A 127,208-nucleotide genomic window follows, 5' to 3' on the forward strand; every position below is an offset into this window, starting at 1 on the left:
CTTTCAAAGATACAAATGAAGCAAAAAAACAAATGAAAACAAAAGAAGAGGATTGTTTTGGATTTTTTTGTGATCAAATATTTATTTATTCATTCTCTCTGAATAAGCACATCAACATCATAACAATGCAGTACAGGGCAGTGTACAAGAATGACAGAGGGGTCGCCACAGCGGATCATTGGCACAGTTTTTACGCTGGATCCCCTTCCTGATGCAACCCTCCCCAATTTTATCCGGGCTTGGGACCAGCACTGAAAGCACACTGTTGCGCACAACTCCAGTGACACTAGTCCTCCAGTGACCTTCAGAAATGTGACCAAATTAAAACAGGAAAAATACTACTTGTATAAACACTCACATAATCTGCTACACACAAACACAACGAACACACACAGGCACATACTGTTTAGAAAATGAAGAGCACTCTCCTCTGCAGAGTGGAGAGTTGAAGATCGGGACATTTGTACTTCCAATTGAATTTAGAAACAACAGAATGTTACATTTTTTTCCAGAAGTGGGGGGTGGGGGCGGTAGAAAGGGACTATGGAGCTAATAAAATTTGTTCTGGGCAGAATGTTCTTTTTTAAAAAACATTTTTAAAAAAAAACATTTCTTTTTTGGAAAATGAGGAGAAATGGGGAGGCTCATCCATCTATCTAGAGAGTCCTGCACCTTGGTAAAAGCTCAAGAGTAATTGTGTTTAGCAATCTGAGAGAGGGGAAAATTTCAATTGCTAAGTACTTGAAGTGTGGAACAATGGGAATAGTGGCTGGAATAAATGATGCTATGGCAGGTTCATTTCATCGTAAAAGATTTTGAGCAGTTAATTTTAAAGCCAGATAGGCATCCAAACTTTCCAAAATGCTAACACATCATCAGCATATAAGGCTAAGTGATGGAGAGTATCATGAACAGAGATGTGTAGCACCTTGGATGATTGGAGAATCATCTGAGCTAAAGGCTCAAGAGAAACAGTGAAAAGTGCTGGAATAATGGGGCACCCCTTGCGTGATGACCTAGAAACTAGAAACAGAGAAGAGTAGATTTCTCCCATTAACACAGATGCAGAGGGATTGGCATATAATGCTTTAACCACATGGATAAAACCTTCCCTGAAGGACTGACCATAAGAATCACCATTCCAACCTGCCAAAACCTTTCATAGCATCGAGTGCTGCTACAGGAACATTAATATGTGCCACACCATTGATTATGTGAAGACATCTGACATTATCTGATTAAATCTAGACTAACATAAATTCTGTCTGATCACATTTCACATGTTGGCATTTTGGTGCTGAAAGTGAGTAGATTGGTGTAGATTTTAAGGACAGAATTCAGAAGACTGAGAGGTCAGTATCTGGCACAATCAACTGGATCTTTTTCTAAGATTAAGGACATTAGGGCTGTATTAATGCCCCTTAAAAAACTGCCCTCTTCAATGGAGTACTTAATGATGTTCAGGAGAAATGAGCCTGTTTGATCCCAGAAGGTGACATAAAATTCCAGAGGATTCCATGTGATTTACCTCTTTACATATCGAGAGCAGCCTCTTTCAATTCCTTCAAGGAAACAGAGTTATCCAAATCCCTTGAGTCCAAGCTAGATAGCTGAGGGAGGTTTTACCTACAATATTGTCCCATCTATCCTGATCTAGTAATATATCTGATTTGTATAAGCTGGAATAAAAATATTGGAAACTATCATTTATCTCTTTAGGATCAGTGGTAATATTCCCATTTGGAGTCTTAATGGCAGGAATGTCTGTAAACTGCTCATTAGTTCTAATTCTCAATAGATGACTAGGACTGGCCCCTTGGAAATACTGTAGTAGTGCTGTCTAGTCCTGTGAATCTGAAACTCTGAAAGCTGTTTTAGAATATCATTATTTCTTTTTTGACTATGTCTCTCTGCAGTGCCACTTGTTCTACAAGCTATGTTGTAACAGAGTCTAGTCTGAATTTTCCTCAAGGCTTTGTAGTTTAGCAGACTTAGCTTTACAAAGATTAGAACAAAAACATGTGGTGTTTCTCTAGGGTCCTCCACCGAGCCGTTGTTAAGGCTAATAAATTCAGTGATAAATTGTGACATGTATATGCTTCTAGCCCAGGAATGCATAGCTGTAGTGAGCTTGACAAGCTGGAACTATCGAGCACCGGGTCCCATATCATGTTAAATTCACCACTGACTATTAAGGAATAACCAGGTAATACCAGTATTTTCTGGATAATTGTATCATAGAAGGTTTTATCAAATGTGTTTTTGTCATACGCAGAGATAAGAGACCTCAACAGCAGAAAAATTGTTATCTTAGCAAATTGTTATCCTACCTGTAAGGTCTGTCCACGTTTCCAGCACTTTTATTTTAAGATTGCGTGTAGCTACAAGAGCTACTCCTTTGGTTTTTGTGTCAAATGATGAAAATTTGATTGTATGATAAAACTTATTGGTTAGATGACAAACACAATGGATGCATCTCCTATAATAGAGCAATATCTATCTCTTTTCTGATTAAGTAGATTTAAAGTACTGATTTGTTTGTGGGGAGCGTTCAATCTGCCACAGTTCCAAACCAAAATATTAAGTCGACTCATTATCCAATACATATATTGCAATACTGGAAATGCTGGAAAAATAAACACCCGCTACCACAACCACCACATGTTACATTGATGCCTGTTTTCAACTTTGTAGATGCAAGTCCCACTCTCAAACTCTGGAGTTACCAACTTTGCGAAAATTCAGTAGACAGAACAAGCTCCAGCCACACACTAGACAACACATACACACAGATAACACGAAAGACATGTCAGAACATGAGACACAAACTCAAAAGAAATTACAAAAATGTGAACTTAATAAGAAGCCCAGAATGGATCATGACTCTGTATGAATATGGAGCAGCCAGGAAGGATCCAGTCCAACACTTTAAACTAACTGTTACAACCCCAATTAGTCTAGGGGGTATGTGGGGAATAACACTTATTTGATTATTAAAATATGAGTGGTGTAACCAGTAACCAGTAGTGCAAAACAATCCAAGTGATTTATTTATCAATATACAAGTAGTGAAGTGTGTAGTGTCGGGTGAGAGTGGTTATATTTACAGTAAGACAGAAAAGGACACCAAAGGGGAAAAAGGGACGCGAGCGGCACCAAAGCAAAGAAATGAACAAAACAAAACAAGTCTACCTATTTAGCCCTCTAACCTAACTACAAACAAAGATAGAAAGTAAATCTTCAGCATCCAGGATGCTCTAACTACCTACACTAACTAGCCAAACCAAAAGTACAGAGGGTGGTGCTCGCTCCTAACCTAGTGTGTCTAATACAAACGGACCTCCTGCGTGCTGCACCATGTATGTCACGTGACGTACTTACCTGTCCCCTTTTCCCCAACACTAACAGAGTCACAACTAGGGTAACAAACAACAAAGTAACCATACAAACACGTGACTAGCACAAAGCGGGGAAACATGGAACAATTGACATACAAGGACAAACACAGTAAGGCAGCGTAACTTTACACAGAACAAACAGAGATACAACAGCGTTTTAGTTTAACGTAACCAGGACAACAACGACTTCTCCTGAATGAATGGCAGCGGGTTTTAAATAGGCGGGGTCAGAGGTTGATTGGATGTCACGGTCGATGACATCAGCGGGGTTAATTGAGACAGACAGGAACGTTATCCAATGAGGCGACTGCTGCAGAGAGAGAGAGAAAGAGAGGGAGGGCGAGAGAAAAGGGAGAGAAAACAAAACACAAAAAACACGCGGACATACCCCAGAACGTAACACTAACCAATAACTTAAACTTTAACATTTATAAAAGAAAAAAGGAAGTAATCAGTTCTCCATCATATAGTTAACCCAGCTAGCCTTAGCAGGCCCAGTCTGAGCACATTCACCCCAGTGAGCTAGAGCCAGCCTGGTCTATGTGTTATCAGCGGCTGTTTATAACATCACAACGCTAGCATCCTTATCCTATCAGGCCGAAGCTAGCAATTAGCCTAGCCCAGCCTGATCTAACCCGGCTCAGACAGCTAGGAGGACAGTCCAGAACCTTCAGAAATACTATGCATGAAACTGGTGTCTATCATCCTCCAGAGTCCAGTGAAAAAAAAAAAGAAAAGCTAATTTACTGCAATATGAAGTATGAAACTGAAACGTTTATCAGTTTCTGTAGCACCATTAGCCTAGCTAACTTAAACAAGTCCAGTAAGCTCTGAAAAATGCTGCAGCACCACACCAGAAGCATTGTTAGCCTAGCCATCCACAGCCAGCTCGGTGGTTGATGGTGAAGCGGCTCTGCTCGGCACTGCTGCTGCTGAGGTCAAGAAATCCTCTGCAAAAGTGGGCCATCTGTGATTTTCAGTGTGGCAGGATAGAGTAGGAAAAACTCAACACTTTTAGCTCGTGCCGTGGACATGGCCTGGGAGAAGACCAGGTGTCGCTTCACCATGTAGTTACTGTAGTCAGAGGTGAAGCAGACTGTTCTTCCATTAGTGAAGAGGGGCTCGCTCTTAGCAGCATGAAGAATGGCTTGGAGGGTTGTATAATGAACACTGAAAATCAAAGTGCAATTTTCCCCTCGTTTGGTTACTGCGTTGCTGTAGATCCGGTGTGCAGAGAGGAGAGGCATTGGGGTATGGATCATGAGAGGAACTGGATAGCATTGGCACCCTCGTTACCCTCACTCAGCCCAATAATACAGATGCTACATCTCCTGTTCTTATCTTCATAATCCGCTAGCTTAAGCTCCACTGAATGTAGAGTTTTTCGTGTCTGCTAGCAGCACTAGAATTGCTCTTCACACTCGACTCTAGCTAGTTGATTTGAGTTTATTGAGTTCATGCTCATTGTTAGCGTGGCTAGCTTCACCTGGATAGCGTTTAGCTTAGCTTTCATGTATCATCCCATCTGCTGTATCTGAGCGAGGTGTGGTTTAAGGTTGTCTCTGTGATTACAAGGAGTGACACCTCATACACTTGAGTTTAATTAGAGCTATAATCTTTTATCCTATTTCAGTGATGTGTCCGGTATACGTCATCAGCAGTCGTGTTACAGACGCAGTTGTGAGTGTAATGAACATGACTGAGGAGGATTATTTACTCTCATTATTTTTCCCTAAAATGTGTTTGGAGAGGAAACTTTTTTTTTTCTAGATTGAGCACACATTGTCTAATCAAAGTACAAATTACACAAAATGACAGACGACAGAACCGTGAGTTTAGTGTTTTTCAGTTTAAACAAAAGAATTACAGCTTTTCTGTTTACTGTGTTTGCTATTCAGAGGAAATGCAGCATGAACCCAGTCGAGCATTACAGACTTAAACCATAAAAAATTATAAACCACTAATGAAGCTGCCCATCTACCTTAAGCATGTATGTATGTATGTATGTATGTATGTATGTATGTGTGTGTGTGTGTGTGTGTGTGTGTGTGTATATACCTCAGTATCTCTAGTGTACAGTGTGGATTCGCCAGTCCAGCAGAGAGAAGCTTCACTCCTGAATCCTGTAGTTTATTATTACTCAGGTCCAGTTCTCTCAGACTGGAGGACCTTGAGCTGAGAACTGAGGACAGAACTCTACAGCTTTCCTCTGTCAGATTACAGTCACACAGCCTGGAAGAGAAATGATGAAATATCAGAACACTCATCTCAAACACACAAACACAGCCATAATACAGCTAAAGTTTAAAAGACCCAGATGCATAGTTAGGAGCTGAAGTTAAAGTTGAAGAGTTTTAATGAAGCTTAATGACAAAATCACAGTCACATAAAACTCACAACACTCGGTAGCAAAAAACCCCCAAGAACAGAAACTCCAGGTCTCAGTCTATAGGGTCGTGTACACAGAACAGTCATAGATTAAATCCACTGCCATAAATCCACAACAGTGAACACAGTCTCGTTACCCGCAGCACGATGACGTCAGGAACCAGTTAAAGTTACCAACTTTGCAAAAACTCAGTAGACAGAACAAGCTCCAGCCACACACTAGACAACACATACACAGAAATAACACAAACGACAAGCCAGAACATGAGACACAAAAACTCAAAAGAAATTACAAAAATGTGAACTTAATAAGAAGCCCAGAATGGATCATGACTCTGTATGAATATGGAGCAGCCAGGAAGGATCCAGTCCAACACTTTAAACTAACCAATAACTTAAACTTTAACATTTATAAAAGAAAAAAGGAGGTAATCAGTTCTCCACCATATAGTTAACCCAGCTAGCCTTAGCAGGCCCAGTCTGAGCACATTCACCCCAGTGAGCTAGAGCCAGCCTGGCCTATGTGTTATCAGCGGCTGTTTATAACATCACAATGCTAGCATCCTTATCCTATCAGGCCGAAGCTAGCAATTAGCCTAGCCCAGCCTGATCTAACCCGGCTCAGACAGCTAGGAGGACAGTCCAGAACCTTCAGAAATACTATGCATGAAACTGGTGTCTATCATCCTCCAGAGTCCAGTGAAAAAAAAAAAGAAAAGCTAATTTACTGCAATATGAAGTATGAAACTGAAACGTTTATCAGTTTCTGTAGCACCATTAGCCTAGCTAACTTAAACAAGTCCAGTAAGCTCTGAAAAATGCTGCAGCACCACACCAGAAGCATTGTTAGCCTAGCCATCCATGGCCAGCTCGGTGGTTGATGGTGAAGCGGCTCTGCTCGGCACTGCTGCTGCTGAGGTCAAGAAATCCTCTGCAAAAGTGGGCCATCTGTGATTTTCAGTGTGGCAGGATAGAGTAGGAAAAACTCAACACTTTTAGCTCATGCCGTGGACATGGCCTGGGAGAAGACCAGGCGTCGCTTCACCATGTAGTTACTGTAGTCAGAGGTGAAGCAGACTGTTCTTCCATTAGTGAAGAGGGGCTCTTTCTTAGCAGCATGAAGAATGGCTTGGAGGGTTGTATAATGAACACTGAAAATCAAAGTGCAATTTTCCCCTCGTTTGGTTACTGCGTTGCTGTAGATCCGGTGTGCAGAGAGGAGAGGCATTGGGGTATGGATCATGAGAGGAACTGGATAGCATTGGCACCCTCGTTACCCTCACTCAGCCCAATAATACAGATGCTACATCTCCTGTTCTTATCTTCATAATCCGCTAGCTTAAGCTCCACTGAATATAGAGTTTTTCGTGTCTGCTAGCAGCACTAGAATTGCTCTTCACACCCGACTCTAGCTAGTTGATTTGAGTTTATTGAGTTCATGCTCATTGTTAGCGTGGCTAGCTTCACCTGGATAGCGTTTAGCTTAGCTTTCATGTATCATCCCATCTGCTGTATCTGAGCGAGGTGTGGTTTAAGGTTGTCTCTGTGATTACAAGGAGTGACACCTCATACACTTGAGTTTAATTAGAGCTATAATCTTTTATCCTATTTCAGTGATGTGTCCGGTATACGTCATCAGCAGTCGTGTTACAGACGCAGTTGTGAGTGTAATGAACATGACTGAGGAGGATTATTTACTCTCATTATTTTTCCCTAAAATGTGTTTGGAGAGGAAACTTTTTTTTTTCTAGATTGAGCACACATTGTCTAATCAAAGTACAAATTACACAAAATGACAGACGACAGAACCGTGAGTTTAGTGTTTTTCAGTTTAAACAAAAGAATTACAGCTTTTCTGTTTACTGTGTTTGCTATTCAGAGGAAATGCAGCATGAACCCAGTCGAGCATTACAGACTTAAACCATAAAAAATTATAAACCACTAATGAAGCTGCCCATCTACCTTAAGCATGTATGTATGTATGTATGTATGTATGTATGTATGTATGTGTGTGTGTGTGTGTGTGTGTGTGTGTGTGTGTATATACCTCAGTTTCTCCAGTGTACAGTGTGGATTCGCCAGTCCAGCAGAGAGAAGCTTCACTCCTGAATCCTGTAGTTTATTATTACTCAGGTCCAGTTCTCTCAGACTGGAGGACCTTGAGCTGAGAACTGAGGACAGAACTCTACAGCTTTCCTCTGTCAGATTACACACACACAGCCTGGAAGAGAAATGATGAAATATCAGAACACTGATCTCAAACACACAAACACAGCCATAATACAGCTAAAGTTTAAAAGACCCAGATGCATAGTTAGGAGCTGAAGTTAAAGTTGAAGAGTTTTAATGAAGCTTAATGACAAAATCACAGTCACATAAAACTCACAACACTCGGTAGCAAAAAACCCCCAAGAACAGAAACTCCAGGTCTCAGTCTATAGGGTCGTGTACACAGAACAGTCATAGACTAAATCCACCGCCATAAATCCACAACAGTGAACACAGTCTCGTTACCCGCAGCACGATGACGTCAGGAACCAGGAAGTCCGTAAAATCCGAAGGACAGAACAAGATCAAAGCCAATAAACAAACCAGGTCTGAGCTGATAAACCCACAGAGAATAATTGCAATGAAATAGTTCCAATAATTCCAAGACAGACACACAATAATCCAGTTCTGTGTGGAGACGCGTGTAGCTTATTTATACAGGTAGCAGTCAGTGGGGAAATGGGGAACAGGTGTGCTCGCGCTTCTGAGGACAGGGTCGTATGATAGAGGAGACTGAACTGGAGGGTGGGACTCAGCCATGACTTAATTAGTGAGAAAAAAACAAGCATGGAGGAGCAGGACAGAGTGAAACTCCCCACAACACTGTGTTACACAGAACAAAAGATGAGGAACTTGTACCTAAAAGTTAAATGAAGGGAAATAGTGTTTTAATATTTACTTTTTATATTTTGTATTCATATTGTTATGTTTTTCGTGTTCTAATTTGTGATAGTTCTCTTTAATGTCACTTTCAAATAAAAGGAGAAAAGAAAACGTGCCTTTCACTGGTGTTTAATTCAGAAATGTATTTACATTTACATTTATTCATTTAGCAGGTGCATTTATCCAAAGCATCTTACAAATGAGGAAATATAATTTATAGGCAATATATAATTATAATTTTTTTTCTTCCAGTGGGGACAAGTTATGAGTTAGTTCAAGTGTTCATGGAAGAGGTGGGTATTTAGCTTTTTAGTTCTTAAATACATGCAGTTATTTTGTATAGACACTTTTTTCATAAATTTTACAGAAGATGGAATATATATATATATACATATATATATATATATATATATATATATATATATATATATATATATATATATATATATATAGCCGGGTCAGCAGTAGGTCCAAAATCATTGGTAGTGAGACGGTAAAAACTCTACTGAATAGTGTCAGTGCTGTAGCAGTCGCATCCTTCATCAGAGGCGCCATTCCTTTAAGAGCTTACATGTGAGATGGAGTAGTTGCTAGTGTATGACATCACACACTCACGACGGCGCCAAAGCTCCGGCTACGACACATGCGAACATGTGTGTGCTAAGTTGAAGGCCTGACTGTGATTACCTCTGGATACTGTCGCCACGCTAAAGGAAGCTTATTAAAAAGTTTATGTAAAAGGTTTTGTTTATTTTTGCACTTTTGTCTATCTCAAGAGGGGAGAAAAGCATTTGTACATGAGCCATTGAATGTGTGTGATTAACCGTGTTGGCGAGTCGCCATTTTGAAAGGAAGTTATTATCCATATTGTGACATAAGATTTTGTCCATATCGCCCAGCCCTCAGTACAGACATAAAAGGTTAGTGTAAAATGTGTTTATTTAAAGATGATTAGAGTAACGATTAATCCAAGCATTAACCCAAACAGTGCAGTTCAGTGTTACATTAAAATAACAATCCATGCAGTAATACAGTACTTTTATAAATAAAAATACTCACACAGCTTTTCTGGAGGCTTTGACCACTGGGAGCAGCCTTAGAAGACATTCCTCTGATGGGTCATATTTCCTCAAATTAAACTCATCCAGCTCCTGTTCTGAGTTCAGTAACACAAACGCCAGAGCTGACCACTGAGCAGGAGAGAGACTGATTAAACTAAGACAATAGTAACCTCTGTTCAGGTAAGTTTGTACTTCCTGCACTAGAGAATGATCATTCAGTTCATTCAGACAGTGGAACAGATTGATGGATTTCTCTGGAGATGGATTCTCCCTGATCTTCTCCTTGATGTACTCGACTGTTTCCTGCTTGCTGTGAGAGCCGCTTCCTGTCTGTGGCATTAAGCCTCGTAAGAGAGTCTGATTGGACTCCAGGGAGAGACCTAGAAGGAAGCAGAGAAACAGGTCCAGGTGTCCATTCTCACTCTGTAAGGCCTTGTCCACTGCACTCCTGAGGAAATCAGACATGTTTGGTTTTCTGAATAAACTAAAAATTCCAGTGCTTTGCTTCACTATCACATTTGCTTTTCTAAAATGAAAGCACAAAACTGCATATAAAGCAGCCAGAAACTCCTGAACACTCAGATGTACAAAGCTGAACACCTTCCCCAGGTGAAGCCCAAACTCCTCTCTGAAGATTTGGGCACACACTCCTGAGTACACTGACACTTCTCTGACATCAATGCCACACTCTCTCAGGTCTTCCTCATAGAAGATCAGGTTTCCTTTCTCCAGCTGTTGGAAAGCCAGTTTTCCCAGTGCCAGGATACTCTCTCTGGTCTGCTGAGGATCAGGGTCACATTTCTGATGGTACTTTTGGTCCTTGTGTTTGATCTGAAAGATCAGGAAGTGTGTGAACATTTCAGTCAGAGTCCTGGGGATCTCTCCACTCTCTGCTTCACCCAACATTCTCTCTAGAACAGTGGCTGACATCCAGCAGAAGACTGGGATGTGGCACATGATGTAGAGGCTTCTTGAAGACTTCATGTGTCTGATGATTTTATTGGCCAGGCTCTGATCACTGATCCTCTTCCTGAAGTACTCCTCTTTCTGAGGATCATTGAACCCTCGTACCTCGGTTACCTGGTCTACACACTCAGGAGGTATCTGACTGGCTGCTCCTGGTCGAGAGGTTATCCAGAGGAGAGCAGAGGGAAGCAGATTCCCCTTGATGAGGTTTGTCAGCAGCACATCCACTGAGGCTGACTCTGTCACATCACACAATCTCTCATTGTTCTGGAAATTTAGAGGAAGTCGACACTCATCCAGACCATCAAAGATCAACACCACTTTGTAAGAGTCTATTAATTGTAGTTTTCTCATTTCTGGGAAAAAGTGATGAAGAAGATTCATCAGACTGAGATTTTTCTGCTTCATCAAATTCAGCTCTCTAAAGGGAAGTGGAAACATGAAGAAGACGTCCTGATTTGCTTTTCCTTCAGCCCAGTCCAGAATGAACTTCTGCACAGAGACTGTTTTTCCAATTCCAGCAACTCCTTTAGTCAGCACAGTTCTGATGGTCTTGTCTTTAAAGAGGTCATTACATTTGATGGGTGTCTCCTGTGTTGCTGGTCTCCTGGACGCTGTCTCAATCTGTCTAACCTCATGTTCATTATTGACGTCTCCACTCCAACCCTCTGTGATGTAGAGCTCTGTGTAGATCTCATTCAGAAGCGCTGAGCTTCCATGCTGTGAGATTCCTTCATTAATTCTTTTAGACTTCTCTCTCAGGTTGGATTTCAACTTTGGCTGATACACAGAGGCCACAGACTCTAATAAACAAAGTAATAACACGTTTTAATGCAAAATCACTGAGCACAATATAAAATGTAAAATTCTTTCAAATGCTGCTGTTCATTCCTGATTCATGTACTAAATATTACTGAAGGAACAGGACCATTCTACAGAGTAACCACAAGCTGGACCACGAACAGAACAGAAAAGCACCAGATGTACACGATACTGAAATCAAACTTAAAACTAAAAGTGTTAATATCTAAAACAATTTCCTCTCTCTAAAGTGAATCTGATGGAATAAAGCCATGACTCGGAGCTCTTACTGTTGTGCAGTGTGTTAGCGAGATCTGTGTGGTTCATGTTCTTCAGGACGTGCAGTGTGATCTTCAGTGCTCCCTCTCTGACACTGTGCAGATCCTCCTCATCCTCCACCTCCCTCTCAGTGCATGCTGGGTAATCTGGACTCAGGAGCTTCCTAAACCTCTTCAGCTCATTCTTTATCAGAGTGATGACTTTGTGTTCCAGCTCCTGGTTAGAAACACACAGTAACAGATCTAAATATTATAATGGTACACAGTAAGAGATGCTTTAATTTTAGGAAAAGAAAAAAAAACTCTGTCTATTACCACAGTTACAACTGTCTGATCACCCATAATGCTGCTGTACATCGATAAAACAACACAAGTCACACACACACCTTGAATATGGACTCCAACTGATTTCTGCTGTTGTTTGATTTCTTCTTTTGTGGTCTGTGAACAAACAAAACACATCATGTAATATGGACTATATGTATTCATAGCTGCAAAACACACACTAATAAATACAAAGATGAAGATATTTAAAGGTGCACGAGGTACATTTTTTAAAGTTCAGGTCTCTAACAGTTAAGTATGTGGTTCCACATTTATGATTTTTACTCCTTAAGCCCGCCGCCAATTCCCGCCCATGTTCACAAAGCCCCAGGATCTATGGTGGCCTGTAGAGTAAAGTTCAGCTTGAGTCCCAACTATCAAATAAACTTCATCTATCATTAGCAAGGATTAGCATTAGCATGGCATCACTTTCAAGTAATGAAGGAGGCAGTTTATTTTATTAAGGGCATTGCTTTACTTTATTATTTAGATCTAGGTGATAAAAATCTCTAACTACAGAATAATGATGATAGAATAACAGATTAGTGGGGAAATGTATAATAATGAACAGTGGAGTAGTAAGAACAATAAAACACAGCATAAATGTAAGACACTGCAGAATAATAAGGAACTGATGTAAGGAGCTCTCTCTCTATACAACAAGTGACTTTCATTAATTATGCTTTATAATTTACCCAGCACACAGCTCTTATACAGAAGTAGGTGATAAAATGAAAATCTTCCTCTAGCTGACTAGCTCATTTTTCATTTTTTCTTTTTTGATTTTGTTTCACTCGACGCCTCAATGCTGGACAACACTGGAGCACATCTGTGGTTCTCTTTCATAGCTAAAACACTTTCACTAGCTGTTAATAACAGTGATTAGCATGGCTATAGGCTAGTTTATATACAGGATGGCTGAGTGAATTATTGTCTAATCATGTTACACAGGTACTCTGCTTGTTACATCAGTGAGCTTCTGATCTTCGCGTCACCAGGTGGCTGATATTAGTATTTTAGCATTTAGCTTTTGCTCACACAGCCAAAAGCAGCATGAATGCCAAGTTATAGCACTAGAAATAAGTGAAATTAATCGAATAATTAATCAAATTAAGATTATTTTTATTAATATTGGTTTATGAGGATGGTCAAGAGTGCTTTTATTGCACCATTATTTATTTATTACGAGTTCTCAGTGAGTTTTCAGCTAAACCTATTGCTATTAGCATTGTTAGCATAGCTATATAGTTATCTAACATTACAGTATCAAGGTGTTTAATCCAAAGCATTTAATTATTCCTTATCCATGATAAAAATCTATAAACTGGATTTGTTATGTAATGCAGGCCACTGAAACAGTTCAAGGCTTACAGATTGTGTTTACAGACCCGTCCAGGAGCAGCATCACTAATTCCCTGTCCAGCTTCGTTCCTTCATCAGTAATAAAATACTCCATCTTGGAAAAGCACTGCTAGTGTTTATCCTGGTGTTACTGCATTTCTTTTTATTTTATATTGTTTTTCCATGAAGCACAGTGTGATTTTTGCTAACACATGAATTATCTGGCTGTACTGGGAACTTACTAGGATTGCCACCTGTCCCTTATAATACAGGACTGAAAAGTAAATGCTGTGTCTCTTATTGAGTCAATAAGGGGACATGGTTTCATGCATACACTAAGTTAAGTCTACACAGAGGTGAGAAAAACAAACTAGTGACTAAAATTAAACCACTTTCACAAGAAATTGTACAGAAGCTCAAAATCAGTGTTATGGGGCAGGGAATGATGGGAACACGCTAAGTGAGAACACATCATTGCACAACAAGCAGTTGTAGTACTACTAATCGGTTTATTGCAAATTAGCCTAATCATGCTGATAATATCCCATCTAATATCCCAACTTTACATTCTCTAGATTTGTCACTTTACAATTTAAAAAGACTAAATAAATAATCGTACCATCTATCCAATACATTTGAATCCATAAATATAATATATTTAAAAAGTATTTTAATTTTTAAAAAAATGAGTCGCCATATCCTTTTTCTATTCATTAATCCACACAGTGTTAAATCATCATTCTTCTATCAGTAAAAACACAATTGTAAATCCGTAGAAGCAGGAAAATAGTTTAACGATGTGTCAGTGAAAATCTCTGATAGACAGACAACCTGAAAACATAATGCCTGTTTTTTTTGTTGTCCCTTATTTTTCCTCATGGAAGGTAGCAACCCTAGAGCTTACAGGCTTTGGTGATGTTTCTTTCCTCTCCTTAGGACAGCTGTGATAAGGATGAAGGCTGATTTAGAACAGGTTTTTTTTTCAGCCACATAACACACTTGTGCTGAGGCCATGACAATTTTTTTCATGGTCTGCAAATTTCTAAGTGATGTGTACATTTAAAAAACAATTACTGCTCCTTTAACACTCTCCTCTTAACACAATACACTGATTTCAGGATTTCCTAACTGACACTAACACATTTAGAAACAAATTTTTGAATGAATGAATGATTAAAATAGTTAAATGGTCATTAATTTCCCAGGTGTAAATGTTCTTCTGTAGCACCACAGACCCTCCAGCTCAGGGACTGCAGGCTGAACTGAACTCTTAAAGCAGTTTTCCTCACTGCCAGTCCGAGAGCTGCAGCACTGCACAGTTTAGTGTTTTACTGCTTCAACACCTGATAAAGCTCATGAAGGGCTTCATAATGAGGCGAGTGAGTTTGATCAGGTGGAACACTGCCGTAAAACACCTCACTATACTGACCTCACATCAGTAGAACTGTCTCTGTCTCTGTCTCTGAAGGTCATTGGAAGTCCCATTGACTGGTCACTCTTCATGGACACACAGCTGGGTTCTGGTGAGTCTGATCTCTTTCCCTCCATCATTCTAGAATTACAACAGAAATATCAGCAATAATTAATACTCTGCTGTCTCAGCACTGTTAAACAATGTGTTCATCATTAAACACCAAGAATTCCATCTTTTTAATTCAGCTACAGTCTGCACACTTATTCAAACAGGAGACTCGCCTCATACCTCAGGAATTACTCTGATGTCAGGAGTCCCAATCACAGCTAACTGACTCAGCTGGGTCTTAAAGCCTGTAGAGTTCACTGACTCAAAGCTATGCTGCTCTTATGCTACACATTACACAGTCCTTTTTACTCTTCTCTCAGTGAATGATTTCTCTAAACTATTCTTACATCAGATCAGTGATATATTCATTGCTTTTAAACACCTTAAAGCAAAGTTTAGTTCCTCTGTTAACTAGTGAGTGTTTAGAGATACAGATCTGTTCCCATGAGACGGTGTGTATTTATTGCTGGTGAATGGAAAAGTAACTCACCTCTCGTCTTTCTTTAAGTCTTGTTTTCCAGACACACTCATGTTGGAGGTCATGTCTCCTTCTCCAGATTACAGCAGGACACACGTTTACTTCACTCCAACATCGGTGTGTTAAATCAAACCCTGTATCAGCACAGAGTTCTCTTACAGGAAATAGTCACGGTATCAAGTCCTAAAACAACCTGTGTACATTAAACCTTCAGTACAAACCCACAAAACTCTTCTGCATCTAGTGTCAGTTCAGTGTGTTTATATATTATAGCTTTAGATTTAGATACTCACTGTGTTTATATATTATAGCTTTAGATTTAGATACTCACTGTGTTTTCACTCCTGAAATGGTTTATTTTCCCCTCGACACAAAATGGAGCTGCTGTGATTTACTTTCACTTCCGTCTAACGGTTTATTCTGCAGAGAGGGAAGGGCAGTATGACGTGTGTGTGTGTGTATGTGTGTTTGTGTGTGTGTGTGTGTGTGTGTGTGGGAGAGAGAGAGAGAAAGCAATGTTTATGTAACTGAACAATATTTAATGGTGGATTTTTAAGTGATTCTGCAGTAAAACAGTAAACAGTAAAAACAGATTAGTGCATTTTCACGTTATGAAACTTGTTATATATTCAAAGTGGACTCTCTCCAATCTGTTTATTATGTAATTACAGCATAGAAAATGTATTAAGCTATCCAACTTCCATATTCCAATATTTTACAAAAATAATGAAAATAATAAGATTTCCTTTACTGTATATATTTTTATTTATTGTCAAACGCGCTTTATTATTTCTTAGAAATATAACACTAAAAAAAAAACCTCTTTTGTTCCACCAAATGAGTGTGTGTATCAGGATTCACAAATAAAGGTGTTCAGTTGATGTCTGATCATCTCATGAGCCTGGATTTACCTGCCTGTGTCAAATCTCTGAATCAGCGCTGTTTGCTTAAACACACTTATGGAATAAAATCTTGATCTAACCCTTACAATATGTGTATAGTTGCATGCAGGCTACACACTTATTCTGCATATAAAAAGTTACATTATATAGCTAGACTGCCAGATATAAATTCCTAGAATAATAATGTAGCATGTGAAATTCTCGCTAAATTATATTAAAATTTATATAACAAATAAAATAGTAGTAGTAGTAGTAGTAGTAGTAGTAGTAGTGTTATTGTTGTTATCAGAATAATTTTATGTTCCATATACTTTGGCCAGGGACATTTCCTCCGAGGAGGAAAGGGAGGCAGTGCCTCCTCAAAAAAATTGTGAATGAGAAAATTATTGATTGTTCAAAAATAAAATACAACAAATCTAATGGAATATGAGATGATTAGTGTGTAGAACAGTCTCTGTTCAGAAGTAACACTGTCCAACAGAGACACCCCTGATAGAGTTCCAGAGGGAGGAATCGTCTCACCTGCCTCTCCTGAACCCACTGAGTTTTAATAGAGCCCCTAAAATGAGAGGCGAGTTTGAGTGGGGGTGAGTTTAGGGGCAATTGGGGATAATGGAGAAAAGTCATGTGAGAAGAGGCGATGCATCCACGTGGCTCTGACTGGGTGATTAACCCGTCAATGAAATAATGTTTCACATCATCCCGCCTCTCTGCGCATCTTCTTCAGCTTGAAACAGTTTACATTGTAAAGAAGTTTAGATTTTCTAAAATCTGTAAACCTTTTTTTTATTTTCTGTCCTTTTTCTATGAATTTGTGTTTGTTTGTATTATTACTCAGTGGAGCTACCTTGTAAAAATTAGAATATGATTTGTAAATGGGATCATTTAATGGACGCAGAGGAGATGCCCATCATTGAGAGAATATTACATGGTTTTTCATTCAACTTCTTGTCTTCTGAGGAGAAAAAAATAATCATATCTGAAGACTGCATAATTACTCATCATTTACTAATATTACTCAATCTTTTGCTCTGTGTCAATCTGTTTCCTTTTACACTGAACTTCTACAGAAATAGGTGAACAGCAGACAGAAAAGTCAGTGAAGTGAGTTAAGGATTTCAGGATTGAAAAATGTTGGAAAAAATGTTCTAGTACTGTGGAAGGTAGAAACAGTAAGAGTCCTGGTAAGTGAAGTAGAAATCGGCAATCATTCTACGTTTAAAGACAATTCCATATACTAAACTGATATGCACTATTTTCCGACTCTTCCAGAGGTCTTATCAATCCCTTTCCCACTTTTCCATATATCTTGTAATCAATCCCTTTCAGTCTGCCTGTGGTCAGTCTCCTCCAGCCTGCATCTTTGTTCAGTTTTTATCTTTCATTTCCTGTCACGGTTTGCTTGTGCTCAGTCAGGAAGGAGATGGAGAAGCAGAGCTAAAGGAAGTCACATCGCTTGTGATAATATTTGATTTGAACATTTAAATGGTCTGGGGATTTCTGGAACTGCTAATGATGGAGTTGATGGTAATGATGCATTATAGAGGAAAACCTAAGAGGTCCAGAGGGAGATGAAGCTGGTAAATGTACCTTTTGTCACCAAAGCAGAAGAAAGACGAAGTCAGCAAAAGTCAGAAGTATATAATTGTGCAAAAATGGACTTATTTACCACACATGAACACTGACAAGAAACTGGTTTCCTGTGGAACAAACTTGTTATAAAAATGCAGAGATGTCTGTTATGAACAAAAATTACATGGGTTAGGAATCTGCCTCTTCATTTCTTAGGTCCACCTCACACCACTGACACTGACATGGATTAGGAATTATTCTTGGTGTTTGGTCACAACACGATTCATTCAACCTAGTTTACTGTCCAGCTCCAGACTGGTCTTGTATATAAATCACACAGAAAACCCACAGAATGTAATAAAGCAAGTAAAAACTCAGAGAAAACAGGACTATTAAAGGCATCAGACAGCACTGGAAATATTATTGAAAATGAGAAAAACAAGAGACACAAGAAGGAAAAAATGCAATGGCACATCATCAAAACTAAATATAGAAGAAAATAAAATAACTCACTTCTTATAGCGACATGGCCAACGTTAAAATACACTAACTTACTACATCTAGAGGACAGTGAAGATGAAATGATAGAAGTGATCTCACAGATAAACAATGGGAAAAGTCCAGGACCTGATGGATTACCAGCAGAACTTTCCAGAGCCTGTAGGAGAGACATTGCAGATCTCTCAGCGGCTCTGTAGAATAAAGGATTACAGGAGAGAACATTAAATAAATCATTTCATCATAGTGCGATATCACTAATATATAAAGAGGAGAAACTTATGATTTTGATAATTGGAGACAGAGAAGTCTGATGAATATAGATGATAAAATCCTGGCTAAAATAATTGCAAACCGGATGCAGGACACTTTAAATAAGATTATAGAAATAGAGCAGATGTGTGTGATTAAAGGAAGATACACGAGGGACAACCTCAGAACAGTGAGAGACCTGATTATAAATGCACATGATATAAACAAAAAAACAAGCCAAGAATACAAGGAGTCAGAACAGCAGCAGTCAAAATGAGCAACATCACTGCATATGCGGATGATATAAGTGTTTTTATTCAAAATCAGACTAGAGGCCACAAATGAAGTTGTGAAATAGTATGAAGAAACGTCAGGGGCTAGATGAAATCAAAATCAAGCAGAAGCAGTGTGGATGGACAGCAGCACTGCTCCACTGCTAAATCTAGAAATTAAAGAAGAAATCAAATGACTGGCTCTGACTCTTACAAACACCAAATGCACTGAACACAACTGGGGAAAAAAGGAGCAGGAAATCAAATCCCAAACCCAGACTTGGAAAAGATCTCATTCTAAAACTAGAATCCAAATCATGAAGACTGTTGTTCTTTCTAAACTCCTATTCTTAGCCACTGCTTTTCCTCCTGACAATGCATGTCTAACAAAACTAAATCACATGTGTGTGGGATTTATCTGGGGAACAACAGGGAAGTAACAACACCAACACTTTTCTACAAACTAAAAGAGCTTGGAGGACTTGAGGCCATTGAACTAGGAAACAAATTCAAAAGAGCTTTCTGTAAAAATGAGACACAAGCCATGAATAGAGGAGCGGATTGGATAGGAGAGAGAAAATCATGGAAGAAAAAAAGAGGAAGAGCAAGACAAAACATTCCCTTTTACTAATGAATATACAGAGATTTTACACTCAAACACGAAAATTTCAACTTAGACTGGTGTCATTTATCTAATAAAAGTATTTATAAGTATTTATATTTGGCTAACTACTACAAGTGTAGACTTATAAACACCTCCATAAAATACTTCATAACAGAATAGTGATTGTGGGAAATTGCAGTTCCTGGGTTTGGCCACACGAGGGCAGTCAAGCTCCATCCAGCACAACACGCAGCGACGCCTGAAACAGCCGGTAGGCCTTGTGTCCTTCCCACAGACACAGAGCTCACCTTTCTTAAATCTTAGTGTCATAACACACTGCTACAGAGATTCATTTCAAATCCCTCCCTTTATGGCTTGGTTGTAGAAGTCAGTTAGGAGATGTGCAATGTGTTTAACTGCAGCTTTGGAAAACTCAGCTGGAAGCCCATCAGCTCCCGGACTTTTCCCCTCCTTTAACTGCACTATTGCTTCTAGCGTTTCTTTTCCATCTATTGGCTCTCCTCAATGCTGCATGCCACTAGTTTTTAAAGTTGGCCATGTAGATAGAAAATCTGAAATTCTCTTTGGCATTGCATTTCTTCTCCATGTGGCATCTTGGCATTTCTGTAGAGTTCTTTCTCTTTTCTCTTCCTCATCCTCGATTATATTTCCATCATTCTCTCTGAGGGCCTTTATGCTCCTCTTTTCCCTGCGGTTTCTCAGTCTTTAATACCATTCTATGGCTTTCCGGTGGAGGTCGTGTCCAGGCCAGCTTGCAACTGAACGTTTCAGAAGAAATCCTCGTTTAGCTTTGTTAACTCCCATTTCATTTTCTACACACAATCATCTTCCTCCACATTTCTATTCTGTTTAGACTGAAGTTCAGCAGATTCTGAGAGAAGTTTGCTGTGCTAGTCCTTCTTTGCTTTGTTAAGTCACTTACATTTTCCTTTAAAGAAGGTTGTTATGTGTTTTTTAAACTTCCCACATTTTATTAAATCTTTTAATAGTTTTATTGGTTGAATTTCTTTTGCCAGTTGGTCTGTAGTTTCTTTATGTAGTAAACATGTGGGATTTAGTTTCCAGAAGCTTCTCTTGCCGTGTGACTCCATCATTAGCTTCACTTTCACAGATCAGTGATCCGAGGCTACTGAGTGATCAGGTCTGTAATGTGCTACTCGGATGGTTTAGAGCTGGACATTCTGTCTCTTCTTATTATTATTTTTGAGTCGAAACTGTGAAACCAATGTCCTGAAGGAATTTCTGTCTAAAAGACTCTTTCAGTTCATGTGTTTCACAAACATTTTGGAGTAGTTTCCCTTCTCTGGATAGTGATGTGTTTGTATTGGGGAATTTATCCTTTTCATGTGTAATGGGATTGAAATCTCCACATGAAATAATATTATATCTCACATTTAACACTTCATATAATTTATAAAATATTCTCATTTCACCAGCTCTATCTGAGGGGTTTACACATTAATAATTCTCATGTTTTGGTTCTTATAAAAGCAGTTAATGACTAAAAGTCTTCCTGGGATGAGTTCTTGGTTCATCACCAATAGAAATCCCAACATCTCCACAAGGCCATATTTTCTTACCATTGTCCTTAGCAGAATTGTTCATTAACCTCAATTCCTGTCTAAAAATAAAAGCTTGGATAATAGAAAGGTCTTTATTATTTGTGTTCTGGTTTTGTTATTGGATAATGAGCAGGTGTTCAGGTGTAACTAATAAAGTGCAAACTTGTTGTGTCACTGCCGGTTTACCCACCAAAAAAAAAAAAAAAAAAAAAAAAACAGTGCAGAGGCCTGTTGCACAAAGCGAGTTGAACAAACTCAGAGCTGCAGAGGATGTTTTGAGTTGAAAAAAAAAAAACAATGTAACCGGGTTAGTGAAGGTTAACAGGTTTCATGACGCTGGTTATCAACTTTCTCAGTTTTAACCCTGAATCAGTGTTCACTCAGCGAGCGCGTGCACATAACAGCCAGTAGCGTTCAAGATGGAAAAAAGCAGGTGAGCAGACTTCCGGCTGAAGAGCAAGAAATGATTATGCAGAAATATGAGGAATTTAAACCCACATTAACCACAACAAAAAGAAAGAAAAAAATCCAGGGGATTGTGTCTGTCCCTAAAAACTCTTTCCCTTCGAAGTGTCCTTCTTATTATTTGAGCTCCAGAGGATTCTCCACAAACTGTGAAGCATCACTAGAAACACTAAAGGGTTAATTTTCACACGTCAGAGTTCTCTCACTTTGCTACAAAGTAGGTTTGCCCTTCAGTGTACGTTACCATGGTGATGAAACCTGATAAAAAACCAATTCACCTTGTTGAGACCGAAAAACCAGAGTTTGCTCAAATTAAATGCAGACTTACCTGAGTAGCCACTGAAACCGGCTTCGTGCAGCAGGCCTCAGGAGCCAAAACAGAGTTGGAGGATTAACAACATTTTTTGTTAGAAAATTCCTGAACTTCATACCAGGTGATGATTGTGGAGCAGAACAAACATGGGGATGTTAGGTATATATAAATGCTGCAAAAGAAACTAAATTACAGATAGAATTTCCAAAGATTATATCAATGTGGGATGTTTACATGAAGATGTATTTAAATGATTCGTTTATATGTTTATTTTTTGGTGATATTGTGTGAACCCCTGCAGAAGTGTGAACTCCTTACCTGTGGAAAAAGGAGATCCTCTCAGCCCTAGGAGAAGAAGGCTGTTTCTCAATTCTAAGAATGCAAAGAATGGACTTGCACTCTGGTGAAGGCCGGGCTTGCCAGAAGGAAGAAGGAACTCAGAAAGACAGGAGGATATAGAACGAGAATTGAGATGTGCTCGAATCTTCCTGTTTGTGCAATGGACTCTCCCAGCACATTTCTATTATAGTGGGACAGGACCATCATCTCTTCAGTGCTCCGTAAGTAATATTTTTCAGCTGCTTAATAGATTTACTGCTAAATGGCTGATTAACCAAAAGTTAATTAAGCACGTTTTAATGTTGTAAGGTCTCTGTTTCCAACTGCAACCTCGTGTTAACTAAAAACTAAGCTAATGAGTTAACCATTACCTCAAGATGGAAGCTAGTGTAGTTTAATTAAAATACTTCTGAGGGATAAAGTCGACTTTTCAACACCCTCATATATATCTCAATCTTTTGTTGTTATTGTGGTTAAAAAGACGTTAAAACTTAGTTATGGGTCAGCTTCCGTCATCCTCCATTGTTTTGCCGCAGTGACTTCTGGGATTTCAAGTGGGTTCGATGCGCTCATGTCTGCATCCGATGCATCCTCAATATCAAGAACACATCCGGGTAATTTCATGCATCCTCGGTACTTGTGTTCTTGAGTATTGGAATTGAACTTTGGCGTTGGATGATGACGTAGAACAGGTACACAAGGACGCAAGAACGTATAAGAACGCATACTGAGAAATGGCTGAAGTCTTACTGATAGAGCTCTGAGAAGGGAGCATGAAATATTTTCCTAGCACAACCCTGTGTATTTATAGAAATCTAAAAATGCTATTGATTTATTTTGAGCAGTCAATAGATCATTGATAAATAAACCAAAATAAACCAGCAACATGTTTCTGTGGCAAGATGTGTGTGTGTGTTTATTACCTGTCTGTGTCACTGCCCCTCCCCTTCTGCAGAATAAACCAGGTAGACAGTGTCAGTGAAAGTAAAACTCAGCAGCTCCATTTTGTATCGAGAGGAAAATAAACCATTTCAGGAGTAAAAACACAGTGAATATCTAAATCTAAAGCTATAATATATAAACACACTGAAGTGACACTAGATGCAGAAGAGTTTTGTGGGTTTGTACTGAAGGTTTAATGTACACAGGTTGTTTTAGGACTTGATACCGTGACTATTTCCTGTAAGTGAACTCTGTGCTGATACAGGGTTTGATTTAACACACCGATGTTGGAGTGAAGTAAACGTGTGTCCTGCTGTAATCTGGAGAAGGAGACATGACCTCCAACATGAGTGTGTCTGGAAAACAGGACTTAAAGAAAGACGAGAGGTGAGTTACTTTTCCATTCACCAGCAATAAATACACACCGTCTCATGGGAACAGATCTGTATCTCTAAACACTCACTCATTTTTAGCGTACCAGTTTTGAACATCAAGAAGACACAAAGTGGCTCTTGTGCAGGTGAATGATGTGAACTTTGAGAACATGAGTAATGATGATGCTGTAAGAATTCTGCGGGAAATCGTCTCCAAGCCTGGGTGAGCTGTAACACTGAATCTCCTTATCAGTGCACTCTGACTGTACTTACACTGGCACCCTTACTGACTTCTGCTGAATGCTTTTTCCTCAGACCCACAAGACTCACAGTGGCTAAGTGCTGGGACCCCTCTCCTCGCAGTTACTTCACCATGCCCAGAGGTACAGCATAGCACATTTTCAGGATTTAATATCACCCCTAAACAGCACCATTACCAGCAGGATTCATTTTCTACTCAATTGTTCCACTGGGACGCAATAATTGAATGTTACGTCTTTATCTTTTATTACACAGGTTAAGATGCGTTGTTATTGGATCTCATAAGTTCAGCTAAGTCCCAAATCATGTTAAAATGCCAATTTATTTTCTTGGCTTTTTTCCAGCGGAGCCCGTAAGACCGATCAATCCTGCTGCCTGGATCCCTCACACTACAGCACTGACTGGAACTTATCCACACTACGATATGCTGCAATAACATTCTGTGGATTGTGAGTGGTTCATAACTGTTAATGCTTGAATCATTTTTAATCCTGTTGCTGTACTTCTTATTTCTTAGAGCTGGATGACTTGCCTCTCTCAGCTAGTAAAACTGAGATGGCCACAATAGTGAAGGTCATAAAGCTGCCTGATTCACATCGTGAGATTAGAGACCGGATGTGGCTTAAGATCACAATAGCAAATGCTGTCATTGGTGAGTTTGGGAACAGTGTGTGGAAATTACACTTATTTTTTTTGGACTAGAGATTTGGTGAGATCATTGAGTGAGATCCAAAAGCATCCGGACACAAAATTGCAGGCGAAGGATGTTTTTACTCTCATGCAGGCGGGGCAGGATGCAAGTATGTAATGTAAGGTAGATCCTGGGACTTTTTAGTAATGTCCTGTTGCCCTGTGTTAGTTGAACCACAGACCAACCTCTTATTTTCTATTTTTGAATCTGCATCTGGATTTCTACAGCTAATCTGTGTAGCTGTCTGTTGTTACAGCTGCTATACAGATATTGGATCACACTAATGTTTGTGAATTTGTGGGATTAAATTCACATGAATGAACTCAGCACAGTGATATTTACTGCTACTGAGTTTCTTTTTTCCCTTCTCCTTTCCTTTCGCATTTAAGGGGGGTTCATTTGCATTGCTGGCTTGTAGTCTAAGTGTTGCACATGAAATAAGTTAGTCTTGTGTTTAAGCAGCTTATTTCTTTATATTTAGGCAACTAGACCAACAAAGCTCATTAGAAAAATATTGAGAATGGACACAAATAGAAATAATTGCAGGAGTGGACAGGATCGGTAAGATTTCTCTGGGCGTGGTCATCTTTGAGAAGGCTCTCTATGCATTTAACTTTATCGCCACTAGGGGGAGTGGTTTGACTGTGACTGTCTTAATTATACTTACAAAGTTACACAGTCTGCACTGTAAAAAGCGCTTGTGGTTTCAGATGCATCAATATGAATAAACATGTACATTTTGGTGTTTGTATTTGTTAGGTGCTGATGTGGTAGACTGGCTGTATTCACAGGTGGAAGGCTTCAAGGACTGGTTAGATGCCCGAAAATACGCCAGCAGTTTGTTGAAACATGGCTACCTGAGACGCACTGTCAATAAGATCACCTTCTCTGAACAGTGCTACTATACATTTGGAGATCTGTGCCAAAGTACATCTAGCTTTAGGACTTATTTGCACTGTGGTAGATAGCACATATATACCTCATCAATCATTCAGTAACATATACTATTAGAATAGTATTACTATTTTTAATTTTAATATTACCTTTTTTTGGCTTCCAGACATGGCCTCTCTGAACCTGAATGACGGATCTAGTGGTGGTGGTTCAGAGCAAGACACTCTCGCCCCTCTGCCTCCAGCGGGTCCTAACCTGTGGTCTGCAGGTGGGCAGCCATACCCATATCCAGGCTACCCGAACCCACCGCCCGGCTTCCCGCCTGGATACTCGGAGCCCTGCCACAGTTTCCACAGCGGCAGTGCCGGCATCCAGCAGAGTGAAGGTAGGACTCTGTGTGTATGTGTGGCTACTAGGAAAAGGAAAAGGAAAGATAAAAGGAAGTTAACAATTTATTGGGAAGTGGTTAGGGGGACTTGTGTGAAAAATAATGTGAGTGTAGTGGAGTAGGGGGAGCCCCTTTCTCTATCCTGCTAATCTCCTGGTTTTACTCTTGCTTTCGACTTGATAATATGAAATGCGAAATAAAGGAAGTGATTGTTAGAATTCTTTGTACATTTCCAGTATGTTGCCATTCCCTTGTTACTTGAGCAAGAGGAGAGAACAATCAGGGAAACAGAAATTTCAGGATTGTAATAGATAAGGTATTTTTAAATATAGTGTAACAGCTATAAATGGGTGTGTTCATAGTACTTTTGAAATGTATATTACAGTTATGGATGTTAGGTAGTCATCTGCTTTTTGTCTTTTTAATTGTTCAGTGTCAGCACCTCACCTTTAACCCAATTAATTTGGGTATTCCATATCCAGTACAGCCAGTTTTAAAGTGTATGAGTTATCTTGCATTGTCAATCGGAACTTCCAAGTTGAGATTGCCCCTGAGTTTCTAGTTTTGATTTTTAAAAATGTCTAATTGATTATTACCTCTGGTAAATAATAATAATTATTATTAGTAGTAGTAGTAGTAGTATTATCCCAAGCACATAAATGTCCACTTTTGGTAAAAATTGAAATGGGTCATTTGTCCTGAACAGACCATAAGGTATAAATCCTGAAACTGACATTAGAAAATGATGGTCTGTGTCTCATGCTCTTTGTTTCAACAAGTTTTTGTTCTCTTTTCTCATCAGGCAGTAGAAGTAGCGGCTCTAACCCTAGCGCAGGTAAAGGAAGAAGGCCCTCTCCTCGAGAAATGGAGCACAGGTCGACGTGCTGCGTGGGAACAGACTCCGAAATAGTTCCATGGCCTAGCATTCAGGACCAGAGAGCACCCAGTCAGATGAGCCATCACAGCCACACCTGCTCCTGCACCAGTCACACCTGCTCCGGGCATAGCCATGCTGCATCCCAGAGGAGCCACAGTGTGTCCCAGCACAGCCACGCCTCGTTTTCCTATAGCCACGCCCCATTCACTCAGCTCTGCCACGCATCCTGTGAGCACAGTGAGGGGAGTCAGCAAATGTGCGCCCGTGCGTGAGTTAGCAAATGTCCCTCCAGAGCTCACAGCTAGTCGGCAGTCCTTCCAGCACGCCATGGGTAACCCTTGTGAGTTCTTTGTTGATATTATGTGACAGGAACAGTCCCTTTCACTATTAAAGAGCACAAATCCTCCATACTCCCCTTTGCTCCCTTAAAGTCTTGCTACTGACTATCCCAGCACCAAGAATGTACCCACCATCGTCTCTCAGTGGAGGACACTGGAAAAAAAAAAGCACAGCATTCTGCACTGGCAAAGCAAATAACTTGAGTTTAGATGTTAAAATGGCTACTGTAGAATTGTTTTTTGGTCCAGAGCAGAGCTCCAATCCTGTATATTGAGTGAATATACTCTTTGTCAGAGATGGACCAGAAGCCATCTTACAGGTCGCACTTACAGCTGATCCTTTGTGGCTAATCTGCATTTGGGCAAACCAGCAGGTGATATTCAGATGCCAAGCCAAGTCAATCTAACAAATAAATAATTGCCAAAAAGTGGGACATGCTGTGTCTGCACTTTATAAACATCTTCAGTGAGTTTGGCACTTAGTGTTAACTTAGCACACATGACTGCAGAAATTTATCTGAAGAGTTATTAGTTGTAAATGTTGTCTGGAAGTAATGATGCATTTGTCCGCGATTCCTTCTTGTTTGAAATTCAATGTAATCATGATGTCCCATTGACAATCAGTCATGCTCACAGTCTGATGATATAGGATGTGTGGTTGAATGACTTCACCTCAGTTCTGCCAAACTGCTTGAACGCTACCACACAGGAATATTTTTTTCTTTCCTGACACAATGAACTAATGTCAGATTAATTCTGTGTATTTTAAGTCCATATGTGCAATAAAGCACAGACACTCTGTAATATCCTGCCAGTGGCCTTGGTCAAGGTCAAGACAAATGGAAGCAGCCTTTAAGGCCAAGTTTAATGAGTTCCTATAAATGAAGTCAACAACATTACCAAATTCCATTGGCAGACATTGAGCTGTGTTTCACATTTTATTTCACAAAGGTAAGATTGTTTTGACTTGGATGAAAAGACTTGTTTTGTGATGACATTTTCCAGTAAAGTGGTGAAATCTAAAAGTAGTTTTAAAACGTTACCCTGCTTAAACCATTTACCCAGGTCTCAATGGGAAATAGCAACAGTGTAATTTTAACTCTTGAAGCACTTTTAACAACATACCTTTTTGGCCCTTTAGTATAAAACACTGTTCGTAACAGAAGCTATTTACTTTATTTCTTCAAGTAAAGTAAAGTTTAATAAAGTTGAGGAATGTGTTTAATAAAGTTGAGGAATGTGTAAAAGACATTAGAAACTGGATGCTTATTAACTTTCCCTTACTTAATTCTGCCAAGACAGAAGTACTTGTACTAGGACCACATGCAGCTAGAAGTAAGCTTTCTGATTACATAATAACTCTGGATGGCGTTTCTGTTTCATCATGTGCAGCAGTAAAAGACCTTGGTGTGATTATCGACTCTAGTCTTTCTTTTGAAGCTCATGTAGATAATATCACTAGGATTGCTTTCTTTCAACTCAGAAATATTGATAAAATAAGAAATATATTGTCACTACACGATACAGAAAAACTAGTTCATGCTTTTGTTACCTCTAGGTTGGATTATTGTAATGCCTTACTGTCTGGATGTTCCAGTAGATGCATAAACAAGCTCCAGTTTGTCCAGAATGCAGCAGCAAGAATCCTTACTAGAATCAGAAGATATGACCACATCACCCCTATCTTATCCACATTGCATTGGCTCCCAATCAAATTTCGTATTGATTATAAAATACTACTATTGACCTATAAAGCACTAAATGGTCTCGCGCCACAGTACCTGAGCGGACTTTTGGTCTTGTATGATCCGCCACACCTACTTAGATCAAAAGGTGCAGGCTATTTGTTGGTACCTCGAATAGTGCGGGCTGCAGCAGGGGGTAGAGCTTTCTCTTACAAAGCCCCACAGTTATGGAACAGCCTTCCACTTAGTGTTCGGGGCTCAGACACAGTCTCAGTGTTTAAGTCTAGGCTGAAAACATATTTGTTTAGTCAAGCCTTTTGTGAATAGTTTTTTCTTAGGTACAGGTCTGGAGGGTTCACAGGCATAGAGTGTTGTGGTGAACTGGGATGTTTGGATGCTGTCGCCCCCCCACTCTCACGCGTTCACTCAGGTTTGTTGACGGTGGAGTGGCTGGCTGCCTTATGTCCCAGGGTTCCCTCATGTCTGTGTTAGCTTCTGGCTCTCCCTTTTAGTTATGCTGTCATAGCTAGTCTTGCCGGAGTCCCTGCTTGCACTCTGCATGCAAAGTACATTGTGCTTAACCATTAGAGGACAAAAGCTTACCTAACAATCTCTTCCTCTCTCTTTCTCTCTCTCTCTCCATCTCTCTCTCTCCCTCTCTCCCTCACTCTCTGTCGAGCTACACATGCTACTTCTGAGATGCCAGTGATCCTGACCCCTTCTGCTCCTCCTCACTGCCTGACCCATCCTGATGCCCCTTCTGCTCCTCCTCGCTGCTTGACCCATCCTGATACCTACTTCTGGTTGGAGTTCTCATCGGTTGAGTTCGCTCGCTGCTGCTGGGGGTGGCCCCATATTGATGGCCTGAAGAACCATTTGGTTTGCTGGGGATAGTGCCACCGGGGGCTGTGGAGATGGCTTGGGGATCACATATGGGGAGCTGTACTGTAATGGCTTGGGACTGCGATTGCTGTAGTGGCTTTGGGGCTGCGGTTGCCACGAGCAGCTTCGTACTCAGGACTCCATCAGTGGACAGAGGATAGATTTTAACCAATCGGATTTCTTGCGAAAACTGTGATGAATTTATTGGTTGCACAATTGCACTATTTGTCCTTATAGTACACAATAATAGAAGGGATTTATTTATAATCGCACTATCCATTGCACCCAGATGAGGATGGGTTCCCTTTTGAGCCTGGTTCCTCTCAAGGTTTCTTCCTCATATCATCTCAGGGAGTTTTTCCTTGCCACCGTCACCACTGGCTTGCTCATTAGGGATAAATTCACAGTGATAAATTCAAATATTTACAATATATTTTTTGTGAATCCATTTATTTCTGTAAAGCTGCTTTGTGACAATGTCCATGTCCATGTACATCAGCAGAAATCAGTTGAAGTCCATATTCAAGGTGTGTGTGACTTGTGTTGTTTTATTGATATGCAGCACCATTATGGGTAATCAGACAGTTGTAATTGTGGTAATAGACAGAGTTTTTTTCTTCTTTTCATAAAATAAAAGCATCTCTCACTGTGTAACATTATAATATTTAGATCTGTTTCTGTGTGTTTCTAACCAGGAGCTGGAACACAAAGTCATCACGCTGATGAAGAATGAGCTGAAGAGGTTTAGGAATCTCCTGAGTCCAGATTACCCAGCATGCACTGAGAGGGAGGTGGAGGATGAGGATCTGCACAGTGTCAGAGAGGGAGCGCTGAAGATCACACTGCACATCCTGAAGAACATGAACCACACAGCACAACAGAAATGAGAAAACTACAATTAATAGACTGTGACTCCTACGAAGTGATGTTTATCTTTGATGGTCTGGATGAGTGTCGACTTCCTCTAAATTTCCAGAGCAATGAGAGATTGTGTGATGTGACAGAGTCAGCCTCAGTGGATGTGCTGCTGACAAACCTCATCAAGGGGAATCTGCTTCCCTCTGCTCTCCTCTGGATAACCTCTCGACCAGGAGCAGCCAATCAGATCCCTCCTGAGTGTGTAGACCAGGTAACAGAGGTACGAGGGTTCAGTGATCCTCAGAAAGAGGAGTACTTCAGGAAGAGGATCATTGATCAGAGCCTGGCCAATAAAATCATCAAACACATGAAGTCTTCAAGAAGCCTCTACATCATGTGCCACATCCCAGTCTTCTGCTGGATTTCAGCCACTGTTCTAGAGAGAATGTTGGGTGAAGCAGAGAGTGGAGAGATCCCCAAGACTCTGACTTAAATGTTTACACACTTCCTGATCTTTCAGATCAAACACAAGGACCAAAAGTACCATCAGAAATGTGACCCTGATCCTCAGCACACCAGAGAGAGTATCCTGGCACTGGGAAAACTTGTTGTCCACCAGCTGGAGAAAGAAAACCTGATCTTCTATGAGGAAGACCTGAGAGAGTGTGGCATTGATGTCAGAGAAGTGTCAGTGTACTCAGGAATGTGTACCCAGATCTTCAGAGAGGAGTTTGGGCTTCACCTGGGGAACGTTTTCAGCTTTGTACATCTCAGTGTTCAGGAGTTTCTTGCTGCTTTATACTCATTTCTCTGCTTCATCAGCAGAAATGTAACAGAACAACAAACCACTGATCTGTCTGATCTTTTCAGAAATCCAAACATGTTTGATTTTCTCAGGAGTGCAGTGGACAAGGCCATACAGAGTGAGAATGGACACCTGGACCTGTTCCTCCGCTTCCTTCTGGGTGTCTCACTGGAGGTCAATCAGACTCTCTTACGAGGCTTAATGCCACAGACAGGAAGCAGCTCTCACAGCAAACAGGAAATGTACGTCAAGTACATCAAAGAGAAGATCAGGAAGAATCCATCTCCAGAGAAATCCATCAACCTGTTCCATTGTCTGAATGAACTGAATGATCATTCTCTAGTGCAGGAAGTACAACCTTTCCTGAACAGAGGAGATTACAGTCCTCTCAGGGGAAGCAGACTTTTTCCTGCTCAGTGGTCAGCTCTGGTGTTTGTGTTACTGAACTCAGAACAGCAGCTGGATGAGTTTGATTTGAGGAAATATGACTCATCGGAGGAATGTCTTCTGAGGCTGCTGCCAGTGGTCAAAGCCTCCAGAAAAGCTGTGTGAGTATTGTTATTTATAAATGTATTACTGCATGGTTTGTTATTTTAATGTAACACTGAACTGCACTGTTTTGATTAATACTTGGATTAATCGTTACTCTAATCATCTTTAATTAAACACATTTTACACTAACACATTATGTCTGTACTGAGAACTGAGCGATATGGACAAAATCTTATATCACGATATGGATCATTTCACATCTTGATTTGTTTATATATATGTAGCCAGGTGTTAAAGGAGGGACCACACACAACGCTCCTATCATTTTGGGGGTCTTTATTCCCCGACTAACCCGGGTGGGAGTTAGCATTAATTTAGTTAAAACTTGGAATTCCTAACAGTAACAAGTGACCCCCATACAGCACAATCTTTGGGGCCTATGACAGGATAACCATAAACATAAACAGAACCAAAACAACAGTGGTGGCCTTTCCTACCAGACAAGAACAACCACTGAGTCGAAAGTGCAAACACATTTCAAAATTATGTTACAAAATATATTTAAATACAGCTTACAGTATGAACCAACTTACTTTCAAAATGGCAACTCGCCAACACGGGTCGTCACTCACACTCAATGGCTCATGTACAAATTCTTTTCTCCCCTCTTGAGACAGACAAAAGTGCAAAAATAAACAAAACCTTTTAAATAAACTGTCAAATAAACAAATATGAAAGCGTATACAATATAATCGGACACTCACGCCGTCCCGCGGCCCCATGCTTCCTTCGGCGTGGCGACAGTATCCAGAGGTAATCACAATCAGGCCTTCAACTTAGCACACACGTTCGCACGTGTCGGACTTGGAACTTGTGCGCCGTCGCAAGTGTGTGAGGTCATACATTAGCGACTACTCCGTCTCGCGTGTAAGCTCTTAAAGGAATGGCGCCTCTGATGAAGGATGCGACTGCTACAACACTGACAATTCAGCAGAGTCTTTACCGTCTCACTGCCAATGATTTTGGACCTATTGCTGACCCGGCTATATATATATATACATATAACAATATATTCCGTCTTTTGTATAATTGATGAAAAAAGTGTTGCATGTACAACTCAATACTAATATTTCATTACAGAGAGTGAAACCAGGGTTGGAAGTAGAGACAGCACTGATCCCATACTCAGTATCAGTACCGGGCCGATACCAGCAAAAACAAAATGATGGATCAGATATCGGAGAAAAAAATATCGGATATCGGATCCTGTAACAAACAGAGAAGATTGGATTTTGGAAAAATAAATGTATTTTTGGAATTGGAAATGTTTACACATAAAGAGACTTGACTGCTTTTTCCTTTGATAGGATCATTTTTTGTTATATTTATACTTTATTCTACTTATTATTTTCTTATTATATTATTACTTATTATATTCAAAATAACCTAAAACATATAAATCAGCATAACCCTATAAACTGATAGATTTCAAAAAGCTTAGTGAAGATGATGGCCGTGCTCATGATGAGAAACTGTTCTTAGGTTTTTATACCTCATCCTGAAGAAGGAGCTGATCATCATTCATGCTTTGGCTCCAGGGGAGTCCGACGTCCTGCAATGTGATGACAAATATGTGTCTGATGGGAGGAACTGAACATTTCCTGGCCCTCTGATGAGGTGAGACACTCTTTCTCCTCTCACATGTTCAATATTTAGCAGTTATGTTCTGAAGCAAATCACCAGGTGGATAAAGTGTGTGTGTGTGTGTGCAGTAATTCATATAAGGCAGCTGTTCCAACATCTGTTGCAGTGATACAATGCAGAAGGACGAGCTGATGGGAATTATCCAGGGGAAATGTCAGGAGTGTTTGCTACATGTGGCTGAACCTGAGCAACACTATTCCTATTTCTTCTGGTTAATTATGGACCGCTTCTATACTAGAAATGAAATAAGTGCTGGAGTTCATTAAGCTGTAAATAAACAAATCATCTTCTCAATTCAATAAATTTAAGTATCTGATTACAATAGCACTCAACCTTTTACTGCTCCATTCTGCTAGTGAGTAAATCATACTTTCCTGAACAAGCTGCTCTGTTGTGTTGACTAATGAAGTAAAATTGGCCAAACTAATGAGAACTTGTTCAGCCAAAACTACCTCAGAACTCTCATGAGCATAGATAAGAAACATACGATGATCAGATGAAGCTAAAATTGAGTTCACTTTAAACCGCTTCTTCAGTTGATGAATATAATTATATTGTCCAAACTCTAAAGGCCTAATGTAATCAGATACTTAAGAAATGTTCATGATGGGAGCAAAGTGGCCCATTTTGAAAAAAAAAAAGAAAGAAAGAAAAAGAAATATTTTTAGCAGAAAAGTGCTTTTATTACATCATTTAAAGCTTAGTAAAATTTCAGTAGAAAAAAAGAGAAGTGCTGTGGAAGCGGGGGCGTGGTCGAGCGCAGGATTGTGAATGGAGGGCGGAGCCAGAGAAGGTGAGAGGTAAGGAATGCACACCTGCGGGGAATTCTACTAACCAGTGTTCTGTGCTGCAGTGAGCTGGGGCTAAAAATAAAAAGGGGCTAGACGAGCTGAGAGAGAGAGAGAGAGAGAGAGAGTGAGAGTGAGAGTGAGAGTAAATAAAGTAACCCCCTGAAAGTGAAATTGGAGAATAAAACGCCTCTGAGTTGAAATCACGGACGTGGCTAAATTGCAAGTGGAGTTTTCCGACGTGTTCTCGCCTCTCCCCGGTCTCACTGATCTCTTACAGCACCACATAGAGACAACCCCAGGGGTGATAGCACGCAGCTGCCCGTATTGTCTGCACGAACACAAGAAAAATGTGGTTCGGGATGAACTCAAGGCTATGCTCCACATGGGAGTAATCGAGGAGTCCCACAGTGACTGGAGCAGCCCAGTGGTTTTGGTGCCCAAGGCCGAAGGGACTGTCCGTTTTTGTGTGGACTTTAGGAAAGTCAGTGCAGTGTCTAAGTTTGACACATACCCAATGCCTCGCATTGACGATCGGTTAGGGGCGGCTCGCTTTTATTCGACACTGGATTTGACAAAGGGATATTGGCATATCTCGAGAAAAAAAACAGCCTTTTCCACTACGTTTGGGTTACACCAATTCGTGACCCTTCCTTTTGGCCCAGCGACTCATGGACAGGATCCTCCGTCCACACGCTCTTGTGCTGCTGCTTATTTGGATGACATTATTATCTACAGTAATGATTGGCAGCGGCACATGCAGCACCTGAGGGCTGTTCTGAGATCGCTGAGGTGGGCGAGACTCATGGCAAACCCAGGGAAGTGTGCGATTGGGAGGGTGGAAGTACAGTATCTGGCCTTCCCCTTGGGCCATGGGCAGGTGCGTCTCCAAATTGATCAGACAGCAGCGATTGCAGCCTGCCCCGAGATGCAAGACCAAAAAGGAGATGAGACAGTTTCTGGTGCTGGCTGGCTATTATTGTAGGTTTGTGCCCAATCATTTGAATATCACCAGCCCGCTGACTGATCTCACTAAAAAGGGAGCCTCAGATCCGGTCCAGTGGACGGAGCCGTGCCAGCAAGCTTTCACTCAGGTAAAAGCTGCACTCTGTGGCGGACTGCTCTTGCATTCTCCTAACTTCTCTCTCCCTTTTATTTTGCAGTCTGAAGCATCAGACAGATGGCTGGGGGCCATGATGTCCCAGTTGGGGAAGGGGGAGGAGTGCCCCGTGCTGTACATCAGCCGCAAGCTCTCCATGCCTTCGCCCTCTGTTCGGACCACGCTCCTCTCCAGGGACTCCACCGCATGAAGGGTGCCAACGCGAATCACTCGTTCATATCTGCTACTTCAGCCATTTAAGTTCAAGGTCGGTGGTGCAGATGGCATGGCAGATTTCCTCTTTCGGCCAGGGGTGGGGCAGCGTTGGCAGTGAAACTGGAGAATAAAATGCCTGAGTTGTTCCCAAGCCTGCTAGATTTGCTACAGTTAATAAACAGAAATGAGGCTCAATGTCTCACAGTAAACACTATGGAGTCTCAGGAGGATAAATAAATTAAAAACACCTTTATTTCTTGCTTATTTGCTTATATATTGTATATTTGATGTTACAAATTGCCAATATACTGCATGGATGTGTACAGGTGTTCCTAATAAAGTGGACAGTGAGTGTATACAACTTATATACAAAACTGCATTAAATGACAGGAATATATACAATGCATGTACTTAAAGCTTTTCAGTTACAGTTTTTTAAAAATCTAAATATCTTAAACAGTCAAACTTAGATGCAGTGATACATGTTACTTTCTAGTTCAGCTCTTTCACTTGTTTTATCACATGAGCTTACTTACACTCATATACATGTTTACTGTAATTAGCTGGTGTGAGATTACAGAATAATGAATCCTGGAATGGTGTGAACTGATCACCAGAGAAGAACATTATTAATCTCTTAACATCATCATAATGATTATTAGCAGGAAGGAAGGCAGAGGTTTATTTCACCCTTCTGTTCTTATAGACTGTTCTTATCAGTCTACAATCTTATAACATTTCAGCTGCTTCTACATTCTTCAGCTTCAGGTGGTTTTTGTAGTCATGTGTACAGGAAGTGATGTCATGTTCAGTGATGTGAGCTTACATTTTAGACCCAAGACACACATTTTCGTGTAGACTCAGATAATGTGTATGTTTCTGTACTGAAATAAGGTACCAGTGCTGGAACCATTCTGTACTTTTCACCAGAAAATATCTAGTTATTGTTCAGCAAAAACTGTTCAAGTCTGGGACAAGAACCCTGCTGGTCTGGACCCAAGGAACTGGTCAGATAGAAGTGAGGTCATTTTATCACTATAAAAACAAATCAATCAACAGAGCTGTTAACATGGTTACTATTAAACTACATTAGCAAACAAGGAACTTTTTTTAATAGAAAGGATTAATTGAATATTACAACTGTTCCTCAATCATATGTGGAGAAACAAATGTTAGATAAAAATGTGGAGGTAAAACTAAGCTATAAACAGTGACAACACATGGATCGGTATTTGTGTAATCAGTGTGATGATGTGATGATATCTCTGTGTTGTGTGTAGACGCTGAAGGATTTGACTTTGGATTGTAAAATGTGTTATTAAAGCCTGAAGTAACTTGTAGCTGAGTGGATAAAAGGATGTGATCAGTCACGGTTATTGTTATGGAACTTCTACATCTGAATATGAATGATTCAGCTCCCAAACTGCTGGAAATGTGGGACGGGTTCTAACGCTTCACCAAAACTGCTTTATCCTGGAAAAGAGGTTTGAGGTGAGACTCCTGTCATACGCCAGTCCTGGTGAATTTATAATCCTGAATGCTGAAAAACAGAGAAGAGCATCAGTGTGAACAAACAACAGCAACACCAACACACACACAGGAAAAGTGACAATATTATACAGTACACAGTGAATATTATTCAATATCATACAGTACAGTAAAGAGACAGTAAGTCAGTAACTCACTGTAGTGTCTCCAGTTTACAGTGTGGATCCTTCAGTAGATCAGAGAGCAGCTTCACTCCTGATTCTCCTGGATTATTACCGTACAGATCCAGTTCTCTCAGGTGTGATGAGGAGTTTGACCTCAGAGCTGAAGCCACAGCAGCACAACCTTCATCTGTAACACTGCTATAACGCATCCTGCAAGAAAGAAAACCTTCTCACACTTAACACACTCAGTTTTAGCATTGAAAACATGAACTACACAAAATCTTTATATACAGTACATTTACTCTCCATCTCACACACACAACAGTGAAAATATATCAGATCACTACAATTACAATTACCACAGTTGAAAACTGGATGCTGCTGCATTTATAAAACTCTGCTCTGTGTGTGTGTGTGTGTGTGTGTGTGTACCTCAGTATCTCTAGTGTACAGTGTGGATTCTTCAGTCCAGCAGAGAGCAGCTTCATTCCTGAATCCTGCAGTTTATTGTCACTCAGGTTCAGTTCTCTCAGACTGGAGGAGTTTGAGCTGAGAACTGAGGACAGAACTCTACAGCTTTCCTCTGTCAGATTACACTTACACAGCCTGGAAGAGAAATGATGAAATATCAGAACACTGATCTCAAACACACAAACACAGCCATAATACAGCTAAAGTTTAACATGTAACAGAAATGTCAGTGTGTTGACATTTGACACGTGCATTTGTTTTTATTTTATTCAGTGACTGACACAAGAGCAAACAGCTGGCACAGTGGTAGAGCTGCTGCCTCACAACTCTGACATCCTGATCCTGAGCTCAGGTGACTGGGTGGAGTTTTATTTTATCTTCCCCAGATTTCCCCTTGTGGATCAATAAAGAACATTTATCTATCTATTAAACTCGCTGTATATTTATCACTGCTAGCCAATCTTCATATACAGTACATTAACTATCCATCTCACACACAATAATGAAATTATATCACATCAATACAATTACAACTACAACAGATGAAAACTGGATGTTGCTGCATTTATTAAAACTCTGCACTGTGTGTGTCTGTGTGTGTGTGTGTGAGTCTTACTCCAGTATCTCCAGGGTACAGTGTGGATTCTCCAGTCCAGCAGAGAGCAGCTTCACTCCTGAATCCTGCAGTTTATTCTCACTCAGGTTCAGTTCTCTCAGACTGGAGGAGTTTGAGCTGAGAACTGAGGACAGAACTCTACAGCTTTCCTCTGTCAGATTACACTCACGCAGCCTGGAAGAGAAACGATGAAATATCAGAACACTGATCTCAAACACACAAACACAGCCATAATACAGCTAAAGTTTAACATGTAACAGAAATGTCAGTGTGTTTCTCTCTCACACACAAATCAGAGGACAGGACACCACATCAGCACATTTACAGGAGCAGGGACGTCTTTCTGCACTCCACAATCTCTCAGCTACAATTTATTATAAGACCATTAGGTCATGTACATAACACACACATGTGAGAGTGAGCAGCCTACAAACAATACACTCTGATCTGTGTTCAAGTTTCTACAACCAACACTGCAGATATAGTGCATTTTATTACAGAAAATAAAGAATTATAGAACTGTACACTACCACTTAATAACATGCCAGTACTAGTGGTACTTTACAGTGAGGTCAATAAGGCAATTTCTCTGATGTTATCTGTCCTCATGGAGCCGGTACCATGTCCAGCTTTATAACAGATTCTGATAGCGTGTCCAGTGAACTTTTCTGATCTTTCTGGAATGTAACAAACACAAAAGCTAAAGTACATCCGATAAAATATTATTAGGTGGCTGTTGCTGTCAACGATAAATAACAGTTTCTTGATTTGGGAAAGACGTTGTTTTGAAACAGGTTTTTTACGCAGTCACATTAGATAGAATATAGAAAGTTTTCAAGAAAGTTCCACAGGACGTCTGGTTCAGGAGTTGAATAAAGTTAAACAATTTAAAAATCCTAATTAATAAATAAATAAATAAATAAATGTGTTATAAGGAGTGAATAAAAATGTTTTCTTTTTCAGCAGCCCTGATTTTTTCACTGTGTTTCAGGGCATAGAGATAGGGTTCACATGAAAAACCCTCTGCTACAGACCACGCCCACTTCCTGTTTAAATCTGAATACAAAAACAGTTATGAATATTTTGAGCACTTTAGCAGAGACACACAATCTAACCAGCTATAATTATGTAAAATTTGGTGAGAAAGTTTAAGCACTAAACAGATACAGATAATAGCATTGTGTTACACCTCAAGCAGAGACAAAAGATCTAAACAGCTATAATTACAATTCATAAGTACAATTTTTATTTATTCATGATATAGAATTAATCTAGAAATTAAATCTGATTCTCACAAACACATTTCAGTTTCTTACAAACATTTAAATCATATTCTAAAATTTACAGCTACATAAACACACACACACACACATTTCTGTATGTAATAATTGGTAATAAATTGGTGGTGATAATCTGAACCTGTGTGTGTGTGTGTGTGTGTGTGTGTGTATACCTCAGTATCTCCAGTGTACAGTGTGGATTCTCCAGTCCAGCAGAGAGCAGCTTCACTCCTGAATCCTGCAGTTTATTCTCACTCAGGTTCAGTTCTCTCAGACTGGAGGAGTTTGAGCTGAGAACTGAGGACAGAACTCTACAGCTTTCCTCTGTCAGATTACACTCACACAGGCTGGAAGAGAAACGATGAAATGTTTGATTTATTTATCTGGTTGTGAAATGAGGTGTTTCCATCAGTTGGGAAATAAACTGTCTACCTGAACACAAGGTTCTAATGTCAGGATAAAAATATAAAATGAACAGCCTGTGTATAAACTTGGACTGCTCTTGGACAGATCCATGTGTCTCAGCTCATATGAGAGGATGTATTTAACTTTCTGAAACAGGATAATAACAGAGAGGCCACTCTGAACAAACACGTCTCTTTATTTCTAGCAGAGAGTTTTTCATACAGTGTGTTCAGCAGCTCTGGGGAAAGTTCTGCTGGAGAACATTTACACATTTACACACTGTCCTTTACTGCTTCATTACAGTGTGTTCAGTGTGTAGATCAGTGTACATTGTGCACACATTTACTTTCCATTACAAACATTTTCTGGAATATTTTTGCTCCCATAGAACAATAGAAACAGGTCTATAAAATGGTAACAGCTCCATGAGGACAGATAACATCAGAGAAATTGGCTTATTGACCTCACTGTAAAGTAAGACTAGTACTGGCATGTTATTAAAGTAAATGTGTGTGTAATGTACACTGATCTACACACTGTAGAAATAAATGTACTTTGTTCTGATGTGATAAGTGATGTAGATATTTCAGCATTAACACAAAGCTGAATTTCACAGAGACAGTAAAACAGTTGCTGTTCATTGTTCTTTGAACCTTTCGGGGACACACACACACACACACACACACACACACACACACACACACACACACACACACACACCAGAAACATTGCTAATCCACAACATATAAAAATATACACTTTAATTTTACTCCTATAAAACACTGGGCCTGGATAACACTGGATATAAATGAATTTATTCGTAAAGCGTGTGTAGGAGCATTTACACAGAAAATCTTTACTGTGTACAAGATGTTGAGAGAAAAGGTTGATGAGGTGTTGGATCAGAGTTAAATGGGCTTGGCCACTCAGCACAAGAGCTAGCTCTTTATGTATGTGCATAGCTGCTTTATCTGGTCTTTATTCTGACCCTCAACCCAGAGCTTCTCCACCAACACCTCATTGTCCTCTACTTTCACATTCATCAGGCACTTATGGAGGAGTTCTGGACTGAGCTGGAGCTTGGGGAAATAGCATCAACACTGGACTCCTGTTCCTGTGTGCTAGGGGTCTCACTGGGGACAAGAGCTCCTGGGATTGTGTAAATTTACAGATAAAACAAAGCTAAATAAGGTGAAGCTTGATTGATTGGTTTCAAATAATTGTCAGTGAGTTAATGTGATTTTATATACGGATCACGCTGTCAACTTATAATCACTTACAGTATTTATTTCAATTACACACCAATTTAATGAACCTTTTGTGAAACTCATATTAATGACATTAATTAAAGAAATATTAAATGGGAAACAAATAATTTAAAAAGCAAGCCAACACAATCCATACATTAACACAAATGAGACGAGTCATTCAGTGAAGACAAAAGAAAGAAGAAAGAAAAAAGTCTGTATAAAGGAGGAAGGGCCGGTCTGTCTGTGTATAGCAGTAAGCAGACATGGTGCAAACGCCTCAGCTGACAGAAGATTTAGAGCACACTGTTAGAGATATTTAGATATTTAGAGACCAGTACGATTCTTCTGGAGGATGAAAGCTGGTTTATAAATCACTTCGGTTTGTCACGGCATCTTCTTTAAATGCTGTTCAACACTTTAGAGCCAGCACTAATTTAACCAACACAACAACCTTGTGCCATTCCTGTGCATGTCCAAGTGTATCAGTGCTTGGATTTCTTGTTATTGTCACGTTTCAAACAGAGAGAAGTGACTGATTGTAGCATGAGAGGCTGAAGAGTGCATCAGTGTGAGAGATTTCTGACCAACAGTCACTGAGACACTCTAAACTATTTAAACACAGCAGTTTCTCTGTGTGATGCTCGGTGTCCATGATCACCTGCGTACAGTGTAGATCTCTTTTTCTCACCTTTCATGTAAAACTTTTTTCTTTTCACTTCAAAACATTCACACCTAATTCACCTTTCCTGTAAATTGTTTCCAGATTTTGGCCTTTCCAGGTGCTGTTATACTGATTAATAATATTTTTATTGGTGTAGACGTGAGTAAAAATAACTTCCATTTACCTTTTATGGAGTTTTGGCATCACTAATACAAATCAGCTGTGGTTTGCATGCATTTGGTCAGGTTTTAAATGATCTGTGGCTAAGTGCCAGTTCTGATCACATTTCCATTCTTGTTCTTCTTGACCTGAGTGCAGCTTTTGATACTGTAGACCATGATATTCTTCTACTCAGACATGAACACTGGGTAGGTCTCTCAGGAGCAGTACTAAGCTGGTTCAGATCATACTTGTGTGGTAGACAGTTTTATGATAAACTGGGAAGTCACTCATCAAGACAATATGATATTTCATTTGGCGTTCCATAAGGATCTATTTTAGGACACTTGCTTTTCTCCTTCTACATGTTACCTCTTGGTAGACTCATTCAAAAGCATGAACTCAGTTTTCATAGTTATGCAGATGACACACAACTTTATATATCAGTGTCACCAGGTAATCAAATGCCAAATAACAAATTGCTTACATGCTTGAATGAAATATCTGACTGCATGTTACAGAACTTTCTGCAGTTAAACCAGGATAAAATGGAGATATTAATTGTAGGAGATAAACAGAAAAGAGAATAATTATTGAAAAATGAGCTGGTTACAGGTTAGAAATCTGGGTGTAATAGTCGACTATGATCTCAGCTTTGTTCCTCACATTCCTCTCAATAATATCTCTAAGGTCGCATTTCATCATTTGAGGAACATTTTTATGTTAAGATGATGCAGAAAAACTCATCAATGCAATTACTCCAAGTAGATTAGATTACTGTAATGCTCTGTTTTATGGACTTCCCAAAAAACTCTTTATCCATTACAGTTAGTACAAAATGCAGCTGCTCAGCTTCTAACACAAACTAAAGAGAGACCATATTACTCCTATTGTGCAGGAACTGTACTGGTTACCTGTGACATCCAGAGTCGATTTTAAAGTGCTCTTAATGGCATTGCACCTGTGTATTTAGCAGAATGCCTGATGGATTTCACCCCAAATCGTTATTTAACATCAACAAATGCTGGCTTCCTTAAGGTGAATTTTAATAAGAAGAAGCTCGGTGAAACTGCTTTTAGTGTCGCTGCTCCCAGGATGTGGAACTCACTCCCAGTGTATATCCATCAGACACCTGCACTAAATATATTTAAAAAGCAGCTTAAACACATTTATTTACCTTGCCTTTTAATTAGTCCTCTTGATTTTGTGCTTAAACCTGATTTTTTAATATTTTAATGATCTACAATATTTTATTTTCTGTTTGATTCATTCTATTTATTTCTTAATGACTTTTTAGGCTTTGATATTTTATTTTTATTTTTATCTTGTGTTATTAGTATAATTTTATTTTCCATTATGAAGCACTTTGCATTTTATGTAAAAAATTATTAGTAGTAGTAGTAGTAGTAGTAGAAATGTGTGTGTGTGTGTGTGTGTGTGTGTGTGTGTGTGTGTGTGTGTGTGTGTATACCTCAGTATCTCCAGGGTACAGTGTGGATTCTCCAGTCCAGCAGAGAGCAGCTTCACTCCTGAATCCTGCAGTTTATTTCCACTCAGGTCCAGTTCTCTCAGACTGGAGGAGTTTGAGCTGAGAACTGAGGACAGACCTCTACAGCTTTCCTCTGTCAGATTACACTCACGCAGCCTGGAAGAGAAATGATGAAATATCAGAACACTGATCTCAAACACACAAACACAGCCATAATACAGCTAAAGTTTCTACAACCAACACTGCAGATATAGTGCATTTTATTACAGAAAATAAAGAATTATAAAACTGTACACTACCAGTTAAACACATGCAGGGCAGCTTGTGTCAATGTACTAGCAGGGCTAAGCCCTCTTACTTTCAAAGATAAAAAAAAAAAAAATCCAAATCACCTTATTTGCAGTTAGCAAATGTTTTAAAGAGGATTGTTTTAGATATTTTTTTTGTCATCATATTTTTATTTGTTTTTATTTATTGTAAATACTGTATATTGTTATACAATATACAGTATTTACAATATATTTTTGTGAATCCATTTATTTCTGTAAAGCTGCTTTGTGACAATGTCCATTGTTAAAAGTGCTGTACAAAATAAAATTTAATTGAATTGAATAAACAAATGAATTATTTTATCGCCGCAAGTGTGTTATAAGATTAGTCAGGTCACTGTTGACTTTCTGTGTGTGAAATGTCGGGACTATGTGTTTAGCAGCTGGTGGGCGGGGCGATGGGAAAGGGGAGGGGTTTGAGCCACCTGCTGGGCAAATAATTCACACCTCTCCACAATCACTTTGGTACAGAGATAAAAAGCCGAGCACAACTAAAGTTTTATCGATTGTAAAACATCGTATACAACTGCCACAATAAAATTATAACATTTAAACCCAGTAGCAGACTTTTATAAATGTTAACCTCCTTGCATTACCTACAAAGACAAAAAAACAATTAATTCCCAGTTTTATAAATCATGCACATTATCTTTAGTATACAGTCCATGAGTGTTATTGAAGAAAAAATGCATTTGAAATGCATTAAGTGTTTTGGTATCCCATCTCTCTGGATTTTAGTAATTAGCCATACATTGTAGTGACACACTGAAAAATAGCTCTATCTACCTTGACTATGCTGAAAAAGCTCTGGTATAAATTTTAATTGGTCAATCTTACTTGACTGACACCTACATGGACCAATTGTAGAAACTTTTAGCTTTCAAACAAGACCTCACTTTTCAAGATTGACCATTCAGAGGCAGAGCAACAGAATTGCGTACTCTCCCCATCTCGCACTTTTATGCATGCACCTATCAGCCTGGAGTTATTGATATGCTGTCAGTCAGCAGGTACAGGCCAATCAACCTGTAGCACCATACAGGTTTGTGGTGCAAGTAACCATGATGGCTGTTCGGGCCAGGTTGTCCTCCAGCAAAAGTTCAGTTTTGGCATGTTTTGGTCCATGCAGCATTTGCATGCTCTGAGAGTTTTTCACTTGGGTGAATTTGAAGGTGTTTGGGAGGAAGATAGTGTGGATTCAACTGAAGAGCAAGAATTCCAGCAAGGACTGAACCCGCTCCTTGAACTGTAGGTAAGCTATGTTGCTTTCTCTTTTCAGTTTTTGCTTTTATTTTTTTTTTGCAGGTAGTATGGAAATATAATTTTTCACATGTCGCATCACACTGCAATTTTTTTCCACATGTGGCATGGCACTGCATTTTTTTTCCATGTCGCATGGCACTGCATTTTTTTTTTTACATGTGGCATGGCACTGCATTTTTTTCACATGGAGCTTTCCACTGCAAAACTGACAGCTCTAACTACCCCTCCCTCAGAGAAGACCAAGAAGAGGCAGCACTCATGTGTCACCCATTTGAGCCATTAGGAGAGCCAGTGCTCCTCTGCCTGCAGCACAACCTGAACAGGACAGGTGGCACAGTATGAACAAGGATGATGTGCCTCCTATACAACATCACTTTTCTCCTGCCCACACTAGTGAGGTACAGCTTGATAGCCACCAGCAGCAGGCTTCTCTTGAACCGTCTCAGTTATTTTTTGATAAAGCCACAGTAAAGTCCCTGCAACAACACAATCCTGTATGCAGAATATAAGCAGAAGAAGGGCAAGAAGACAACTATAACTTGCCTGAATATGTCCAAATTCCTGGGCCTAGTCATTTACTGTGGCCTACTAAAACCTAATAAAGCCATAAAGAGTTTGAGATTTGTGGAGAAAATCTAAGCTCCATAATTTTCCATTCCCAACCTCAGTCATGGCAGCCTACAGATTTGAGGCAATATTCTGGAACCTGCACATGAGCAGTGTCAAAGACGATGAGCAGAATGATCACTGGTTATGATTGGCTCTTTCATGTGAAGCCCCTCAGGAAGCAGCTCTTAGTGACATGCAGGGCATACTACCAGCCTCACCAGAACCTGGACATCGATGAAAGAATGGTAGCCATAAGATCTAGAACTGTGGATTTTGGGAGTGATGAAGCCACAAGTTCAGAGTGTTTGTGCCAGTGGAAGCTTCAGCTGTCAGGTCTTATGATGTGTCCTTGTGTATTATAGTGGACCGTCTTTGTTTCACTGAGTGGTGGTCATGTCAAGGACAACCAAGCTCAGTGATGTGCACTAGGCTGTGACTCTTGAATTTTTTTTTTTTTATTCAGTTTTTTTGTACTTTTGTTCGTGTTTTGCTTTTACTAGTTTATATTTTGCACTTTCATATTTGCTGTAAATAGTTATTTTTGCCTCCTAAAATCCAACCCCATGTCCATGTCATAGGAGTTGGAAACAGCACCTTCTGCATGCCTATATTACAGATGAGACAGTGCTAACAGGGCTCTGGTGCTAATTTCAATAAAGGCTAAAATGAGATGAGTAAGTTTCAAACTTTTTATTTGTGAAATTGCACATTTTGTAAATAAGAGTTTCATACTATTGTCATTTGCTATTTTCATTTTGTGCCATATGGAAACATATTCTGTGTCATTTGTTGGTGGGTTGTGCCATTTGGACATGTTCTTTTGTGCCATGTTTTAGCGATGCTTGCTATTTCTTGAAGTTGTCTATCTATCTATATGTCTATATCTATCTTTTTCTAATTAAGCAGATTTAAAGTACTGATTCGTTTGTGGGGAGCGTTCAATCTGCCACAGCTCCAAACCAAAATATTAAATTGACTCATTATCTAATACAACATGTTCATAGATAATAACTGGAAAAAATAAACAACACCCGCTACCACAACCACTGCGTGTTACGCTGATGCCTGTTTCCAACTTTGTAGATGTGAGTCCCGCGCTCAGGGACTCTGGAGTTACCAACTTTTTGAAAACTCAATAGACAGAAAAAGCTCCAGCCACTCACTAGACAGCACATACACACAACATTTAAAAAAGAAAAAGAAGGTAATCAGTTCTCCACCATATAGTTAACCCAGCTAGCCTTAGCAGGCCCCGTCTGAGCACATTCACCCCAGTGAGCTAGAGCCAGCCCGGTCTGTGTTTTACCAGCAGACGTGTGTAGCATCACAATGCTAGCATCCTTATCCTATCAGGCCGAAGCTAGCAATTAGCCTAGCCAGCCTGATCTAACCCGGCTCAGACAGCTAGGAGGGCAGTCCAGAACATTCAGAAATACTATGCATGAAACTGGTGGCTTTCATTCTCCAAAGTTCAGTGGAAAAGGAAAAAAAAGAAAAGTTAATTTACTGCAATATGACATATGAAACTGAAACATTTATCAGTTTCTGTAGCACCATTAGCCTGGTTAGCTTAAACAAGTCCAGTATGAACAAAGCTCAGAAAAAGGCTGCAGCTCCACACCAGAATCATTGTTAGCCTAGCCATCCATGGCCAGCTTGGAGGTTGATGGTGAAGCGGCTCTTCTCTGTGCTGCTGTTGAGCTCAGGAAATCCTCTGCAAAAGTGGGCCATCCATGATTTTCAGTGTGGCAGGATAGAGTAGGAAAAACTCAACCCTTTTAGCTCGTGCCGTGGACATGGCCTGGGAGAAGACCAGGTGTCGCTTCACCATGTAGTTACTGTAGTTGGGGGTGAAACAGACTGTTCTTCCATTAGTGACATAGGGGCTCTTTCTTAGCAGCATGAAGAATGGCTTGGAGGGTTGTATAATGAACACTGAAAATCAGAGTTTGATTTTCCCCTCATTTGGTTACTGCGTCACTGTAGATCTGGTGTGCAGAGAGGAGAGGCATTGGGGTATGGATCGTGAGAGGAACTGGATAGCATTGGCATCCTCATTACTCTTTCTCAGCCCAATAATACCGATGTTGCATCTCCTGTTCAAATCTTTGTAATCCACTAGCTTAAGCTCCACTGACTGTAGGGTTTTTTCCTGTCTGCTAGGAGCACTAGAATTGCTCTTCACACCTGACTCTAGATTGTTGATTTTCGAGTTTATTGAGTTGATGCTCATTGTTAGCATGTTTATCTTCTCTTGGATAGCATTTAGCTAAGCATTCGTGTAGCCTCAGATCTGCTGTATCTGAGCGAGGTGTGGTATAAGGTTGTCTCTGTGATTACAAGGAGCGACACACCTCCTACACTTGAGCTTAATTAGGGCTTTTATCCTATTTCGGTAATGTGTCCGGTATACGTCATCAGCAGTCATGTTACAGACGCAGTCATGAGTGTAATGAACGTGACCGAGGTGGATTATTTACTCTATTATCATTTTTCCCTAAAATGTGTTTGGAGGAGAAACTAAAAGTTGACAGATTGAGCACACATTGTCTAATCAAAGTACAAATTACACAAAAAGGACACATGACAGAACTGCAAGTTTAGTGTTTTTTAGTTTAAACAAAAGATTTACAGCTTTTCTGTTTACCGTGTTTGCTATTCAGAGGAAATGCAGCATAAACTCAGTCGAGCATTACGGACTTAAACCACTAAACATTATAAACCACTTGCAACGCAATGGGTCTCTTCTCAGGCAAATCCGCGCCACCTGCACAGGCTTTTATAACACGGCGCCCTCGTGCCGGTAATCTTCATAAACGTGCAGCACCTGGCCACGCCTCCTCATAAGCCCTCCCAGTATCTCATTCTGCGTGTGGACATAGTTCTGTGCCAGCCAGCAGAATGGGGTTATGCTGCTCTGACTAATGAATTTAATGGTTCCAGGTCCAGAGAAGTGAATATTGAGGTTCAGGGTTGGATATATTCAATATTAAGGAAATATTTAGTTCTTTCAAGGTCGGCCAAATGCCAGCATCATTTTGTGTTATTTTCCCCGCCATTGCGCAGTGCTTTTGTGTTGAGCCGTAGGCTCTGAGTTTCCCAATCCTGTACCCTTCACAGTATCACATAAGCACTACAACCTTCTTATCTATTACCTGCGGGGTTAACTTGCCAGCTAGCGCTACGGCTCGGTGCACACAAGCTACCTGTTTGGCACCCAACTCAAGGCGTCCGTTTTTTTTAGGCGGCGTTGTTTGGCATTTGGTTCCGTCCACACCATATACTGACCTCTAGTCGTGCATTGCATGACCCTATCATACATCCTAGTGCAGAGCCCCGTAACACCACTAATGAAACTCCATATCTACTTTAATATAGATGTGTGTGTATGTGTGAGTGTGTGTGTGTGTGTGTGTGTGTGTACCTCAGTATCTCCAGTGTACAGTGTGGATTCTCCAGGCCAGCAGAGAGCAGCTTCACTCCTGAATCCTGCAGTTTATTGTCACTCAGGTTCAGTTCTCTCAGACTGGAGGAGTTTGAGCTGAGAACTGAGGACAGAACTCTACAGCTTTCCTCTGTCAGTTTACACACACGCAGCCTGGAAGAGAAATGATGAAATATCAGAGCACTGATCTCAAACACACAAACACAGCCATAATACAGCTAAAGTTTAACATGTAACAGAAATGTCAGTGTGTTTCTCTCACACACACAAATCAGAGGACAGGACACCACATCAGCACATTTACAGGAGCAGGGACGTCTTTCTGCACTCCACAATCTCTCAGCTACAATTTATTATAAGACCATTAGGTCATGTACATAACACACACATGTGAGAGCGAACAGCCTACAAACACTACACTCTGATCTGTGTTCAAGTTTCTACAACCAACACTGCAGATATAGTGCATTTTATTACAGAAAATAAAGAATTATACAACTGTACACTACCAGTTAATAACATGCCAATACTAGTCGTACTTTAAAGTGAGTTATTGTGTTCACAGAGATGGTAAAACAGTTGGTATGTATTGTTCTCTGTGCTTGTACAGTTAAAATCTGTCACCTCGACACTCGAGTACAGGTGTAGTGTTCACTGTTGTGGACCCGAGTACAGGTGGAGTCACATACGTCCAAAAGAGAAAGTTTGATCTGTCCTGTCATATTATGTTTTTGGTGTTCTCCTTTGTGATAGTTCTGTTCAATGTAATAAAAAAAGTGCCTTTCACTGGTGTTTAGTTCAGTTTTTTTTTTTTTTTAATGGGGAAGAGTAATAGGTTATTTAAGTGTTCATGGAAGAGGAGGGTCTTTAGCTGTTTACTTCTTAAATGCATGCAGTTATTTTGTATAGGCAATTTTTTCATCAATTGAATATATATTATATATTTATTTATTTATTTGTATAATTTTTATATATATAAACTTTCAAGATATTAAATTATCCAGACCGTGACATAAGATTTTGTTCATATCCCCCAGTCCTCAATGTAAAATGTGTTTATTTAAAGATGATTAGAGTAACAATTAACAAGTATTAATCCAAACAGTGCAGTTCAGTGTTACATTAAAATAACAAACCATGCAGTAATACATTTATAAATAAAAATACTCACTCAGCTTTTCTGGAGGCTTTGACCACTGGCAGCATCCTGAGAAGACATTCCTCTGATGGGTCATATTTACTCAAATCAAACTCCTCCAGCTCCTGTTCTGAGTTCAGTAACACAAACACCAGAGCTGACCACTGAGCAGGAGAGAGTCTGGTTCCCCTGAGACGACTGTAACCTCCTCTGTTGAGGTAAGTTTGTACTTCCTGCACTAGAGAATGATCATTCAGTTCATTCAGACAGTGGAACAGATTGATGGATTTCTCTGGAGATGGATTCTCCCTGATCTTCTCCTTGATGTACTTCACTATTTCCTGTTTGCTGTGAGAGCTGCTTCCTGTCTGTGGCATTAAACCTCGTAAGAGAGTCTGATTGGAATCCAGCGAGAGACCCAGAAGGAAGCGGAGGAACAGGTCCAGGTGTCCATTCTCACTCTGTAAGGCCTTGTCCACTGCACTCCTGAGGAAATCAGACATGTTTGGTTTTCTGAATAAACTAAAAAGTCTAGTGCTTTGCTTCACTACCACATTTGTTTTTCTAAAATTAAAGCACAAAAGTGCATATAAAGCAGCCAGAAACTCCTGAACACTCAGATGCACAAAGCTGAACACCTTCCCCAGGTGAAGCCCAAACTCCTCTCTGAAGATTTGGGCACACACTCCTGAGTACACTGACACTTCTCTGACATCAATGCCACATGCTCTCAGGTCTTCCTCATAGAAGATCAGGTTTCCTTTCTCCAGCTGTTGGAAAGCCAGTTTTCCCAGTGCCAGGATACTCTCTCTGGTCTGCTGAGGATGAGGGTCACATTTTTGATGGTACTTTTGGTCCTTGTGTTTGATCTGAAAGATCAGAAAGTGTGTGAACATTTGAGTCAGAGTCTTGGGGATCTCTCCACTCTCTACTTCACCCAACATTCTCTCTAGAACAGTGGCTGAAATCCAGCAGAAGACTGGGATGTGGCACATGATGTAGAGGCTTCTTGAAGACTTCATGTGTGTGATGATTTTATTGGCCAGGCTCTGATCACTGATCCTCTTCCTGAAGTACTCCTCTTTCTGAGGATCACTGAACCCTTGTACCTCTGTTACCTGGTCTACACACTCAGGAGGGATCTGATTGGCTGCTCCTGGTCGAGAGGTTATCCAGAGGAGAGCAGAGGGAAGCAGATTCCCCTTGATGAGGTTTGTCAGCAGCACATCCACTGAGGCTGACTCCGTCACATCACACAATCGCTCATTCTTCTGGAAATTTAGAGGAAGTCGACACTCATCCAGACCATCAAAGATCAACAACACTTTGTAGGAGTCACAGTCTATTAATTGTAGTTTTCTCATTTCTGGGAAAAAGTGATGAAGAAGATTCATCAGACTGAGATTTTGCTGCTTCATCAAATTCAGCTCTCTAAAGGGAAGTGGAAACATGAAGGTGATGTCCTGATTTGCTTTTCCTTCAGCCCAGTCCAGAATGAACTTCTGCACAGAGACTGTTTTTCCAATTCCAGCAACTCCTTTAGTCAGCACAGTTCTGATGGACTTGTCTTTAAAGAGGTCATTACATTTGATGGGTGTCTCCTGTGTTGCTGGTCTCCTGGACGCTGTCTCAATCTGTCTCACCTCATGTTCATTATTGACGTCTCCACTCCAACCCTCTGTGATGTAGAGCTCTGTGTAGATCTCATTCAGAAGTACTGAGCTTCCATGCTGTGAGATTCCTTCATTAATTCTTTTAAACTTCTCTCTCAGGCTGGAGTTCAACTTTGACTGATACACAGAGGCCACAGACTCTAATAAACAAAGTAATTACATGTTTTAGTGCAAAATCCCTGAGCACAATATAAAATGTAAAATTCTTTCAAATGCTGCTGTTCATTCCTGATTCATGTACTAAACATTACTGAAGGAACAGGACCATTGTACAGAGTAACCACAAGCTGGACCACAAACAGAACAGAAAAGCACCAGATGTACATGATACTAAAATCAAACTTAAAACTAAAAGTGTTAATATCTAAAACAATTTCCTCTCTCTAAAGTGAACCTGATGGAATAAAGCCATGACTCAGCGCTCTTACTGTTGTGCAGTGTGTTAGCGAGATCTGTGTGGTTCATGTTCTTCAGGACGTGCAGTGTGATCTTCAGTGCTCCCTCTCGGACACTGTGCAGATCCTCCTCATCCTCCACCTCCCTCTCAGTGCATGCTGGGTTATCTGGACTCAGCAGCTTCCTAAACCTCTCCAGCTCATTCTTTATCAGAGTGATGACTTTGTGTTCCAGCTCCTGGTTAGAAACACACAGTAACAGATCTAAATATTATAATGTTACACAGTGAGAGATGCTTTTATTTTATGAAAAGACGGAAAGTCTCTTTCTATCACCACAGTTACTTCTGAAATTCTATCTGATTACCCATAATGCTGCTGCACATCGATAAACTTGTAAATTGTCATTATCTTATAAAAACCCTGCAACCTACTCACACAATTTGCACACATTAAAAAAAACACACCTTGAATATGGACTCCAACTGATTTCTGCTGATGTTTGATTTCTTCTTTTGTGGTCTGTGAACAAACAAAACACATCATGTAATATGGACTATATGTATTCATAGCTGCACAACACACACTAATAAATACAAAGATAAAGATATTTAACACTCTCCTCTTAACACAATGCACTCATTTCAGGATTTCCTAACTGACACTAACATATTTAGAAACAAATATTTGAATGAATGAATAAAATAGTTATATAGTTATTAATTTCCCAGGTGTAAATGTTCTTCTGTAGCACCACAGACCCTCCAGCTCAGGGACTGCAGGCTGAACTGAACTCTTAAAGCACTTTTCCTCACTGCCAGTCCGAGAGCTGCAGCACTGCACAGTTTAGTGTTTTACTGCTTCAACACCTGATAAAGCTCATGAAGGGCTTCATAATGAGACAAGTGAGTTTGATCAGGTGGAACACTGCTGTAAAACACCTCACTATACTGACCTCACATCAGTAGAACTGTCTCTGTCTCTGAAGTTAATTGGAAATCCCATTGACTGGTCACTCTTCATGGACACACAGCTGGGTTCTGGTGAGTCTGATCTCTTTCCCTCCATCATTCTAGAATTACAACAGAAATATCAGCAATAATTAATACTCTGCTGTCTCAGCACTGTTAAACAATGTGTTCATCATTAAACACCAAGAATTCCATCTTTTTAATTCAGCTACAGTCTGCACACTTATTCAAACAGGAGACTCGCCTCATACCTCAGGAATTACTCTGATGTCAGGAGTCCCAATCACAGCTAACTGACTCAGCTGGGTCTTAAAGCCTGTAGAGTTCACTGACTCAAAGCTATGCTGCTCTTATGCTACACATTACACAGTCCTTTTTACTCTTCTCTCAGTGAATGTTTTCTCTAAACTGTTCTTACATCAGATCAGTGATATATTCACTGCTATTAAACACCTTAAAGCAAAGTTTAGTTCCTCTGTTAACTAGTGAGTGTTTAGAGATACAGATCTGTTCCCATGAGACGGTGTGTATTTATTGCTGGTGAATGGAAAAGTAACTCACCTCGTTTTTCATTTTTTTCTTTTTTGATTTTGTTCCACTCGAAGACTCAATGCTGGAGCACATCTATGGTTCTCTTTTATAGCTAAAACACTTTCACTAGCTGTTAATATCAGTGACTAGCTGTTTCACTAGCTGTTGCTCACACAGCCAAAAGCAGCATGAATGCCACATTACAGCACTAGAAATGAGCAAAATTCCTCTCATAGTGATTTATGAGGATGGTCAAGAGTGTTTTTACTGCATCGTCTTTTATTTGTAATGAGTTCTCAGTGATTTTTCAGCTAAACCTATTGCTATTAGCATTGTTTTCATATCTACATAGTTATCTAACATTACAGTATCAAGGTGTTTAATCCAAAGCATTTACTTATTCCTTATCCATGATAAAAATCTATCTACTGGATTTGTTATGTAAAGCAGGTCACTGAAACAGTTCAAAGCTTACAGATTGTGTTTACAGACCCGTCCAGGAGCAGCATCACTAATTCCCTGTCCAGCTTCATTCCTTCATCAGTAATAAAATACTCCATCTTGGAAAAGCACTGCTAGTGTTTATCCTGGTATTACTGCATTTCTTGTTAGGTCCCTGAGGCACAGTGTGATTTTTGCTAACAAAATTATCTGACTGCTGATTTCAGGATTTTCTAACTGACACTAACACATTTAGGAACAAATATTTGAATGAATGAATGAATGAATGAATAAAATAGTTATATAGTCATTAATTTCCAAGGTGTAAATGTTCCTCTGTAGCACCACAGACCCTCCAGCTCAGGGACTGCAGGCTGAACTGAACTCTTAAAGCAGTTTTCCTCACTGCCAGTCCGAGAGCTGCAGCACTGCACAGTTTAGTGTTTTACTGCTTCAACACCTGATAAAGCTCATGAAGGGCTTCATAATGAGACGAGTGAGTTTGATCAGGTGGAACACTGCCGTAAAACACCTCACTATACTGACCTCACATCAGTAGAACTGTCTCTGTCTCTGAAGTTAAGTGGAAATCCCATTGACTCGTCACTCTTCATGGACACACAGCTGGGTTCTGGTGAGTCTGATCTCTTTCCCTCCATCATTCTAGAATTACAACAGAAATATCAGCAATAATTAATACTCTGCTGTCTCAGCACTGTTAAACAATGTGTTCATCATTAAACACCAAGAATTCCATCTTTTTAATTCAGCTACAGTCTGCACACTTATTCAAACAGGAGACTCGCCTCATACCTCAGAAATTACTCTGATGTCAGGAGTCCCAATCACAGCTAACTGACTCAGCTGGGTCTTAAAGCCTGTAGAGTTCACTGACTCAAAGCTATGCTGCTCTTATGTTACACATTACACAGTCCTTTTTACTCTTCTCTCAGTGAATGATTTCTCTAAACTGTTCTTAGATCAGATCAGTGATATATTCACTGCTATTAAACACCTTAAAGCAAAGTTTAGTTCCTCTGTTAACTAGTGAGTGTTTAGAGATACAGATCTGTTCCCATGAGACGGTGTGTATTTATTGCTGGTGAATGGAAAAGTAAAAGTAAACCTCTCGTCTTTCTTTAAGTCCTGTTTTCCAGACACACTCATGTTGGAGGTCATGTCTCCTTCTCCAGATTACAGCAGGACACACGTTTACTTCACTCCAACATCGGTGTGTTAAATCAAACCCTGTATCAGCACAGAGTTCACTTACAGGAAATAGTCACGGTATCAAGTCCTAAAACAACCTGTGTACATTAAACCTTCAGTACAAACCCACAAAACTCTTCTGCATCTAGTGTCACTTCACTGTGTTTATATATTATAGCTTTAGATTTAGATACTCACTGTGTTTATATATTATAGCTTTAGATTTAGAGACTCACTGTGTTTTTACTCCTGAAATGGTTTATTTTCCAAAATGGAGCTGCTGAGTTTTCACCGTCTAACGGTTTATTCTGCAGAAGGGGAAGGGCTCTGTGTGTGTGTGTGTGTGTGTGTGTGTGTGTGTGTGAGTGAGTGTGTGTACGAGTGAGTGTGAGTGAGAGAGTGAGTGTATTTTTAAGTGATTCTGCAGTAAAACAGTAAACAGTAGAAATAGATAATAATACAGTGCATTTTCACATGTTATGAAACTTGGTTTATTTTCAAAGTGGACTCTCTCCGGTCTTTTTGTTATGTAGGGCAGAGCGGTGCGCGTGCCAACAGACTTTAATAGTGTCCACGTAGACCGGTATGACGAAACTTCCTGTCTTTACTGCTTGCTATAACAACACTGCGTGTAAAAAATAAATAAATAAATTAAAAAAATTCAAACGACTTTAGTATCATTTGACTCTTTAATCTCTCAGTTATAATCCTACAGTCTCTAAACGCTTATATATCCTACAGAGCTGAATATTCAGATCCCAGTCTCAGTTCTGTGTTAAAACTCGCCCCGATATTACAAGAAACTCTGCCATGTAAATTCACACAATTCCCTTTTATGATTTTATTTCGTGCAGCATGAGAAACAAGCCAAGCAGGACAGACAGGAGTGTACCTGCTGCTGTTCTGTCAATGGCAGGACATGAAGTAATGAGGGGCAAGTCAAAAACAGGTGTGGCTAGGAGCTATACAATCTGTCATAAGATAAGATAAGATAAGATAAACTTTATTAATCCCCGGAGGGAGATTCAGGTCATGTGACACTCCACAGATTTATCACTTTGAAGAAAAAAAAAGGAGGAGGCAGGAGTGATGGAGAACCCCTCTGTTAGTTACTCCTGTCATCAGCAGGTTTTCAGAGCAGATCAGGAGAAGATGCTTAGCCAGTACCCTGAGACAGCATCTGCCATGTACTGTGGCTTGTGTCCAAAGCAGGTGGGTAATACAGTGAAAGGATTATGTATGCCTAAACTAGTTCATGGACAGCCTACACACACAGATAATTATGCAATAATTAAGTAAATGTGTGTGTGTGTGTGTGTGTGTGTGTGTGTGTTATATTTTGCCTTCATTATGTTGGCTTTCGCTTTGGCTTTGTTCTGTGTTCATTGTCAAGTGTTAAAATTTGTTATATTTAAAGTGACATTATTTCATATGACTTTATGACGTCATGTCACAATGTACCCCTCACATGGTACAGCATGCCCCACCTATGGGTTCTAACATTTCACAGTTACATATATAAGTTAGTACATATATACAACCATATGAAAAGATTCTCAGATGTACAGCCAGCTGAGAAACTCATACTTAAAGCTACTTACAATGGATAGAAAAAATCTACACACCCCTGTTAAAATAGCAGGTTTTTGTGATGTAAAAAAAAAAAAAAAAAAAAAAATCAAACCAAAATAAATCATATCAGAACTTTTTCCATCATCAATGTGAAATTACAACATATAAAAATTAAGTGAAAATTCATCAGAAACATTTTAGGGAAAAATAGGAAAAATAAAAAAGTTACAATGATCTGTTTGCATAATTGGGGGTGTGGCTGTGTTCAGAATGAACCAATCACATTCAATCTCATGTTCAAAAGTAATTATCATACAGCTGTCATCAATGAAATTATTCTGATTAAACCCCAAATAAAGACCAACATGCATTCATACATTTAATTTATTAAATCATTTCATTATTTGAACCAAGTTATTTACTGCAAATGCAGAGAGTCAAGTTTGGCCACATGAGAGTAACCAAGATCCATCCAGCACAACACACTTCACTCACTACACAAAAACTCTGTTTGCCTCATAGCATGGAATAATATTAATTATAGTGACTCATTATTATTATTAGTAGTAGTAGTAGTAGTAGTAGTAGTGATGTTGATATTGTTGTTATCAGAATAATTTTATTTGCCATATACTTTGACATGTATTAGGATTTTTTCTTGGTGTTTGGTCACAACACGATACATTCAACATTTACACACACACATCACAGACAACACAACACACAACCACCATCCCAATATCCAAATACTGCACCTTAAGCAGAAATCCATAGACTCAGTTGTAATTTATATTACAGTGGAGGTACAAATAGCAGCTGAATGCAGTTCAGATGGCATTAAATGGAGTCACATAATTGTGATATAAAAATAATAATAATAATAATAATAATAGTAAAGAGTAGAGGAGAGGCGTGTGTTGGAGTTGTTATGGCAGAATAATCCAGTGCACAGTAATAAGGCTGATGAGCTCTGTGTCTGTGGGAAGGACACAAGGCCTACCGGCTGTTTGAGGCGGCGCTGCGTGTTGTGCTGGATGGAGCTTGACTGCCCTCGTGTGGCCAAACCCAGGAACTGCAATTTCCCACAATCACTATTCTGTTATGAAGTATTTTATGGCGGTGTTTATAAGTCTACACTTGTAGTAGTTAGCCGGGGGAGAGTGGAGAGAACTGTTAGAGAAATATTAGAGAAATGTTAGTGAATGCTCCCGCCTCCTCCCCTCCCTTTTTCCCTTTATGTTTTACTGTAATAAGGTATATATTGGCTTTATCTGTGTAATCTTCTTCCCTAGTTGTGGAGATTCTCGAGTGAAACAGCTGAGGCCACGTACGGAACATATGAAGTTCCACTGAAGCAGTGATGAGACTGAACATGACTTTTGGTGCTCATGATTGAAAATGGCAGTTTTATTAGGAACCCTAAACATTAGAGAATGAAATATTGAATGTGAAGTGTAGTAGTGCTAGTGCTTGTGAATAGACTCTCAGTTTAGATAGTGACCCTGAACAAAACTAACATGCAGTGCTTTATTAGGGTGCTGATGAAGTTGGAGTTGAACTGGTAAGAAAGCTATTATAGAGAGGCCTCATTAGACTCCCGAGGATGTTCAATCAGAAGCTGCCCCAAACTCCCCTGATTCCAGTCATCAGCTGGAATGAAGCAAAACGGCCTGCACGAGCTGAGGCGGGGGTTGTAGAGAAAGCAGATAAAACACTGCCATGTGTTAGATAAGGGCTGGGAAACTGGGCTTTACACACAGGATTTAGAGGACACAGCTTTGGAGTTAGTTTGATTATAGGTACAATATTGTTGAATCCTGGTTTTTATATTCAGTCGCACACCCTCAAAAGGTTTGAACAAAAAATACACTCTCAGAAAAGATGGTGAAGAAGCCTAAGACTAATCTAATAAAATAATAAAATCCTTTCAGTCCTAACATATCATTGACAAATGTCACTTTACATATTGATTGTGGGAATTTTTTTGAAAAAATTAAAAACACTTTAATTTCTTGTTTATTTAATAATTATTGCAAAAGTGTTTTATAGTATAAGTGTTTTATAAATCTCTTCAGGAAATAACTGGACATCATTAAAGTTCTTTTTTATTTATTTAAATGCAATTTATAACATCAAATATACAATGTATAAGCAAGTAACCAAAAAAGAAAATTATTTTTAAAAGTATTTATCCTCATGAGACTCCATAGTGTTTACTGTGAGTCACTGAGCCTCATTTCTGTTTATTAGCATTGACAAGTTTAGTTATTTACTGTGTTTCTGGAGTTATGAGGTAAATTATGATAGTTATCAGGTAGAGTTTAATATTTACTAAAGACATTTAACAGAATTTCTGAAAATGAATGCAAGTAAGTTGAAATAAATTAACTTGGGTGCTGGAAACAAACAAATTAAGAAAGAAGAAAATGAAAATAAAAGAAAAAATGAGTAAAGTGACATTGCTGAATTTTTTATTCCTGACTCATTAGAAGTGCAGTGTTAGACTGTTACACTCTAAAATATTATTCAGAGGGTTAGTAAATAAAGCTTAAAATAAAAAGTATGTTTAACATAAAAAAACAAGTTTGTTTCATTTATTTCAAATTGTGCACCAGGATAATAATAATAATAATAATAATAATAATAATAATAATAATAATAATAACTTTATTTTATATAGCGCCTTTCTGCAAACTCAAGGTCGCTTTACAATATGAAAATAGAGAACATGACAGCAGACAAAGAACAAAGGAAATAAACAGGCAATCCAAGGCATGAGTAAGATCATACAATCAGAGATCAGAAAAACAAGAAAGAAAAAGATGTGTTTTAAGGTGGGTTTTGAAATCCTGTAATGAAGAAAGATCACGTATGTTTTTGGGAAGAGAATTCCAAAGTGTGGGGGCAGAGATACAAAACGCTCGTCCACCAAATGATGCTAACCTGTGGTGTGGAATTAACAGTAGACCAGTGTCTGAAGAGCGTAATGTGCGAGCTGGGGAGTAAGTATGAATGAGATCAGAAATGTATGGGGGGCGAGACCATGAAGTGCTTTGAAGGTGATAAGGAGAATCTTGTATTGAATACGGAAGCGAATGGGTAGCCAATGAAGTCTGTGTAGGATGGGAGTAATATGAGAGTATTTCTTAGAAAAAGTGAGAACCCTAGCTGCAGAGTTCTGGATATATTGAAGTTTATTTAATGTTGTGTTTGGTAGACCATAAAAAAGAGAATTACAGTAGTCGAGTCGAGAAGCGATGAAGGCATGAACCAGTGTTTCAGCGTCATTGATATTTAAGAAGGGACGTAAACGAGCAATATTACGGAGGTGAAAGAAGGCAGATTTGGTGAGTGAAGAAATGTGAGATAGAAAGGAGAGAGAGGAGTCAAAGATTATACCCAGGTTTTTAACAGTGGTAGAAGGTCAAACCAAAATCCCAGCAATGTTGACATTATCAGCACAGAAAGGAGCAACATTTTTTGGTGAGCCGACAAGTAGTAGATCTGTTTTATCAGTGTTGAGTTTGAGAAAGTTACTGGTCATCCAACCATTTATATCATTAATACACGCTGTTATGGAGTTGGTGGGAAAAGGAGAGTTGTGTTGAGAACTGATATAGAGCTGGGTGTCGTCTGCATAGCAATGGAAGTTAAAGCCATGATGACTAATAATGTTACCTAAAGGGAGCATATAGATGATGAAGAGTAAAGGCCCAAGAACAGAACCCTGAGGAACACCGTGAGAGATAGGAGCAGTAGAGGACTTAGCCTGGCGGACAGAGATGTAATGCTGGCGGTCAGACAGGTAAGAAGTGAACCAAGATAGGGCAGTTCCAGAAATACCAAGAGCAGAGAGTGGTGAGATTAGAATACTGTGAGAGATAGTGTCGAAAGCAGAGGAAAGATCTAAGAGAATTAAAATGCTAATGGATCATAACTAGAACCGCTGTTGGTGGGTAACACTGATGCTTCTGAGCTTGTGTTTAAAAATGTGAAGCAGTGTTTTCCAAAACAGTGTGCTGATGCTTGTCTTGCTTTGCTGTAGTCAAGTGATCGTTGATGTTTGAAGCTTCATTCGAGACACCCAGTCATGTGACTGGTTCAAAAACGGTTCATTTGAAGGTGCAGTGTTTGAAAAAGATGTGAAACCTTCACGTGAGGCGGTAGAGTGGTGTTACGATTCAAACTGTCAATGACACTATTTGCAAGAAATGAAAACAACAGACATCTGATATGTGGACATCCATTAATATGGATGCATATCTAGCAGTCATGTTCCATTATATTACTAATAACTGGTAACAGAACCAGTTAATTTATTAATTAATAAATAAGATGAAATGGTAACAGCTCTACCCAAACCTGCAACTGGCAGTTTTGCAACAGATCAGCCACACCCCAGAACAGCACCGTCAGCGCATCCAGATGCTGACCTTCCGTGAGCTCAGCCACCCTTTCACGTTCGCCCAGAAGCTCCGGGACATCTGCCGGCTGCTGGCTGAGGGACGTGGTGCTGAGGATGTGATTGCCCTTGTGGTACTGGACCAGGTCGTTGCCCGACTTCCAGAAGGGATGGCAGAGTGGGTCCAGTGCCACTGACCGGCCTCGCTTGAAGATGTTATCCAGCTGGCAGAGGACCACATGGAGGTGTATGCGAGGGCAGATGAACCCCTCCCTTCTCCCTCTCTCTCTCTCTCTCTCTCTCTCTCTCTCGTGTCTCTCCCCCTCCTCCTCGCCCTTCCCCTGTGCCTGCTCCATGAAAACGGGGGCCAATTCCTCCGAAACCTGTTCCCCCAACCAGTGCTTTCCCTCCCCCTTCGTCTCCCCCTGTGTCTGTCTCCTGTCTCCCCAAGTGGGTGAATCTGGGGCTGCAGGTATGGGAGTAAGGCCTGGGCTGGTGTGCTGGCGCTGCAGGAAGACCGGGCAAACCCAAGACCACTGCAACATGATGGAGGTGGGGGCATTGGTCTGGATCCCCAAGGCGCCGCAGGCCGCCCCCGATCAAGCCAAGACATACCGCATACCGGTGAGTGTTCAAGGGCATACATATCACGCATTGGTGGATTCGAGCTGTTACCAGACCTCAATCCACCAACACTTGGCTCAAGGTGAGGCATTGGGAAAGGCACGTTTGGTGAAGGAGAGGTGTGTGCACTGGGATGTTCACGAATATCCGCTAGAGCTGGTCACTATTCACTTCCGGTGGCAAAAATATAGAGTAGAGGTGGCATTTAGTCCTTGCATCACCAATCCACTAATCCTGGGGACTAATTGGCCGGGATTCCGAACGTTAGCGAAAGAAATGTTTGTGGATGGATCCTGCAGTAGTGGAAAATGGTGTGGGATGTGCTCAGCATTGGCTAGGGAGACGGTGTCTGGGCCGTCAACGTCAGCTCCATGTCATTGGGAATCAAGAGCAGGGGAGCTCTGCTCCTCTTCTCTTGGTGGGGATTTCCCTCGAGGATTTCCCCTTGGAGCAGCCATGCGATGAGAGCCTCAAGCACGCCTTCGACCAAGTAAGAGTAATCAATGTTCAGCGAATTCAGCCTAATGCTGCTCTCTCCCACCCCTATTTTTCGATTATTAAGGACAGGTTGTATCGAGTTACGCAGGCCACTCAAACACAAGAGGAGTTGACTCAGTTGTTGGTTCTGAAGAGCTATCTGGAATCACTATTCCAGGCAGCTCACCATAATCTGATGGCTGGGCACTTAGGACAGGATAAAACACTGAACTGTCTCATGGCCCGCTTCTATTGGCCGGGCATTCGTGGCGATGTTCGCAGGTGGTGTGCGGCATGTCTCAAATGTCAGCTGGTGAATCCGCCGGCCACCCCAAAAGCGCCTTTGCACCCACTCCCATTAATCGCGGTCCCCTTCGAAAGAATTGTCACGGACCTCGTTGGGCCATTAGAGCGAACTGCACAAGGGCATCACTTTGTGCAACACGATCACTATGCAATCACTATGCAACATGATACCCGGAAGCACAATACCTCTGCGCAACATCTCCGCACATAATGTTGCGAAGACACTCTTCCGTGTTATCACCCCCGTGTTTCTACCTACGTCTAGCTCGAAATTACTCGCCAAGTGGCAACGGCCCTTTGAGGTCACACGACAGGTTGGGGATGTCGATTATGAGGTAAGGTGAATGGATAGAGGCGGAGAACAGCAGGTGTACCACCTTAACCTCCTTAAACCTTGGAGGGAGGCAGTTCCGGAGAGGGAGGAGCTAGGACCGGAAGTAACTCTAAAAACAGCAACTCAATCCACCCCAGTCCCTTATGGAGACCACCTCTCTCCGTCCCAAATCACGGATGTGGCAAAATTGCAAGCAGAGTTTTCCAACATGTTCTCGCCTCTCCCCGATCACACTGATCTCATAGACCACCACATCGAGACAACTCCAGGTGTAGTAGTACGCAGCCGCCCCTATCGTCTGCCTGAACACAAGTAAAATGTGGTTTGGGAGGAACTTAAGGCTGATGGGACTGTCCATTTTTGCATGGACTTTAGAAAAGTCAACGCGGTGTCTACGTTTGATGCAATGCCTCTCATTTACGAGTTGCTCAATCAGTTAGGCGCAGTTCACTTTTATTCGTCACTGGATTTGACAAAGGAATACTGGCAGATGCCCTTGACTCCAATGTTTCGCAAAAAGACGGCTTTTTACTCTCCGTTTGGGTTACACCAATTCGTGACCCTTCCTTTTGGGTTGTTTGGGGCCCCCGCAACATTCCATGGACAGAATCCTCCGCCCACACGCTGCTTATGCCTCTGCTTATTTGGATGACATTATTATCTACAGTAATGATTGGCAGAGGCACATGCAGCACCTGAGGGCTGTCCCAAGGTTGCTGAGAAGAGAGGAACTCACAGTGAACCCAAAGAAGTGCTTGGACAGGTAGAAGTACAGTATCTGGGCTTCTACTTGGGTCATGGGCAAGTGCGCCCCCAAAGTGAAAGTAGTAAGAAATAAGAAAGCAGCGTTTGCAGCCTGCCTGAGACCCAAAACCAAAAAGGAGGTGAGACGGTTTCTGGGTCTGGATGGCTATTATCAGAGGTTTGTGCCTAACTATTCGGATGTCACCAGCCCGCTGAGTGATCTCACTAAAAAGGGCGCACCAGATCCGGTCCAGTGGACAGAGCCATGCCAGCAGGCTTTCACTCAGGTAAAAGTTGCACTCTGTGCCAGACCACTGTTGCATTCTCCTGACTTCTCTCTCACTTTTATTTTGCAGATGGATGCATCGGGCAGAGGGCTGGGGGCCGTGTTGTCCCAGGTGGTGAAGGGGGAGGAATGCCCTGTGCTGTACATCAGCCACAAACTCTCCATGAGAGAGACGAAGTACAGCATGATCAAGAAAGAGTGTCTGGCCATCAAGTGGGCAGTCCTCACTCTCCGATTCTTTCACCCTCTGTTCGGACCATGCTCCACCACATGAAGGATGCCAACGTGTGGATCACTCGTTGGTATCTGGCACTTCAGCCATTTAAGTTCAAGGTGGTCCACAGGCCAGGGGCGCAGATGGCGCAGTCAGCGGTAGGCCGGATGGCTCCTCGGCTGGAGTCCAGAGGGGGCGTGGTCGAGCTCCGATTTGTGAATGGAGGGCGGAGCTGGAGAAGGCAAGTGTTAAGGAATGCAAACTGGCAGGGAATTTTACTAACGAGTATTCTGTGTTGCAGTGAGCTGAAGTGTGCATAAGAGAGAGAGACAGAGGTACACCTCGATAGAGGGAGCACAATCCAGTACAGAGCCGTGTGTCTGTGGGTGTATGTGTGTGTGGAACTTAAATAGACCACTGAAAGCAGAGGGGAAAATTGAGAATAAATCACCTCTGAGTTGTTCTAAGCCTGCCTCCTGCTTCCTCCTGCTTCCGCCCGAACCCATGAGATTGTTACATATATGTTATTAGTCATCAAATAAAAAAACTGTTTTACTTTAGGTGAAAAATCTTTGGGACATGCTTGACAGCCATGTTGGGGAAATTAGATGTGTGAAAAATGCCACTGCTGATGCCACAGTGGAAGTTCAATGGTTCCTTAGTGATCCAAATTTTTCCTAGACCAGAGGATCCTGTGCATTTCCGGGCTACATAAAAATGTGTGTATCCCCATCTTTATTAACTGGCACCCCAATATCTGTGTACTTCAGCCTCCTCTGTGCATTGCGAATGTGTTTTTTCTAAGGCAGAAGAAATTTTGAATAAAAGAAGGAGTATCTATGTCCCACAACAGTTGAGCAAATATTGTTCCTCAATAAACAATTCAAATCAATTTTATTTGTATAACGCTTTTACCAATGGACATTGTCACAAAGCAACTTTAAAGAAATGAAAAAAATTCAAATTAAATTAAACCAAAATAAATTGTAAATATGTCAATTCATCCCTAATGAGCAAGCCAGAGGTGAAAGTGGCTAGGAAAAACTCCCTGAGATGATATGAGGAAGAAACCTTAAGAGGAACCAGACTCAAAAGGGAACCCATCCTCATCTGGGTGACAATGGATAGTGCAATTATTAATAGATCCTCTCTATAACGGTGTACTAAATGGACAAATAGTGCAGTTGCGCAACCAGTAAATTCATCATGGTTTTCACAAAAAGTCCGGTTTGTTAAAACTATCTACTGTCCACTGATGGAGTCCTGAGTACGAAGCTGCTCGTGGCAACCGCAGCCCTAAAGCCACCACAGCAATTGCAGACCCAAGCCATCACAGTACAACTCCCCATATGAGATCCCCAAGCCATCTCCACGGCCCCCAAGTGGCACCATCCCCAACAATCCCAATGATCTAAGGCCATCCATGTGGGGCCACCCCCAGCAGCAGTGAACGATTTCAACCGATGAGAACTCCGACAAGAAGTAGGGCACCAGGATGGATCAGGCAGGTCCAGAGAGCAGAAGGGCTCAGGATCACTGGTATCTCAGGGGTAGCATTTGTAGCTCCAACCAAAGATAGGGCATCAGGATATATATCAGATATTGTTTGGTAAGCTTTTGTCTCATAATGATTAAGGGCAATGGGCAAACTAAAAGGGACAGCCAGAAGGTGACACAGACATGAGGGCGTTCTGCGTCATAACGCAGCCAGCCACTCCACCGTCGACAAATCTGAGTGAACAGCTGAGTGAAACCTCAAGATGTGAAACATCTTTATTGAGTTTTTATTGTCTCACTTTTTCACAAGCATTTTTAACAAGTCAGACAAACAGTATATTTATTTCATTTTCAGTAAAAATGCTAATATGTCAGTATGTTATCAACTTATATTCTTTGAGATGCAATTTAGGCTGCTATAGACATATTTGACTAGCAGGAGCCACTAGCATGTAGTGCTAAAGCTTGAATTGTTGTTGTTCCTCTTTTGGAAGCTTCGGTTAGGGGTCGCAACAGCCGATCATTGGTCCTTTATTTTTTGATTTGACACAGTTTTACGCCATATGCCCTTCCTGATGCAACCCTCCCCAGTTCTATCCGGGCTTGGAACCAGCAATGAGACTCACTGTTGCACGCAACCCCAGTGGCTGGGGGTGGTTCCCTGGCCAGGAATCGAACTGCGGCATTGAGATCTTCAATTCCCCATCCCTATATCACATAGTGCAGGTGATAAATTATAATGACAATAGTGAAAAACATTTCCTGCTCCTCCATATTCAGAGTAGAGTTAATCACACAGTGAAGATTTAATACTGAAATTACACATATCAGTCTTCCCACTTCAGGCATACTTACAGACTTAATGCTATTCAGAAGTTACATGTGAGTTACACATGTGGGGCAGAGTTTAATTATTTGTTGATTTCTGTGTTCCACTTCCTGGGTATGGCGGCTTTCAGGTGCCAAATCAGAGCTGGAGGATTAACATCAATTTCTGTTAGAAGATTTTGGTAGAACTTCATACCAGGTGATGGTGGTGGAGCAGAACAAATATGGGGATGTTGGGTATATAGAAGTGCTGCAAAACAACTAAATTACAGATGAAATTTCCAAAGTTTATATCAATGTGGGATGTTTACATGAACATGTATTTAAATGGTTAATTTATATGTTTGTTTATTGGTTTATTTATATAGTAATGAAAAGCTGTGATATTGTTGAACCCCTGCAGAATTTTTATCTCCTTTTTGGGGTGAAGTTTGGGGTATAAGTTGGTCCCTATTTCACACAAACAGGGAATTAACATCAGCCCTAGGAGAACTAGTCTTACTGATAGAGCTCTGAGAAGCGTGCATGAAATATTTCCTCAGCACAACCCTGTATATTTATATAAATATATGCAATTTTTATTGATTTATTTTGAGCAGTCAATACACCATTGGTAAACAAAGCAGCATCATGTCTCTGTGACAATGTGTGTGTGCAGGTGTGTATGCTTGTGAGGACAGGTGTGTGCAGGTTTGTGCAGGTGTGTATTTATTATCTGTTTACAGTCACTGCCCTTCCCACTCTGCAGAATAAACCAGTTAGACAGTGTCAGTGTTGGTGAAACTCAGCAGCTCTAGTTTGTGTTGAGGGGAACATAAGCCATTTCAGGAGTAAAAACACAGTGAGTATCTAAATCTAAAGCTATAATATATAAACACACTGAAGTGACACTAGATGCAGAAGAGTTTTGTGGGTTTGTACTGAAGTTTCAATGTACACAGGTTGTTTTAGGACTTGATACTCTGACTATTTCCTGTAAGTGAACTCTGTGCTCATACAGGGTTTGATTTAACACAGCGATGTTGGAGTGAAGTAAACGTGTGTCCTGCTGTAATCTGGAGAAGGAGACATGACCTCCAACATGAGTGTGTCTGGAAAACAGGACTTTAAGAAAGAGAGGTGAGTTACTTTTCTATTCACCAGCAATAAATACACACCGTCTCATGGGAACAGATCTGTATCACTAAACACTCACTAGTTAACAGAGGAACTAAACTTTGCTTTAAGGCATTTAATAGCAGTGAATATATCACTGATCTGATCTAAGAAAAGTTTAGAGTTATTCCCTGAGAGAATAGTAAAAAGGACTGTGTAATGTGTAGCATAAGAGCAGCATAGCTTTGAGTCAGTGAACTCTACAGGCTTTAAGACCCAGCTGAGTCAGTTAGCTGTGATTGGGACTCCTGACATCAGAGTAATTCCTGAGGTATGAGGCGAGTCTTCTGTTTGAATAAGTGTGCAGACTGTAGCTGAATTAAAAAGATGGAATTCTTGGTGTTTAATGATGAACACATTGTTTAACAGTGCTGAGACAGCAGAGTATTAATTATTGCTGATATTTCTGTTGTAATTCTAGAATGATGGAGGGAAAGAGATCAGACTCACCAGAACCCAGCTGTGTGTCCATGAAGAGTGACTGGTCAATGGAACTTCCAATTAACTACAGAGACAGAGACAGTTCTACTGATGTGAGGTCAGTATAGTGAGGTGTTTTACAGCAGTGTTCCACCTGATCAAACTCACTCGCCTCATTATGAAGCCCTTCATGAGCTTTATCAGGTGTTGAAGCAGTAAAACACTAAACTGTACAGTGTTGCAGCTCACGGACTGGCAGTGAGGAAAACTGCTTTAACATTTACACCGGGGAAATTAATGACAGTGTAACTACATTATTCATTCAACCATTTGTTTCTAAATATGTTAATATTACATACAGTACTGTGCAAAGTCTTTGACCCATGCAAAGAAATGCTGTAGTGCATAGATGCCTTCAAAAATAAGGAAATTAATTGTTTCTACTGCAATTTTCTTGGAGAATCTGCCACAGTTCTTCTTGAGACTTTCACTGTTGCACTCACTTCTTATTTTTGCAGCAAAACCCAGCAGCCTTCATTATCTTTTTTTCTCTGAAAAGTGGTTTAATACAGAATATGTTTCTTTCTTTACTGACATCCAAACATTTTTCGGTTACATTTAATTTTATGCTGGAAAACTAATGTTTGGAAATCTAAAATGTTTTTGTACTGACTCGATAATGTAGAAGTCATAAAATAAAAATCTCTGACAAAGTTTGTACTAAAAAATAAAGTGCCTAAGACTTTTGCACAGTACTGTATATGTAAATATGAAAAATATGGGACACCCCAACCCACCCCCTAGAAATCTTTATTTCTCAGCCAGTAGGTATTATGTTTTCAGGTTGTCTCTCCATCTGAGATTCTTGCTGGCACATATCGTTAATCCAATCACATTCAATCTCATTTTAAATAGCAATTAGTATACACCATGCTATCTATTAAAGTGACTGATTAGCCCCAAATAAAGTACAGCTGTTCCTATAGGATTTTCCTGACATCTTCTTGGTAACATCTAACTGACAAGGGCATGGGCCCAAAGAGCTCACAAAGCAGGTACGGGATCTCATTGTTGAAAAATATCAATCAGGAGAGGGTTACAAAAAAAAAATTTCCAAGGCATTGGATATACCATGGAACACTGTAAAGACAATAATAAACAATTGGAAACAATATGGCACAACAGTGACATTGCTAAGAATAGGACGTCTCTCTAAAATTGATGGGAAGACCAGGAGAAAACTGGTCAGGGAGGCTGCCAAGAGGCCGACAGCAACAATAAAAGAATTGAAGTAATTTCTGGCAAGTACTGGAAGTCAGGGCTATGGGGTACCTGCCATTTTATCAGGGCTGTGTAGACTTTTTATATCCACTGTATGAGTGAATTATTACTACTTCTTAATATTGTATTATTATTATTATTAATAATAATAATAATAATAATAATACATGCAGCACCAGTCCAACAGGACAAAATAGCCTCAGAATAACTGACTTGACAGTTAGTACAAAGAAGAGTAAATAACAACATTAATAGTAATAATTTAAAAATAGTAAAAAGGAAATTTGATTAACTCAAATTTGTGGAGCACCTTTCATAGCTCTTAGAACTCCTGTGATAAGAGATATACACACAGGTAAAACCTTTACAAAGTTTAATGATAAAGCAAGATGTAACATGGCTAGAGTAATGCAGTATGTATATGGGAACAAGACATTAGAATACCAGACAAGATAAGCACTATCCGTTGCACCCAGATGAGGATGGGTTCCCTTTTGAGCCTGGTTCCTCTCAAGGTTTCTTCCTCATATTGTCTCAGGGAGTTGCCACTGTCACCTCTGGCTTGCTCATTAGGGATAAATTCACATATTTACAATATATTTTTTGTGAATCCATTTATTTCTGTAAAATATGTGACAATGTCCATTGTTAAAAGTGCTATACAAATAAAATTGAATTGAATTGAATAAGCAAACAAATGAAATGAATTACAGTACAAATGATATGTGTATATAGATAAAATCACCTGGTACTGATATCTAAGTTCAAAAGAAAATTATGAGTAGGACTAATTAACATTTAATAACAGAACCATACAAAGTTCAGTGGTTTCTGTTATAACCACAAGAACGCTGGGACCCAGAAGCAGAACACACACTTGAGAACTGAACGTTAACAGATTTTATTGAGGACTTCAGTGGGTAGGAGTGTGTGGAATGTGTGGAGTGCCCGGTCGGCAGAGTGGAGGTTGGTTGTGTTGTAGCAATTAATGCAGATCAAATATCACTCTGGAGAGCCTGGTTGTTGATGTTTTTTTCCCCACTAGATGTCGCCCAGCCTTAGTTTTCTTTGTTGTAATTGGTTTCATTGCTTTCACCTGTGTCTTGTTCCCGTTCTGTGTATTTAAGCCGTCCCTTTTGCCTCTGTTCCCCGCTTGGTTATTGTTGTTTTCCTAAGCCCCTGTTGTCTTTCTCGTCGTCTCTTTCGAGCTAAATATCTTCTGTGTTTTTTTCCCTAGCGCCATCGTCTTGTTTTTGTCTTTTTTTCCCTTTTTCTCTTTTTCATTTTTTGGCCGTTTTCAGTTCCCCTGCCTCGTCTTCGTTTTTGAGATTCTTTACCTTCTTGTTTCTCCCCGTTTTGCCCTTGTGTTATTTTTCTTGACTTTTAATAAATATTCTTGTGCACTACCTCGGCATCGTTAGCATCGTTAGCATCGTGGATTTACCACCTCCCTGTGGCTCAACGGTAAAACGTCCGTCCCTCACGCCGGCGACCCGGGTTCGATCCCCGGTCCTGACAGAATAACCAAGCCACAATGAACCAAGAAACGCTGAACACTCAGGAGCTCCTTGCCACCGTGGCCCAGTATGAGTCCACCGTACAATGCCATAACGGATCTCTTGGCAGCTATCCCCCAGATCTCTGACCGGCTTCTGCGCCTAGGGCAGCCTCTGTGCCCCTTCCTGAGTCTCGAGCCCCCATTCCAGTGGCCGAACCTCGGTTACCTGAGTGCTGAATCAATTCAATTCAGTTTTATTTGTATAGCACTTTTAACAATGGACATTGTCGCAAAGCAGCTTTACAGAAATAAATGGATTTAAAAAAATATTGTAAATATGTGAATTTATCCCTAATCAGTGAGCCACGGGGAAGGCACGGCAGGGCTGGGCTAGCAGGAAGTGAGCAGGCAGACAGACTGGCGAGGATGTGATCCTGGAATGGCAGAGTGAGCAACATGATTACACAACAGGAAAACACTAGACAATAACACACGGAAGATAAACACGAGTAGGCCAGACGTGTTACCACCCTGGAAGCCAGAACACTTTGGCAATGAGTGGCTGAAGAACTGGGGTTTATATACACGGCTGATTGGTGAGCTGATGATGAACAGGCATGTTGAATGATTACACACACACACACACAGAGAGACACACACAAACAAACAGAAAATGAGAGGGAGAGAAAAACAGGGAAACACAGGGAAATACAAAGGAGCTCTGACCCGGACCATGACAGTCTCATAGTATCTGGAATCAAACACTTTGGACATCAGGGGAAAAACTTATAGTTACATTCAAAGTTTTGTGGTTGGGCTGATAACTAAGATACCCGGCCGAAAGCATCCAGTTGTTGGGTGGTCCATCTGGGAATCGCAGAAGAGGACACTGAGTAGTTGAGAAACCCAGAAGTAGCATACACGAAGTTGTCTTCTGATGAATGTAGCTGAGTTCAATGTGAGATCAGCTAAATGTTGCAGTTGATGACTGGGAATCAGTGCCTTTCCAACTCACAACTATACTTAGAATCTGGAGATGTTGCGAGTTAAAGGATTTCAGTGTGGGAGGAGTCCATTTTCCATCACCTCTTGTCCCGGTCATCCTTATGACCTTTACCTTATGTCTATATCTTGCAACTGTTGTTTCATACAACCTTTGTTTCAAGCATGATATTACCATGATAATAAGATCAAACATGGCAGGTCTGGTGTGTTCCGTATACATTTTTTTTTTTTAAAAAAGGGTGTATTACACATTCATACAACATATCGTTGGTCATAAACCCATCTGTACCTGGCACAGGTCAGTAGAGGTCACACATTCTGGTGGACAAATGCTTTTAAGTGGTGCCCTGTCAAACAACCTTGTGTTATGATGACCATGTTGGGTGGTTGGAGAGTGGCTTGTCAGTGAAACCAAATAATGGAGATTAGGCAGATGATTTCTGGGCATGTTTTATGCTTTTATCCTAATCCCACCATATGGGAATTCCTTGCCCTCAGGAAGGGTGAAGAGTTCATCTCACGAACTCTTTACCAGTATGGGCGGCCTGTATCTTGCTAGCAGTAGGTGGTTGAGGGTGGCTCACTCTCTCTGGCTGAGGTTTTACATTTATTTAGACTTTTTAAATTGTAAAGTGACAAATTTATAGAATGCAAAGTACAATATTTATAAATTATAACAATAAAACTATTTAATCATTTTAACTTTCAGTCCAAAATCTGAAAATAGATGGGATATTATCAGCATGATTATGCTAATTTGCACTAAAATGATTAGACCTAGTTATATAGCCCAATATTACACTGATCCTTATATAGCCCAATATTACACTGATCCTGTTAGCCTAAGAACCTGATTATTTTACATAACATAAACATTTATTAAACAACAACATACCACGTCACCCTCAGGGGAAGTCTGAGGTAAAAGAAACTGAGTGATTCCTCTGTCTTCTGTTCTTTAGCCACTCAGACATGATTATCACCTGCTGCATGCTCCACGGTAAACTGTACAGTACCGCAACAGCAACACAGCCACTTGTGTTTCACAGATGAGCCATGCGACTAAGTCTCTATAGCCAGGACAATGACGCGTTCTCACAAAGCATGTTCCCATCATTCCCTGCCCCTTAACACTGATTTTGAGCTTCCAAACAAGTTCAGGTGAAAGTGGGATGATTTTATTAACTATTGTGTTTTTCTCACGACTGTGTAGACTTAGTTTATCCATGACATGCTGTGTATAAGAAAATCACACACGTCCCTTATTGGCTCAATAAGAGACACAGCATGTTACTTTTCAATCCCGTATTATAAGGGTCAGGTGGCAATCCTAGTAAGCTCCCAGTGCAGCCAGATAATTCATATGTTAGCAAAAATCACACTGTGCTTCAGGGAAAAAAAAAATTAACAAGAAATGCAGTAATACCAGGAAAAACACTAGCGGTGCTTTTACAAGATGGAGTATTTTATTACTGATGAAGGAATGTCTCACAGGTTGAAGCTGGACAGGGAATTAGTGCTGTTGCTCCTGGATGGGTCTGTAAACGCAATCTGTAAGCTTTGAACTGTTTCAGTGACCTGCTTTCCTTAACAAATCCAGTAGATTGTTTTTTTTTTTTTTTATCATGGATAAGTAATAAATAAATGCTTTGGATTAACCACCTTGATACTGTAATGTTGGATAACTATATTGCTCTGATAACAATGCTAATAGCAATAGGTTTAGCTGAAAAATCACTGAGAACTTGTTAGAAATAAACGATGGTGCAAGAAAAGCACTCTTGACCATCCTCATAAATCACTAGGAGATGAATTTTGCTTATTTCTAGTGCTATAACTTGGCATTCATGCTGCTTTTGGCTGTATGAGCAACAGCTAGTCAAACAGCTACTCACTGATATTAACAGCTATTCTGTATATAAACTAGCCTATAATCATGCTAGTCATTGTTGTTAACAGCTAGTGAAAGTGTTTTAGCTATGAAAGAGAACCACGGATGTGCTCCAGCGTTGTCCAGCATTGAGGCGTCGAGTGAAACAAAATCAAAAAAGAAAAAAACAAGCTAGTCAGTTGGAGGAAGCTTTTCACTTTCTACTTCTGTATAGGAGCTGTGTGCTGGGTAAATTATAAAGCATAATTAATTAAAGTCACTTGTTGTAGAGAGAGAGAGCTGCACACATCAGTTCCTTATTATTCTGCAGTGTCTTACATTTATGCTGTGTATTATTTTTCTTACTACTCCACTGTTCATTATTATACATTTCTCCACTATTCTGTTATTCTATCATCATTATTCTGTAGTTAGGGATTTTTATCACCTAGATCTAAACAACAAAGTAAAGCAATGCCCTTAATAAATATACTGCCTCCTTCATTACTAGAAAGTGATGCCATGCTAATGCTAATTCTTGCTAATGATAGATGAAGTTCATTTGATAGTTGGTACTCTAGCTGAACTTTACTCTAAAGGCCACAACTTTACTAAACAGATCCTGGGGGTGGGGCTTTGTGAACATGGGCGGGAATTGGGGCTTAAGGAGTAAAAATCATAAATGTCGAACCACGTACTTAACTTTTAGAGAATTGAACTTAAAAAAAATTTACATATCTTACCTCATGCATCTTTAAATATCTTTGTATTTATCATTGCATGTTGTGCACCTAAGAATACATATAGACCATATTACGTGATTTGTTTTGTTTATTCACAGACCACAAAAGAAGAAATCAATCATCAGCACAAATCAGTTGGAGTTCATATTCAAGGTGAATTGTGTTGTTTTATCGATGTGCAGCAGCATTATGGGTAATCAGACAATTGTAATTGTGGTAATAGACAGAGTTTTTTTCTTCTTTTCTTAAAATAAAAGCATCGCTCTCTGTGTAACATTATAATATTTAGATCTGTTACTGTGTGTTTCTAACCAGGAGCTGGAACACAAAGTCATCACTCTGATAAAGAATGAGCTGAAGAGGTTTAGGAAGCTCCTGAGTCCAGATTACCCAGCATGCACTGAGAGGGAGGTGGAGGATGAGGAGGATCTGCACAGTGTCAGAGAGGGAGCGCTGAAGATCACACTGCACGTCCTGAAGAACATGAACCACACAGATCTCGCTAACACACTGCACAACAGTAAGGGCTCTGAGTCATGGCTTTATTCCATCAGGTTCACTTTAGAAAGAGGAAATTGTTTTAGATATTAACACTTTTAGTTTTAAGTTTTATTTTAGTATCATGTACATCTGGTGCTTTTCTGTTCTGTTCGTGGCCCAGTTTGTGGTTACTCTGTACAATGGTCCTGTTCCTTCAGTAATATTTAGTACATGAATCAGGAATGAACAGCAGCATTTGAAAGTGTTTTACATTTTGTACTGTGCTAAGTGATTTTGCATTAAAACATGTTATTACTTTGTTTATTAGAACTTGCCTCTGTGTATCAGCCAAAGTTGAAATCCCATGTGATAGAGAAGTTTAAAAGAATTAATGAAGGAATCTCACAGCATGGAAGCTCAGCACTTCTGAATGAGATCTACACAGAGCTCTACATCACAGAGGGTTGGAGTGGAGATGTCAATAATGAACATGAGGTGAGACAGATTGAGACAGCGTCCAGGAGACCAGCAACACAGGAGACACCCATCAAATGTAATGACCTCTTTAAAGACAAGTCCATCAGAACTGTGCTGACTAAAGGAGTTGCTGGAATTGGAAAAACAGTCTCTGTGCAGAAGTTCATTCTGGACTGGGCTGAAGGAAAAGTAAATCAGGACGTCTTCTTCATGTTTCCACTTCCCTTTAGAGAGCTGAATTTTATGAAGCAGGAACATCTCAGTCTGATGAATCTTCTTCATCACTTTTTCCCAGAAATGGGAAAACTACAATTACTGGACTCCTACAAAGTGGTGTTGATCTTTGATGGTCTGGATGAGTGTCGACTTCCTCTAAATTTCCAGAACAATGAGAGATTGTGTGATGTGACAGAGTCAGCCTCAGTGGATGTGCTGCTGACAAACCTCATCAAGGGGAATCTGCTTCCCTCTGCTCTCCTCTGGATAACATCTCGACCAGGAGCAGCCAATCAGATCCCTCCTGAGTGTGTAGACCAGGTAACAGAGGTACGAGGGTTCAGTGATCCTCAGAAAGAGGAGTACTTCAGGAAGAGGATCAGTGATCAGAGCCTGGCCAATAAAATCATCACACACATGAAGTCTTCAAGAAGCCTCTACATCATGTGCCACATCCCAGTCTTCTGCTGGATTTCAGCCACTGTTCTAGAGAGAATGTTGGGTGAAGCAGAGAGTGGAGATATCCCCAAGACTCTGACTCAAATGTTCACACACTTCCTGATCTTTCAGATCAAACACAAGGACCAAAAGTACCATCAGAGATGTGACCCTGATCCTCAGCAGACCAGAGAGAGTATCCTGGCACTGGGAAAACTGGCTTTCGAACAGCTGGAGAAAGGAAACCTGATCTTCTATGAGGAAGACCTGAGAGAGTGTGGCATTGATGTCAGAGAAGTGTCAGTGTACTCAGGAGTGTGTACTCAAATCTTCAGAGAGGAGTTTGGGCTTCACCTGGGGAAGGTGTTCAGCTTTGTACATCTGAGTGTCCAGGAGTTTCTGTCTGCTTTATACACGTTACTCTGCTTTATTTTTAGAAAGACAAATGTGCTACTCGAGCAAAGCACTGGACTTTTTAATTTCTTCAGAAAGTCAAACATGTCTGATTTCCTCAAGAGTGCAGTAGACAAGGCATTACAGAGTGAGAATGGACACCTGGACCTGTTCCTCCGCTTCCTTCTGGGTCTCTCACTGGAGTCCATTCAGACTCTCTTACAAGGCTTAATGCCACAGACAGGATTCAGCTCTCACAGCAAACAGGAAACAGTTGAGTACATCAAGGAGAAGATCAGGGAGAATCCATCTCCAGAGAAATCCATCAATCTGTTCCACTGTCTGAATGAACTGAATGATCATTCTCTAGTGCAGGAAGTACAAACTTACCTGAACAGAGGAGGTTACAGTCGTCTCAGTGGAACCAGACTCTCTCCTGCTCAGTGGTCCGCTCTGGTGTTTGTGTTACTGAACTCAGAACAGGAGCTGGATGAGTTTGATTTAAGGAAATATGACCCATCAGAGGAATGTCTTCTGAGGCTGTTGCCAGTGGTCAAAGCCTCCAGAAAAGCTGAGTGAGTATTTTTATTTATAATGTATTAGTGATGGTTTGTTATTTTAATGCGATACTGAACTGCACTGTTTGGATTAATGCTTGTTCGTAGTTACTCTAATTATATTTAAATAAACACATTTTTCACAAACTCATTATGTGTGCACTGAGGACTGGGGGATATGAACAAAATCACGATATGGATAATTTCATTATATATATTTATAGTCATGACTGATTCCCACCCTCCAGTTCCGTCTCCCCTATCATACGACTCTATTCCCTACCAGCTTCTGACACAAGTGACGCCAGTCGCATCTTTTCAAACTGCTTATGCAATGTAACACATCTGGAAGAAAGCAGTGTCTGTTATACCACTCAGGAGCCTTTTTTACTAGCACACTCAGAGTCGCTCCTAGCGCCGTCCTGAGCGACTTAAATCAGCTGCCAAAAAGTGGCTTTTACGACATTGGAAATATAGAAGATACAAGAAAATATCTATCAGTAGACATTATTCATTATTCTATTTTCTCATCCTACAATATAGATGATATTGCACAGTCCTATCTGAGGGCCACATGTGAAAGAGAATAAGGATCCTTTAACACCTACCTTTTTAGGTTTGGACAGATCAAACTTTCTCTTTAGTTTGGACCTGTTTGGACGTACGTGACTCCACCTGTACTCGGGTCCACACCAAACAACTGAACCAGTGTCTGTGTAAAAAAAGGTGATAGATTTGTAACTGAACGAGAACAGAGAACAACAGACACCAACTGTTTTACCGTCTCTGTGAAATTCAACATATAACGCACTGTAAAGTATGACTAGTACTGGCATGTTGTCAACTGGTAGTGTACAGTTCTATAATTCTTTATTTTCTGTAATAAAATGCACTATATCTGCAATGTTGGTTGTAGAAAGTTGAACACAGATCAAAGTGTATTGTTTGTAGGCTGCTCGCTCTCACACGTGTGTGTTATGTACATGACCTAATGGTCTTCTAATAAATTGTAGCTGAGAGATTGTGGAGTGCAGAAAGACGTCCCTGCTCCTGTAAATGTGCTGATGTGGTGTCCTGTCCTCTGATTTCTGTGTGAGAGAGAAACACACTGGCATTTCTGTTACATGTTAACCTTTAGCTGTATTATGGCTGTGTTTGTGTGTTTGAGATCAGTGTTCTGATATTTCATCATTTCTCTTCCAGGCTGTGTGGGTGTAATCTGACAGAGGAAAGCTGTAGAGTTCTGTCCTCAGTTCTCAGCTCAAACTCCTCCAGTCTGAGAGAACTGAACCTGAGTTACAATAAACTGCAGGATTCAGGAGTGAACCTGCTCTCTGCTGGACTGGAGGATCCACACTGTACACTGGAGATACTGAGGTACATACACACACACACACACACACACAGTAATGACTGTGTGTTTTTATGTAGCTGTAAATTTTAAAAACTGTGCTTATGAATTGTAATTATAGCTGTTTAGATCTTGTGTCTCTTGAAGAGGTGTAACACAATGCTATTATTAGTATCTGTTTAGTGCTCAAAATATTTATAACTGTTTTCGCATTTGGGTTTAGACCAGAAATGTGTGTGGTCTGTACTGGAGGTTTTTTTTTTTTTTTTTTTTTTTTTTTTTGCACATTAACCCTATCACTATGCCCTGAAAAACAGTGAAAAAAAATCAGGGCTGCAGGGAAATCATTTTTCATTCACAAAATTTAACACATTTATTTATTTGTTCATTTATTTATTTGTTTGTTTGATTGGTTGGTTGGTTTGTTTTATTATTATATATCTTTATTCAACTCCTGAACCAGACGTCCTGTGGAAATTTCTGGAAAGCTTTCTATCTTCCATCTAATGTGACTGAGTAAAAAGGCTAACTATGTTTCAAAACAACAATGTCTTTCCCAAATCAATAAACTGACAACAACAGCCACCTAATAATATTTGATCAGCTTTTGTGTTTGTTACATTCCAGAAAGATCAGAAAAGTTCACTGGATGCGCTATCAGTATCTGTTATAAAGCTGGACATGGTAACGGCTCCATGAGGACAGATAACATCAGAGAAATTGCCTTATTGACCTCACTGTAAAGTACCACTAGTACTGGCATGTTGTTAACTGGTAGTGTACAGTTCTATAATTCTTTATTTTCTGTAATAAAATGCACTATATCTGCAGTGCTGGTTGTAGAAACTTGAACACAGATCAGAGTGTATTGTTTGTAGGCTGCTCGCTCTCACATGTGTGTGTTATGTACATGACCTAATGGTCTTATAATAAATTGTAGCTGAGAGATTGTGGAGTGCAGAAAGACGTCCCTGCTCCTGTAAATGTGCTGATGTGTTGTCCTGACCTCTGATTTCTGTGTGTGAGAGAAACACACTGACATTTCTGTTACATGTTCAACTTTAGCTGTGTTATGGCTGTGTTTGAGATCAGTGTTCAGATCTTTCATCATTTCTTTTCCAGGCTGTGTGGGTGTAATCTGACAGAGGAAAGCTGTAGAGTTCTGTCCTCAGTTCTCAGCTCAAACTCCTCCAGTCTGAGAGAACTGGACCTGAGTAACAATAACCTGCAGGATTCAGGAGTGAAGCTGCTCTCTGCTGGACTGGAGAATCCACACTGTACACTGGAGAAACTGAGGTACACACACACACACACACACAGCAGTGTTTTAATAAATGCAACCACATCCAGTTTTCATCCGTCGTAATTGTAATTGTAGTGATCTACATCTAAATATATCTACATAGTGATATATTTTCATTGTTGTGTGTGTGAGATGGAGAGTAAATGTACTGTATATAAAGATTTTGTGTAGTTCATGTTTTCAATGCTAAAACTGAGTGTGTTAAGTGTGAGAAGGTTTTCTTTCTTGCAGGATGCATTACTGCAGTATTACAGATGAAGGATGTGCTGCTCTGGCTTCAGCTCTGAGGTCAAACTCCTCATCACACCTGAGAGAACTGGATCTGAAGGGTAATAATCCAGGAGAATCAGGAGTGAAGCTGCTCTCTGATCTACTGAAGGATCCACACTGTAAACTGGAGACACTACAGTGAGTTACTGACTTACTGTCTCTTTACTGTACTGTACTATATGATACTGAATAATATTCACTGTGTACTATATATTGTTTACAGTTTTGTGTGTGTGTGTGTGTGTGTTTATACTGATGATGTTTGTTTACACTGATGCTCTTCGCTGTCTTTCAGAATTAAGGATCGTAAACTCACCAGGACTGGCGTATGACAAGAGTCTCACCTCAAACCTCTTTTCCAGGATAAAGCAGTTTTGGTGAAGCGTTAGAACCCGTCCCACATTTCCAGCAGTTTGGGAGCTGAATCATTCATATTCAGATGTAGAGGTTCCATAACAATAACCGTGACTGATCACATCCTTTTATCCACTCAGCTACAAGTTACTTCAGGCTTTAATAACATATTTTACAATCCAAAGTCAAACACTTCAGCGTCTACACACAACACAGACAGATCATCTTGACTGTAAAATGTACTCCCTTAATCTGCTCCAGCTTCAGTTTTAAACCCCTCTTAGGGTTGTTATTATTGTTATTATTGTGTTTAAAGATCTTATTTGTTTCATTTGGTACTGCCCTTCAGAAGCTACATACATCAGATGCTGCAATATTTACATGTTTCCCAGAAGACAAAATAATAACAATTTACACAGATTGTTTATCCTATTCAAAAGTTTACAAGACGACTCTTAATGTATCATGTTGCCTTCTTGAGCATCAGTGAATGTTTGCACCTTTTGTAATAGTTGTCCTCAGTGTGAAATGATGGATCTCAGCATCATATAACCACTGTTGGAAAACTGCTGTGTGTGGGCCATTGCGTTATTCCTGTTACAGACCATTATCTCGTCTCCTAACAGGTCTATAAGCCCCGCTGCTGTACAAAGGTGATTAAATAATGTGTGGCATTGTAGTGCAGTGGGTAATGTTGCAGTCTCACAGCGGCAGCATCCTGACTTCCATCCTGAGCTCCATTATATTCCAGGGCTTTGAATATACATGATCAAATCATGCTGCTATACAGAAACACACTGTGTTCATGCAAATCCATTAATTCACATGGAACCGATGTTCCACATTTTAAATCAAGTAAATTCAATAATTTCAGTTTTTTTTAATGTACATGACAACCAAAGGGAATACATAAGGTACATTAAAAGTTCATTAAATTTAGTTTATGCAAATGTGTACATCTGTTCCACACAAATGAAATATTTTACTTCACCATAAATTCATCTCTTACACTTAACTTGTTGTTTCTATGTGAGTTGATTTACATGAACACAGTTTTAAATGCAGTTTGCTTCATTTGTTTTTGTCCATCTAACATGATCAATAAAAACGATGTGTAACCCTCACAGACTGAAGCTGAAGCTCCAACCTAAGACACTAGCGTTGTGAAGTGGCCAAGCTTCCCACTGCCCCACCGAGCCACAGACACTTTCATTAATCCAGTTAACACCAGAGCAATGGATCACACTCACTCCATAGAACTGTGAGGAATTTTCTATAGAAATCAGCAGCTTCTGACATTTTTGAGGTAAAACTGCACGCAGCTCCAAATAACGAAGAACTTAGTGAATAATGAATGGGTCAGGTTACTGATTAACTTACAGATGAGATTATGTGCTACATTAGTTACGAAGAGTTTTGTGAAATACTCATTAATTTAAAAAAAACCTCAGCTTCAGCTCGTCCTGAAAAAAAGTCACATGATTCACAATTCAAACTTCATATGATGTTTAGATTGTATTAATTGAGGCAGATAAAGTAAATTAATATCAGCAGTTCTTCAGTTACATTACTGATGTCATGACATGATACCTGCTTCATCCAGGTAAATATCTAGGGATATTTAAGTTCTTTAATGTCCTCAGAACTCAACATTCATTTCATCCAAAAACCCTATTAAATACAATCAGCTTTTTCACTGTTTCTGTTTAGGAATTCAGTACTTGTCTGTTTGGGAATTTAATACTTAATATGAGGGTTTTTTAATTGTTTTTCATTTTGCCTGAGTTTGGTGAGTTATGAAGCTGACTGAACTTCATCAGGAAGCGCATCCACTGACTGATCAACCTGCAAACTGCATGTATGCGTCAAGACAAACTCAAACACACTGCATCAGCATTCATCTAGAGCAGAGTCACCATCCAACACCCTGAACTGCACGAGGACAACTCTTCCAAAAGCTGCATCAGTGCTTCTCTCTCTCTCTCTCTCTCTCTCTCTCTCTGGTTGATGAATAATATAAATCTAAAGGGTGTTGTGTGCAGCACTGTGTGATGTTGTGGATGGATCTTGACTGCCATCGTGTGGCCAGGTTTAGGAAGTGCACGTTCCCGGAGCCACTGCTGTTTATAGCCGCAGGTTATTAGTCTATATTTGTAACAAATAGCTAAAAGAAGTGTTTGTCAATGATATGTGTGCTGCGTGTTAGATCATTTATTAAAACATGATCACAACAGCAACAAGTACAGCAACAGCAACAATACTACTACTAGTAGTACTAATGGTGGAGGGCAGTGGTGGCATTTGTGAGTGAGCGAGTCGTGTGGTAAAATGTGGCTCGATTAAAAGTGTACACAGACTTTGATGGTGATCAGCTGAATGATGGGCTACTAATAAGATGTTGTGCTGCTCCGCGTGACCCGGAGTTATAGTGGACCTAGGAGTGTAGAATCCGGGCCTTGAGCCCACAGACATGCTCAAAAGGAGCGTCTCGTGTCTGTAAAGGGAATGTCAATGTTTTACAAACACACAGTACTTTTACTAACCTCCTCACACTGATGGCTGTTTGGCTGTATGTTTTTTTTTTTTTTAAATACACACCTTGCATATCGGATTAAGACTTCTACTACTATTACTACTACTGGAAAAACAACCACTACTAATAACAGTAATAATAATGTTTGTGTGTATAGAGAGGGTGAGGAAGAAGAAGACGCTAGCAGGTAGAAAGCTGTGGCGTTCTGTTTCTTGTTGAATGTGCTCTATTGTGTGACCGTTGGTCTTAGCCCCGCCTCCTCGCCTGTTCTCAACAAGGTCCCGTAGAAGGAGCGTATCGTGTCAAAAAAAAAGCTTTTGACTTGATATCCAGAGATTATTTGTGGAGCGTTATGGAACATTATGGCTTTTCAAAAGACTTTATTAAAATGCTAAAAGCTTGATGTAAAAATGAGCAGTTCAGATGAATGTAAACGGTTATTTAACGGATCCCTTTGAGATAAACAGAGGAGATCAACAAGGCTGGCCTTTGAGCGCTGCACTCTATATTATAGCCATTAGGCCACTTTTCCACTAAATAAAAGAAGATCCAAGAATACAGGGCTTTAAAACTTCAACAGGGAAAAAAGAAAAAGTCACTGCATATGCCGACGATATTCCGCTCTTTATAAAGAGTCCAAAAGAACTAGACGGAATAAATGAACTGTTTAAATGAGATGAAGAGTCAGGAGCCAAATGACACCAAAATAAACCGGAGGCAGTATGGATAGGAAACAGATTTCTCCCAACTTTAACCATCCAGATAAAAGCCCAAATCTAATGACTAGGACTGACCATATCGGCTACTAAATGTGTCGAAGGAAACTGGCAGAAACAACAACAAGAGATTAAGACAGAAATCCATCATTGGAAAGCTGCGAATTAGAAAACTAGGATTAAAATAAGCAAGACCTTCATATGATGGAAACTGATGTTTTTAAGACTCGCAGTTAGATGTGAGGTGAAATGGAGCTGTTTTGGACCAAAGAAAAACTGTGCTGTTGATGATTGTGATGAGGATGAGACAATAGACCATTTATTGCTCCATTGCTCACACTCAGCTGAGATATGGCAAGAAACCCAAACATCTAGGACTGAATATCAACACACATGAAAAGACAATAATGTATGGAATATTTGAAAAAAAAAAACTCCTACTTGAGCTCTGCTTGTGATAAGGAGACGCTGGAGTCTGAAATCTCACCATCACTTTCTGTCTCATCTTCTTCACTCTCCGTTATGTTTAAAAATAATTTTTTTTAAACCAATATGGGACCAAAGTCCTTGTTCCTTGTTTCCTTTTCATTGGTGCTTTAAACCCTTTTTGTTCCTCCTCGTTACCGTTAGTCATTTTCCCGTCTAGCGGCAGTTCGGGATTTGCTTCAGCGGCCTTCATACTTTCTGAATCTCTTATTGCATTCTCTGAAACTTGTCTGTAAACAATCTCTTCACTGTGCTCCATACCTGTGTCCACGTCCTCCGTGGAGATAATAATAATAATAATAATACTAATAATAATAATAATAATAATAATAATAATAATAATAACAATCTAAAGGGTGTTGAGTGCAGCGCTGTGTGATGTTGTGGATGGATCTAGACTGCCATCGTGTGGCCAGGTTTAGGAAGTGCACGTTCCCAGAGCCACTGCTGTTTAAAGCCGCAGCTTATAGTGCTGCTTCACCGTGTATTTTCAAACCGCGGCTGCAAATAAAAGCTTGGACAATATAAAGCTCTTTATTATTTGTGTTCTGGTTTTGTAATTTGACTCTTTCCACGTTTCAATTTCAGACTTAATTTCTCTAATCACCAGTGACCTTTATCTCAACTTCTCATTTCTTGTAGAAGAACTTTAGCATCGTGGATTTATTTAAAGCACCTGTTTGTAGACCTTCATTATATAGAGAGCTGCTAGTAAATCTGCTCTTTCACTAATACACACTTTGTAAAACTGACTGTAAGCCGTCAGGTCCCGGGCTTTTCCCATCATTCAGTTGTGACTCTGCTGGAATTATTTCATCAGTGTTAATTGGGTTACCTAGTGGTGTTAAATTAGGCTCTTTTCTGCTGACACGTGAGTGGCTGATTGGATAATGACATGAAGGAGCAGGTGTTCCTAATAAAGTGGCCGGTGAGTGTAGTGTACAGCATGTTAATGGCAGTAAAACGCTGTTACTGTGGAGTTTATCCGTACTGAACTTGTCTCCATATCAATAATGGCTTTTCTGGGCTCATCTCCTGGAGGATTTCATTGATCTGGTGAAAATCTGCAGATTCACAGCACATGTAATCTGCTCCACTTCTGTAAACCATTCAAACACTGCAAATCTTTCTCTTCTACACTTACAAGCTGATGGACATTTTTCCAGATGTTTCCTGCACTAACTGAGCTTCATAGTGTTTCTCTTAAAGCCTTGTTGATGCTGATGTTATACACACACGCCACTTTATTAGGAACACCCCTTACTCATACACACCACTTTATTAGGAACACCCCTTACTCATACATACATGCCACTTTATTAGGAACACCCCTTACTCAACTTACTTATAAACGATGGGGAAAGTCAGGTGTTGTGTCTAAATCCGACTGCCCGGCTGGATCCTACACCCCTTCACGTGCACGCTCACAGCACCATCGTGTTTCCTGTAGATGGCAGTAAAAACACAGAAAGTTCACTCAAAGGCTTCACTTTTCATCCAAACGTTCAGTTAGATGGAGAACTTGTGCATTTTCCTGTAGATGGCAGTAAAGACTCTGAAATTTAATTCACTGGTTTTCAAACCTCAAACGCTATTTCCACACAACTCATATAACACACTGAGAGCTTATTTGTGCTTTTTTTCTTTTTGTTTTCTCTTTTTTCTGCTTGGAAGTAAAATCAGTATGTATTGGTAGAATTTTACACTAAAGTGTCAGATGCTTCACAAAAGAAATGTAGTTTGTCACTATGACAACACTTTTAACTCTTGTAATGATGTAAAAATGTACACATTAGTGTATTAGATTTGTACAAAGCCTTGAATAGAACTGTTTTATTTATGGATTCATTTATTTAATAATATACTGAAGAAACTTGTTAAAAAGCCAAGTAGACAATGCTGATGTTTATAACTCTTAGCATGAGCCTGTTTTTCTGCTCATGTGTAAAGTTGTAAGTCATGTGAAGGATTGTGGTTTATGAGGTTTATGAAGTGCTGTGAGGGTTTACTAAAGTGCTCTAGAAATAAAAATAAATAATAACTTAACAGTTACTGTGAAATGAAACACTGACAGGTTAAAAAAAAACAAGCTATTTATGGAGCAGATAATGACTACACTTTTCGATCGTGGTGTGTGTGTGTATAATATATATGTATACATGTGTATATATAGCGGTTGAACATGGACAGTCTCTCACAGCCACAGGTAATCCATATACATTTATCTTGGAAATTTAATTGATATGTTACAGTTAGGTCCTGTGATCGGGCAAGGAATTATTTGTTTTTCTGTGTTTAAATGATTTCAATTAACATTTTGTGTATAACTCCGTAGGCAGTACTGAAGTTTCTTTTTTGTTTCCTCCTGTAAACAACATCCAGATGACATCCTGACGTCCACCAAGTGGCTGACGGAGCAGCAGAAGAGCAGGGTTTCTGAATACCTGACCCACTCAACAGTGACTGCAGAGAAACACTACAGGATGAAGGAATCCTGTAACACAGCTGTCAAGCTGCTGGAGGAGTTGCTGTCCAAAGACTGTATGTGTTCTCCCATATTGAGATGATGTCTAACTTTCTTAGTCCTGATCTCATGCTTATGCTTTTGAACACACTTTTCTGTGTGTTCTTTTTTCTTCACAGAACTACAACTAGCATAAGCAGAGTCTGAACTAAGATGGATGAACAGTCTGATTATTACCTCTCGCTGCAGTCACATTCAGTGACCCTGGACAGGGGGCCGCCTGGCAGGACCCAGCAGGTGTCACTGATGGCACCCCACAAGTGCTAAACAGCTAGAAACTCAGAATAAGTGAGCAACTTTCCTTCTTGATTTAATAACTGACTGTATTATGCCTGCTAAAAACCATCTCTCAAAAAATAAGGATATCTTTTTAAAAAGTATATTGTAATTGTTCCAAATTAAATACCTATGGGAGGGGGAGTGAGTTATGTCTGTAAATTAGAGGCCAGCAACATTTGTTTGTGAAAGCAAGATAAGTTCAGAGGAATTTTGTTAATTTTCTAAGTAGAAATCAAGAGAAACCTGAGACCAACCAGTTTTGAGAAAATAAAATTGAGTATAAAATTCCGTAGAGAATTTGGGTGTAGAATGAAGTGTCTAAACCAATTCATTTAAACTTTTATTTAGAGTAGAGAAATCAAGAAAGTTCAACCTGAATATCTATTAACTTGAAATTGTATCCCTGGGCGTAATGTCATGTGTGTTGTAAAGCTTCTCCAGGGAGACTAGTGTACACTGACAAATAGCACCAACTGCTGTTCTGGAAGAGGAAGTTGCTCAGCTGCATTTGTATACATTGGATTTTGTATTTGTTCAAAGATTTGTAGAATGGATTGTGTTTATTTGTGAAATATGATGTAGGCTTATATTTTTTTTATATTTGCCCTTTGTATTTACAAATCACTTTCTGTTTGTTTGAGTTTTCCTTTGCAAAGCAGATTGTGTTTGTGAAATGCTAGATTTGGATGTTTAGTTTTGGCACAAATTTATTTCCATACATGGTCCCCAGGCTGTACTCGCGCTAATTCCTACTCCCTACACTCCTGACAGTGAGACTGTCACTGTCACCATGGTTACAAGAAGATTCCTCATGAACAGTCAGAAAGTCCAGCTCGGCGTTCACGAGTCGTGACACAACATTGAAGTTTCTCAGTGTGGTGGAACACGTGTTAGTCCTGGTAGTGGTCCATGCTAAGTGTAATTACAGTACAGTCCTCAAACACCTGAACTGTTGTGTTTCAGTCACAGTCACTGTTTATTTTGTACACATAGTGTAAATGACATGTACACCACATATCTACAAAACTGTATTAAATGACACGAATACATACAGTGCATGTAGTTAAAGAGTTTCAGAGATTTTTTAGTTTAAAAAATCTAAATATCTTAAACAGTCAAACTACCATGATTACCATTAAACATGTTAGCAAACAAGGAACAATCTTTGAGTAAAAAAGGATTAAATCAATATTACAACTTTGCATCAATCATCTGTGGAGAAAAAAATGCGTCACTGAATGAAGCCATGTTGAGCAGAAACACACTCTGATTAACCTGACAGATATACAATCATGTGAAAAAATTAGGACACACCATGAAAGCCTGTGTTTTTTTTTTAACATAGTTAAACATATGGACATTTGATCTTCATTTTAACAATATTGGGAGATTCAAGTAATATAACTAAACAAATAAAACCAAAGAAAAGTCTTTTTAAAATGATCAGTAAAATGTAATTAAAAAAAAAATCCAATTTCTTGGAAAAGGTAAGGACACCCCCACATTTATTTGTACTTAAAATGGCTAAAATTACCTCCAGGTGTCCTAACGTTTTCTCAGTTTAAATACTCATTTTTGTTGATGTCTTTTGTTTAATAAATGAAAACAAAGTGATTTTTTGTTGTTTACATGCAATTACATCACCTTCATCTACAGATACAAATTAAAACAAGATCAGAAATTGAGATGTTGACATTTCTTAATAAAGAACTGAATATTTAATGGGGTGTCCTAATTTTTTGACTGTAAGGAGCTAAAAATAAGCTATAAACAGCTACAACACATGGATGTGTATTTGTGTAATCAGTGTGATGATGTGATGATATCTCTGTGTTGTGTGCAGATGCTGAAGGATTTGACTTTGGATTGTAAAATATATTATTAAAGCCTGAAGTAACTTGTAGCTGAGTGGATAAAAGTATGTGATCAGTCACGGTTATTGTTATGGAACTTCTACATCTGAATATGAATGATTCAGCTCCCAAACTGCTGGAAATGTGGGACGGGTTCTAACGCTTCACCAAAACTGCTTTATCCTGGAAAAGAGGTTTGAGGTGAGACTCCTGTCATACGCCAGTCCTTGTGAATTTATAATTTGTAATGCTGAAAGACAGAGAAGGGCATAAGTGTAAACAAAGATCATCAGCATGAACACCAACACACACACAATAAAACTGACTCACTGTGTAATATACAATATAATATTATTCAATATCATACAGTACAGTACAGTAAAGAGACAGTAAGTCAGTAACTCACTGTAGTGTCTCCAGTTTACAGTGTGGATCCTTCAGTAGATCAGAGAGCAGCTTCACTCCTGATTCTCCTGGATTATTACAGTTCAGATCCAGTTCTCTCAGGTGTGATGAGGAGTTTGACCTCAGAGCTGAAGCCAGAGCAGCACAACCTTCATCTGTAATACTGCAGCACCACATCCTGCAAGAAAGAAAACCTTCTCACACTTAACACACTCAGTTTTAGCATTGAAAACATGAACTACACAAAATCTTTATATACAGTACATTTACTCTCCATTTCACACACAACAGTGAAGATATATCAGATCACTACAATTACAATTACCACAGATGAAAACTGGACGCTGCTGCATTTATAAAACTCTGCTTTGTGTGTGTGTGTGTGTGTGTGTGTGTACCTCAATATCTCCAGTGTACAGTGTGGATTCTTCAGTCCAGCAGAGAGCAGCTTCACTCCTAAATTCTGCAGTTTATTGATACTCAGGTTCAGTTCTCTCAGACTGGAGGAGTTTGAGCTGAGAACTGAGGACAGAACTCTACAGCTTTCCTCTGTCAGATTACACTTACACAGCCTGGAAGAGAAATGATGAAATATAAGAACATTGATCTTGAACACACATACACAGCCATATTACAGCTAAATTTTAACATGTACAGACGTGGACAAAATTGGTGATACCCTTCCGTGAAAAAGAAGAACCTACAACTATCTCTGAAATAATTTGAAACTGACAAACATTAATGGCATCAATCACTGTTAATTCCATCTTTAACACAAATCAGACATTATTTTTGATGCCATTATGTTCTGCCAATAAGTGATCACGGTAGTTTACAAGGAGACTTCTAAATCGGGTAACAGGTATTTTGGCCCACTCTTCCTGAGCAAACTGCTGAGGTTTGAAGGGTGCCTTCTGCACACTGCATTTTTCAGATCTTTCCACAGATGTTCAATAGGAATAAGATCAGGGCTCATAGAGGGCCATTTAAGAATAGTCCAATGTTTTTCCCCAACCATTCTTGAGCTGTGTGTTTTGGGTCATTATCCTGTTGGAGGACCCATGACCTGTGACTGAGGGAGAGCTTTCTGACACTGGGCAGTATGTTTCTCTCCAGGAAGCCTTGATAGTCTTGAGCCTTCATTGTGCCCTACACAGATTCAAGGCCCCCTGTGCCAAACACAGCAAAGCAGCCCCAAAACATGTTTCACAGTAGGTATGGTGCTCTTTTCTTTGAAAACTTCATTTTTCTGTCTTTGAACATACAACTGGTGTGACTTGCCGAAAAGCTCTAGTTTTGTTTTGTCAGTCCAAAGGACATTCTCCCAGAAACTGTGGCTTGTCAACATACATTTTAGCAAATTCCAGTCTGTATTTTTTGTTTTGTTCTTTCAGTAATCATGTTGTCTACCATCTGCACAATCCTTCTGATCAACCCTGGGTTGCATTTCTTCTTGCGGCCACATCCTGAGAGGTTGGCTACAATCCCATGAACCTTATACTTTTTAATAATATTTGCAACTGTAGTCACAGGAATATCAAACTGGGTGGAGATGGTCTTATAGCCTTTACCTTTAAGATGACTATCTTCAATTTTCTTTCTGAGCTCCTCAGTGAGCTCTCCTTTGCTTTCTCTGGTCAGTGTTCAGCATGGTGCACACAATGATACAAACCTACACAGTGGCATTTTCTCTCTTTAAATAGGCTGATTGGCTGTTATAAAGATTGAAGACACCTGTGACACTAATAAATGTTAAAAATTTTGTTTGAAACATGATTAGAATGCAATGATTTCTAATCTTTTTTTAGGTGTACCAAGAACTCTCTTCATATATATATATATATATATATATATATATATATATATATATATATATATATATATATATATATATATATATATATATAAAATTTTTCAATTAAACTATTGAGCTTTTGATAGATTTTAGCCTCCCATCTAATATCATCACCAACCACCACTGATAACATGCTAATTCTACTCGTACTTTACAGTGAGGTCAATAAGCCAATTTCTCTGATGTTATCTGTCCTCATGGAGCCAGTACCATGTCCAGCTTTAATAACAGATTCTGTTGCGTGTCCAGTGAACTTTTCTGATCTTTCTGGAATGTAACAAACGCTAAAGTAAATCTGATCATATGTTATTAGGTAGCTGTTGTTGTCAATAGTAAATAACAGTTTCTTGATTTGAGAAAGACATAGCTGTTTTGAAACATAGTTAGCTTTTTTACTCAGTCACATGAGATAGAAGATAGAAAACTTTCCAGAAAGTTTCACAGGACGTCTGGTTCAAGAATTGTTCAATTCAATTCAGTTGTTCAGTTCAAGAGTTATACAATTAAAATAAATAAATAAATAAATAAATAAGTATGTAAATTAATAGATGTGTTATAATTTGTAAATAAAAATGTTTTCTTTTTGTAGCAGTCCTGATTTTTTCACTGTTTTTCAGGGCATAGTGATAGGGTTCACATGAAAAACCCTCTGGTACAGACCACGCCCACTTTCTGTTTAAACCCGAACAGGAAAACAGTTATGAATATTTTGAGCACTAAACAAATACAGATAATAGCATTGTGTTACACCTCTAGCATTTCAGTTTTTTTTTTTTTACAAACATTTAAAGATCTAAAAATGTATTATGTAAAATTTAAGGGTTACTTAAATATCAGTTAAAATGTCATGGATATGATGCATGTGTTTATCAGAGAGAAAGAAAGCCTGAATAGCACAGCACCCCTCTTAATGTCCTCGGAGACTTCTACCTCGCCTCCGACAAGCTCAAGTCCTCTTGCCTTCTCCCTCTTCTGCATTCCTTCTTCTTAACCTTCAACAGCTGCCCTCCTACACACAAAGGAGGAAACGCCCTGGACCTTGTCTTCAGCTGCCCCTCTCCAGCTACAGACATCAGTGCTACCCCACTCCACATCTCCAATCATCTCTTGTTATCCTTCACCATCACCCTCCCTATCCTGCTTAAAACCACCAGCCATCAATACTTCTTTCCGACTTGTAGAAACCTCCACTCTATCTCCCATTCCTCCATAACCTCCTGCACCCTATCATCCCTTCCTGACCCTGACTCCTTTTCCTCCCTACCACTGGAACTAGCCACAGACACTTTCCTCTCCTCACTTTCCTCATCCATGGACCTCCTCTGCCCTCTATCTTCTAAACCCAGGAAGATTTCCTGCCCTGTTCCATGGCTATCGGATGTGCTACGCAGCAATCGGAGAGAAGTAAGAACAGCAGAGAGAAAGTGGAAGAAATGACAACTTGACACAGATCTTGCCTCTTACCGTGCTCTCCTGTCCAAATTCTCATCTGAAGTGACTTCTTCTAAGACTGCCTTCTACAAGGAAAAGCTGAAAACATCTGCAGAAGATCCTCACAATCCCCACAACATCTTTTCTTCAGTATTCAACCCACCGGCTCCTCCTGCTCCATCCTCCCTGACTCCTGAAGACTTTCTCACTTTTTATGATTGAGAAGATTGAAAAAATCTGCCAGACCTTCACTTTTACCGCAACTCCAACACTACCCTCTGAGGATTCTCCTTCTCATTCGCTGGCACATTTTTCTAAACTAGGAACAGAAGAGATCCTGAAAATCATCTTGTCCTGAAATCCTACCACCTGCCCATTGGATCCAATCCCTTACACAATGCTCTAGACCATCTCTCAAGACCTCCTCCCCTTCATCACCACTATCATCATAACTCCATAACATCTGGTCATGTACCAACATCATTCAAGAGAGCAAGTGTTATTCCCATCCTGAAGAAACCCAATCTGGATCCCTCTGACTAGCACCTACCAATCGGTATCACTTCTCTCTTTTCTTTCTAAAACCCTTGAATGAACTGTCTACAATCAACTATCTCTTTATCTCTCACAGAACAACCTCCAAGATCCCAACCAGTCAGGCTTCAAACCAGCACACTCCACAGAGACTGCCCTTTTGGCTGTCACTGAGAAGATACATGCTGCTAGATCAGCTAAACTGTCTTCAGTCCTCATCCTCCTTGACCTTTCAGCAGTGGACTATAACACTCTCTTGTCCACCCTCATGAGCCTAGGAATCTGTGGTGCAGCATGGCAATGGGTTGCATCCTACCTTGAAGGTCGGTCATATCAGGTGACATGGAGGGGATCCACATCTGTTCCCCACAGACTCTCCACTGGTGTCCCACAAGGCTCAGTACTTGGTCCTCTCCTCTTCTCCATCTATACTCAATCTTTTGGTGCGCTCATATCCTCACATGGGTTTTCATACCACTGCTATGCAGATAACACTTAACTCATCCTCTCCTTCCCTCCCTCAGACATTCATGTCTTGCAGACATCTTATCATGGATGACAGTTCATCAGCTGAAACTCAATAGCAGCAAAACTGAACTGCTGTTCATCCCAGGTGATTCATCCCCATGTCATGATCTTGCAATCTCCCTAGACAATTCTCTGATCTCGCTTTCGGTTACTGCACACAACCTTGGGGTAACCATGGAAAATCAACTGTCCTTCTCCTCTCACATTACTAATCTGGCATGCTCATGCTGATTTCTCCTTTGTAACATCAGAAGAATTTGTCCATTTCTTTCCACACAGGCCACACAGGTGCTTGTTCAGTCCCTTGTCATTTCAAGACTGGACTACTGCACCTCACTCCCGGCAGGTCTGCCTCTGAGCGCCATTTGTCCTCTGCAACTGATCTAGAATGCAGCTGCACGACTGGTTTTCAACCTTCCTAAGTTCTCCCACACCACCCTATTGCTAGGCTCCCTCAACTGGCGTCCTGTAGCTGCCTGCATCAGATTTAAAACACTGATGCTTGCCTACAAAGCCAAGAACAGACCAGCATCCACTTATCTCAAAGCACTTATCACATCCCACACGGCACCACGCTCCCACCAATCCTCTAGCACTGCTCGACTGGTCCCACCATCTCTCAGGGTACAAGGAAGGGTACATCGAGACTCTTCTCTGTTCTGGCATCTAGGTGGTGGAATGAACTTCCCCTAGATGTCTGAACAGCTGAGTCACTGGCAGTCTTCAAACAATGACTAAAGACCTACCTCTTCCTAAAGTACTTAAATTAGCACTTTAAAAAATTGTATTGTCTAGTATCTCCCCAACAGAGTTTTTAGAATGATGGTATTCCCAGTTTGTGACCTAGCAAGACTGTATCAGAATGTATATTTTGATAGACTTCAAAGCACTTTTGTAAGTCGCTCTGGATAAGGGCGTCTGCCAAATGTCATAAATGTAATGTAAATGAATATGTATTTGTATATCGCTCTCTTACACACACACAATATAATTTCTGTATATAATATTTAGTGATGCTCCTAGAGCTAGTACATCATATTTATTGTGTGTGTGTGTGTATACCTCAGTATCTCCAGTGTACAGTGTGGATTCTCCAGTCCAGCAGAGAGCAGCTTCACTCCTGAATCCTGCAGTTTATTGATACTCAGGTCCAGTTCTCTCAGACTGGAGGAGTTTGAGCTGAGAACTGAGGACAGAACTCTACAGCTTTCCTCTGTCAAATTACACTCACACAGCCTGGAAGAGAAATGATGAAATATCAGAACACTGATCTCAAACACACAAACACAGCCATAATACAGCTAAAGTTTAACATGTAACAGAAATGTCAGTGTGTTTCTCACACACAGAAATCACAGGACGCCACATCAGCACATTTACAGGAGCAGGGACGTCTTTCTGCACTCCACTATCTCTCAGCTACAATTTATTATAAGACCATTAGGTCATGTACATAACACACACATGTGAGAGCGAGCAGCCTACAAACAATACACTCTGATCTGTGTTCAAGTTTCTACAACCAACACTGCAGATATAGTGCATTTTATTACAGAAAATGAAGAATTATAGAACTGGACACTACCAGGTAATAACATGCCAATACTAGCCGTACTTTACAGCAAGTTATATGTTGAATTGCACGGAGACGATAAAACAGTTGGTGTGTCTTGTTCTCTGTGCTCATACAGTTACAAATCTGTCACCTCGAGACCTCGAATTTACACAGACACTGGTTTAGTTGTTTGGTGTGTACCTGAGTACAGGTGGAGTGTTCACATACATCCAAGCAGGCCCAACATAAAAATAAATTTTTAGAGGTCAAAACCAATCAAGGTAGGGGTGAAAGTGACCTTATTCTCTCTCACATGCCTCTCAGTGCACATAGTGCTGAGATATGGTGATAGAATGATAAAATAGAATAATGAATAATGTCTATTGATAGATAGTCTTGATTATACTTTTATATTTCCAATGTCGTAAAAGCCACTTTTGGCAGCTGATTTATGTGACTAAGGTCAGTGCAAGGAGCTACTTGCAGTGTACTAGTAAAAAAAGGCTCCTGAGTGGAGCAACAGAAGAGTGTTCATCCTATTTTCCAGAAATCGTGAGTTTAAATCCTGATGATGCCACAGCCATCAGTGGCCAGGAGTCCAAGTGAGCAAGTGAGTCCCTGCTCACAGGGAGGGAGAGGTGGTATACTCTCTCTCCCCTATCAATCACAGTGATACTAACTGATCATGGGAGCTAATGTATACAGAAGTGGGCAGATACCGCTTTCCTCCAAGTGTGTTATTTTGCATGAGCATTTTGAAAAGATATGGTTGGCATCACTTGTGTGGGAAGTTGGTAGGGGATACTGAACTGGAGGGTGAGAATCAGCCATGACTACATTAGGGAGAAAATTGCGGGAAAATTATATATATATATATATATATATATATATATATATATATATATATATATATATATATATATATATACATACACATATATATATATATATATATACACATATATATATATATATATATATATATATATATATATATATATATATATACAGTAAATATAAATATATATATGAAGATCTGAAATTATTTTCTTCTTTATTATATCTTCATAAAAGATTTTGTCCATATCACCCAGTCCTCATTGCAGACATTTCTTGTTAGAGTAAAATGTGTTTATTTGAAGATGATTAGAGTAACTATTAAAAAGCATTAATCCAAACAGTACAGTTCAGTGTTACATTAAAATAACAAAATATGCAGTAATACATTTATAAATAAAAATACTCACACAGCTTTTCTGGTGGCTTTGACCACTGGCAGCAGCCTCAGAAGACATTCCTCTGATCGGTCATATTTCCTCAAATTAAACTCATCCAGCTCCTGTTGTGAGTTCAGTAACACAAACACCAGAGCTGACCACTGAGCAGGAGAGAGTCTGCTTCCACTGAGACGACTGTAACCTCCTCTGTTCAAGTAAGTTTGAACTTCCTGCACTAGAGAATGATCATTCAGTTCATTCAGACAGTGGAACAGATTGATGGATTTCTCTGGAGATGGATTCTCCCTGATCTTCTCCTTGATGTACTCGACTGTTTCTTGTTTGCTGTAAGAGCTGCTTCCTGTCTGTGGCATTAAGGCTCGTAAGAGAGTCTGATTGGATTCCAGTGAGAGACCCAGAAGGAAGCGAAGGAATAGGTCCAAGTGTCCATTCTTACTCTGTAAGGCCTTGTCAACTGCACTCCTGAGGAAATTGGACATGTTTGACTTTCTGAAAAGATCAGACAGATCAGTGGTTTGTTGTTTTGTTACATTTCTGCTGATGAAGCAGAGAAATGCATATAAAGCAGCCAGAAATTCCTGAACACTCAGATGTACAAAGCTGAACACCTTCGCCAGGTGAAGCCCAAACTCTGCTCTCAAGATTTGGGCACACACTCCTGAGTACACGGACACTTCTCTGACATCAATGCCACACTCTCTCAGGTCTTCCTCATAGAAGATCAGGTTTCCTTTCTCCAGCTGTTGGAAAGCCAGTTTTCCCAGTGCCAGGATACTCTGTCTGGTCTGCTGAGGATCAGGGCCACATTTCTGATGGTACTTTTGGTCCTTGTGTTTGATCTGGAAGATCAGGAAGTGTGTGAACATTTGAGTCAGAGTCTTGGGGATCTCTCCACTCTCTGCTTCACCCAACATTCTCTCTAGAACAGTGGCTGAAATACAACAGAAGACTGGGATGTGGCACATGATGTAGAGGCTTCTGGAACACTTCATGTGTGTGATGATTTTATTGGCCAGGCTCTGATCACTGATCCTCTTCCTGAAGTAATCCTCTTTCTGACGATCACGGAACCCTCGTATCTCTGTTACCTGGTCTACACACTCAGGAGGGATCTGATTGGCTGCTCCTGGTCGAGAGGTTATCCAGAGGTGAGCAGAGGGAAGCAGATTCCCCTTGATGAGGTTTGTCAGCAGCACATCCACTGAGGCTGACTCCGTCACATCACACAATCTCTCATTGTTCTGGAAATTTAGAGGAAGTCGACACTCATCCAGACCATCAAAGATCAACACCACTTTGTAGGAGCCTATTAATTGTAGTTTTCTCATTTCTGGGAAAAAGTGATGAAGAAGATTCATCAGATTGAGATTTTTCTGCTTTATCAAATTCAGCTCTCTAAAGGGAAGTGGAAACATGAAGAAGACGTCCTGATTTGCTTTTCCTTCAGCCCAGTCCAGAATGAACTTCTGCACAGAGACTGTTTTTCCAATTCCAGCAACTCCTTTAGTCAGCACAGTTCTGATGGACTTGTCTTTAAAGAGGTCATTACATTTGATGGGTGTCTCCCGTGTTGCTGGTCTCCTGGACACCGTCTCAATCTGTCTCACCTCATGTTCATTATTGACATCTCCACTCCAACCCTCTGTGATGTAGAGCTCTGTGTAGATCTCATTCAGAAATGCTGAGCTTCCATGCTGTGAGATTCCTTCATTAATTCTTTTAAACTTCTCTCTCAGGTTGGATTTCAACTTTGACTGATACACAGAGGCAAGTTCTAATAAACAAAGTAATAGCATGTTTTAATGCAAAATCACTGAGCACAATATAAAATGTAAAATTCTTTCAAATGCTGCTGTTAATTCCTGATTCTAAATATTAATAAATGTACTAAATATTACTAAAGGAACAAGACCATTTTACAGAGTAACCACAAGCTGGACCACGAACAGAACAGAAAAGCACCAGATGTACATGATACTAAAATCAAACTTAAACCTAAAAGTGTTAATATCTAAAACAACTTCCTCTCTCTAAAGTGAACCTGATGGAATAAAGCCATGACTCAGCGCTCTTACTGTTGTGCAGTGCGTTAGCGAGATCTGTGTGGTTCATTTTCTTCAGGACGTGCAGTGTGATCTTCAGCGCTCCCTCTCTGACACTGTATAGATCCTCCTCATCCTCCACCTCCCTCTCAGTGCATGCTGGGTAATCTGGACTCAGGATCTTCCTAAACCTCTTCAGCTCATTCTTTATCAGAGTGATGACTTTGTGTTCCAGCTCCTGGTTAGAAACACACAGTAACAGATCTAAATATTATAATGTTACACAGTGAGAGATGCTTTTATTTTTCAAAACAAACAAAAAAAAAAACCTCTGTCTGTTATCACAGTTACAACTGTCTGATTACCCATAATGCTGCTGTACATCGATAAAACAACACAAGTCACACACACACCTTGAATATGGACTCCAAGTGATTTCTGCTGATGTCTGATTTCTTCTTTAGTGATCTGTGAACAAAAAAAAACACAACATGTAATATGGACTATTTGTATTCATAGCTGTACAACACACACTAAAAAACACAAAGATAAAGATATTTAAAGGTGCATGAGGTAAGATAGGTAAATTGTTTAAAGAACATTTTTTAAAGTTCAGGTCTCCAACAGTTAAGTATGTGCTTTGACATTTATGACTTATGATTTTTACTCCTTAAGCCTGCCCCCAATTTCCGCCTATGTTCACAAAGCCCCACCGCCAGGATCTATGGTGGCTTGTAGAGTAAAGTTCAGCTAGAGTACAAACTATCAAATAAACCTCATCTATCATTAGCAAGGATTAGCATTACTATGACAATTTCAATTTATGAATGAGGCAGTTTATTTATAAGAAGTTTATAATAAGTTTATTTATTATTATTTATTGCTTTACTTCGTTACTTAGATCTAGGTGATAAAAATCCCTAATTACAGAATAATGATGATAGAATAACAGAATAGTGGGGAAATGCATAATAATGAAAAGTGGAGCAGTAAGAATAATAATACACAGCATAAATGTAAGACACTGTAGAATAATTAGGAACTGATGTATGGAGCACTCTCTCTATACTACAAGTATACTTTACACAAAATACTTTACTTAATTATGCTTTATAATTTACCCAGCACACAGCTCTTATACAGAATTAGGTGATAATGTGATAAAGTGAAAAGTTTCCTCCAACTGACTAGCTCTTTTTTCATTTTTCCATTTTTGATTTTGTTCCACTCAACGCCTCAATGCTGGACAACACTGGAGCACATCTGTGGTTCTCTTTCATAGCTAAAACACTTTCACTAGCTGTTAACAACAGTGACTAGCATGGCTATAGGCTAGTTTATATACAGGATGGCTGAGTGATTTATTGTCTAATCATGTTACACAGGTACTCTGCTTGTTACATCGGCGAGCTTCAGTGCTTTGTGTGTCCACTGTGCCAGGTGGCTGATATTTGGATTTTAACATTTAGTTTTTGGTCACACAGCCAAAAGCAGCATGAATGAAGGTATAGCACTAGAAATAAGCAAAATTTCTCTCATAGTGATTTAGGAGGATGGTGAAGAGTGCCTTTATTGCACCATTTACCTATGGATTGCCACAAGTCCCTTATAATATGGGACTAGAAAGTAAAATGCTGTGTCTCTTATTGAGTCAATAATGGACGTGATTTATCCCGTATTCTCATATACATCATTTCATGCATACACAGTGGTGAGAAAAACGCAATAGTGACTAAAATCAAACCATTTTCACAAGAAATTGTGTAGAAGCTCAAACTCAGTGTTATGGGGCAGGGAATGATGGGAACACACTATGTGAGAATGCATCATTGTGGTGGTTATAGAGACTCAGTCGCACAGTTCACCTGTTAAATACAAGAGGCTATGTTGCAGTTGTAGTACTGTACAGTTTACCATGGAGTATGCAGCAGGTGATAATCATATCCGAGTGGCTAAAGAACAGAAGACAGAGGAATCACTCAGTTCCGTTTATCTCAGACTTCCCCTGAGGATGATGCGGTATGTTGTAGTTTAATAAATGTTTACATTATGTAAAATAATCATGTTCTTAGGCTAACATCAGGATCAGTGTAATGTTGGGCTATATAACTAGGCCTAATCAGTTTAGTGCAAATTAGCCTAATCATGCTGATAATATCCCATCTATTCCCAGATTAGAAGGGGTGTCCCTTATTGAAGGTACACTATATAGCCAAAAGTTTGCGGACACCTGACCACCACACCCGTATGTGGTTCTTCCGCAGACTGGTGCCAGAAATTTGGAAGCACACAACTGTATACTGTAGAATGTCTTTGTAGGCTATAACTTTACAGTTTCCCTTCACTAAAACTAAGTGGCACAAACCTGTTCCAGCATGACAATGCCCCTGTGCACACTGTCATTATCACATGAAGACAAATTTTGCCATGGTTGGAGTGGTAGGCCTATACAGAGCCCTGACCTCAACCCCACTGAACACCTTTGGGATGAACTGTAACAGTGACTGCCCCCCAGGCCTCCTCGCCCAACATCAGTACCTGACCTCACTAATGCTCTTGTGGCTCAATAGGCAAATCCCCACAGCCACGCTCCAAAATACAGTGGAAAGCCTTCCCAGAGGAGTGGAGGATAACAGCAAATTGGGACTAAATCTGGAATGGGATGTTTAACAAGCACATGCTGTATGAACGTTATGGTCAGATGTCTGTAAATTTTTGGCCATGCAGTGTATCAAACCTAGAGCTTTGGAGATGTTACTTTCCTCTCCTGAGGGAAGCTGAGATGGGGACTGAGTGAAGGGGCATTAGGGAGTGTCTATAAGATGACAGACATTAGGCCTGACTTTAGCTGATTTCCAAACGTTTTTTTTTTTTTTCAGCTGCATAATACACTTATGCCGAGGCCATGACCATTGTTTTTTTTTTTTGTTTTGTTTTGTTTTTTTCATGTTCTGCAAATTTTAGGTGATATGTACATGGAAAAATCAATTACTGCAATTTTAACACAATACACTGATTTCAGGATTTCCTGACTGACACTAACATATTTAGAAACAAATGTTTAAATGAATGAATAACATAGTTATATAGTCATTAATTTCCCAGGTGTAAATGTTCTTCTGTAGCACCACAGACCCTCCAGCTCAGGGACTGCAGGCTGAACTGAACTCCTAAAGCAGTTTTCCTCACTGCCAGTCCGAGAGCTGCCGCACTGCACAGTTTAGTGTTTTACTGCTTCAACACCTGATAAAGCTCATGAAGGGCTTCATAATGAGACGAGTGAGTTTGATCAGGTGGAACACTGCTGTAAAACACCTCAATATACTGACCTCACATCAGTAGAACTGTCTCTGTCTCTGAAGGTAATTGGAGGATCCACTGACCAGTCACTCTTCATGGACACACAGCTGGGTTCTGGTGAGTCTGATCTCTTTCCCTCCATCATTCTAGAATTACAACAGAAATATCAGCAATAATTAATACTCTGCTGTCTCAGCACTGTTAAACAATGTGTTCATCATTAAACACCAAGAATTCCATCTTTTTAATTCAGCTACAGTCTGCACACTTAATCAAACAGGAGACTCGCCTCATACCTCAGGAATTACTCTGATATCAGGAGTCCCAATCACAGCTAACTGACTCAGCTGGGTCTTAAAGCCTGTAGAGTTCACTGACTCAAAGCTATGCTGCTCTTATGCTACACATTACACAGTCCTTTTTACTCTTCTCTCAGTGAATGATTTCTCTAAACTGTTCTTACATCAGATCAGTGATATATTCACTGCTATTAAACACCTTAAAGCAAAGTTTAGTTCCTCTGTTAACTAGTGAGTGTTTAGAGATACAGATCTGTTCCCATGAGACGGTGCGTATTTATTGCTGGTGAATGGAAAAGTAACTCACCTCTCATATTTTTTTATGTCCAGTTTTCCAGGAACACTCATGTTGGAGGTCATGTCTCCTTCTCCAGATTACAGCAGGACACACGTTTACTTCACTCCAACATCGGTGTGTTAAATCAAACCCTGTATCAGCACAGAGTTCACTTACAGGAAATAGTCACGGTATCAAGTCCTAAAACAACCTGTGTACATTAAAACTTCAGTACAAACCCACAAAACTCTTCTGCATCTAGTGTCACTTCAGTGTGTTTATATATTATAGCTTTAGATTTAGATACTCACTGCGTTTTTACTCTTGATATAGTTTATTTTCCCCTCCTCACAAAATGGAGTTGCTGAGTTTCACCTTCACTGATCTACCTGGTTTATTCTGCAGAGGGCAAAGGGCATTGAGGTAGGATAATAAACACACGCGCACACACACACACACGCACACACACACGTTTTTACAGTAAATTTTTTTTTCTGATTTTACCTTAATGGAAACGTGTATATTGATTTAGTGAGGATTATTGTGTAAGTAGTTTTTAATGTGAATAATTGATGTTACTTAGAATAAAAGTAATGAAGGATGCTAATATAAACACATTGGTCAGAGGAATAACTTAGCTAATGTGATAACTCAGCTTATGAGTTCTGCTTTTTTCACACATCCCTCCATTTTGTTTTCAGCTTATTGCAGCATTTCTGGTTTTGCATGTGTTTTCTCTAATATCAGACATTAAGAAAATTAACTAACTAATCTGAAGCCCACGTGACTGTCTGTGAGTTCATGCCCCGCCCACTGTCAACACTTCCAACAATCAACACAAGTTGAATATGAGTGACGTAAAGCTGAGCAAATCAGAACATCTACTTCAACTGCACCTGGAGCCAGAGGCAATAATTCTTTGAAAACAAAAATATTTCTCCCCAGGTTGTGATGAATTTGGAGTTAGAGGACAGATTATCATGTGTACAATTTCAATTCAGTTTTATTTGTATAGTGCTTTTAGCAATGGGCATTGTCACAAAGCAGCTTTACAGAAATACAGAAACCAGACTCAAAAGGGACCCAACCCTCATCTGGGTGCTAACGGATAGTGCCATTTAAATAAATCCCCTCTATAACAGTGTACTAAGTGGACAAATAGTGCAGCTGTGCAATCAGTAAATTCATTACAGTTTTCACAAGAAGTCCCGTTTGTTAAACCAATCCACTTTACACTGATAGAGTCCTGAGTACCAATCTGCTCATGGCAACCACAGCCCCAAAGCCACCACAGCAGTCGCATTCACAATCCATCACAGTACAACTCCCTGCATCTCCATGCCCCCCAAGAGGCACCACCCCAGCAATCCCAGTGATCTTAAGGCCATCCATGTGGTCAAGGCCACCCCCAGCAGCAGCGAGCAATCTCAACTGATGAGAACTCCAACCAGAAGAAGGGTATTAGGATGGATCAGGCAGGTCTGGAGAGCAGAAGGGGTCAGGATCACTGGCATCTCAGGAGTAGCATGTGTAGCTCAGCAGAGAGAGAGAGAGAGAGAGAGAGAGAGAGAGAGAGATTGTTAGGTAAGCTTTTGTCCCGTAATGGTTAAGGACAATGTACATTGCATGCAGAGTGCAAGCAGGGACTCTGGCAAGATTAGCTGTGACAGCCTAACTAAAAGGGAGAGCCAGAAGGTAACACAGACATGAGGGCCGTCGACAAACCAGAGTGAATGTGGGGGGGTTGACTTGACTAGACTAAACAAATATGTTTTCAGCCTAGACTTAAACACTGAGACTGTGTCTGAGCCCCGAACACTAAGTGGAAGGCTGTTCCATAACTGTGGGGCTTTGTAAGAGAAAGCTCTACCCCCTGCTATAACCTTCACTATTTGAGGTACCAACAAATAGCCTGCACCTTTTGACTGAAGTAGGCATGGCGGATCGTAAAAGACCAAAAGTTCGCCAGGTACTGAGGTGTGAGACCATTATTGCTTTATAGGTCAATAGTAGTATTTTATAATCAATGCAAAATTTGATTGGGAGCAAATGCAGTGTGGATAAGATAGGAGTGATGTGGTCATATCTTCTGGTTCTAGTAAGGACTCTCGCTGCTGCGTTCTGGACTAAATGGAGCTTGTTTATGCATCTACTGGAACATCCAGACAGTAATGCATTACAGTAATCCGACCTAGAGGTAATTCTTTATTTTAATAAATATAATATAATTAATGTAATAAAATGCACTATATCTGCACTATATCTGTTGGATGTAGAAACTTGAACACAGATCAGAGTGTATTGTTTGTAGGCTGCTCTCTCTCACATGTGTGTGTTATGTACATGACCTAATGGTCCTATAATAAATTGTAGCTGAGAGATTGTGGAGTGTGGAAAGACGTCCCTGCTCCTGTAAATGTGCTGATGTGGTGTCCTGTCCTCTGATTTCTGTGCGTGAGAGAAACACACTGACATTTCTGTTACACGTCCAACTTTAGCTGTATTATGGCTGTGTTTGTGTGTTCGAGATCATGTTCTGATATTTCATCATTTCTCTTCCAGGCTGCGTGAGTGTAATCTGACAGAGGAAAGCTGTAGAGTTCTGTCCTCAGTTCTCAGCTCAAACTCCTCCAGTCTGAGAGAACTGAACCTGAGTCACAATAAACTGCAGGATTCAGAAATGAAGCTGCTCTCTGTAAATGTACTATATATAAAGATTTTGTGTAGTTCATGTTTTCGATGCTAAAACTGAGTGTATTAAGTGTGATAAGGTTTTCTTTCTTGCAGGATGTGGGGCTGCAGTATTACATATGAAGGTTGTGCTGCTCTGGCTTCAGCTCTGAGGTCAAACTCCTCATCACACCTGAGAGAACTGGATCTGAACAGTAATAATCCAGGAGAATCAGGAGTGAAGCTGCTCTCTGATCTACTGAAGGATCCACACTGTAAACTGGAGACACTACAGTGAGTTACTGACTTACTGTCTCTTTACTGTACTGTATTGTATGATATTGAAAAATATTCACTGTGTACTATATATTATCATCATTTTCATTGTGTGTGTTGGTGTTTATGTTGATGTTGTTTGTTTACACTGATGCTCTTCTTTGTCTGTCAGCATTAAGGATTATAAACTCACCAGGACTGGCGTATGACAGGAGTCTCACCTCAAACCTCTTTTCCAGGATAAAGCAGTTTTGGTGAAGCGTTAGAACCCGTCCCACATTTCCAGCAGTTTGGGAGCTGAATCATTCATATTCAGATGTAGAAGTTCCATAACAATAACCGTGACTGATCACATCCTTTTATCCACTCAGCTACAAGTTACTTCAAGGCTTTAATAACATATTTTACAATCCAAAGTCAAATCCTTCAGCGTCTACACACAACACAGAGATATCATCACATCATCACACTGATTACACAAATACACATCCATGTGTTGTAGCTGTTTATAGCTTATTTTTAGCTCCTTATTTCTATCTATTTATTCAGTGTTGCTGCTCAACCTCGATTCTTTCCATTTGTTGTAACATGACATCCATCTCAGCACAGATTAATTCACAGTTGTAATATTGATTTAATCTTTTCTTATTAAAATAATTGTTCCTTGTTTGCTAATTAGTTTTAATAGTAACCATGGTATTTTAGATTTAGATTTTTTTTAACTAAAAAACTCTCAAACCCTTTAAGTACATGCACTGTATATATTCCTGTTATTTAATACAGTTTTGTATATGTGTGATGTACATGTCATTTACACTATGTGTAGTACAAAATAAACAGTGACTGTGACTGAAACACAACAGTTCAGGTGTTTGAGGACTGTACTGTAATTACACTTAGCATGGACCACTACCAGGACTAACACGTGTTCCACCACACTGAGAAACTTCAATGTTGTGTCACGACTCATGAACTCTGAGCTGGACTTTCTGACTGTTCCTGCGGAATGTTCTCATAACCATGGTGACAGTGAGATTCTCAGCTGTTCAGAGTGAACATCTCTCTGCTCTAGTGTACTGGGTGTTATTGCACTATTTAGGGCACATGATTCTCCACTGTAGGGAGTAGGGATTAGGGTGCGTACAGCTGGGGGACATGTATGGAGATAAATTTGTGCCAAAACTAAATAACCTAATCTACCATTTCACAAACACAATCTGCTTTGCAAAGGAAAACTTGACTCTCAAACAAACAGAAAGTGATTTGCAAATACTAAGGGCAATTTGAGAGAAAACATGGAGGTGTAACAAATAAATGTACTGTGTTTCACAAATATAAAAAAATATGAGCCTACATCATATTTCACAAATAAATACAATCCATTCTACAGATCTTTGAACAAATACAAAACGCACACCTTTCTGCTATGTTTGTGAGTGACATTTTTGTGAGATTTTCTAGGCTTGATTTTGTCACAAATCCATACCAGGGATACAGCCTTCGAAAATGAGTGGCAAACAGGTGATTTTCTTTCTCACTTTATCAATAATTAACCCTTTTTGTGTGGTTTTTTTTTGGCACAATGTTAATTCCACATCTACACAGCCACATTACCACTTGTTAGTCTCCATATAGGCTGGAGCCTGTAGGGGAATCTAGTGTTACTACTAGTGCAAGGACTGCGTTTTAATTAACTGTAATAGTCTTAATATGCTGCTGTGTTTAGTGCCTTCTTAAATTTAGGAAATTGCTGGATCAGTGTTTTATACACAATCTGAGCATGCATAAAGCTCATGATACAGTTTTTTTTTTTCAGAGTGGGTTTGTGCTTGAATTCTCTCTGCTGTGTGACAGCTGTGCTCTGAGATGAATTCAGTGCGCTTATTTTATATTTAAAGCTTTCAGATTCTCTTTAATTGCACACTTGTGTAATTCCAAGCCGACTACAGGTTACTACACAAATCTTAAATAACTTGATGACAGCATGTTTTTGCTGACAGAATGGAAATATAAGAACATTTCACTTGCATTGAAAGTCTCTTGTCAAATCAATTATAAACCAGAAACTCAAAGGGTTGAAGGTCTTCCAATTTTTCAGAAGCATGTGTGATTTGATGCAAAATAAATGATTAATCCATTTTAAAATGTTCTCTTTAGGAGCTGTACCTTCAACAGCTTGACTGGGAGGATTGTGGGCTGCCCACTGACCCACAACATGTAGTCACTGTTCCCACAGCTGATAACCTATTGAGCCCTGAAGAACCAGCAGCACTACAAGCAGCCACTGATCCCATGGGACCCTCACCGTCATATGGAACAGAAATCTATCTGGCAACCACTCAGTACATACAGCACCTACTGGGCCAACAGGAAAGAACAGTTTCATTTTTCTTCTTTTTAATCTCTGTATATCTGAAAATTTTTTAAATAAACCAAGTGAAAAAGAAAACAGTCTGCAACTGCATATGTCAAAACAGAAAACAAAAACTGAAATTATATTCAGTTCAGTTCAGTTTGATCTGTATAGCACTTTTAACAATGGACATTGTCACAAAGCAGCTTTACAGAAATATATAAGTTCAGGATATAAGGTTGATATAAATTACATCAACAGGTCCACCTCAATATCCATTTTTTAAACTGAATTTCAATAAAGTACAGCAGACAAAGTCATAAATACATTCAGAACTGCAATTTAAAAAAAAAAAAGAAAGAAAAGCATAGTGGGGGTTCGGGGACTAACTATTTTTTTTTTTTTTACGATCGCGATATTTATGACGCCATACATGTAGCTTCATCAGCTATACAAACCCATATACAACACCAACAGCACACACTCCACCTCTCTCTCTCTCTCTCCCCATTTTCCCCACATGAGGCTGTTAACTTCTCTTTTTAAAAGCTAAGACAGAGCTGCTTAGCCAAGCTCCTGAACTGTGCATTAGCTCACTCGTCACAGATGGAGCTGTTGCCATAAGCACGCTTGAAAAGCATTGAATTAAATTTCAGAGTCTTTACTGCCATCTACAGGAAAATGCACAAGTTCTCCATCTGACTGAACGTTTGGATGAAAAGTGAAGCCTTTGAGTGAACTTTCTGCGTTTTTACTGCCATCTACAGGAAACACGATGGTACTGTGCGCGTGCACGTGAAGGGGTGTAGGATCCAGCCGGGCAGTCGGATTTAGACACAACACCTGACTTTCCCCATCGTTTATAACCCAGATAGCAACAAAATCTGGGCGAGATCTGGCTTACTTTAGGCCCTTCTGGTTTAATTCTGGCACAGTTTTTTTTTTTCACAGTCTTGTGTGAAACAGCATTAGGCTGAGCTCTGGCATGAGTTTGCAGCTTAAGAGCCATTCAAGGGGAGTGGGCTGTGGTGGTATGTGGGCCTAAATTCAACCAGATAAGGCCCACAACCAATTTTGCTATCTGGGAAGTTGAGTAAGTTAGGTGTTCCTAATAAAGTGGCATGTATGTATGAGTAAGGGGTGTTCCTAATAAAGTGGCATGTATGTATGAGTAAGGGGTGTTCCTAATAAAGTGGTGTGTGTATGAGTAAGGGGTGTTCCTAATAAAGTGGCGTGTGTGTATAACAGCATCAACAAGGCTTTAAAAGAAACCGTATGAAGCTCAGTTAGTGCAGAAAACATCTGGAAAAATGTCCATCAGCTTGTAAGCGTAGAAAAGAAAGATTTGCAGTGTTTGAATGGTTTACAGAAGTGGAGCAGATTACATGTGCTGTGAATCTGCAGATTTTCACCAGATCAATGAAATCCTCCAGGAGATGAGCCCAGAAAAGCCATTATTGACATAGAGACAAGTTCAGTGCAGATCCACTCCACAGTAACAGCGTTTTACTGCCATTAACATGCTGTACACTACACTCACCGGCCACTTTATTAGGAACACCTGCTCATTCATCTCATTATCCAATCAGCCAATCACGTGTCAGCAGAAAAGAGCCTTTACACATAGAAAGTAAAGATGAAATCAAAATGTTACACTAAATGTAACACACAGTAAGTGTCCTGAACACAACTGGCAAATAAAGGAACAAGAAATTACATCTGAAACTGAAACATGGAAAATACACGGTGAAGCAGCACTATAAGCTGCGGCTTTAAACAGCAGTGGCTCTGGGAACGTGCACTTCCTAAACCTGGCCACACGATGGCAGTCAAGATCCATCCACAACAACACACAGCGCTACACACAACACCCTTGAGATTATTATTATTCATCAACCAGAGAGAGAGAGAGAGAGAGAGAGAGAGAGAGAGAGAGAGAATTGAATTTTAACAAGACTTTTATTACAAAAAAACCTCTCCTATTCACAATACACTCCTACAACACAGTAAGAGAAGAAAAAATAAAAAAATTAAAAAAAAAAAATCACAAAGTATGCATAAAAATCAGTTCACCCTCAAAAACAGAGCACAGAGCCTCATTACAACACCAAATACATTCAAAAGTGACAAAATCATCAATAGACTTGTAATAGAGAAAAGAGAAAATCAGTCAAAACTCTTGACTTCACCAAGTTAAAAAACAAGGCTACTATGTTCTGATTTAAGTTTTGTTCTATTTTCTTTTTCCTACTTGTATAAATGGCCAGTTTTGCTTGGCCTAAGACAAAATTCAGTAGTTGACAGACAAATCTTTTCTTCCTCACATATTTGTACCCCAAAATAAAAGTCTCCAGAGAAAAGGTCTCATTACAACTCCTGAAAACATTACCTACAGCTAGAAATAGAGGTTGCAATCTACAACAATTCATAAAAGCATGAAAGATGGTTTCTCTGTCAGAACAGAAAGGACATGTAGTACTTCTAGGGTTTAGAACTGAGATAAAAGCATTGACCGCGACAGCACCATGAATAATTCTCCATTGCAAATCACCTGTTCTCTTGGTCAACGGTGGTTTATACAAGGATCTCCACTCAGGTTTTGTGTTTTGATCCAGTTTAAAAACATCACGCCAGGGAGTATCAACTTTCCCATTTAAAACCTTTTTGCTAAAAACCAAAACACAAGACCTGTACAAAGATTTACCAGTACTTAAAAAGAAGTCTTTACACAGAGATGTAACATTTTCAATGAAAGGAGATGTAATCCCTTCAACATTTACAGACAGTAGTAGACAAGGAAAAGAGTCTTTAGGATCAGGAACTCGGGAACCAGCACAATACTCTGCTAGCAAGTCCATTTCAGTTGTCTTAAACGCCACTTTCCATTTCATGAGCAACTGGGTAACCAGACGAATAGACCTGATTCCCAAATGTTGAGCTAATGCTGCTTTGTTCTTGAAATCCAGCCCTACAGTGTTCAGTAGCTGACTCAGAGTAATAATGTTGTGTTCAATCAGCAACCTACTAAGTCCAGGGAAAAAGGAACTGTCTGTTAGGTCCAACCGGGAGCCACAGATTAAAGGCTCCTCCAGTAACCAATGAAGAGAATGTGAGTTTTCTGGTCGTTGAACAGCAAAGAGACTCCAAACTTTGAAAATGTTCTTGTAAAAAATTGGCAACGTGGAGGTGTCCAGTTTTAGGGGATCCATCAAAAAAAGTGCTTTGTCCAGCCCCAAACCTGCAAAACTACGTAAAATCAGGCATGAAACAGCACGCCAGCTAAAACGTGATGGTCCATCCAACAGTCTTTGCACAAACTGCAGACGAAAGGTTGCAATTCTGCTCTGGAGATGAATTAGTCCTTGACCACCTTCCTCCTTGGGCAAAAACAGAACATTTTGTGAGACCCAATGTAATTTATCCCAAAAAAAGTCCACCAGGGTAGCCTGGATTTTTGATAGCAGCTGCAAAGGAGGATCTACACAGGCAAACTTATGCCATAAGGAAGATGCCACCAAATTATTAATAACTAAAATGCGTCCTCTGTATGACAATTTTGGGGACAAAGACTTCCATTTTTCTAGGCGTCCTTTGACTTTTTCTATTAAACCTTCCCAGTTTTTCTGCACTGTTGTGTCATTGCCTAAAAAGACCCCCAAATATTTAAAACCTTCTTTTCCCCAATGTAAACCAGCAGGAAGTTTCGGTTTTCCACTTTTCCAGCTTCCTATCAGTAGTGCTTCACTTTTATTCCAATTTATATTAGCAGAAGATAAAACTTTAAATTTTCCAAGCAATTCAGATAAAACCTGTACATCATTTTGCTTACTGATCATAACTACTATATCATCAGCATACGCTGATAATAAGAAATTGCCATCACAGTTTGGCAAAGATATACCATGAAGTTTTATTCTTATTTGTTGTAACAAAGGCTCTATGGCCAAAGAATAAAGCATACCAGAAAGTGAACACCCCTGTCTGATACCTCTACAGGCTCCAAAAGGAGCACACAAACCACCATTGACCTTGAGAATGCTCTGAACATCACTATAGAGAACTTTCACCTGATCTATAAATTTTTTACAAAAACCAAAGGCTTTCAAAACTCTCCATAAATAAACATGTTCAACACGATCAAAGGCTTTCTCTTGATCCAATGATATTAAACCACAATCTAGATTTAGCACCTTAGAGACATCGAGAAGATCTCTAATCAGGGAAACATTATCAAAGATTGACCTACCAGGGACACAGTATGTCTGGTCAGGATGTATGACCTTGTCCATAACCTCTGCCAACCGATTAGCTAAAACCTTAGAGAGCAGCTTGTAGTCACTGCACAGGAGGGAGACCGGCCGCCAGCACTTGATGTCCGTCAGGTCACCCTTCTTGGGTAGGAGAGTCAAGACTGCTCTGCGGCAACTCAACGGCAATAGCCCTCCGGCTAAACTGTCATTCAGTACCTCCAGCAAGTCTTCTCCAAGCTCTGACCAAAATGACTTATAGACGTCGACTGGCAGGCCATCCATCCCTGGTGCTTTTCCCAGCTCCATACCTTGGAGGGCCTTGCAGAGTTCCCCCATGGTCAAGGCACCTGAAATCTTTGCGTTAACTTCCTCTGACACTTGAGGAAGATTGTCAAAAAAATCACTATCATGCCTATAATCTGGACTCAGTTCATTTTTATATAAAGACTCATAAAAAGTGACTGCTCTCTTATGAATGTCTTTGGGGTCAGTCAGCAATACCCCAGATTCAGAACGTAAAGCATGAATAACCCTGTTCTGTCCATTTTTTCTTTCCAAACTGAAAAAAAACCTTGAGGGTACATCCATCTCATTTACACTTAAAAAACGTGACCTGACCAGAGCACCCTGTGTTTTAACCCCTAGTAGATCAGACAACTGAGTTTTCTTTTTTTTTTATGAGAGACTCCACATCACTTTGATTCCCAGGCAAGTGAGCCAATTCTTGCAATTTTAAAATATCAGTCTCTAAGGTGTTCAAAGTCAGGGTTATCTCTCTAGTGATATTCTGGGAGTATTGTTGACAAAACTGTTTTATCTGAACTTTCCCAAAATCCCACCATTGCTGCAGTGTTCTAAAAGAATTCTTTGTAGTTTTAAAAACATCCCAGAAATTTTTAAAACTTTCTTTAAAACACTTATCACCCAATAAAGTGGTATTTAGATGCCAATAAGCACTCTTTGGCTTAATAGAGTTTAAAAAGATACAGCACTGCACCATGCTATGATCTGAAAGACATGATGGGATAATAACACAACTCTGAACAATACTACCATGATGTTTAAAAACATAAAACCTACCCAGTCTTGCCAATGAAATCGTGTTATCACGAACATGGGTCCAAGTGTATTGCTTTTGTTCTCCATTAAACTGTCTCCAAATATCAATTAATTCATGTGTTTTTGTTAGCTGAACAAGACGTTGACGTGAAGGTAAATGGGGTTCAATGTGATTTCTATCCAAGTTGGACTCTGTGCAATTAAAATCACCACCCAAAAATAAATATTCATCAACACCAACATTTTGTAAAACAGAGCACAAAGTATTTAGAAATAGCATTCTTTCAACAGCTGAAGTTGGTGTATATACACAAATAAAAACAAATACAACATTTTCAAAAGAGGCTCTTACTTTCAAAAGTCTCCCTTTAATAACCTCTTCAATCTGATAAGAGCGAGGGCTGAAACTCTTAGCAAAAAGAATAGCAACTCCACCACTCAATGAAGTATTGTGACTTAGAACAGCAATCCCATTCCATTCTACTGCCCAATCAGCAGCATTATTAACATCAGTGTGTGTTTCCTGTAACAGAGTGACATCAATTTTTTTCTGATGAATTACTTCAAATAATGAAGCTCTTTTGTGCATATCTCTAGCACCATTCAGATTCAGGGTAGCAACATTAACATGACACATACTTAAGGAAAAGAAAAAAATCTCTGCCCACAGGAACATTCTATCACAATACCTGGCATTAGGCTTTCTCACTGTCCTCATTACTGAGCTCAGAGTTAAGCTTCCTCAATGTCTTTTTCAATCGATAAACCTCTTTATTTGTAAAGGAGCCCTCCATCATGAAGCACCTTGTTTTCTCAACAAACTGCTTTATGTCAGGGAAGTATTCGTTAATGCGCACTCCTCTCTTATTCTTCGTAGCTCTGAGGAACAGTTTAATGTCATCATGACGTCCAGAAAAATCACTCTGAGAAAGACTAACACTCGAATCAGAAAATTCACTGTCACTTTCCGTTTCATCCTGATCACTTGGCTCGGTTATATCTGCTTTCTTTGCATGTCTAACAGTCGGAGCTTTACCAGACTTCTTTCTTTTTAATGGGACTTTAAAATCTGCCTGCTCTGTTTCCATTCGACTGTCATCATGTACATTACTCACAGTAGATTGCAAGTCATTATTGAAAGCATCGTTTAAAAGGATATCTGTCTCAGTAACGGCTATCTCCGCCTGAACATTAGACACTTCTACACCAGAAACTGTGTTTTCAGCTGCTAATTCTTTAGCATCAGTTGGTGTGTTCACAGGTAAAGCTTCATCATTCTTATCCTTCACTACTCCTATCCCTGATACACCCGGGGCCTCGTCTGACGGTCCTGCTTCATCGGGTTCAGCGTTAACTACCACGTCACTTCCGACAGCGGCAACGTCACCATCAGCTGACGGGTCGTTTGAGTTTTTTGCGGGACAAGCACGGATTAGATGACCAGATTCCCCACAATTAAAACATTTCATTTTATCAGTTGTTACGTAAATAATGTAATCATACTCATCAACCCGAAAGTGCAAGGACACATCTAACTCAACATAGTCATTCATAATCATGTAAACAAAGCGCCTAAACGAGACAACATGCTTCAGGAAAGGCGATTCGCTACTGATGGGGATCTTTTTAATAGGAGAAACCAGTTTACCGTAACGAGACAAAGCTTTAGCTAACACTTCATCACTTAAAAACGGTGGTACATTGGACAATGTGACTTTCTTTGATGGTGCAGAAAGTGGAAGCACAAAGGTAAAAAGATCATCAATAACAATCCCTGTCTCAACTAGTTCGTTAGCCTTTTCAGTAGTGCTGAGAAATATAACCGTAGCGTTATTCATCCTGGAGGCAGACAATATGTTTTCATGCCCAACAACATCGCCCACTGCCAGGCAGCATTTCTCTACACTGACCCCGGACGCCACTTTCACTCCATGACGCCGGGTCAGTGAACTCAAACACTGCGAGCGCGGGGCCGGCATGCTCCCGAGAAAACAGGTAGCACGCGGCCCAAAACAACTGCACCGTAAACCAAAAACACACAAAAACAACTAACAAAGAGAAAAGCCAAGAAAAGAGAAAAAAGATTCACTCACAGAATCCAAACGCACTCACACCACTCAGTCCACACGCTCACCCCCAACAATCACACCGGAAGTGAGAGAGAGAGAGAGAGAGAGAGGGAGAGAGAGGGAGAGGGAGAGAGAGAGAGAGAGAGAGAGAGAGAAAAGCACTGATGCAGCTTTTGGAAGAGTTGTCCTCGTGCAGTTCAAGGTGTTGGATGGTGACTCTGCTCTAGATGAATGCTGATGCAGTGTGTTTGAGTTTGTCTTCATGCATACGTGCAGTTTGCAGGTTGATCAGTCCGTGGATGCGCTTCCTGATGAAGTTCAGTCAGCTTCATAACTTACCAAACTCAGGCAAAATGAAAAACAATAACTGAAAACCCCTCATATTAAGTATTAAATTCCCAAACAGACAAGTACTGAACTCCTAAACAGAAACAGTGAAAAAGCTGATTGTTTTTAATAGGGTTTTGTGGATGAAATGAATGTTGAGTTCTGAGGACATTAAAGAACTTATGGATATTTACCTGGATGAAGCAGGTATCATGTCATGACATCAGTAATGTAACTGAAGAACTGCTGATATTAAATTAAATAATGAATCAAAGTGAAACACTTTATCTATCTCAGTTAATACAATCTAAAGATCATTTGAAGTTTGAATTGTGAATCATGTGACTTTTCTCAGCACGAGCTTTGTCTCATTTGTAAATTAATCAGTAACCCATTCATTATTCACTAAGTTCTCTGTTATTTGGAGCTGTGTGCAGTTTTACCTCAAAAACATCAGAAGCTGCTGATTTCTATAGAAAACTCCTCACAGTTCTATGGAGTGAGTGTGATCCATTGCTCTGGTGTTAACTGGATTAATGAAAGTGTCTGTGGCTCGGTGGGGCAGTGGGAAGCTTGGCCACTTCACAACGCTAGAGTCTTAGGTTGGAGCTTCAGCTTCAGTCTGTGAGAGTTACAGATCCCTTTTATTAATCATGTTAGATGTACAAAAACAAATTAAGCAAACTGCATTTAAATCTGTGTTCATGTAAATCAATTCACATGAAAACAATAAGTTAACAAGTTAAGTGTAAGAGATGAATTTATTTTGAAGTAAAATATTTCATTTGTGTGGAACAGATGTACACATTTGCATCAAGTAACTTTAATAAACTTTTTAGTGTAGCTTATATATTCCCTTTGGTTGTTCTGTACACTGAAAAAAAAGTTCATTGAATTTACTTGATTTAAAATGTGAACATAGTTTCCATGTGAATGAATGGATTTGCATGAACACAGTTTGTTTTTGTACAGCAGCATGATTTGATTATGAATAAAATGGAGCTCAGGATGGAAGTCAGGATGATGCCACTGTGAGACTGCAACATTACCCACTGCACTACAATGCCACACATTATTTAATCACCTTCATTTAATACTAGTCAGCTCCAACATGCTTGTGAGATCTGATAACGTGACTGGGTAGACCAATGGATCACACTCACTCTACATAATTCAAGCTAGTAAATTAGATTTCTGTTTCAATTAAATTTAGTGTAAGCAATGAAATCATGTTTTGATGAGTAACTAAATATTTTTATGTAAACTATACATTATAGTTTCTCTTAACATTCCCTTTCTTCACTGTAGGTCTTACAAACAAATTTAATTTCTGGTTTAAATTGCTGATTACGCTTGTGTCTATCATCTGCCATTTATAAATCCTGTCTATCTGCAATTGTTTTTGCTGTTTAAGTCATTGATTCATTTATTAAATTTACCTCCAGACTGTGAATCGATTGTTTGACTATCGACTCGTGCAGCTTTTCTCCAGACTCGGGCTCGACAGTTGAAGATTAGAAAAAATATCACCTGGTCTTTTTCCAGTATTCACCTCTCTAGTTTCAGATGTAAATATGAGGAAATGAAAGCTAAAATTCTGATCCATCATCTCATATTCATCTTTTGATCTCAAACCCAAATGTCTTTAGTGCATAGCAAAAACAATAGAACCTATACAACAGTTCTAACAATAGAACTGTACCTATAGAAATGACAAATAGTATTAGAATTAGACTAATATTTGCCTTAAACACTGGATTAATTAGGGGTTCATGTTATCCGATCCACAAACAAGCGTTTCATAAAAATAGAACAATTAGAAGAGTAGATCCCACTCGGAATACGCCTAATAGTCCTGACATGTCTCTCATTCATCAAAACAAATCTCAGTGCATGTATCTAGCGTAATAAAGGGTCACCAAAATTGCAAACCGTTAGATTGTGTTTGTGCAAATGCAGTCCTTCAGATTTAACTTGTCACACTGTTCTAGAAATAGCTATTACAAAAATCTAATTCATCTATCAGTGCCTTAATTAGAAAAGGTACTCTGTTCAGTAAATGTAAATATTTAGCAGTTGTTTTTTTTTTTTATTCAGAAATACAAAAAGCTACGGAAAATGGCTAATTGTGAGAATCATTTCTGGCTATAGTGAGTTGCCAAATAATAAAAGAAATTGTTGTTGAAATAGAATTTCAGATGTCTGTTTATTGTAATATGAATTGCAATATGTCTTTACATCACAAAATTTTAGTTTATGTGTTTATAGCCTACTTAAAATACATAGTCTTTATATTTTAGGCAAGGGGGTCCCCTGCAAGGAATCATCATATTTGGGGTCCATGGAATTAAAAAGGTTGAAAACCCCTGATCTAGAAGACACCCAGCTGATTCCAATGGTTGATCTTGAGCATTATCACCTGAGCTCTCAATTCCACTTATCCACTGCTTTGTGTCTTTTATAAAGGTGTCACTGTATTTATATTTACTCTTGAGAACTCATGATTACAGCCTGCGCATCTCAGCGCGTCTATTCAAAACACGCGAGCACAATCCGAAACACGCAAACACTTTGTAACAAAGCACGTCAAAGACGCTCCTCAACTCACACACTTTCACCAAAGCCAAAAAACAACGGTTTAAACACACCAACAGCGCTAGATCAACAGCAAACCAACAGCAACAAAACCGCCAAGCCATTTCAAATCATCCGCAAACACAAGCAAAGAAAAAATTACAATCCATGTCCTACCGATTCGATGTCAGCAAACATATCCAAAATCATCGATCCTGTTGTTCCGAAAATCCAATCATGCAGTAATCCTTCTCATGAACGAGTGTGAGTAGATCCATATGCTCCATCAGCGCTGCTCTTAATTCCAGTTGCAGAAGCGTGCGGGTCTCCTTGCATAATCCAAAATCCATTCATTCATCCAACAACATAATTGTTTGTTGACTAAATTGTAGCGGCCTAAAAGCCAACCAAAGCCGCAGGAGCTGAATGCGGGAATAACTTGTGACACGTCAATCATCCATTACATTTGCATCTTGAAGTTTATTTTCTCCACCGAATACTTAACATTGAGGCATCAACATTTCCTGAAGCATCGGGAGATCATTTGAATCAAGGCAAAAACTTTGAATGAATTTACGGTAAACAAACAAACGTGTGCTCCCACACTCACCCGCTTCCTTCCTGCCAACCCCTCCCACTCCCAGGTGCTTTAACTCTCAAATAATTAATGACACGCCCAGATTTTCCCACAGTCACATGACATCACCCATGAATATTTACATGGCTCCTATAATCCTGATCCCAAAACGGTGACAGAGGCTGTAGGAATAACATGAACATACGGGCAAACTAGTAAGAATTTATATTTCTCTATATCGCTGTTTATAGTTTTCTTACACTGAAAAAAATTTGGAGTAGGATTTACTTGAAAAAAGCTTGGAAACAATTTTCACTCAGGAAAGGCTAGTAAATTTACAAAAATTTGCCAGGTAAAAGCCTATCCATAATTATAAGTTAAGTTTACTTGGGAATTCCCAGTAAATTTTACTGACTCTTTGTTTGTAAGTTTACTTAAGTAATGCTTATAAATATATGATGATTTATTGCATTTTTTTTTACATAAGAGTCCTAGTTATCTTTTTTAGTTATCCTGAGTAACCTTTACTTTAAATATTATTTAAAACATTACTTAATATAATTTGTAATGTATTACTACTGATGTTTTCAATGAAAAACACTGACATACATTTTCCTTGAGTACTTTTATTTGAATTAAACCTTTGAAAAAACAGATTAAACAAAGGGAATGATAAAACAAATGGACAAAAATGAATGGACACATTCATTAAAATTAACTGCTGTTGGCCGAAAACATGGCCAAAATGGTTCAGCATCTTTATCCTATATATGGTTTGTCTGATTCTGTGTGGTGTCGGGACAAATGTATTCGTAGAGCATTAAATGTTTTAAATATACAAGGGCAATCAGCATAAAGACAAGGGCTCGATGACTGACAGCCAGAATTTCCGTGCTTGAGCCGTGAGTGTTTTAAAAGTTGAAGTCTTTTGTTTGACTCAAAGCTGCATTTTTTACACAACCACCTCATGCTGTGGCACCTGCAATAAACAAAAGATGCGCGCACACACACACACACACACACACACACACACACACACACACATATAAACCAATTCAGAAGAAGTAAACAGCGCTGGTCCAGAAGAACTTCCAGTTTCGGTTTTTTTTAACATTTATAACTGAATTAAAATTGTACACAAATACCTTTAAGATTTAATTATGTAGTATTTAAAAAATAAAAAAAATATGAGACCAGAAGTGCTGCTGGTCTAGTGTTTACATCTTGCGAGGTTATATATATATATACAGTTGAGGTCAAAAGTTTACATCCCCCTCTCAGAATCTGCAAAATGTTAATTATTTTACCAAAATAAGAGGATCATACAAAATGCATGTTATTGTTTATTTAGTGCTGACCTGAATAAGATATTTCACATAAAAGATGTTTACATATAGTCCACAAGAGAAAATAATAGTTGAATTTGGTTGGTTTGTTACTTTTGAACAGAATGGAGATGTGTACATTTTTCTTATTTTGCCTAAATATCGTATTTTTTCATTTAGTACTGCCCTTCAGAGGCTACAGAAGATAGTTACATGTTTCCCAGAAGACAAAATAAGTTAAATTTACCCTGATCTTCAAATTCAAAAAGCATTTTGTATGATCCTCTTATTTTGGTAAAATAATTAACATTTTGCAGATTCTGAGAGGGGGATGTAAACTTTTGACCTCAACTGTACATATATAACATGTATGTGTGTGTGGTTGTATATGTGTGTATAATATATGTATGTATATCTAGAAATATATATAACATGTATGCGTGTGTGGTTGTATATGTGTGTATAATGTATGTATGTATATCTAGAAATCTGTGTCATACTGCAAGGTGAATCAGTGCTGTATATGCTGTAAGAAGTATTGCCAACTTACCTTGCATGAGCTTGAATGTTGAGTGCAATCTGTGGAACACATGTTAGAAATGTTAATGTCAGAAATAGATTTTTTTTACCAAATTTGAATAAATATACTGATCTTACTGATTTGAAATTTGACCAGTTAATTTATTTTGGAACAACTACATTAAATGTTTGCAAGTATAGATCATCTGGTAGAGTAAGGCTGCCTGAACACACAGTACTAATGTATCACTATTGTATAGGTTCAATAGGGAGAATAATCTCTGTTTAACTTGATTAATATGCATCAAATGCTTATCGATTTTATCAGTAAGACCTTTGTAGCTGATATGGATTAATGGGGGATTAGCGGCTTAATTAAAGTTAATGTCCCACCCATCTCGGGGCTCGGCCTCGGCCTCGGGTATCATTCCGGGTTTGTAAATATGACTTCCGATGTCCAATTTCTAATAATTCAGATAGCACGTGAGGGCACAATTATTTATTCTCACAGATGAATAAACACACACCCTTGAATTATATTGCCATTTGCGCCGCTCGCATCCGGCAAAGTTCATTTTAAAGTTCACTGTACATTAAACTTCCCCGCAGATTACATGTAAAATACAAGACAATTGTTTTCGGCACAGATGCCGCTTGCTAATAACGGATGTTTGTGCAAATCGGTTCTTTAGCAAACTCAACTCTGTCAACTACATTAACAGTTAACGCGTTACCTCTTTAACCACCAGGACCGCAGACAGCTTAACAGCTCTATACTTTTCTGCAAAAGTAACTAAATTGACCAATAAACAAATATTTCATAACTTACCGTGTAAAAATCACATCAGTCTTCGAGAAAATTCTCCATTGCCTTCCTCTGCGCGCCAACTTCAGAACCAAGAGAGCATGCGCATAGATTGCCTGGCTTCGTGGAGTAAGATTTACTTGCGTTTGTCATTTTTTGCATTAGTTCATTAGATGACAAAACACTAAGTAAATCTTACTTCGGCAGATTCATTTGAATTTACTTATGTATTTAAGCACAGTAAATGAAAACGAAACCTCAAGTAGCTTATTGAATTATACGTGACATTTTTAAGTAAAAAGACAAAATAGGATTTGTTTGTAAAATATACTTAAATTATGCTAGCTTTATTTACAAGTTCAAAAAAATCACTTTTTACAGTGTGAGCTGACTGATAGCTTCAGCCTCTGTCCCATCATCCAGCTCTTGCAGCATCTCTGTTTTAAAATAAGTTCATATTGTCAGTTTTTGAACAGAACTAATATCACTGAACCACATGAGCTGAACTAATATCAGCAGTTCTACAGTTACATTACTGACCTCATGATATGATATTAATATTATTACCTGCTCTGTTTTTTATTCCCTCTACCTCATGTTCCTCTCCTGTTCCTCTTCTTCTTCTTGTTTCTATGTTTATAACAGGCTCACCTGTATCTTTAGGAAATAATGAATGAACAATTAGAAATTCCTTTAAGAAATGTTTGTTGCTTGTTAGAGCATATATTAAAACATGATCACAACAGACAACAACAACAGCAACAGCAACAATACTACTATTAGTACTAGTAGTGTAGGGCAGTGGTGGCATTTGTGAGTGAGCTAGTCGTGTGGTAAAATGTGGCTCGATTAAAAGTGTACACAGACTTTGATGGTGATCAGCTGAATGATGGGCTACTAATAAGATGTTGTGCTGCTCCGCGAGACCCGGAGTTATAGTGGACCTAGGAGTGTAGAATCCGGGCCTTGAGCCCACAGACATGCTCAAAAGGAGCGTCTCGTGTCTGTAAAGGGAATGTCAATGTTTTACAAACACACAGTACTTTTACTAACCTCCTCACACTGATTGCTGTTTGGCTGTATGTTTTTTTTTTTTTAAATACATGCTCAAAAAATAAATAAATATATAAATAAATAAATAAGGGGGGAAAAAAAGCTTTTGACTTGATATCCAGAGATTATTTATGGAGCGTTATGGAACATTATGGCTTTCCAAAAGACTTTATTAAAATGATAAAAGCTTGATGTTAAAAATGAGCAGTTCAGATGAATGTAAACGGTTATTTAACGGATCCCTTTGAGATAAACAGAGGAGATCAACAAGGCTGGCCTTTGAGCGCTGCACTCTATATTATAGCCATTAGGCCACTTTTCCACTAAATAACAGAAGATCCAAGAATACAGGGCGTTAAAACTTCAACAGGGAAAAAAGAAAAAGTCACTGCATATGCCGACGATATTCTGCTCTTTATAAAGAGTCCAAAAGAACTAGACGGAATAAATGAACTGTTTAAATGAGATGAAGAAGAGTCAGGAGCCAAATGACACCAAAATAAACCGGAGGCAGTATGGATAGGAAACAGATTTCTCCCAACTTTAACCATCCAGATAAAAGCCCAAATCTAATGACTAGGACTGACCATTTCAGCTACTAAATGTGTCGAAGGAAACTGGCAGAAACAACAACAAGAGATTAAGACAGAAATCCATCATTGGAAAGCTGCTGAATTAGAAAACTAGGATTAAAATAAGCAAGACCTTCATATGATGGAAACTGATGTTTTTAAGACTCGCAGTTAGATGTGAGGTGAAATGGAGCTGTTTGGGAACAAAGAAAAACTGTGCTGTTGATGATTGTGATGAAGATGAGACAATAGACCATTTATTGCTCCATTGCTCACACTCAGCTGAGATATGGCAAAAAACCCAAACATCTAGGGCTGAATATCAACACACATGAAAAGACTATAATGTATGGAATATTTAAAAAAAAAAAAAAGCCAAAAACATAAAAGATTTTATAGGCGTATTGTTAAGTATAAAATGTGGAAAACAAGGAGCACAATGATCAGTAAGCAATGCCATCTCCCAGCTGAGACGCTTTTTAAACTAATCTTAAATGAACTAAAAAGACAAAGGACAATGGAGCGAAGATCTAAAAATAAATCTCCATGGTCTTTATTAAAAATATGATCTCTGTAAATATTTAAGGCAAATAAATATGTAGATATAATCATAGGATTTGACTATGTTGTAAATAGTTATTTTTGTATATTTAAAAGTTTGTAATGTTGAAGAATTACTGTAACAAATTGTGAAATATTTAAACTGTGTAAATGTTCAAGAGTTATTGTAACAATTGTGAATGTTGAAGATTTATTGTAACAAATTGTGAATTATTCAATAAAGTTTGATTTAAAAACGCAAGACCGGCATTTTAATTTTATTTATTTATTCATTCATTCACTCGTTTATTTCATTATATAGCGTTTTTAACAAAGGACTTTTTGTCACAAACCAGTTTTTACAGATATCCGGATATAAAAAGTAAATATAAACCTTTTTTTTTAACATTTCCATGTCAAGTGCTGAGAGGAATGAAGATATGTTCTTAAAAAAGGGATAGAAAATAATAAAATAAAATAAACTACTACTACTACTACTACTACTACTACTACTAATAATAATAATAATAATAGTAAAGAGTAGAGAAGAGGCGTGTGTTGGAGTTGTTATAGCAGAATAATCCAGTGCACAGTAATAAGGCTGATGAGCTCTGTGTCTGTGGGAAGGACACAAGGCCTACCGGCTGTTTGAGGCGGCGCTGCGTGTTGTTGTGGATGGATCTTGACTGCCATCGTGTGGCCAGGTTTAGGAAGTGCACGTTCCCAGAGCCACTGCTGTTTAAAGCCGCAGCTTATAGTGCTGCTTCACCGTGTATTTTCAAACCGCGGCTGCAAATAAAAGCTTGGACAATATAAAGCTCTTTATTATTTGTGTTCTGGTTTTCTATGTTTCAGTTTCAGATGTAATTTCTTGTTCCTTTATTTGCCAGTTGTGTTCAGGACACTTGTAGCGTGTTATATTTAGTGTAATATTTTGATTTCATCTTTACTTTCTGTGTGTAAAGGCGGAGCAGCGCTGCAGTCCATCCACACTGCCTCTGTTTCATTCAGCTCTCATTTGGCCCCAGACATTTTTTCATCATGTTTAAAATGTTCATTTATTCCATCAAGCTCCTTTTGGTTCTTTATAAAAACGGTTCTCTGGTCCGCATAAGCAGATGTGTTTATTTCTTTGTATGTGGAGGTTCGTCCTCCTTGTTCTCTTGAATGGGGTTGAATGTTGTGTAGAAGAGGACTGATTGCAATCACGTAAATAGCATTACGGACTTAAACCACTAAACATTATAAACCACTAATGAAGCTGCCCATCTAATTTAGGAGTGTGTGTGTGTGTGTGTGTGTGTGTGTGTGTGTATACCTCAGACTGGAGGAGTTTGAGCTGAGAACTGAGGACAGAACTCTACAGCTTTCCTCTGTCAGATTACACTCACACAGCCTGGAAGACAAATGATGAAATGTTTGATTTATTTATCTGATTGTGAAAAGAGGTGTTTCCATCAGTTGGGAAATAAACTGTCTATCTGAACACAGGGTTCTAATGTCAGGATAAAAATATAAAATGAACAGCCTGTGTATAAACTTGGACTGCTCTTGGACAGATCCATGTGTCTCAGCTCATATGAGACGATGTATTTAACTTTCTGAAACAAGATAATAACAGAGAGGCCACTCTGAACAAACACGTCTCTTTATTTCTAGCAGAGAGTTTTTCATACAGTGTGTTCAGCAGTTCTGGGGAAAGTTCTGCTGGAGAACATTTACACATTTACACACTGTCCTTTCCTGCATCATTACAGTGTGTTTGATCTCACTTTATTTTTTACTATCAGACAGAACCATAGAGAAGAGAAGAGGAGAGGACAGAAGAGACAGAAACAACAAGAAAGGGAAAGGGAAGGATAGAAGTAGACACACCAGATCTAAAAATCTATAATTACAATTGAGGAGTACAGTTTTTATCAGAAACAATTTTCAGAATCAGAAACAAATTATCACCTGAGGGGAATAGGGGCACTGTTCAGCAGGCTGACTGCAGCAGGGAAGAAGCTGTTCTTGTGGCGTGAGGTCCTGGTCCTAATGGACCGGAGGGGAGGGGAGAGGCTGAAACAGTGCATGTCCTGGAGTGATGGGAGGCTGCAGCCGATCACCTTCTCAGCGGAGTGAATGACACACTGCAGCTTGGCCTTGTCCCTGGCCGTGGCAGCAGCAAACCACACTGTGATGGCGGAAGTGAGAATGGATTCGATGATGGCAGTGTAGAAGTTGAGCATCATCTTCACGGGGAGGTGGAACTTCTTCAGCTGCCGCAAGAAGTACAGCCTCTGCTGAGCCTTCTTGGTGAGGGAGCTGATGTTCTGCTCCCACTTAAGCTCCTGGGTGATGGTGGTACCCAGGAAGCGGAAGGACTCAACAGAGGTCACCGGAGTGTCACGGAGGATGACGGGTGGGTGGGGGGCTGGGTCCTTCCTGAAATCCACTATCATCTCTGCTGTCTTGAGAGCGTTGAGCTCCAGGTTGTTGATGCTGCACCATGACACCAGACGGTCCATCTCCCTTCTGTAGGCTGACTCATCTCCATCAGAGATGAGGCCGATGAGGATAGTGTCATCTGCGAACTTCAGAAGTTTGACAGACTGGTGACTAGAAGTGCAGCTGTTGGTATACAGGGAGAATAACAGAGGAGAGAGGACACAGCCTTGGGGGGATCCAGTGCTGATGATCCGGGAGTCCGAGACACACTTCCCCAGGCTCACAAACTGCCGTCTGTCTGTCAGAAAGTCTGTGATCCACCTGCACAATGAATCCGGCACGTTCAGCTGTGAGAGCTTGTCTCGGAGCAGAGATGGGATGATAGTGTTGAAGGCAGAGCTGAAGTCCACAAATAGTAACCTGGCATAGGATCCTGGGGAGTCCAGATGCTGGAGGATGAAGTGGAGGGCCATGTTTACAGCGTCGTCTACAGATCTGTTGGCTCTGTAGGCAAACTGCATGGGATCCAGAAGAGGGTCTGTAATGTCCTTGAGGTGGGACAAGACGAGGCGCTCAAAAGACTTCATGACCACAGAAGTCAGGGGCAACGGGTCTGTAATCATTAAGTCCTGTGATCCTCGCCTTTTTAGGGACAGGAATAATCTGTGAAGTTTTAAAGCAGGCTGGCACATGGCATATCTCCAGTGAGGTGTTAAAAATTTTAGTGAACACCGGAGACAGCTGGTTGGCACAGTGCTTCAGGGTGGAGGGGGCGACAGCGTCCGGGCCTGCAGGGTTCAGTCGTATAAACAGTCTATTCACATCTCCCTCTTTGATGGAGAGAGATGTGAGTGGTGAGGGAGACGGCGACACTGAGGTGTGAGGCTGTGTGGGTGATCCAGGTGTAGCATCGGAGGTCATGCAGATCAATGACTGGTGGGGGGGTGGGGGGGGGGGATATCAGATATGTCCCATTGTCTTTCAAAGCAGCAGTAAAATTCGTTCTGGCTGTTGGCCAAGCGCAGGTCGTTCACAGAGTGGTGGGCTCTAGGCATGAAGTTGGTGACCATCGCCTGTGTACTGGATTACTCTTTAGCTTCTGCCTTGGATTATACTCTTTGCTGGTGCTCGACCCTGCCTGTTTTGACCACGTTTGTAAATAAAGCCTTGCATTTGGATCCCCTACTCTGTTGTCGACGCCCACGTTACAGTGTGTATGTATGTATATATAATTTGAAGATATGAAAGTGTCCATACCCTGATATGAGATTTTGTCCATATCACCCAGTC

General features: G+C 39.7%; 4 protein-coding genes, 3 long non-coding RNA genes and 1 pseudogene across 8 annotated transcripts; 3 read left to right on the plus strand and 5 right to left on the minus strand.

Moving 5' to 3' along the window:
• Positions 1 to 3,105: 3,105 nt before the first annotated feature.
• Positions 3,106 to 15,888, minus strand: LOC128318876 (NLR family CARD domain-containing protein 3-like). 2 transcript variants are annotated; one of them, XM_053236995.1, is made up of 8 exons: positions 15,820 to 15,888; positions 15,501 to 15,622; positions 14,918 to 15,040; positions 12,210 to 12,264; positions 11,836 to 12,040; positions 9,777 to 11,547; positions 7,834 to 8,007; positions 3,106 to 5,630 (listed from the first exon to the last, which is right to left on the minus strand). In XM_053236995.1, the coding sequence occupies exons 2-8, from the start codon at positions 15,551 to 15,553 to the stop codon at positions 5,381 to 5,383; spliced, it is 2,631 nt and encodes an 876-aa protein (XP_053092970.1). In that variant the 5' UTR covers positions 15,554 to 15,622; positions 15,820 to 15,888; the 3' UTR covers positions 3,106 to 5,380. The 2 variants fall into 2 exon arrangements, with proteins under 2 accessions (XP_053092970.1, XP_053092969.1); XM_053236994.1 differs by having other exon boundaries at positions 15,501 to 15,681; positions 15,820 to 15,866.
• Positions 15,889 to 21,590: 5,702 nt separating this feature from the next.
• Positions 21,591 to 27,613, plus strand: LOC128318748 (segment polarity protein dishevelled homolog DVL-1-like; annotated as a pseudogene).
• An 8,198-nt stretch (positions 27,614 to 35,811) lies between these two features.
• LOC128318887 (uncharacterized) lies at positions 35,812 to 39,942 on the minus strand. The gene is made up of 4 exons (XR_008302314.1): positions 38,322 to 39,942; positions 37,667 to 37,840; positions 37,268 to 37,444; positions 35,812 to 37,122 (listed from the first exon to the last, which is right to left on the minus strand). It is a non-coding gene; the product is annotated as an uncharacterized LOC128318887 (long non-coding RNA).
• Positions 39,943 to 40,185: 243 nt separating this feature from the next.
• Positions 40,186 to 55,893, minus strand: LOC128318875 (NLR family CARD domain-containing protein 3-like). The gene is made up of 9 exons (XM_053236993.1): positions 55,806 to 55,893; positions 55,487 to 55,608; positions 54,907 to 55,023; positions 53,373 to 53,489; positions 52,885 to 52,939; positions 52,451 to 52,655; positions 50,383 to 52,162; positions 49,191 to 49,364; positions 40,186 to 43,721 (listed from the first exon to the last, which is right to left on the minus strand). Exons 2-9 carry the CDS (start codon positions 55,537 to 55,539, stop codon positions 43,421 to 43,423), a joined length of 2,802 nt encoding a protein of 933 aa, XP_053092968.1. The 5' UTR covers positions 55,540 to 55,608; positions 55,806 to 55,893; the 3' UTR covers positions 40,186 to 43,420.
• An 11,717-nt stretch (positions 55,894 to 67,610) lies between these two features.
• LOC128318896 (uncharacterized) lies at positions 67,611 to 68,673 on the plus strand. The gene is made up of 3 exons (XR_008302324.1): positions 67,611 to 67,694; positions 67,854 to 67,972; positions 68,430 to 68,673. It is a non-coding gene; the product is annotated as an uncharacterized LOC128318896 (long non-coding RNA).
• Positions 68,674 to 75,129: 6,456 nt separating this feature from the next.
• LOC113524643 (NLR family CARD domain-containing protein 3-like) lies at positions 75,130 to 80,452 on the plus strand. Its single transcript, XM_053237011.1, has 5 exons — positions 75,130 to 75,345; positions 75,634 to 77,404; positions 78,590 to 78,763; positions 79,860 to 80,033; positions 80,272 to 80,452. Exons 1-5 carry the CDS (start codon positions 75,309 to 75,311, stop codon positions 80,450 to 80,452), a joined length of 2,337 nt encoding a protein of 778 aa, XP_053092986.1. The 5' UTR covers positions 75,130 to 75,308.
• Positions 80,453 to 87,048: 6,596 nt separating this feature from the next.
• On the minus strand, positions 87,049 to 90,873 carry LOC128318895 (uncharacterized). The gene is made up of 3 exons (XR_008302323.1): positions 89,859 to 90,873; positions 89,462 to 89,638; positions 87,049 to 89,305 (listed from the first exon to the last, which is right to left on the minus strand). It is a non-coding gene; the product is annotated as an uncharacterized LOC128318895 (long non-coding RNA).
• Positions 90,874 to 94,080: 3,207 nt separating this feature from the next.
• Positions 94,081 to 102,719, minus strand: LOC128318878 (NLR family CARD domain-containing protein 3-like). The gene is made up of 6 exons (XM_053236999.1): positions 102,550 to 102,719; positions 101,973 to 102,089; positions 99,057 to 99,111; positions 98,677 to 98,881; positions 96,611 to 98,375; positions 94,081 to 95,044 (listed from the first exon to the last, which is right to left on the minus strand). Exons 1-6 carry the CDS (start codon positions 102,600 to 102,602, stop codon positions 94,834 to 94,836), a joined length of 2,406 nt encoding a protein of 801 aa, XP_053092974.1. The 5' UTR covers positions 102,603 to 102,719; the 3' UTR covers positions 94,081 to 94,833.
• Positions 102,720 to 127,208: the final 24,489 nt, after the last annotated feature.

This window comes from Pangasianodon hypophthalmus, chromosome 9 (genome assembly GCF_027358585.1).
Source record: "Pangasianodon hypophthalmus isolate fPanHyp1 chromosome 9, fPanHyp1.pri, whole genome shotgun sequence".
NCBI lineage: Eukaryota > Metazoa > Chordata > Actinopteri > Siluriformes > Pangasiidae > Pangasianodon > Pangasianodon hypophthalmus.

Bases quoted from the DNA above. Each gene is read 5' to 3' on its own strand.
- LOC128318876 (XM_053236995.1), bottom strand. From the start codon at position 15,553: ATGACCTCCAACATGAGTGTGTCTGGAAAACAAGACTTAAAGAAAGAC. The intron at 15,041-15,500 runs GTGAGTTACTTT...TTGTAATTCTAG, and splicing joins GACTTAAAGAAAGACGAGAG to AATGATGGAGGGAAAGAGAT. The intron at 12,265-14,917 runs GTCAGTATAGTG...GTTTGTTCACAG, and splicing joins GACAGTTCTACTGATGTGAG to ACCACAAAAGAAGAAATCAA.
- LOC128318878 (XM_053236999.1), bottom strand. From the start codon at position 102,602: ATGACCTCCAACATGAGTGTTCCTGGAAAACTGGACATAAAAAAATAT. The intron at 99,112-101,972 runs GTCAGTATATTG...TTTTGTTCACAG, and splicing joins GACAGTTCTACTGATGTGAG to ATCACTAAAGAAGAAATCAG. The intron at 98,376-98,676 runs GTAAGAGCGCTG...TTTGTTTATTAG, and splicing joins CGCTAACGCACTGCACAACA to AACTTGCCTCTGTGTATCAG.
- LOC113524643 (XM_053237011.1), top strand. From the start codon at position 75,309: ATGAACCACACAGATCTCGCTAACACACTGCACAACA. The intron at 77,405-78,589 runs GTGAGTATTTTT...TTTCTCTTCCAG, and splicing joins AAAGCCTCCAGAAAAGCTGA to GCTGTGTGGGTGTAATCTGA. The intron at 78,764-79,859 runs GTACATACACAC...TTTCTTTTCCAG, and splicing joins TGTACACTGGAGATACTGAG to GCTGTGTGGGTGTAATCTGA.
- LOC128318875 (XM_053236993.1), bottom strand. From the start codon at position 55,539: ATGACCTCCAACATGAGTGTGTCTGGAAAACAGGACTTAAAGAAAGAC. The intron at 52,656-52,884 runs GTGTGTTTTTTT...GTTTCTAACCAG, and splicing joins AGTTGGAGTCCATATTCAAG to GAGCTGGAACACAAAGTCAT. The intron at 52,163-52,450 runs GTAAGAGCGCTG...TTTGTTTATTAG, and splicing joins CGCTAACACACTGCACAACA to AGTCTGTGGCCTCTGTGTAT.